Here is a 130,365-nt window from a genome sequence, read left to right as displayed (position 1 = left end):
CATGTAGGTAAGAGGTCTGGAATTCAGGAAAAGAGTAGGGAATGCGTTTGGGATTCAGGGAAAAGGTTAATCAGATAAAAGCTGCAGTCCGGCAATTTTCCTAGCATCCTTTCATCTGTTGACCAGTGACTTTTTATCTGTGTCCTGGACAGCAGATGTCTCTCCCTGGAGCACAATGGCTTGCAGTCCTCCCGCGGCACAAAGGTTGAATTGCTTGTTATGTGGTCTACTGGAGTCAGGGTGAACCATACCTTCAGTTACTGGGACAATAGCTTTTTACATGCATTAATTACCAAGCTTATTAACTGTAACTTAAAACTAAAAATTTTCCAAATCTCGAGTCCCCCCATCACTGCTACTTTGGTTCCAGCAAACCTTCATCTCAAGCCCAGATTAGCAAACAACCATCCGATTAATTTTTTTGCTTCCCCCTCCTCCAGGCAATGCATTTCTTGTACCACTTCAAAAGATTATCCTAGCCTTTTTGGGGTGATCACTTCATAAGTTACATAAATATCTAATCACTATGTTGTACACCTGAAACATTTTAATATAATATTGCATGCGAACAGTAATTGAAAAAAAAATTAAGATAATCCAATAATACAAAGCCAAGCACATTCCTCTGATTAAAAGTCTTCCAAAGGAACTCCTGCCATTTGTGACAACATGGATGGAACTAGAGAGAATTATGCTTAGTGAAATAAGCCAGGCAAAGAAAAAAAAATACCATATGATATCACCTAATACAGGAGACTAAAAAACAACATAAACAAATGAACTAACTAGAACAAGGAGCAGAATAACAGTTACTAGGGGGAAGGGGGATAAGTAAGGGAAGGGTTTAGTCAAAGAATGTGTATAAATGACTCATAGACATGGACAACGGGGAGGGATATGATTGTGGGAAAAGGAATGGGCTGGGTTGGGGGGAGCAATGGGGAAAAAAATGGGACAACTGTAATTGAAAAACCAAAAATTAAAATTTAAAAAAAAAAGTCTTCCAATGGCACCAGGTTTAAAGAAAACTTCATTGGTGTGGCATGATCGAGTCCTTGCTTATCACCCAAGCCTCATCTCTCTCTCCTTTCCCCCATCAATCTCTGCTGCCACCATCCTGAAGTAATGATTCTTTTCCCCAAGTGTCATGCTATCGTTTATCTTTTTTTCACTCCACAGGCCGAAGCTCAATCCACTGAGCCACACCAGCTAGTCTTATCTTTTTTTAAGTGGGTGTAGAGTTTTCACATTTTATTGTACTTATTTAAATTTTACCATTAAATACTGAGCATAAGTATATGTTGGCCTTATATCCAGATTTTTGAAATGTAAAGATAAATGGATGGATGTCTTTAAGGATGTGATATATTAGACATTGCAGGGTATATTGAACACTGAGAGAAACTAGGGTGTGGTAAAATTCTGCCTATACACATTTAGTGGCACAAGCAAACTCTGTAGGGCCAGGAAAACATATGTAAAACTCCGAATTGTAATCGGAAGAAAAGCCCATTCAGGACTGAACTGAAAGGTCCTCGGTTACTGACAGAAGAATCTCCCTTTGACTTCAGGCTTTCAACAAACTGAATCTTTGTCAGTGCACAAAAATCACTTCATTGTACAAGATCCCTATTAGTCAGGAGAAGCAGCAGCCACAGGGTAGGTTAAGGAACTGGCTCATGCTAATCCGGATTGTAAGGGTTGTCCTGTCTGAAGTGAGCAGGGCTGGCTGGAGGTGGAAAATCCAGTTGGATGTTGCAATTCAAGTCCAGGACCTATCTAGGGTAGGCCAGCAGACTGGAAACTCCGTCTAGAGACAGAATGGTCAGTGCATTCCTCAAAATTCTTTGTTTTCCAAGCAAATTCCTAGGATGCTTTCTTCAAACAGGGTCTCTCTCTTATCTTCTGACCTTTCCTTTGCACACATGGTTGCTGCAGACTACAATTTGTTGGCCACCTGACCCCCTCTGCCTGATGACTTATTCCAGACTGATCAAATAATTATAAATTAGAAAAAGCAACTAAAATTGACTCGTGAGATCTTCACAGGTATAACCATGTTAATCACCACTCTGAACAGACATACATTTCTCAGGTACATAGTAAAATAATTAAGAAAATGGCTGTGAAATGAATAAGTTGTTGTTGTTTTGCTAAATAACAGTTATTTTGATATAGCAAAGACTTTCTAAGAATAATGAGATACTGTTGAGGAAAAAAGAGGACTGATAAAAATAGTGCGGAGAGAGAAAGGAGTCCTTCAATCTCAGATCATATTCCTTGCTTTAAATGTGCAACGTTCTCTCCCCCAGCTATGCTCGGACCAAAGACGTAATGTTTCAGCTTCTCACAGGTTTGGGTTCTATTAGGTTTACACTGATGGAAACATGGGATATTTAAGTAGATTAAGATTTCTAAGTCAAGCATTTGCCTAAGAAGGGACAGATTATTTTCTTTTAAAACATTCTGTTCCAGGTGTTTGCTTAATATATACTGAGTTAAGCATTTCTAAGTTAGATTTGTTGGTCATATTTTGGTCAGTCAAGTACATCCTATGCATTTTCAGATTGATAGAGGGGAAATAAAAATGTAAAAAATGTCATTTCATTGCAATATACTGATTATTTTAATTAAAAACATTTCTGCAGGCATGGGGTGTATAATAAAAAGTAAGTACGCTGTCTCCCCAGGGCACTTAGCAGCCTCTGTGCAGAGCTCAGTACTGTTCTGCAGGTGGGCTTGGTGCAGTGACGGCTCCGGGCACCAGCACCAGCCCAGTGGAAGACTGCAGTGCCCCAGAGTGCTGCTGTCAAGGGTCTGACAGGAGAGATTTGTGCACAAGTTCCTGTGAGACACTGCCTGGGGATCCCCAGGGTTTGGGGAGGGTAGATCATTTCAAAAGGGCCTAAACTCTGCAGGAAATGGGCATGAGCTAACAAAACTTAGCTATTACACAAATAGTAGATTGAGAAGGCCAGTAGTGGATACAGATGCTATAACAGAGAACCCTCAAATTATTTACTATAGATATAATTTTTTAATTTTTGTTTTTCCTCATTCTTTCAAACATGCAGAACTCAAACTCATAATAAAGGTAAAATAAGGTGCAAATGACTTTTGAATCCTATTTTAAACCTTCCTTGGTTGTTTTTAATTTATTTTAAAAATTGAGATATAACTGAAATATAACATTAGTTTTAGATGTACAATATAATAATTTGATACATGTATATATTGAGACATAATTACCACAATAAGTTTAGTTAACACCCATCACCACACATAGTTACAAATGTGTGTTGTTTTTAGATGTCTTTTATATGAAGGCATGTAACTGGATTTTTAAGAAAGTCAATCTATGGAGAGATAGGTGAAGAAAATATTAATTGTAGAACTTAGGTAGTAGGTACATGGGTGTTTATAATTCTTTCAATTTTTCTGCATGTTTGAAAATTTTCATAATGAAATGTTAGGGAAAAAATCAATCTAAGAGTCATTGTCTCTGAAAAGTTGAGTTAATCTATATTGTGTTGATATTTTGGACTTGTTGCTACCATTTTATTTTGTGGTTTCTATTTACCATGTAGGGTTTAGAGAAGTCCCTTATGTAAATAAGTTATGGAGACATTTAGAAGGCTCATTTCCTCCTGAAGTAAAGGACTTTACCTATAATATTACTTATATCAAAAAAGTGATTAAACAGGGGCATAGAATGTTTAAATAGCTTGTCATTTTCAAAAACGACTTTTGCTCTACCAGCACTGGGCAAAAGCAACTCCTGCATGTGGGAAAAACAGGGGTCCTGTGTTTTAGGTTGTTGCTGCTCAAAGTGTGGTCCATGGACCAGCTTGTTAGAAATCCAAACTTCAGGCTCCACTGCAGTGCTATTGAATCAGAATCTCCACTTTCATAAGCTTTTAGGGGATCAGAAGCACATTAAAGCTTGAGAAGTTTTATTTTAGGAGAAAGTCACCACCTCAAGAAGCCTAGCGACAGTCACCATCTAGACTACAGCCTGGCCAACTGGGACCCTTCCAGAAGCTTAGCTAATGCCAGGGACAGGGGTTTGTGTTTTTTCAAGACTATACCTCAAACTGTAATGGGGTGCAGAGTGGGAGGGGGTCTCCTGAAGTATTCCCCACATTTCTTGGTTGGGGGAAAGGGGAAGTGGATGATGCAGCATTTAAAATACTTTGCATAATAATGGCAAGTTAATAGCCATGCATTTTTTGAATGAAGAGGACTGCTGCCCAGGGCGAAAGGTGTATGTGCCCTGTATCACAGGGCACTCTTGCCCTGACTAAAGATGGCAGCTGAAAGAAGGTAAAAAATATGCAGGAACTGGCAAAAGTGGCACATCATAGGAGGGGCCAGATACAAGGTCACATAGGAAGTACTGGCCGAGCATGTAAAAGAAGAGCAGGCTAAGAGAGAGGAGAAAGACATGTGGAGGAAAGGGCTGAAAAAGGAGGGGTCCAGTTTGCCATAAGGTCTAGGGTGTAGGTAGAAGCCATGTGAGCTGAATGGGTGTGAGAAGGAGCCACGCAGTCTGACAGGGTGTAGATGTGAGTCAGCTCCAAGGTCTGGAGTAAGGAGAAGGCTACAGCAGAGCTGATGGAGCTGTGTGGGGACCTGACTAACCAAGCACTGACTCATGGGAGATGCTTGGAGCTGAACTGTGACCAAGAATGCTAAGTGTAGACTCCTGAAGGATGGACGGAGAAACCACTTGGGACGTGTGCCTCCCTGGACTCCACCATGATCCAGTGTAACATGGCACATGTTTCCCTGAACCTTTACATGGAGGCTGAGAATAGTGTACCCCAGTTCCTGAAGGAGAGCTGCTGTGAGAGGATGATGACTGGAACCCACAGTGCACATTCCAAAGAGGCTGGAGATCTGTGTGTGCAGCCAGCTTAAGAACAGATAAGGGATGGGGGACTTCTGGGCATGATTTTGGCTTATAAGCCTTTTGGGAAGCAAGGGAAGTGCTGGGTCTTGTGGGATAGGAGGGCTCTGAACAGGAGTGCTCTCAGCCCCCACCCCCCAAGTCAGAATCTTGTAAATAAAAACCTGTTTTCTTCAACACTGATTGTTGGATCATGTGTCCAGGTAACACAGGGATGAGCCCCGGTTTGCTCGGTTACAAAACCAATGAGATTTCCTCAAGAACTCACCTTTGACTGAGCTTTTAACTTCTTTGAAAGCTCTATGTCTAGAAAACGCAGCCCAATCATTGTGGGGGTTTCTGGCTAACCTATCAACACTCCTCTCCTAGGGGATAAGGGTAGAGCCTGAGGAAAAAAGGATAGATGTCCTCGTCCTAGAATTTAGAACTAAGGATTATGTTGTGTGATCTATAAAAGACTAAGCCGTTTCCTATATAGAAGAAATTAGTTCAATATATTGAGTCTATTATGTGCTAGGCATCCTTTTAGGCCCTTGAAACACAACAGTGGACAAAACAAAGACCAGCACTCTCTTAGAGCTTACATTCTAGAGGTGAGGATTGAGGAGAGGCAGGCTTCACCTGAAGAGTGAAGTTAATATGTTAATCTCCAGATCCCTTCCAAATACATGGACAAAAGGTCAGTCTCTCAAAATGGAACCCAGGAGAGCCACTGTTGCAGATCACTGAAGTTGGATGTTTGGAAGCAGCAAGAAGCAGATGCATGTTACGGTTTCATCTTATTCATTTTTAACTCATTCTGTGAGTTCCAGTTCATTCCCACTCTCTCCTACTTCTCATGCATCTTCTCAACTGCTGCCCTGCTGACCTTCGGCCTTGCACCAAAGGGCCTCAGATTTTCATAAACTGCACAACAAGCTGAGTGTCTTTCCCTATCTAGTAAGCAGATTAATTCTAGGATTCAGCAACTCTAAGATTCAGTGCACCCAGGATCATTGCAATTAACGAGGCCAAGCCCAGGTATGGCTGTTTCCAAGCTACAATAAAATAGAAACTCCTCCAAATCCTTGTTCCCATCTCTAGGTAATAAATGTGCAGTTAAGATGTGTTAAGATGATTACTTATATCTAAAGTGCTAAAAGGAGGTTCTAGTAACCTCCTGGCTCCCCTCCTGTGACACCATGAATGCTTTCTTTGCTTATGTACAGTCATAAAAGCCACTGAATTTAGGCCTTGATTTGACTGGGAATCTCTACTATAACAACAATTTTTGACAAAGATAGTACCTGCCCACTAAGAAATGAGGTGTGGCATTTCTTTCCCATGTTTGCTCTGACTCAGATCTTGACTATATCTGTCTGTGTGAGAAGTCTTAATTTGAGGTAATTAAGAGCTAATGAATTTTTCTTTTGATTTTCATGACTCACCCAGGTTAAACTCATAAGAAGGTCTTTTATGGAAATGTATAATGATCTGAAAGTCCAGCCTTAGCTCTCTGGTTTGGCAAAGACATTGAAAATGAGAATATATAGAGGTATATATGTATTTGGCCCTTAAATAGTTTTCCTAGATTAAACTTAGAATACTGTTCATTGACTCCAGGGTGGTATGGTTTGGGGGGCAAGGATATTTGCCATCATCCTTAAATTTGGGGTGGGAGACTTTTAAGTGATGGTTCTCTATAAGCATTAGAATATTTTGTTGTTCAGAACTTCCTCTTTATTACTAAAATCCAGCTCCAAAGAAGGAAAGGTTATTTTCCTTGGAGAGTCTCTATCTCTAGCATATTTTGTACATAAACAGTGACTCTTAGGACAGATTAATGATTCTACTAAAAAACTAGAAGCAGACTTACTCACAAAGTTTTATACATTTGAGCTGCTTTTATCTGTTGGACAAGACACAATATCTCTTTACAATTCCTCCAATCCTAAAATAATTTAATCTTTAAAAAATGGTATTTATCTGTGGCCCAAATGTTTAAAATGTCTATTAGGTTATCCAAGGACAAGTGATAAAGTTGTAAATTTAATAACCTGAGATTAACTGTCATATTTTCTAATCATAGTGTTAAGGCTATATGCTTAGTTTGGATGTATTCAAAAGGAGAACTGTCAAATCCTTGTGCAGTTTAATGAAATATAATTCAATCAATGACTCAAGCATAGAAAGTATGAGAGTATATTTTGCTGGTCAAATAAATGTAAGTTATCAGGTCCCCAAAGACATCAAAAGTCTTTAAAGTAATATGAGTGTGAACTAGCTTTCCTTGAAGATATTCTGCAGTAGATACTCTACTATCCTAAAATGGCAGGCATGGATGACATGGAAATCCTTTTCCCTTGTTTGCTAGCAGAGAAATATACTACTATAATTCAAACAAAAGAAGTAGAGTTCATTTTAGCTAACAATAAAGTAAGTTAATGATTAATATTTGTATTCTTAAGGTTTAACTACATTTAAGTTTATGAATGCTGAAGAAGCTAATTTTCTACCATAAAAAATATTATTGCAAGTATTATTAACTTTAAATGCAAAGGAGATAATAGAATCCATTGCCCACTTTGGCTGTGTACCTTTAATTACATGATATCTAATCTCTTATAGGACTTCAGAATTGCATCTTATTTAAATTAATTTCAAATCAGTGATTCACAAATTCATTGACTAGACTAAAAGCTTGGCAGTAACAAAACTCTGTAAAGCTTGGTTCTTGAAAGGGAAAGAAAAACAAGATACTCTTTCATGTGTAAACATTTGGGGCACTTGAGACTTGCTTTACGGTCCAACATTGGATCAGTTTTGTCTTAACATTCCGTGTGTATTTTGAAAGCTCTACTTTTTCTCCAAATTCCATAATTTTTTTTGGAGTTCAGTGAAATATCTAAATTGCAACACTGCGTCTATACTTCATTAAAAGGCATTGTGGTCTATTTCTTTAAAATTTCATAAAGCAAATATTCCATGTATATTTCAGTATTTTTAAATAATATACTTTTGAATAGAAATACGGCAGTAAAGCAACAAGACCTTGCAAACTTTAGGATTCTTAAGAATTACCTGGAAAACCAATAGTGAAAAAAGGCAAAAGAATAGGTTCATAAATACACAGAAAAAGAAAGGTAAATATCTCTTAGATATATGAAAAGGTACTGAATTTCACAGTAAAAAAATTCAAATTAGAATTACGAAATATCATTTTCACCTACAAGAAAAGTATGTTTTGTAATGCACTTGCTGAGAATTTGAGAACATAGGCAAGCTCCAACATTTCTGGTGGAAGTATAAACTGATATCATCTCTGTTGGAGGAGGGAAACGTGAACTGGTCATTCTGTCTCCAGGAATTTATAATACACAGTCACATAGATGTGAAATGACACTGCAACCTTGTTTATAATAACAAATGGTTAGATATAATCTGAAGGTCCATTACTGGAGAACTAGTTAAGTAAATTTCACATTATAGATCATTATGCAGCCTTATAAAAGAGTAAGAGGCTCTATATATAGTGATCTAGAGCAATATGCAAAATATATTAAGGACTTCCAAATATGGTATTATGACTGGGTGCACAGAGGTACCCTTCTGCTAAGGAAAAAACATACCTCAGATAGAACTCATTTCTTTGAGGCATCGCTCATCTCCCAAGAGATAGGGGAAGTCTCTGAAGACCCTACCCCTCCAAAGACCAAAACTAAATCAGAGATGTCCTGAGGGCCATGATGATACTAGTAACACTGCTATCAGGATACTGAGGCTTTGGCCAACACAAGGCTGGGAGAGATGAACTAAGCCAAGATCCTTTAGTGGTCCTGGGATGGTGGCATCTTTGGCTACAAGCAGAAGCAGAATCAAATCCTGTCTGGAGGAGAGCTTTCCCAGCTTGAGGCTGTGGGACTCTCGCAGATTAAGGTCAAGCAGTGAGCTCACAAAGATCATCAAGCTCCCGCACGAGAAGGCAAGGCAAGCCACTGCTAGTGCGAATCAGTGTAAACAATAAGCAAAATATAATAAAGCAATAGATAAAATGTTTACAAAATAAAGGAACAAAAACATCAGTTCCAGGTAGAATAAAGACCTAGAAAGGAAAGGCAAAACTATAATGCTCTTAGAGACAAAAAAGTAGAAAAGTATCTTCATGGCTCCAGGACAGTGAAAAGTTTATAGAAGAAGATGTAAATTATAATAACCATAAAAGATTGATCATTTAACCACATTAAAATTAAGAACTTCTGTTCCTCAAAAGACTCCATTATTATTAGATATTATTAGACTTTTATAAAAGGAAAATGATAGAAGGTATTTGCAATACATATAATCAGCAAACCCTAGTAAGCATTACTATTACAAACAGATGAAACAAAGAGCCAAATAGAAAAATGGGTGAGAGACTTTAACAGGTACTATACAAAAGGTGACCTCCAAATGACCAATACAGAGACAAAGGAGCTTACCTTTAGTAATTAGGGAAGTTCAACTTAAAACCATCGATCAGATTGGAAAAAAAATTAAAAGTCTGACAATATTAAGCATTTGAGAGACAATGGAGCAACAGGAACTCTCAGACACTGCTGATGGGGTCATAAAATGGTGTATCTTTATGAAAAATCATGTGGCATCTAATATATGTACGAGAAATACATGCATATGTGCACCAGGATGTTTTATAAAACATTCGCGATAGTATTGTTAATAATTAACTTCAAACTGAAAACAACCCAAATGCCCACCAACTGTAGGATGGATAAATAAATTTGATATAATTGAATATCATACAATAACAAAAATCAACTAAAAGGCAACAAAATGAACAAGTTGGAGATGCATACAAAAATATAAATGAATCTTATACACCTAATGTTAAGTAAAAAAGCAGGATACAAAAGAATATATGCAATGTAATTATAGACTTAAAAAAGAGGCAAAGATAAACCCTTTTGTTTAGAGATGCATACAGAGGTAGCACATTTATAAAGAAAAGCAGGGAAAATAAGTCAGGATAATGTTACATCATGAGGGAGGAACAGAATTGTGATCAGAAAAGCATAACATATAGTTTCTAGGGTGCTGATAATCTATTTCTTGACCTGCGTTATAAGGTTATTTGATACTTTTTTTCTAAGATGAATGTTATATTTCAGTTTAATTTAAAAAAAAAAGAAAACAAAAGACACCATTGCTAAAGTAGACAACCCATAAGAGAGCACCAGGAATGAATGGCAAGTTTGGGAGAAAAATAGAACTTTTCAAGTACAAATGGAAAATTAAGCTAAATTGATCAAATCTGGACTATAAAGCAAATCTCAAATTTCAAAGAATCCTTTAGATATGAAAAGAGCACAAAGGGATATTATAAATAACTTTATTATTATAACTTTAAAATATTAAGTGAAGCCCTAGCAGGTGTGGCTCGGTAGATTGAGCACTGGCCTGAGAACCAAAGGGTTGCTGGTTCAATTCCGAGTCAGGGCACATGCATGGGTTGTGGGCCAGGTCCCCAGTTGGGGGCATGTGAGAGGCATCCACACATTGATATTTCTCTCCCTCTCTTTCTCTCTCCCTAGCCCTCTCTCTAAAAAACTAAATAAATACAATATTAAAAAAAAATTAGGTGAAAGTAAGTTTTCTAGCAGGACCCAATTCTCCAAAACTGACACAAGAAACAATATAATTCAATAACCTTTAAATATATTGAATCTGTAATTTAAAACCTTCTCAATGAAAGGAAGAGTTTGCTTCTATTTCTAGTACTTTCTCTTGGTCATTGGTCATTTTTTTTCTGCTTCTTTACATGTCTAATAATCTTATTATATGACAGACCTTAAATGTAAAAGAAGGCTTCAGCTGATGTCCCCCTTTTCTCAGTTAAGCAGATCAACTGATCACGTCAATCCAAACAGTGATTTGGGTCAGCGCTTTTAATTGAGTCTGTAATGTCTTCATTTTCTCAGACTGAAAACCTGTAATTCTGTCTTTCAGAGGCTTGAACTTAGTTTTTTAACCTCCAACCCCATATCTGTGGGCTAAGTTGTGTACCCCCCAAATGTATATATTGAAGAATAAAGACATATGTTCAAAAAAGTTGTTCAGGAATATTCACAGCAGCTTTATTCATTTTTTTTTTTTAAGTAGAAACAGCCCAGGTGTCCATCAACAAGAAAATGAAAAAAAAAACAAAACTGTGACATATTCATACATAAGAATACTCAGCAAGAAAAATGAACCACAGATACATGCAACATGAACTAATCTCAAAAACATGTTGAGTGAAGGAAGCACTATGCTTTGTATGGTATCGTTTATATCAAGTTTTAGAATAGGCAAATTTGATCTGTGAGGTAACATAATCAGAACAGTAGTCACACCTGATAGGGGCAGTGGGCTTGGGCGGGAAGGGGCATGAAGGAATGTCCTGGGATGATTGCAATGCGCTGAATTTTATAGAGGGGTTGTATTACACAGGTGTATACATTTGCAAAAACTGAGCAAACTTATACTTAACATTTGTGCCCTTCATTGCACATAAGTGTACATCAAACATTTTTAAAACTAGCCCTGGCTGGTGTGGCTCTGTGGATTGAGCACCAGCCTGTTAACCAAAGGGTTGCAAGTTGATTCCCCATCAGGACACATGCCTGGGTAATGAGCCAGGTCCCCGGTTGGGGGCACACGAGAGGCAACCACACATTGGTGTTCCTCTCCCTCTCTTTCTCCCTCCCTTCCCCTCTCTCTAAAAATAAATAAATAAATAAAATCTTTAAAAAATATTTTAAAAAGTGAACAATATTAAACTATTTAATTATACACAGGTTGAAGTATTAGGGAAAAGTATAGCAATGTCTGCAATTTATTTTGAAATGAATTATGAAAGTAACATGAACAGATAAATAATAAAACAATGTCGAGTGAAATGTAGAATACATGTGGTTGGTATTTGGGTATTTACCATAAAATTCTGTCAACTTATAGCAGTATCTTTGAAAATATTCATAATAAAATAATGGAGAAAGCCAACAGTTGGTTTTATCTTTCTATAATACATCCTTTGCCCCAAATAAATTATTTTTTCTATAAGAGATTCTACAGCAACACAGGAACCAAAAATTAGCCACTGAAATTTTCCTGAAATTCTAAAATGTAGATGAGATTTGTAAACATGGCAAGAAAGGTTAAAAAATGTTGAAAGGAAGCCAAGTTACATTAAAAGTAATTACTAATACTGTGTTTGCCACCATAGACAGGATGAGAGCACACTTTTTGTACCTTTTTAAAAAAATGACTTTTTAATATTCTTTTACTTTTTAATTAAATTTTTAAATTAATTTATTTGTTAGTTTTTGTTTATTTACTTTTTTATAACAATAAAAAATAACAATTACCCCCCCAGACTTAAGACCCTTTATAATCTTATAAAGGAGAATGATCGAAGGTCTCGTGCTCCTCTAGCTGCTTCAAGCTGGACATGGTCGTCGTCCAACCTACCCTTGGGTCCAGAAATCCCTAATAAGAGTGGGGGTGTGGAGGGGAGGGTGGCCTTCCCACACGGGGAAGGGTCTTACAGACTCCAGTCAGCTGGCTGTCCCCGGACCACTAAAAAATGACTTTTAACCATTGAATGAAGAATCATCTCCTGTATCATTATATGCGAGATACAGTTTGGCCAACTGTATCTCAGCCAAACTTTGTCCTAAATTTGGATATCCATTCAAGCATCATTAAAACCCACTTATTAAACATTTCCCTATGTACCCAACATTATAATTGTCAGTATGCTACATATGGGATAAAATAACATCCTTTGCCTTTTGAGAGCTTTTCATGAAATTTAGCGTAAGTTTCTGTCAAATAAATCTGGATATTTCCCATCTCTGCACTTGCTGGTTGTGGGACCCTCGGCAAATTAACTTCTGTAATCCTTACTTCCTCATCTGTATAACATAGTTCATCTGTATAATGTAGTTCATACCTCATATGGTTGTTTGGAATGTTGAAACAATGCATTTTACATGTATCACAATGACTGGTAGGTAGAAAACACTCAAATATAATTTAATCATCTTTAAAATAGTATGTACAAGACATAAAACATTCAATTGGTGGGAGAATGTGGAGTACCTTAATTTAACCTTTTGAGTGCCAACATCGCTGTGAGTGACGCTGACGAATTTTCCCAAAAGTGCCAGCATCACTCCCAGCGACTCTTTTTTTCAATGGCTATAAATGTAAATGGAATAATTCATATTTTATGTTTTGTTCACTTTTTTTGTACCTCAGGTTATATATTGATATACTTTTTTCTCATGTTGATCCAAATTTCGAATTATGCATGGCACTCAAAGGATTAAAGAGAACAATATCATCTCCTCAGTAGGTAGTTCAAATACAACTATGGTAAGATTTCTTATTTTCTCCCAGAGTTGTGAGAAATGTGTTAGAAAGTCAAAGTACAATAATCTTGCTGTATTAATATTGTGAGGATACAGAATCTTAGATCAAGGAGTTAAAGAAGAAATACTCCTCTTATCAGCTCAATATCGACCTGCTGAAAGAAGCTACTCTACTTCACCCAGTCTTGCACTAAACACTCAGAAGCGTCACCCCAAGATGTTTTATGCCTGGAGCTAGCACCTGTTAAGTAGGCAGGCACACCGGGAAGGTCTCTAACACAGTAAAGAGGAGAATTAAGGTGGGGCAGGCAGCGATTAACCACAACTTCCCTCCACCCTCAAAAGAAGACAGTCTCATGCCTGGCAGGTGGCAGGATGAGCAGCTGTATGCCACTGAGGGGAGCTGGAAAGCCCCTGCTTTTCTAGGAAGCATTATATTATCTCCTGGTATGTGTGTTATCTGTAAATTTCCCATATTCTTTGCTATCCTCTGTATCTTTTGCCATCTTTTTATCAACCCTCTTGTTAACCACCATGCAGCCCACATTCCCACATAACATTGCAATTGTCTGAGACTTAGTAGCAGTTATCCTTGTCCCTTCAGCTGGGTCACAGCCCTCCCGTTTGTTAGGGGGCCTACAACCCCCTACTGCTTTTCACACTAGGTACTCTTCCTGCCTGGCCCATACGGCATTTAGATCTTACTCTAGTTTATTTTGGCAGTGGAGTTATTAGGAGTTTCTTAGTGGTCAGACCAGATCTAGACTAGAAGCACAGACCCACATACCCCCCATGAAAAGAGCTGACAGGAATCACAGTTCTCAGATGCCTTTCCAAGTAGATGAGTTCCTTTTGAGCATTTCATCAAATGAAGGCAATAAGTTAAAGGAGGAGAAACTCAATAAACCTCTTTTTGAAAAAATACTACTGGATTCCAGTCTTAGGACATCCTTTTCTGAAACATTCTTGGAAACAAAGAGAAGGCTTTATATTTCTGCTTTGAAACCCACACAACACTGGTTTCTTTCTTTTCTCAGGTATTTTAAATATATTCCTTTTTTTTCAAGATTTAAATTAGCTAGGCAGGACCATTTACTTAGTGTCCAATTGGAAGTTTGGGGTTATATCCAGCATATTGAAACTATTCAACTGCTTTGTAATCACATCATGTCTCTAAAATGCTCTGAAAGCTTCAAATACTGAATTAAATAGTACTATTAAGTATGCATAAAACAAGAATGAATTCTTCAATTAGTGGCTATAAAAGTATTCAAATTTAATATATGAGGATAGTTTTATCATCTTGCTCATGAGGTAATCACTGGTTATAACACACAGGATCAGATTCAGAAAGATTATATTTTTAGCCCACATAAATGTTTTTCCTTATTCTAAAATGTTACCAATCTTCTTTTTTGTTGCACAAAAGATGGTTTTAGGTTTGTTCCTTTTATTTCATTTAAATTTATGGACTCTGCTACTAATTTCCTGACTTTTATTTCTTTTTTTTTTTTTTTTTTGAAGATTTTGTTTATTTTTAGAGAGAGATGAAGGGAGGTAGAAAGAGAGGGAGAGAAACATTGATGTGTGAGAGATACATCGATTGGTTGCCTCTCACACGCCCCCAACTGGGGACCTGGCTCGCAACCCAGGCATGGGTGACCCTCCAGTTCGCAGGCTAGCACTCAATCCACTGAGCCACACCAGCCAGAAATAATTTCTTGACTTTTAGAATAGCTAATACCTGTCTCTCCTCAGCCCTGTTGATTATCATATAATAAGCTTGAAATTTATCCACAAACTTCAAGGGCAGAATAGGGCAGAATTCACATGAGTTTTAACATGAGATCAAACCAAAAATAAAGGATTTTTGTGTAAATCATCAAAGCTAAAATCCCTTATTTTAACCTTAAATTTGAATGAACAATGATTTTTACTGCTGTTTTCTCCCCTTCTATTTTTACTAGTTATTCTTTTGAGGCTGACTCAGAGAAATGTGCTGAACATGTGTGTTGCAAGCAATTGGATTTCTCAAACAGAAAGCACAAAGAAATGAAATATTTTCTCCTTCTACTTAAGTTGCCTTTTTTTTTTTAAGAATCTCTATACTACTCTCCACAGTGGCTGCACTAATTTGCAGTCCTACCAAGAGTGCACACATGTTTCCTTTTCTCTACATCCTCACATGTTATTTATTAACTTTTTAAAATTTATTTATTGTTTTTCTATTACAGACTTAGGTTGCTTTTATTTAACATTCTGAAGAATGATTATCCGAGCTCAAGGACCATATTTAGATCAGTTCTAACAAAGAAAAAAAAACATACTCATTGCACAACTTGGATAAAGGCACAAGTTTTTTCTAGATAAGCAGTTAGTTCCCAAACTTACTCCTGGAACTAACCACTCTTCTACAGGGAGTAGAACTGATGTGGCCTAGAATACTTTTATCTTATTGTACAGGTTTGAAAATATTGCCTAAGCACAATTGGAAGACACCCCAAATAAACAGAATGGTGAAATGAGTACAACATTCTTAATGATTAAGACCTAAAGAAGCTACATATTGGAAAAAATTTCAGTTAAAGTTTGCTTGGAATCTTTTACATTAGTCTATGATAGAAACACAAATAATCGATGGAAACATCAAGCCAAGAGAATAAAACCATGGAAGAAAAAATAATCTGTACAAATACAAATACAAAACACAGATACATATATAAGATTAAAAAAAACTGTGATGACACATTTTTGGTTCAAAAGTATGCTTTCGCATTACAGATCTCATTTCTCATCCTTAAGCAAAGTTTGGTATAGAGGAGACAGGACTTCTTTCTTTGTCTTTTGTATCTCTTTTTGTCTTTTCCTCCTAGTCTTAACAATCACAATTCCATACTATCCTTTAAGAGCCATATTAGACCCTGAATGAAATACATTTTATATTTATATCACCACCTAACTAAAAGCTCTAGAATGCTAGACTTCTTGGGAGAGCATTCTAAAAATCCTTTACTTAAAATGAAGTTCTCCTCACCTTGTATGGTAAGAGTTTAAAAAAGAAGTTACAGTCATCTGAAGACATTACAAGATCTTTTCTGGAAAATATTGAAGAACTTGATACACAAATAATAAAAAGGAGGACTGAACACAGTTGCTGGGGTGTTTGTCTAGAAGTCTCATATGTTACGTCTCAAAATTTAAAATTATCTCACTCTTTTTCTCAACTTCTGTTTGTCGTTTCTTCTTCTTCCCCAGGGTCGCATACCATCTGGTAAACATAGCAGCTGAAGACTCTGCTGGGTTTCTGTTCTATGTGCAGTACCAAGTCTCTGTCAAAATAAACTTCATGGCTATATGTCTGCAATGAAAACACAGTCAAATGGAAGCTGTTCATATAACTACATTCACTACTGTGTCACTAAAATGTCACAGCACCCATGCTAGGGATCTTCAAATATACACTTGGAGGCAAAATAGTTGTGAGAAATGGTTTATTTTTCATTAACTGTGGCTATGCAGATTACTTACGAGAAAAGCATGACACAAAATGCTGAGAATGAAAAGAGCCCTGGACTTAGGGGTCTGAACACCCAGATTCTATTGCCAACACTGCAGCTATTTTACCATGTGACAGTGGGTAAGTTGCTAAATCTCTCAGATTTTCCACTGCTAAAACAAGAATTGGATAAAATAATGCCTTGAAACCCTACATGCTTAGATATAACTTCTATTAAGTAACTGTGGGGATTCAACACAGTAAGTAAACCTTTGTTTTTTAAAATATTACCAAACTTTTAACATGAGAGAAAACCAAAGACTATGGTAAGAAAATAAACAGTATGTCTCAGGAATAAAAACATAAGGCTTTATCTTTAAGGCCACTGGTAAGGCAACATCCTTAGTCCCTAGAGAAGGAAGCCTTAGGAAGCACTTGTTTTGTCTTGCATGTAGTCCAATAACCTCTTTCATGTGGCCACTAGTCTAGGTGAGCTTGGACTGATACATACACAGTAACACAGCTGTTTCAATAAACGCCACCAATAAAGAGAACTCTTACAACTTAGTATTCCATGACCTCTACTCACCACATCCCATGACTCCACTAGTGGAATGCTTTTAAGCAAAGTTCCATATTCATTACAGTGGAAATCCAAGTGAGCTTTTCCTTCAGCATCTATTTGAGTAACAGCTACCACAGAAAGTAAATCCAATTCATCTTCATAGTCCACAATTTTGAAAGTCTTGGGGAATATAGATGGGTAAGACAGAGGAAAAGAGCGACAGATCCAGTTACTCAGATAATCTCTACATTTGTACTCTAACTATCCTATTACTTATGAAAATATGTAGAAAAAAGGAATGAATGGGTAGGAACATACAGAGAAATGTGTCTCTACTCATATGCCTAAAACATCAGTCTCAGGATTTTCAAGACTTAAGCAGTATCCTACAGCTTTTGAAAAACATAACCAAGTCTATGTATGGTCAGCCAAACTATAACTGAAATTTATTATGACAGCAAAAAAGAGCTTCTCCAAATTCAAAAGAGGTATTCAAGTGCTGTCTCTGATGTGTGTGCTCACTGGTTCCCAGATACCTGAAGACTGCTCAGTATGCTAGGAAGGTTCGTACGACAGAAAAAAGGTCGTTCTAAGAAGAACTGACAACCTATCATACACTATTTATGACTCTATTTGCCATCTTTTTTTTTTTTTTAACCCTTCTTGGTTCCCCAAAGCAAAAAACTGCTGCTTATACTTGAGGGGGAATATTAAGTACTGAAATCTATGCCACAAACAGGAGTGACAGAAGAGATGTTAGTTAGATTAATGATGGTAAAGACTTAAGGGAGAAAAACCTAACTCCAGAACCCTAACTCCAGAAACCTGGGGCTCCAAAGCCTCATGGGAACCCCTATAGAGAAGCACATCCTACAGATACAGCAAAATTTCTCTTAATCGCTGCATACCAACCCTTCATGTACATTTGGTCAAAATGATTTTTAATCCATTTATATTTTCTGCCTTTACCACCTATGATATAAAAATTTACATAGATTTATTACATGTGGTTCTTTTTCATTTATGTTTTTGCCTTAACCTAAACTTGGTCAACCTTCAAAGGGAAATTTCTTGTATGAGTGTCAGTGTTTTTATAGATTTTACCCACAACCCCTTTCAACTTTTCTTTTACAGGCTAAAAGTTTTTGTTTTCTCATTTCAAAATGTAGAATCTCTCTTTCTCTTTGCTACTACCTTCTTCTCCCTTAATTTTTCTTGCAACCTTTTGGTAATTTTAGTATGTCTTTCTTGAGTATAGTTTTATATACAGGGTAGGGAGCTTTCTGCTTTGTTCTCAACGGATTTCTGTGATTCATAAATATACATATTTTCTTTTTTTGACAGCCACATATGAGGTCACCTCCAACCTATTTTTTTAATTTTTCAAAAACTATCCTCAGAAGGCTACTCTAATATCTCTACCTAGAAAGAGTCACACAAACAATATGGTTTTACCATCTAAATAGATTTAGTACTTATGCAATGGTTATAAATCTGAAGCATAATAACTGGCGATTGATTTCAAAAGTCCTTCCAATGCCTCTTTTAAAACAAAAGGATAAAAATGTATTAGCTCAGTGACTAGTAATGTCAAGTTGAGGCCAGAGGCTGAACTGATTTACTATACCTTCCTGCCCTCCTCCCCTAGCCTGCGACCATTAACAAGCATATCCGTGAATAGTAGATGAAAAATAAGGCAAAAGCCAGTCATTAGGATATAACTCAAGAGCTTTATATTAAGAAATTTCCCTAGAAAGTGTGCACACTAACAAAACAAAACAATAAGCTAATGGTGTTTTCAAATTATTTCAGTCCTATGAACCTTTCTGCAAATAAAATCTTATGAGTAACTCTAATCTGAAGAAAGAGGATACCGGGGGTAGACTGGTTGAAATAGTATGCACAATCCTACTGACCAAGCCTGCATGGAGCTCACTCCCTACCTGTACCCAGTCTGGGAAGCATAATTTAAAAGCCACAGGGCAAGTACACACTAGTTTGGTTTACTATCTCTGGCTAAAGTAATACCTCTTGTTCTGGGTCGTCATCCAGAAGATTAAATTTCTTTTTTACCACCCGTCCAGAAGCAGTAACAGTGGGCAAGTTTTCATCCTATCATACGGAGAGAAATAAAAAGATATGACAAGTCCTATTATATGCAGTCAATTGCAAAATCATATTAGCAAATTTGGTAAAATTAACCAATGCTTCTCCAACATCCACAATTCTTTTTCTCAACTGATAAAATTCTGAATCAGATTTATGATCTTCCAATAAATAAAAATACTTGTTACAGTAGTTTTTAATGGATAAAATACAAAAATAGGCAAAAATAAACACAAAGTTTACAGATTTGCTACTTCATTAACCCTTCTGATTCTGCTTTAGTATTGTACAGCAAATAGAGTGACTATGCACTGGAAATTTCCTCCTACATGATTTTCTTCACATTCTTAATTTATATGCTAAAGAAAAAAGACTATCTAGAGTTAAGTCATGATATGTGATTTTTAAAGATTTATATCTTTCACAATTTACTCTAAGTTTGCACAATTAAGCAAACCCAAAGGTCAATAATTCATCAGTAAAACCTTAAAGAGAAACCCAGAAAGGAAATAGAAATAAGCAAAGTAAAAACTCAATATAGCCAACTCTCTTCAAATCTCCCATGTACATGGGGCTAAGACCAACTACCCATGTACAGACTTTTATAGGATTGTGCTGTTCCTTTCGGCCACACTAAAATGCAAACACATTTGCATTGTCATATTCTTATATATCATAGAAAGACAGTGATATACAAAGGATTTTAAAATATCCTTACTTTGTTCTCCCTGTTGGCCAAAATGACAAAATCTTCAGAGATCTGATGCTGGGCGCTATTATTTTCTACTTCATTTAGCTTTAAAACTCTGAAAAGGGAAAAAGGATTCTAAGAACCGAAGGACTTCAATGCACCATCAAAATGCCAAAGTTGAACTACTGAAATGAAACTCAACAAATGAAAATTATAGTAACAGTACTGATTTAGTTCTCTCCTTCTGATTGGTCTGAAATATTAATGTCTAATCACTTAAGTGTCCATAAACTCCTTCAAATTCAAAGATTTTGTTAGAAAAATGTAGGATCTGTGACCACAGGTGCCACTGAGGTAGGTAATGAAGTAGCGTGCTCAAGCTTAATCCATCTTCCAAACTGGCTTAACGAAAGTAACTTAAATAACCTCATCTCTGCCATCCTGTAACAGTCTTTAACATTTCAGCTTACATTTCAATGTATAACATTTCAATGTATACACGGCCTACATGTAAGGTTGTTTTCTTGGGAGGGCAGTGTGTGGCCTTTAAATTGAAATATATTTTTGTTTACATTACTTTAACAATGGCCTTATAGTAGAGGCATACCTCGTTTTATTGCTCTTCACTTTACTGTGCTTCACAGATGTGCATTTTTTATAAACTGAAGGCAAGACACTCTACCAGCAAAAAGATTAAGGCTCAATTTATTGCAATACTTGCGTTATTGCTGTGGTCTGGAACCAAACATGCAATCTCTTTGAAGTATGCCTGTAAATATTTGCACTTTTATTTCTGAAGATAAAACAAGATATCAATGAACAACACTTGGAGTTAACTGTAAGGCAGACTGGATTACCAACTAAGCCTAACCTAACAGTTTCCATGATAGAGAAATATTACATGATAGAGCAACTGACTTATACTTTTCTTTTTCTGAGGATTTTTTTCTATAGATTTAGGTTTTCTGAGTGAAAATGGTTTCCTGAATCAAGAAAAAATAAAATAATTTGTTCACTACCTACTAACAAGCTTCAAAAGCACAATGTTCTCAAAGCTTAAAGTCTCAAATGCAGGCAGAGGGAACAGCAGGGAGAAGCAGCTACTGTGGCCAGGAAGAGCCAGAGGACTTAGAGTTTGCCAGAGACAAAGAAATCAGATTAATTTTAAAACACTCAATTAGTTATCTTAACTAGTGACAATATTTTAAAATGCCTATCTTTTACAACATGGCAAAAGGGCACACACTCTTTGTGGACTTTACTTTTTTAAATTCAAACTAATATTAAAAGATGGGTGGTAACAAATATTAAAAGTAAGGTTTACTAAAGCTGAACCATAGCTTTCAGACATTTCGTAAAAGTTCATAATCTTATTTCGTTAAGTCCTGTCATCCTCCTTATACTCAATCCAGGGAAGTAAACTAATTAATAGGAAGCATAAGGAATAAAGAAGGCAAACAGTGCCCTTCTTATTCAACAAACACTTACTGAGCACCTGGTCTGTGCTCAGCACTGTGCTCAGTGCTGGGATTATAAGTGTCAAAAAACCAGACTCTTTCCCTTATGGAGCTCATGATTCCAAAGCTAGATAATTAAATATATATTCACACAAATAATAAGTTAAAATTTCTGTAAGTGATATAGAGGGAGATTACACAGTGGGTGCAATTAAAATATGATGGGGTAGCTAATCAAAAAGGGGTATTGGAAAGGACTCTTTAAGCTGGGGCATTTAAAAAGGGACATTTAAACTGAGGCATTAAATATGAATAGAAATTAGGTAGAATAGATAAGGGAAAAAGACTCCTAACAGAGGGAAGAGGTCCTCAGCTTTCCAGAAAGAGAGCATGACGGAAGTAAACTGAGTTGGAGGGAGGCTCTTTCAGACCATGCCAAGAGCAATATGAAGCCTTAAAAAGGTTAAAGCAGAATTCACATGGTTAGGCTTTTGTGTTTGTTAACATTTGTAAAACTCATTCTTAGCTGCTGAGAAAAAAAAAACAGACTTAAAGAGTGTAAAAGTGGATTTTTGGAGTACACTATTAAATTGCTATAGTCCAGGCTAGTGATGATAATAGTCTGACCAAGGTGGTGACAGTGGCCAAGGACAGAAAGAGGCAGATTTAAGAAATATTTAATAGCAAAATAAAGTGCATTGACAGGATATATGGTATGTATGTATGTATGTATGTATGTATGTATGTGTGTGTGTGTGTGTGTGTGTGAGAGAGAGAGAGAAAGAGAGAGAGAGAGACAGAGAGAGAGAGAGACAGAGAGAGGAAATAAGCTCATGAATGTTTAAGTATACAAAGACTGATGAAAGACAAGAAGATAAGAAAGTGCCAAGAACGATTCCAGACTTCCAGTCAAGATGGAGGCGCAGGTAAGACATGCTTTGCTTCTTTGCGCAACCACAGAAAGAATTACAACTATTTCTCAAAACAAATAACAACTAGAACCATCAGAAAACCAAGCTGTAAGGAAGTCCAATAACCAAAGATTTAAAGAAGCCACATTCATTCAGATGGGTAGGAGGGGAAGAGATGCAGAGATGGGTAGAGAGGTGTGGAGATGCCATGTGGTGCAGAGAGATGGCAGTTTTGCAGAACGGGTGGTCCCACATTCATGCATGGTGGATAAAAATCAGGAGGGATACCTTGGGAGCAAGTGATCCCAGCCCCAGACTGCACAGCTCAGGGTGCCAGTGCTGGGAAAATAAATCCCCTAACTTCTAGCTGTAAAAACCAGTGGGTGTTGGGGCAGCAGAATAAACTGCCGGATTTTCAGGAGAGTTCATTTAAAGGGTCTGCACAGACGAGAACAGAAACAAACCCACCCACTCTGGGAATCACCACCAGGGCAACAGCTGAAAGGGCGCCAGTCACATACGGGAAGTGGGCAAAGTGACTAGAAATGGTGTGAGTGCCAGTCAAACCTCCAGAAGCCAGGCAGCAGCATTGTCCCCTCTCTGAGTCCTCCCCCCAACACAGAGCCACAAAGCTATAAAGTGGGTTGCCCCACCCTGGCAATTACCTAAGGCTCCACTCCACAAAATTTACAGGTGCCTTTTACAGGGAGTCAAAGCAGCTCTACCTAATACACAGAAACAAACACAGGGAGGCTGCCAAATTGAGGAGACAAAGAAATATGGCCCAAATGAAAGAACAGAACAAAACCCCAGAAAAATAACTAAATGAAACAGAGATGATCAATCTATCAAATGCAGAGTTCAAACCACTGGTGATAAGGATGCTCAAAGAACTCACTGAATATGGCAAAAACATATGTGAAAAAATGAAGATTACACTAAATGAAATAAAGAAAAATCTACAGAGAACCAACATTTGCAGAGCATAAAGCCAAGAATCAAACCAACAATTTGGAACACAAGGAAGGAAAAAACATTCAATCAGAACAGCAGGAAGAAAAAAGAATCCAAAAAATGAGGAGAGGCTTAGGAACCTCTGGGACAACTTTAAACATGCTAACATCTGAATCACAGGGGTGCCAGGAGAAGAGGAAGAGCAAGAAATGGAAAACTTATTTGAGAAAATAATGAAAGAAAATGTCCTTAATTTGGTGAAAGAAAGACATACAAGTCCAGGAGGCACAGAGTCCCTAACAAGTTGGACCCAAAGAGGACCACACCAAGACACATCATAATTAAAATTCCAAAGGTTAAAGATAAAGAGAATCTTAAAAGCGGCAAGAGAAAAGCAGAGTTACCTACAAAGGAGTTGTCATAAGACTATCAGCTGATTTCTCAAAAGAAACTTTGCAGGCTAGAAGGGACTAGCAAGAAGTATTCAAAGTGATACAATCTAAGACCTACAACCAAGATTACTCTATCCAGAAAAGCTATCATTTAGAATGGAAGGACAGATAAAGTGCTTTCCAGATAAGGTAAAGCTAAAGGAGTTCATCAACACCAAGCCATTATTACATGAAGTGTTAAAGAGATTTATTTAAGAAAAAGAAGACTGAAACTACGAACATTAAAATGAAAACAAAACACAGTTAGCAACAATTGAATCTAAAAATAAATAAATAAATAAATACAGAATCCAACTAAGCAAACCAGAATGGGAACAGAATCATAGGTATGGGGATCATTTGGAGGGTTATCCGTTGGGAGGGGGTAGGGGGAGAAATGGGGAAATGGTGCAGGGATTAAGAAGCATAATTGGTTGGTACAAAGTAGACAGGGGAAAGTTAAGAATAATATAGGAAAGGGTGAAGCCAAAGAACTTATATGCATGACCCATGGACATGAACTAAGGAGGGTGGGATTGCTGGAGTAGTACTGGGGAGTACTGGGTGGAGGGGCGCAAAGGGAAAAAAAATTGGGACTACTGTAACAACATAATCAATAAAATATACTTTAAAAAAAAGGGCAACAAATTCACAACTATCAACAACTGACTTGAAAAAAACAAACTAAGCAAACAACCAAAATAGGAACAGAATCATAGATATGGAGATCACTTGGAGAGTGATTAAGAGACTAAGAATGCCGAAATTAAGAAGAATAACTGGTAGGTACAAAATAAGACAGAGGCATGTCAAGAATAGTATATAAATTAGAAATGCCAAAGAACTTATATACCCCACCCATGGACATGAACTGGGCAGGGATTGCTGGAGGGAAGGGGGATACTGGGTGGAAGGTGGCAAGGGAGGAAAAATTGGGACAACTGTAATAGCATAATCAATAAAATATATTTAGAAAAGAAGATTCCATATTTAGAATATTGTCTTAGAGGAGAGATTTGGGCTAGGATAAAAATTTTTTAGTTTTGTATACATGATGTTTGAAGCCAAGAGAATACAGAATCCTGGAGAAAAAAACTGAGAGAAGAAGACAAGGTCCAAGTCCCAAGGACACGTGGCAATTCAAGTCTGAGTAGAAGAAGCACATGAGAGTATGCTAAGAACAAATCACAGAAAGAGGAAAACACTTGGGAAAACTCATGTCAGAGAAGCCAAATGAATACTGTTTCTAGGAAGGAGAAGATAACTCTTGGAAGATGTGACTAAACAAAGAAAAACAAGGTTGACTTCAAACACTGCTACTTCTGTGGTAAGGCAGTCATTTAGAACAAAGGCAAATCATCTTTGTTGTTATTAAACCTGGAGAACTAAGACCTGATGAGGACAGCTAATGTGTCATCTTCTTTCACTTATATATCATCCATGAAAGAACTTACTCAGATTGAAGATTTACAGACATTAATGATGAGGCTAACAAACAGAAAAAAATATCTAGAGATCAGTCCCTGAAAAAGCACACTACAAGGAGCTAATTACTTCCATAATTGGCTCAATAGTTAGCTGGCAAAAAAAGATGCCAATAAATGCTACCAAAAGCTGCTTTTCATTTTAAAGTAAGTAATGAAAATACTCACTTGACTTGATTTGGGCCAACATGTATTATTCTACCAGAAGCATCAGGATGAAAATAAATCCAGTCAGATTCTAGAGAACAACAATCCATTTCTTGAATCCCATTTTTCGCCTGAAGTTGGAAAAAAATATTGAAAATGAAGATTAAAAGAAAGTAAAATATTTTTTTCAAATCTAACAGCAGTGACACATCAGTTAAGTCAAAGGTCAGGGAAGAGAAAATGTTAATCAGTTAAACTGGAATGTTTATGAAGGCTGATATAGGATGCTCAAACTTGAGAAATCTAGAACATTTAAATGCAGAAGTTTCAAAGACTTACCCTGTACCATACATGATACCTCACAAATGATAACTTAGTCACCATATCTCAAACATGATTTGTGTCAGGCACTGCATTAGATGTTTTACAGTCATTACTTCATTTGATCTTAACAACATTCAAAGCATAGACTGTTATCTCCACTTTATGGATGAGAGAAAAGGAGTATAAATCATTTGCTCAATGTTTTGCACCTACTACTCAACAGCGGATCTGACTCCAAAGTCCACGGACTTTCAATTATATAACCCTGCCACAATTACTATGCTCATGCAGTCCCCTACAACTTCTTCCTCACTTCCCCATTCCTAACAAACTGTCACTCAGAGGAGTGGGTGGCATGAAAATAAAACATGTAATCAAAACTAAAATCTCAGGCACAGATCATATGATCTCCTTGGATAAATCAGATATTAAACTCTATTGCTGATGAAATGGGTCAACACTGCTTAGCCTTTAAGGCAAGTAGAAAGATATATTCCACAGTAATATATTTAGACAATGAAATAAAGATACAGATACCTGCATGATATACAATCACATATGTACATAAATGTTTACCTTATACACAGGAGCACTAGAAACTAATACCAACATGAATATGTAAACTTTACTAGCTTAATCCAAGTCATCTAAATTATTTAATTTCTCCAATTTAAAGTGAAATGATACCATCTTTTCTATTTGGTACTCATAAAAGTTTTTGAAATATTAATGTATTTATTCCATCAGCATATATTGAGAGCACACTATGTTTCAGGTATCACACTAGGCATTTGTGCCTGACATGAATTTAACATAATCCTTGCCATCAAGAAGCTCATAATCAAGAGGGCAAGGCAGAAAATAAACAGACAATAACAAGGCAGTGTAGGAAACAAAGTGACCAAGCCATGCACAGGATGTTATCAAGCCTCCAATACAGGTCAGCAGAATTTCAGGAAGAAAAAAGGCTTAAGTGAGCCTTCAAGGATGAACAGAAAAGGGGTAGAAAGAAGAGACAGCAAAGTCAAAAGCACAGAAGTCTTACTCTATAGAGCATGCATGTATATAAACACAAGTGGCTGCCAAAATTAAATTGAAACATGTAGTGTCCAGCCATGAGACTGAAGAAGTAGGCTGTAGCTACATCACAAGTGCTTTATATGCTGTGCTTTTTAAAATTTTGAATTTAACATATGTTATGTACCAAACTAAAGAATGAGTTTTAATTTTTCAGAATTTAATAAATATTCTAATAGGAATGATGGAATTATTACATTTTAAAAGAAAATCAATGCAATTAAATACCTTAGTTGCAGCCATTGAAATGAATGTGCCCATGATGGCACTGGCTTCAGATGCTCCTTTAATATAAAACATGAACATACTATACATGTCTTTCTTTAGGAGACTATTCTCTTTATTATAATATCTATAACACAAAAGAAACATCACTACTCTGTGTTAAACACTAAGCAGCATTATTACCAACTTACTGTAGTTTTTATTTGTTCAAATGCTAGATTTTAAAGCTCAGTTAGAGAAGGCTATGAAACATTTTTTGAATTCTTCAGTTTGGATGCAAGCGTTTTGGGGTTACCTACCCTCCTCACTGACAGGTGAGGAGGTGATGGGCAGATGTCACTGTAATAAAGCTCTCTGGCACAAGGATTGAAATTTCCCCTGGATTTGGCAATTGTTTATGAATAGGTTGAAATACAGATTTGACTAAATATTATAATCATAATCAGTTATTATAGAAGGAGAGTACTTGACAGGCATGCTTGATATGGATGTTGAAGGCCATTTTATACACACACAGATAACAGGATATGTATTATCAGTTCTTATATAAGAATATGTACTGAATACCCAGAGTATAAACTGTGTGAGGTTTGACTGCAAGGAAAAGTTAAGTAAAAAAAGAAATGGAGGTCCTGTTGGCTGAAGGGTGTCCTCTGGCTGAGAGGTGAGCAATCAAACCGGAACCATCATGGCAGGAAACTGCCCCTTAAGAGTCTGCTGTACAAGAGGGTATCACTGGGCTGGGCCAAACAGGAGCTGCCATATGAAATGAAAAGTCATTCGGGAACAATGTTCTTATAAAAAGAAAACAAGAACACTACAGAGTGTTCCTTGGTGGCCACATTAAGTGAAATAGATAAATGAACCCAAGGTTGTACTGATCTTCAGCATGGTAAAAGATGAACTGTGACTTTAAAAGCCAATGGGTCCAATAGGGACTGAGCAAAATCCTGGAAGATATGGGTGTGGAATAAGGTGAGTATACCTCAGAAATGTAAGTTAATTTGATACATCGAGAGGTTCCAGAAATAAATAAAACTGAATCAGCAATATGGAACAAAGATGGAACCCCTTTGTGCACTCACTCTTGTGCACTTACCTCAATCACTGTACTTAACGGACAGCATCTATTCATAATTTATCTACAGATTTGCTTTCTTTTGAGTGTAAGCAACTTAAGGGAAGGAAGTGTATCCTGGCCATGTCTGGTGCACAGTAGACCCTAAATAATGTTTATTAAATGATAAGTCAATGCTAAATCACTTTTTAAATAAAGAAAAATTGATTTAATGGGTAGAAATGTCCATTGTCTTACCATGTACTATTTCTTCCTATTTCACCATAAATAACTTAAGAATACCCTTGAAAGTTCACAGTGTTTCATGGTTTACATTGTGAATATCAGAGCTCTATTTGGTTCTGTTCTGGAAAGCAAATAGCAACAAATAATGAAAAAGCAGAACCAACAATATATTCCACCAGCAATTTCAGAGGCAGCCTGAACATATTTCATCAATGATTCCCATCATGAAGCTTCAGAGATGTTTTACATGGGATCACTTGCTGGGAGACTGGTTAAGAAAAAACACCTAAGTAATCTCTGGTGCCCTAAAAATTTTCAAATACTAATGTTTAAATTCTAGGTAGCACAAGCCTTTGCTACATTCTTTGTACTCTTCTGTACTATACATTAATCACAAATTAATACAAACAAAAAAGTAACTCTTAGGAACATGAACCTATTAGAGAAGTGGAGAAGCAAGAATTTGATACTAATTTGCTACTAAAAGGTCTGATCACTTATGATTTACCAAGGAATTGTCTTTAAGGGCACAAATATGGAAAACTCCTTTCTGTTTCTTCTTATTAGGTGTGATGATGTAGTGCCAAGGGTGGCCTCCAATCTGAAAGGCATTCTCCAGGGAGGATACCTCAAAGAGCAGTGGTGGCATGTCTGCAGAGACGGGCAAAGGAATTTATTAGCATTCTCTGTTCTGGTAGCCTTGGAACATTGATTAACTGAGTTCAACTTTTCTTTGCATGCATCATCTATGAGTTTCCATTAATGAAAAATTACTGTGTTCAAGGAGATAAAATACAATCAGGAAAGACGATTATTGCTAAGAAAAGAGAAAGCTGGTAGGAATAAAATTGTAGACTGTGAGTCAACTTTCTAGACAACTGTTTTCACATATGTGTGACCTGTAGCTAACTGGAGATAAAAAGTGGGCTGAAGGTGCTTATGGTGGCAAAAATGACAAAGTACACCCAATAAAAACAGCTGCCATTTACTATGTGTCTGCTGTGTACATACGAGACTGGGTTAGATACTGTTTCCAACTCTCTAACAATCCTAAAAGGTAATTAGGTCTAATAATTCCTTCAAATATGAGGAAGATATTTTCTGTAATCTAAACTAACAGGTTACATTTATCAAACTTTGTAAGAGCAGTCTTGCTTAGGATTTAGATGTGATATTAGACACAGTAAATGTAACCAGTTGGGATAGGCTCTGTCACAACGGAAGCTTTTTTAAAGGGATAGCCAGTACTACTATGTCATCATCGACAAGTTAACTTTAAGGTAGTCACTGTCTTTTGGAGATTGACATCATATAAGAATTATAGGCACAGTTTGTTTTATTGTGCATTGCTTTATTGGGCTTTACAAGTGCTGCATTTTTTTTTACAAAGTTAAGGCAAGACCCTCCACTAGCAAAAAGATTTTGGCTTGCTTTATTGTGACACTTGCTTTGATGTGGTGGTCTGCAACCGAACTCACAGTATCTCTGAGGTATGCCTAAACTTGCTTTACTGTGATGGTCTAGAAACAAATCCTCAATATCTCCAAGGTATGCTCATTAACTATTGGTGTTAGTCTTCTTTGATGACAATTAATTTTAGGTAGACTATACCAGACTTACTCTTACAGAAGTACATAAGCAAAGGGTACAGCAGCTTTAGAAGATCAGAATTCCTTTTGGGCAGCCTTCCGAAAACAGCACATGGTCTGTCTGGGCAGGTGGCTAATCTTTGTTTACCTCTTTACTTAAGAGTTTAATCTTTGGTTTATGAGGCCATCATTGTCAGTAAAAGGGCTCAGGGAGACCATTTACTTGAGTCATATTATTATAGAAATGTGTGCTTTATTAGGCCTCTTCATAAGCACAATTTACTACTTAGTATTATATATACAAAAAAAACCCCAACAAATAATGAAAAGTGAATTCACAAACTGACAATCTTAGGAGAAAGAAAAGATAGGCATAAACATATCAAATATATTTAAAGTATTTTTTAACCTTTTAAAGGTAATATTCTTAATATATAAAGAGGTCTTTTTAAGTAATAAGAAACATATGAGTACCTCAATAGAAAAATGGACAAATGGCATAAATAAGTAAATTATGAAAGAAATATAAACATCATATGCAATAATATAGTGGCTACCAAATGATAATGGATGAGGAAAAGAGGAGTTATAAAAAGAAAAAATATAATTAATATTTTGAATTTTGGATTAAAATTTTAAGTAGATATATGGACATAGACATGGGATTGACTGGCGGGGGTCGGGGGGTTTGGGCAGGGCAGAGGAGACCAGTGGGGAAAAATTGGGACAACTGTAATAGAACAACAATAAAAAAAGAAAAAGAAGAAATTAAAGTAATAGAAGTACTAGTAAAAAGAAATAAATAAAAAAGGCTTCAAATTTTTAAAAAATCAATGCAAAAAGATGTATTTAAAAAAAAAATTTTTTTTCCCCAGCAGTTGCTAAAAATGGCCCAAAAGTAGCAGCAAGACTGCTCACCACAACCTTGATGGGTCCCTGCTAACCCCAAGAGCCCAAATTTTGGCCTCTAATACTATTCTCAATTTTTTAAAAATGTCCTAGAAGTTCTCAAGGGAGTAGTTAATTCCATGTCTTGTGGTGTGGAAATTTTAGGAGAGTGTAAAACCATCCAGTTGCCACTATAAAGGATATTTACAGGAATGTCTGGGTGGTGTTAAAAGAATAAGAGGGACTCCTACTGGCTAGACTGTAAAAAGAGACATTGAAAATAAAATAATATGCCCTGGCTGGTATGGCTCAGTGGATTGAGCGCTGGCCTGTGAACCTAAGGGTCGCTGGTTCAATTCCCAGTCAGGGCACATGCCTGGGCTGCAGGCTGGGTCCCCAGTTGGGGGCACCCGAGAGGCAACCACACAGTGATGTTTCTCTCCATCTCTTTCTCCTTTCCCCTCTCTCTAAAAATAAATAAATAAAAATTTTAAAAAATTTTAAAAATAATAATTATAATGCTTTCAGTCTATAAAAGGTCAAACAGTGATACTTCAAAGGGGAGTTTTAACATAAAGTATTCAAAATGATTGTTTTGTTTTTTATAAAAAGAATGGTTACAATAAGATAACTTTTCTGTAATTTTATAATATAGGGAATAGTTATATCTGTCATTTTGTACACATATGGATATATCTGGGATAAAATCTTAGAAATGGAATTGCCTATGGAGTATATGCAATATATGAAATAAATGAAAGTGTCTCTTTTACACTTTCACCAACCCTGTTATCTAACTTTTTGATATTTCAGAATTTGAAAAATGTATCTTATAATTTTAACTTACAGATCTCTTATCAGTGACATTGGCCTTTGTTCTCCCCTAATGAAAAGCCATTTATACTTCCTTTTCATTTGAACAATATCCTTTGCTCATTTTTTTATCATTTTTCTTATTGATCTGTAGAACTCTTTACATATTGAGAAAATTAGCCTTTATAGTATGATTTGTGAATATGTCTTGTTTGTTGTTTGATTTTTGAATTAGTTTATATTGTGTTGTGCTTTGCTATGCAGAACTTTATTTTCATGTAACCAATCTTATCATTATTTTAACATTTAAGAGTAAGTTAGTCTACAAATACATGTGACAATATGAAACGAATCTCGAAATGAAATATTTAAAGTTAAAACAGACATTATTTAATGATCCTAAAAAACAATTTCAAGAAATGAAGAGGATTTGAGTCTCTACAGATTAAAAAAAAAATTCAAAATTCAAAATTTCCAATAAAACATGCTACTTTTCTTAGCCAAATGTTTCAAACATTAATTTAAAGTTGAGGAAAGTGAGGCCCAGAAAGATTAGGTAATTTGCCCATTATCACACCACCAAGTTAGCAGCCAGGTTTCACTATTACTAGTAGAAGACCAAGATTCTGATTCCACATCCAGCCCTTTTTCCACAAATAGGGACTTACCTAACCCATAGCACAATCCTTTATCACCCTATTTATTCTTTGTTTTACTAACTTATCTGCATTTCAACAAGATTGATGCTACCATTTTTGGGAAATTCTTTTCAAAATCACATTTTAGTTACCATTAGAGCCTGTAGTTTAAAATTCTTAATAGATTCCTGCTAGTGTCTGTATTGAATATAGAAACTATTGCTGGGCTGAATTTTAACAAAATTGCGTAATTCAGCTGGTCCAATTCATTAAAAAACTTGGATAACTTAATTGGTTATACTAAATGCTCAGTTTTTAGTTTGTCATTTATTACTAAAAAGAACATCTTTAGAACAATTAAATCTATTTGTTCCTTGATCTGCTGAAAATATGATGTTAAATAATGACAGAAAAAAATTCTTGTCTTATTCTGACTATATTAGAAAACACTTTGGAGTTTCACGTAAAAATGTGATGTTTACTAGTTGGAAATAAAACATCCTCAGTATAGTAAGGAATGACTCTTAATGAACTAAGGATAAAGATAAACAGATATCAGAATAATAAAATATATTTTATTTTTTAATTTACTCATGTGATTTTAATATCTTTTTGCACACATTAAACTACCCCTGTATTCCTAAGATGAATTCTGGTCAGTCATTGTTTATTTCTTTCAAAATACATTGCTGAATTTGAGTAATATTTAATTTCTTATTAAACTGCTGAAGTTGACAAGCTAATTATAGAAAATTTTCATTAAAGGTATGTAATTGTGTATAATTTTCTTTTTTTGTGCTTTGTCAACCATTAAGTATACTAAAAGAGTCTCTCTGTGTCTAAGCTCTATGTTCAGATAAAATGGTAATTATATTTTCCTTGGAAAATAACTTCCTTAGAAGTGGGTAAATTTTATAGAATTGTAAAATACTAAATGATACGGGGGCAAAGATAGTATCATTTGCTGCAACTCATCAATGAACGAATGAAATTTTTGTTGACACCTATTCAAAAGCAAGGAGTATACTGTATAAAAGTAAAATGAATTGAGTTTATAATTAAATTATAAGGAAAACATATGGATGATTAAAATTAGTAATTTACATGACCACTTATTTTTTAAGGTAAGAAAGACTATAGAGTAGCCATACCTGTGATTTTAATATTACAAGGAATGCCAAAAGGAGCCTCTCCCACAGTTCCAGTAGTCCCACCCCATCTGCATGCACACCCTAAGTCAAGTTTCTGCTGCATGAACTAAAAACAAAACAAAACAAAAATGGTGTCTTTAGCACCTACTTATTTGTTGTCTGGAGAGAGAAAAAATCAAATTCACATGTATACAAGGGCCTTTTTGTTTATCCTCCCACCCCTCTATTAAAGGTTACTTTGTCTTCCTGCATTCATATAGTTTTGTAGAGCAGAAATTTAAACAAGTGTCTTACTCAAAAAGCTTTGCATTAAAAACATCATACCTCAATCCAAACCTCAAGTTAATTATACAGCAAATTCCAGTTTTCTCTACCTGTTCAGTGATGGCTTGGAAGCTATAGAGTCTGACCAGTCCTGAGCTGTACATCAAAATCAGTATTCCATGAGATAAGGTAGCATCCGTAACATTCCCGAAAATCTGAGGGGAAAGGTAGATATCACCTGAGAAAAGACCAGAAGGCCAGTCCTCTGAGTGTTCACAGTGGTTTGCACATCTGCTTAATATTCAGGCTATTACTACAACACTGCTGCCTAGCATCATAATTTAGAAACTTGAAAATGAGGTTTTATTTGGAATGAGTGGTAAGCCACTGGAGTCTCAGGCTGAAGCACTAATGAGAGATGCAGCAGCATTCATTTACTTCATCCATTTGTTTCACAGTTTTGTCAATATCTTTTAATAACAAATTGTATTCCTCATGGATATAGGTTAACACTGAGTCCATCTAATTCTAAATGAATATTTACCACGCATATCCTGTTAGGTATCTATTCTTATGCTAAAATATTATTTATGAAGATATATGTGTGTGAGCGTGTGTATGTGTTGTTGTTAGTTTTTTTTTTTTTTTAGCTAATTAGAGGGGGAGAGAGTGGATCTAAGAACGTAATTCTAATAAGAAACAGCCAGCTCCATATTTTTTTTACCATTACCTTGTTCTTTAAATCTTTAACAGTGTTTAAGTTTTTAGTCATATAAAAATCAAACAAGTTAAAGGTCAAACACTGAGCCATTAACCTAGCAAACCTTGAGTAAGACTTTGGTCCATCGTTCTGTTTCTGTTTCTGTGTACTGAATCCTGCCTTGATTCTCCATAGAGCTCTGATGAACTTGATCCTATGCCTATTTTAATATTTAACAAAAGCCAACACAGACAAATATTCACAGCAATGAAAGAACAATTAGAAATTAAGTGACAATCTGTGTCTATTTCGACTCAAGACAAATTGCATAGTAAAGATTTATTACCCCAATAAATAGTTTAAACTGCACTCTAAGCCTGGAGCCTGGGCAGCCTTATTATACATAAGTGAAAGATATATTTCAATTCCAAGTAATCATAATCAAAACCAAATTTAATCTTTGATATGGGAGAATAAATAGAAACAATTTATGACTGCTACGTGTTCATTCTTGTTGAGACTATAATAAATATACACAATTACTTAATCTACAAGCATGAAGAGAACGATTACATTCATGAGTTTTGGTCATCTCTCAGAAGGTAAATTACAGTTTGCTTTGATCATGATTAGCTCATGACTTTGTACTCACTGATCCTCCTTCCCCACTTTGAAGGAAGGACTTTTATAATACAAACATTGTTTCAAATAATGAGTGCTATAATAAAGTAGCCACTCTATTTTAAGATTTGGTTTGTACTTTGGAGTCAAATCTAGATTAAAATTCCAGCTCCTCCATTTACTCCCTGCTTAACTTCCTAGTTGAATACATTAGGTTATATTGTTGTAAAATGCTCAAACTGCCTGGTACAAAACAAACAATTAATAAATAACTAATATTATTATTTAGCCTTTATGTAGTTTAGTATATTATCCTAATTAATATTAGTGCACCCTCAAGACCAACAAGTAACTATTCACTCAGAATTAGAAACCGTTTTTTTAAAAGAAAGGAGACTATTCTTTTACTCAAAAGAAATTTGTTCTTTCCACCCCACAAATCAAGCAGAATGGCAATAATAAAAAAACCCAAAACTGAGTGAGCTAGAAATTTAAATATTTAATTATAAGGCTTATTTATATATCATAAGGTTTAGATCTACATCTTGCAATTAAAATGAGACATTTTGTTGCAGCTTTTCACCTTTATTTAATGATCATTTTAACAAACTTTGGAATAACCCTCTGGAAAAATATCTTACTTGTTTCATAATTTTATAAAATAGTGCTTTGTTAATGACGACAGGTATTTAACACTGTTCACATGAGAGGCACAAAAACATGCAGAAAGATGAAGGGATGATTAAGCTCTCTGCCCAAGTCAAATGTTCTCATATGTTTTGAAATAAAATAAACAAAATCAGCAAGCTTTTTACAGTAGGAAACATTTTTTTTTTTTAAGAGAGACAGGGGAAGGGGATGGGTTGCCTCTCACATGTGACCCAATCAGAGACCAAACCTGAAACCCAGGCATGTGCCTTGACTGGGAAACCTTTCACTTTGCAGGATGACGCCCAACCAACTGAGCAACACTGGTCATAGCCAGTCAGGAACATTTCTAATCAAAACACCTCATAAACAAAAAATGAAATAATAACATTACATCTTAATGTTGCAATTAAATCAGAAATGAATTCTTTGGTGGCATTTGAGAGGCAACCAATCATCGTTTCTCTCGCACATCAATGTTTCTCCCTTTTTTTCCCTTCCTTCCCCCTCTCTAAAAATAAATAAATAATATCTTTCGAAAAAAGAAATGAATTCTCACCTTTCTGTTGATCTCCAGAATCCCTATGAGTGAAAAAGGGAGAACATGGAACACTGCAAGGTACAGCAAAACAGACTGCTGAATGCCTGCCTAAAAGAAAAGACTAAAATTACAAGCAGCTCTCAAAGCGTATTTCAGAAACACTCTGTTTTTATGAGTTGAAAACATCCACCTATCCTCACATGCAGTTATATAGATGTTTTCCTGATTTGGAAACATCCATCCATCTACACTGCAAAGTTATTTAAAAAAGGAAAGCATAGATGTTTAAACTATGTCCATTAAACCTTTAGCCCTTCAGTCACTCACATTCACATATGCAGAAAAACTTATGAAATAAACATTTGTTAGCAACAAAATAACTTGATACTATACAACAAAAATATTTTACATATTGTATTACAAAATATGTTGTATATTACATATTATATATTACTATATTATAAACTAACACATATTTATAGTGAGATAAGGTTATATATATTTTAATATAATAAATTCATATATTCTATTTTAATAGACTATATTTAATAACTTATATTATAACTTGGAACTCTAATAATGAAGAGTCTAATTGAAAGACACATAGTTATCATGGTCACATCATTTGAAAGCAGTGTTACACTGACATATCTATATGAAATGATAAAAAAAATAACACCAGTAAAAGCTTGAGTGATTTCTCTGTTTGAAGAGGAAGGATCACTTCCTTACTTTGAAGAACAATATCTGGTCAATTTCTTTCTACTATGAAATGTAAAATAAGCTGTACTACCCCAGACTGGCTTAACGAGAATTTCTTTTTTTTCCTCATCTGAGGACATTTTTTCATTGCTTTTAGAGAGAAAGGAAGTGGGGAGAGAGAGAGAAACATCAACGGGAGAAAAATACATCAATTGGTTGCCTCTTGTGGGCTCCCTGACTGGGGCTCAAACCTATAATCTGGGCATGTGCCCTAACCAGGAATCAAACCCACAACCTTTGGGTTTATGGGATGATGCTCCAACCAACTAAGCCACACCAGTCAGGGCTTAACAGTAATTTCTTAAACTTGTGGTAAACTTTGATAGCATGCTCCAGAAAACAAAAATCATTAGTTCTTTCATGACCAATCTGCAGACAAATTCCTATGGAAAAAACAAATTCTTCACTTTGTCGAATGTTTAAAGATGGTCTACCTGCCGGGCCAAAGCTGACTTAACTGCAATGACTTCTTGAGGAGTGTCCCAGCTCAGGTATCTTTGAAAAGAATGAAGCAAAGTTTATTCATTTGGGAAGAGTGGGGAGAGGTTTCCTTATACTTAAAACCAAAATATAATAGATAGTTTATAAGTTTTTTAGTTACTTAAATTATAAAAGTAATTTAGTTTAAAAACAAGTAAATACCTAAAAGAATTCCCTCCTTCCAGAGTTCTGATGAATAAAAATTGTTTGATCTAACTATTGAAAACTTAGAAAACAAAATAACTATTTCTGCTTTAAAATGGAAGTTATAAAAAGCATAAAAAAATGTTACTTTCACATTCTGAATGTACATACCTCCTTCAAAAATTTACATCTAATTTATAAAACTAGAAATTAAAATAATAGTTCTTAGATTGCTCTAGGTAGGTAATTTAACTGTAATAGACTAGCCTTCAGGAAAATCTACCATAAAGTACATTCTACATATAGAATATTACGTATAGATGAAAAACACAATAATTTTTTAAAGTTTATCTGCCAGCTACTATATGTTAGTTACTTATGAGGATACATACAAAGAAAATTATGAAAGGTCTGTACCCTCAAATCTTTGAATATAGTCATGGAGAGAGAAAAAGAAAGGTTTATAAATTAAGATACAGGTATAAAATGGAAAACTTAAAAAAAAAGCTTGGAATTTCCTGGACCACAAGTCTCAAATTTTTATAATAAAACCTTGAATAATAAAGTCACAAATAATACCTGAATTTGCAATATGGAGCAAGATATATTTTCTCAAGTACTTTTCCCGTAGTTGCTGATATACGAAGTAGCCAGTTATGAGCAGTCAGTGCTATGAGTGAGGATTTATAATCTGATGGACTGGGCAGTATTTCCCCCTAAAAAATGAGATGTAAAAATGAAACTACTTGGCCATGAACAATCTGCAATATTCAATGTTCAAAGGAAATAGCTAAACACTTAAAGAAATAGTCAAATAAATAAACCAAAAAAGAAATAGCAAATATTAAAATGCTTAAATAGAGAATTAAGACAAGGAAAGATAAGATTGTGGGTATTTTCATCATTAACTTACTGAATTTATTCAGATAAAGGACTTAAACAGTGCCTGAAATAACTTGCTACTTATTAATTATTATTGATCATTATGTATTCAACGAATGCTAACCAATCATCACAATAGTAGGAGTATTACTAATGATGCTGCTATGATGATGATAATAACAAGTTCTTAAAACCATGTAGAATAGCATAGCAATTAAGAATCACTGCTAGAAGACGCATTTCTTTATTATAAGACTTGTTTTTCTTTTAATAGAAGTCAAAATGGCAAAAGGGCAAATTATTCCATTATTCACTATGGCTCTACTCTAACTCCAGATGAAAAGCTATAATCCAGAATCAAGGCAGCCAGACAAGAACAGAAGATAGGCCTGGTTTGAAAGATAACCTATGTCATCAGTGAATTATACCCCCAAAAGGAAGAGGACAGCTGCTTGGGTAGCCTGCCACTGTCGAGCTACCACAAGGTGGAAGTCTAAAGCAGGAAGAGAAAGAAAGCAAAGGGTTCTACTTTGATCTGTGGAATAAAAAGGACGTTCTAAGGAAAAGTTATAAATAGGGAAGTTAAAATTAATCTAGTATTTGCTTAGGCTGTAAGTGAACCAGTTTTATTTTTTTATTCATTTTTTATGGTGTGTTATATAAGTATCATCTCATGGAGATTTTTAAGTTTTTAAAAATGTACTGTTTATACTTTGCCTATTAAAAAAAAAAAGAATATAAAGGAGCATAATAGGTTTGAGTTATTTTCCAAAACCAAAAGTTATATTCCACACAACATCTTAGAAAACAAGGGTGCTAATTTAAATATAGTTTCACATCAGTATGTTAAAAACAATGCAATATGCTTCTTAGTTTTACTTAACGGAAAATCTTGCTTCACTTCAAATGAGAACAAAATGTTTAACAAGAAATGAGACTAGGAAATAGGTTATCTGAAACTCTGTTTTACAGGACTGCTCTAAATTTTTGGTGCTTTGCATTAGCGTGTTCAAAAACGTTTCTCAATTAAGAAATTTGTTATTCTCTTCCCTGCACCAATGAAAATGGATGCAAAGGCTTTCGATATTGGGCACAACAGTTAATTTGAGCTTTCAGTAAGAAGTAGGAAAGAAAACATAGAATCGAAGATTTCTGATTTTAAAATGGAGTCTTCAATGATCAGAAAATAAGTGTCCAGGGAAAAAGCAGTTGCTACAGAAAACTATTATTTTATGTAAAAACAACAGTGTTTCTTAAAAAATAATTTTAACAGTAAATTCAAAGTATAGCCTTCTTATTCTTTAAACATTATTTTTGATCATATATTGTGTTTTGTTTTTCCTAAAGAGTCAAAGGTCTGATTAAGTTGTAGTATTTTCTAAGTGCATTTCTCATTACACTGATCCCATGGGAGACTAATATTTAGAAATACACTTCAAAAATGAAGTTCTATGATCAAGAGTTTGGAAAAATGGTTTGACGATCACCTTGGTATTATTATAAGTATTATTATAATAAAAGGCCCCGAGAAGTAATTCTATAAATTTGTTTAACCTTTTACACTCAGAATATCCCAAATTTATTTGTCTACAACTTCCTTCAAACTCCTTTAGCAACTGTAAGATAATAACATCTAATGAAAACAGTGTCCTGAAAAATATACACTATTGCAAATGCTGGTCTAATAGAATGAGCTTATCTTGTTATTTTTTTATTTTTACCTTATGATTTTCCTAACAAGATTCCTGGAGGAAACTCATAAGAATTTCCTTTCAAACAGTCATTTAACATAACTGTTGTCCATAACGTGTAACAAAAATACTTTGTTTCAGTATAATAATAGAATGATTTCCTACACACTAAGAATAACTATACACTAATTTTTATTTCTTATGGAGCTTTTAATCAGCTTGTAACTTTTTCTAATTTTCAAGATTAACAAAGGTATCAAATTGTAACAAATATTTATATATTATTATTTCATGAAGAAACATAATAATCAAAAGATAAACTCTTGATTCCTTTCAAGATTCAGGAATCACTATGATATTTAAATTTTATTCCCTTATACAATATATTAACAATAATCAGTTCTAGGCTAAAAATGCTTTAGAAACAAATGCCTAAAAGCAAATCTTACCACTGGACATTCCCATAATAAAGCATCCTCTATTTTTTCTGATTTGGAACATTTTGCCATTTCATAAAGTTTTCTTGGCTCTGATGCAACACTGAGAAAAAAGAAAAATAAATGATTAATGATTATTCATATTGATAACTGAGACAGTGTTTGCTCAGGTTTCTATGCCATTTTTTTTTCTATTTAGAGATTTAGACTACCAAAATACTTCTCCTTACTGTATGTTTGTTTTCTTCTTAATTATATGTTAACATATTTCATGATCATAAAATTCATAATACATATTCATAGAAAAAAATCTTTAAAATAAAATAAAATTTAAATATTTATTCTATAAAAATACCCAAAATAACCTTTATTAACATTTTGGTTCATTTCCCTCTAGTTTTTCTTTATATACATATACCTGCTTGCAGATTATTTTCCAAAACAAGATCATGAACATTTACTATAAATATCTAGCTGAATTCCATGGTGTTCATATTTATTACTCCAATATTTTTAAATGAAAATGAATTAGGTAAAGAGCCCCATTATTTTAGAATGCAAATATGTAGATTTAAAAAAAAAGGAAACAGAAGATGGAGGCGTAGACAGACACGCTGCATCTCCCTCCACAACTAAGAAGGAATACAACTACCTCAAAACTAGAAACAACCAGAAGTTCCAGAAAATCGAACTGCACGGAAAGTCCAGCAAACAAAGATATAAAGAAGAAATACTCATCCAGACAGGTAGGAGGGGCGGAGCCAGGGTGGAGAGGACAGGGTGTTGGCAGCAGCAGTGGCGGCAGCAGTAGCAGGTCGGCAGAAAGCGCAGTCATATGTTTTAAAAAGTCAGGAGGGACACCTGCGGAGTGTTCCCAGCTTCTCACTAGACCTCGCAGACCACAGTCCCAGCACCGGGGAAAATCAGGCCTCATTGTCTCTGACTGTGCAGACCAGTGGGGGTTCGGGTGGAGGCAGAAACTCCTGGTTTCTCAGCAGAGTCCACTTGCTTAAAGGGCCCCCAGGGTCCTAGAATGTTTGCAGACCCACCCACTCTGGGAATGACATCCAGGGCAGCAGCTAGAGGGGCGCCAGTCTGGTACGGAAGTGGGAGAGGTGCCTGGAAAAGGGGCAAGTCCTGGGCAGGCAGCATCGTTCCCTCTCGGACCCCTCCGCCCACATACAGCGCCACAACGTGGTGAAACAGGTCACCCTGTACTGATGAATCACGAAGGCTCCGCCCCTTACAACGTAACCGGAGCGACAGCTCCTGGGATGTGGAGGCAAACAAACACAGGAGCCTGTCAGAATGAGGAGACAGAGAAGTATGGCCCAAAAGGGGGAACGAATCAAGGTTCCAGTGGGAGAACTAAGCGATAAGGAGACAGCCAACCTAACAGATCAGGAGATAGACAACCTAACAGGTGCAGAATTCAAAACACTGGTGATAAAGATGTTCACAGACTTGACAGATATGCTTGAGTATGGCAAACACATAAGAGAAGTGAAGGCTATGCTAAGTGCAACGAAGGAAAATACACACAAAACCAATGGTGAAGGGAAGGAAACAGGTGTTCAAATCAGTGATTTGGAACATAAGAAAGAAAAAAACAGTCAACCAGTGCTGAATGAGGAAGCAAGAATTGAAAAAATGAGGAAAACTTCCCAAATTTTGTGAAGGAGACGGACATACAGATCCGGGAAGCATAGAGGGTCCCGGGCGAGCTGGACCCAGAGGGGACCACACCAGGACGCATCATGATTGAGATGCCAAAGGTGAAAGATAAAAAGAGAGTCCTGGGGGCAGCAAGAGAGAGGCGGAGAGTTGCCTACAAAGCGGTGCCTATAAGACTATCAGCTGATTTCTCAGAGGACACTTTGCAGGCAGGAAGAGACTCGCAAGCAGTATTCAATGTGATGAAATGCAACTACAACCAAGATGACTCTATCGAGCAAAGCTATCATTAAGAATGGAAGGGCAGATGAAATGCTTCCCAGACAAGGTGAAGCTAAAGCAGTTCATCGTCATCAAGCTGTTATTATATGAAATGTCAAAGGCATTTATTTAAGAGAAAGAAAATCAAAACTATGAACACTAAAATAACAACAAATTCACAATTATCAACAACTGAATCTAAAAAATAAAAACAAAATCCAACTAAGCAAACCAGAATAGGAACAGAATCATAGGTATGGGGATCATTTGGAGGGTTATCAGCTGGAAGGGGGGAGGGGGATAAATGGGGAAGTGGTGCAGGAACTAAGAAGCATAATTTGTTTGTACAAAATAGACAGGGGGATGTTAAGAATAATACAGGAAAGGGTGAAGCCAAATAACTTATATGCAGGACCCATAGACATAACTAAGGGAGGTGGGATTGCTGGAGGGAAGGGGGGTACTGGGCAGAGGGAAAAAATTGGAACTACTGTAACAACATAATAATAAAATATACTTTAAAAAAAATTTAAAAAAAAGACCTGTTTGCCACAATTCCTTTTACCTGATACATCACATACAACTTTCAACAAAAAAATTACAAAGCACGCTTAAATCCAAAACACAAAGTTTGAAGAGATTAAGTAAGTATCATAACCAGTCAGATATGGTGAAGATAATGGAATTTAGATTGGGAATTGATTGGTAATTTAAAATTTGGAATCAGATTGGGAATTTAAAATAACTATGATTAATATGCTAAAGGCTCTAATGGAAAAAGTGGACAACATGCAAGAACAGATGGATAATTAAGTAGATATTTTTTAAAAGCCAAATAAAAAAATCAAAAGGAAATGCTAGAAATCAAAAGTACCCTAACACAAATAAAGAATGTCTTGGATGAACTTGAAGATATGTCAACAGAAACTTCCCAAACTAGAAAGTAAAAAGAATGAAAAAGCAGAACTACCCCCTCAAAAAAGAATATGAATAAGAAAAATAAAGCAGAACAGACTATCCAAAAAATATGAGATAACTAGAAAAAGTGTAACGTACACATAATGGGAATAACAGAAGGAGAAGAAAGAGAAAACAAAAGAAACACTTGAAATAATAATAGCTGAGAATTTTCCAAATTAATGTGAGATACCAAACCACAAATTTAAGAAGCTTACAGAACACCAAGAATAATAAATACCAAAAAAATCTATACCTAGACATATCATATTCTAACTGTAGAAAATCAAAAACAAGAGAACATCTTAACAGAAGCCAGAAGGGAAAAAAATCCACCTTACCTACGGAGGAACAGGATAAGAATTACATTGGACTTCTCTTTAGAAACCATGCAAGCAAGTAGAGAATGGAGTGAATAATGAAAGTGATAAAAGAAAAAATCCCATCAACCTAAAATTCTGTATCCCGTGAAATTATCCTTTAAAGTTGAGACAAAATAAGACCTTCTCAGACAGACAAAAATTGAGGAAATATGCTGCCAGTGAACCTGCCGCTCAAGAAATTTTCAAAGAACTTCTTCAGAGAGAAGAAAAATTACAGAGGTCAGAAACTCAAATCTACAAAAATAAATAAATGAAGGTAAAACAAAATCCTTTATTCTTCTTCTTCTTTTTTTTCACCCAAGAATATGTTTATTGATTTGAGAGAGAGAGGAGGAGAGAAGAGAGACATTAATCAGTTGTGTTCCATACATACCCCGACCAGGGATCAAACCCACACCTATGTATGTGCCCTGATCAGGAATAGAACATTTTGCTGTACAGGACGACACTCCAACCATGAGCCACCTGGCTATGGCTATCCTTCTTATTCTTAATAACAGGTAAAAAACTTGCTAATAATAATAGCAACAAGATATTCAGTGATTATAACTTATGGATAAGCAAAATGAATGACTGCAATATTATAAAAGGCAGTAGGGAGGAATTAGAAATAACCTATTATGAGGCAGCTGCACGATCTATGAAGAGGTACAGTGTTACCTGAGAGAAACCTAAATTAGTTCTAATGTATATTGCAAGTTATCAGACAACCGCTAAATTTTTTTAAAAAAGAAATATAATTGATATGCTAGGTAGAGAGAAAATTAATCACATTAAATGCTTAATCAAAACCACAGGAATACCCTGGCTGGTTTGGCTCAGTGGATTGAGCGTCGGCCTGCGAGCTAAGTGTCGCTGGTTCGATCTTCCAGTCAGGGCACATCAGAGAAGGAAAACTCTGACTCCAAAAAACCTCCGCTGCCTTGTGGCATACCTCCTCAGGGGAAAGGCTAAGGGAGTAAACCCCGACAGAAAATCCGGAGCCGGAGTCCCTAAGGCGGTTTGACGTTGTAGTCAACACCGGCAACTCCTGCGGCGCACCTGAAGCCAAGCTGTATTGACTCCGTCTTTCCCTTGGACCCTTCAGCTGCGAAGAGAGGGGGGGGTCTGCTGCATGGGCAACAGCAGACCCTCCATATCACCCTGCCCAGGCTCTGTAGCTTCAGCTTCACTGGAGAGGACACTCCAGCGTCATCACAAGATGTCGATTCAACACGGGAGGAGACAGATACCGTGTCACTCCCGAGTTGGACTGCACAGCCATTCTCGGCGGTGCAGATAGACTCTTAAGAAGCTACACCATCGTCTCTCGAGACGGACGGCTGCCGCCGCCGACGACGACGATGACCTGTCAGGGCACAGGCCTGGGTAGTGGGCCAGGTCCCTAGTTAGGGACGTGCGAGAGGCAACTAATTGATGTTTTTCTCCCACATTGATGCTTCCCTCTCTTTCTCCCTCCCTTCTCCTCTCTCGGAAAATAAATAAAATCTTAAAACAACAACAAAAAAAATATTCATATCATAAAAAAAAAAAGAGAGACAAAAAAGGAATAAAGACAAAGGCAATGAGTAAAAAAATTGCTGCCATGGTAAGTATTAAACCAACTGTATCACTAATCCCTGTAAATGTAAATAATTAAACATATCTATTAAAAGACAAGGGCTGTCAGAGTGAATTAAAAAACAAAACAAGAAACCCACTTTAAATATAAAGATACACCATGCAAACACTAATCAAAAGAAACCTGGAGTAGCTCTATATTAATTTCAGACAAGGCAGACTTCAAAAAGGGAAATTATCAGGGATGATGAGAGGTATTATGAAATGATAAAGGGGTGACTTCTCCAAGAAAACATAAAAATCCTTAATATGTGTGCATCTATCAATAGAGTATATGTGAGACAAAAACTGATAGGACAGAAGGAGAAATAGGCGAATCCACAACCTCTATCAGTAACTAACAAATCCAGCAAGCAGAAAGTCAGTGAGAATATACTTGAACTGCACAGGATCATCAATCTACTGTATCTAATCGACATCTTCAAAATACTTCAGCGCAAAATACTTTATCCAACAATAGCAGAATACACATTCTTCTCAAGCTCACATGAAAAATTCGCCAAGACAGACCCCAATCTGGGCCATAAAACACATCTTAACAAATTTAAGACTAGAAAATAATACAAAGTATGCTCTCAGACCACAGTGGAATTAGAAATCAGTAACAGCAAGATAGCTGAAAAATCCCAAAATATTTGAATATTAAACAACACACTACTAATAACATGATTTAAAGAAGAAATCTTGAGAGAAATTTTAAAGTATTTTGAACAAAATGAAAACAAATATACACTATATTGATATTTGTGAGATGCAGCAAAAACAATGCTTAGAGGGAAATGTACAGCGTTAAATGTGCAGGGTTGGGCAAAAGTAGGTTTACAGCTACTCGTGGAAAAAATACAATATATGAGAATAAACTCTGTTTCACATACTGACAACTGTAAACCTACTTTTGCCCACTCCTGTATACATGAGAAAAGGAAAGGAGCTTCTGGGCTGGTCAACATGTGGAGATTCAGGGAACATGGAAATTCCATGCCCCTTCCCACATTCCTTGTCCTTTGCATCTCTTCCATCTGGCTGTTTCTTTTATAATAAACTGATATTCTACTAGGAAGCCAGACACAGAAGAACATATATGATTCAAAGTATATGAAATAGGTGACTCTATAAAGACAGAAAATAGACTAGCACTTGTTTTGAGCCAAGGGTAATGGAAGAATTGGAGTGTTAGCTAAAAAGTACAGGGTTTCTTTTTGAGGTAATGAAAATGTCCTAAAATTAACTGTAGTGGTGGTTGCCTATATGACCCACTAGTGATTCATCAATTCATATTCACTAAATATGAATTTGAAGGAATCAAAAATCATTGAACTCTATACTCTCAGTGGGTGAATTCTATGGCACGTGAATTATATCTTAATAAAGCTGTTTTAAAAGAAAATGCCCATATTTTTTACAGAAGCAAACTAAGTACAGCATGGTGTTTAGAATATGCTTTACAATTCTTAGCAAAGAGGTAAAGGAAAGGGAGAGGATGGGATAAAGCACATGTGGCAAAATCATGATAGTTTTTGAATCTAGATGGGGTTCATATACTATTATCTATTTGAGCAAATTTGAAAATTTCCTCTTAAACAAAAAAGGTAAGTACTTCCACAAAACACAGACATTCTTCTCTTGACTCTGATATCTTTTAAGCAGAATAAAATACTACACAGTACTCTGAGAGCAATTTACCATTTTTGTCTTCACTACAAAGTAATTTCGCTTTAAATGGTATTTACAAATATGAAACCTGCACTTCAGATTTAACAAAATTTTCAAATTACACGCATTTTAACCACCTATCTTGGACGCATTTTTTTTTTCATTCCCATATTTCACTAAACTCTAATGTAGGCATGTTTGTATAAAGAAAATTAGAGTTCAGACCAACAGTGAGGTGGATTATAGCAAAACATTTCCGTCCAAAAGATACCTGCTGACACAGCACCGATAATTATCAAAATATATTCTTCCTCTCTCGTAGGCTATAGGTGACTTTGAATGAGTAGTCCAAACATTCTTAAATTTAGTACTTTCCTGAAAGACACAAAGAATTTCAATTTAGGAAGTAACTCATTTTATGATGGACAGTTAAATTTAGGGTTTTCAAAGAAATTCCACGTTATTTAAAAACATTATGTTCAATCCTTCCTCACTCTGCCTCCATCTCACCTTTTGGTTTAAGTGGGGTGACTTTTAAAAAGCTCTTTTGCAGAAAGACATTAAGCAGCTTAAAAAACTAAAAGCATCTGGCGATTCTATTAATACCTACTGACTAATTCCCCGGGGTCAGGGCATGATGCTACTGTCCATCACGTGTAACTTTCTTAAAAGGGGGTGGGGTGGGGCTCTACAACAGAGAATCACCGCAGAAGGCTTGACCACCAGGCACCCCGCAGCCCTCCGTCCCGCTCCCCGCCGGCAGGTGGTCACCTGGCACACCAGCGCCCGCAGGATGCCCAGGTTCGTCCGCTGCACCACGCCTGCGTCGCGCGAGAAGAAGCCCAGCGCCCGGCGACTCAGCCGGTGGCACACGTTGGGCTTCCGGGTTGGGCCCATAGAGGCACAGCCCCGGCCCCTGGGCGGCCAGGGCCGAGGGGGGCGCGCCCCTAACTCCCGCTCCGGACAGCGGCCCTTACTTCGTAACCTTGAGGCCCCAACTCCCTGCGGTGACTAGGAAAAACCAACACGGGGACCCGGCCAGGGGACGCACGGCAGTGGGCAAGGGAGGAGAGAGCCGGTACCCCCTGAGCACCAAGAAGAGGGAAGGGAAAGACACCCCTCCCCCCCTTGATTACGGCCTGTCCCCCGAACACCCTCCGGCTCTGGGCCCGGCTGCGGACTGCGTCGCCTCCTTAACACGTAGACTGTCGGAGCCATTCCCTCCTCGGGAAATGTAGTTTCCGCTGCCCTCCAAGGGAGCCGGGCTTGCACCCAGAACTACAGTTCCCATCATGGGGCAGGGACCGAGCACCGGCTCCGGCCGCAGGTCCAGCCCTCTCCGGCCCTGCCGCGCCGCGCCCCTCCCCCTCTGGCCCCGCCCCCTCTGGCCCCGTGGAGGCTGCTGTGGTAGGGCTGTCGCGCCCTTCCGGTCTGCACGCGGCACGGGAGAAAGTCGGTGGAGGGCTGTGCCCGCAATCAGAGGCCTGCCCCTGGCTGCCCGCGTGCCCCCACGCCTCTCAGCCCCTGACGTTAGCTGTGGGAGGTGCTGTGTCGAGTGCGACCCCCCCAAAGCAGCGTCCTGTACTAAAGGTACGCCCCGCGGCTTTCTCTTCAGTAACACGTGGGACGACGTGGATGGGGTTAACGGTTAAACATTTTGGGTCTATAAACCCTGAGCTTTTGTATGATGAGTTAGTGGTGGAATACGCTAGGTATTTTCACCAAACTAGGGTTGAATTACTCTTTCCCAGAGGCCCGCCCTTCTGCGGCTTGCGAGGACACAGGCTGGTTTTGCGATAATTGCTTCATTTTCTTTCCTCTCGCCTCTTTTTCCCCCTCCTTAACGGAGGGGGGGGGGTGGGTGGGCGGGGGGAGTGAAACGTTTACATTCTTACTGGACTGCCTAAAATATTCCACGTTGATTCTTATAAATAAAAGAAAAATATCTAGCCCTGCCTTTAGGGTCAAAGTTCCTAGTACGCTACATTTTCAGTAATCATGCACCAGATGCGTCCCACTGCACTGCTTTAAGTCCTTTGAGAGTGTTGTCTTTGCATCTTCCACGCAGGCCTGGCATGCTACCTCTTGTTCAATACGCACGCGAGGGAGAGAGGGCATCTGACAGCAAAAAGGACAATACTGAGTGGGTGCACTGGGTCACAGTTCAAGTGTTTAGTAAAAATTTGGCACATATCTTTTTAAACCCTGCTGAATGTCCTTTAGGGGTGGGCTTTTGCTGATTTTTCATAACTTATTTACAGCATACTGTGGAGTGCTTTGTGTATTTTTAGACAGCACTATAATAGTTAATTTGGTAATTCATGAATGCAGCTGTCACTGAGAAAACTGACTCAGAAAAGATAACCGGATTTTCTTCGGCTGAAATGAAATTCAAATCATTGCTGAATTGAATCCATCATCTCTTTTCTCTCTCCTTCCCCTTCATGGGCACTTGTATGTCTTCTTGTGGTATTTACCTCACCACCAAATCACCCAAGGGACAGTCATACTTGATACCTTTTTGCCCCCTCACCCACAACAAAGTCCTTTAAAAAGAAATCTCACCTGAGGATATATTTATTGATTCAGGAAGGAGAGAGATGTTGCCTACCGCAGGTGCCCAGACTGCAGATGGAATCTGCAAGCTAGGTATGTGCCCTAACCTGGGATGGAATTGGCAGCCTTTTGGTGTACGTTTGATCGTAGCCCCAACCAGCTGAGCCACCTGGCCAGGGCACATAACCAAGTCCTTTTGATTCTAACTCTTCTCCATCTCCTTATCATACTCCCCAAGTATGATATTCTTTTATTAACATCCTTTCTGCCTTAAATACTTTCAATTCCACCACTATACACTGCTGCCTGAGTGATTTTTCTAAAGCACAAGTCTCCTATTTTTCTGTTAAAATCTTTGAATGGCTCCCAATCACCCAGAGCAGAATTTCTCAAACCCAAGTATATACCCAGGATTCTCTATTGTTAAAGTATTTTCAGTATGTTGAATATATGCAGATATAAAACTATATATAAATTCCTTATGTTGTATCTTTTATGCAACTGTAACTTATAAGTAGCTATAAGTGAAATGAAGGGAAACTGTAAAACAAATTCAAATGAATACTTATTCATTGTTACCAATGAGACTGTTTCTGCCAGGCCTAAGAAACTCTAAAAGCAAATGTTCTTTGTCTTCCCTATTATAACTTCCTTATAGAAAGGCCTGTCCATACTGCCTTTGTGTTGAGAGATCAATCACTCAATGCCCTCACTTCTTTTCTTTATTTAAACCACTATAAAATCTTCCTTCAATGTGTCATGATTTCATTTGACCTTCACTTGGCAAACAACATCATTTACATAAAGTAGTCCCCATTGCTTTCTCATCATCCTGTGCCAATGATAAATGGTGCCATGTGTTTACCAGTGCACCCCTAAACACAACTGTGGACTGAAGTCTCGTGACAGTAATAGATTAAAAGGTGGTATCCAGTTGATCCAGAGTAACAAATTTCCTTTTGTTAGGAAATTTTTTTTGTTATTTATTGATTTTTATCACACTGAAAATGAAAAATATCTCTAAGAGAAACGTCTTAGCTTTGAGGCTACATATATGATTCCGTGGGGGTCTGTGTAAGTACCTAATAGGACAAAATCTAAATCCCTTAGTGTAGTATACAGAGTACTCTGTTAGCTGTAACCTGCCCACATTTTCAGCCTCATCTCTTTCCATCCTTCATATTTGCTCTTGTGGTTCTGATATGTTGCTCACTTGCTCAAGCCAGTTCCTTTACATTTAAAATTTTCTATGTTTGGAGCTCCCTTCCTCTCTGTCTCTTACCTATTTATCTCAAAACTCATCCCCAGTATGACAGCTCCACTCAGACACTCTTCCTGATTCCTCCACTGTAGTTATAGCCTTGCCCTCTTCTAACGGGTCACTCTGCACATGTAGGTTGTGGCGCTATGTTACAATTTTTGTTAGATTTCCCACCATTGTTTTTAGGTAGTCCATTCATTTACTCAACATACATATGCATTAACTATATTTTAAGCAGTGTACTGAGGATGCATATGTATTTTGAATGAATGGATTACTCTAAATACAATGTTTGCCCCTGGCTGATGTGGCTCATTTGGTTGGAGCATCACCCAGTAACCAAAAGGTCATAGGTTGGATTCCCAGTCAGGGCACATATGCAGGTTGCAGGTTTGATCCCCAGTCCAGGTGCCTACAGGAAAGGCAACCAATCGATATTTCTCTCACATCAATGTTTCTCTCTTTCTCTCTCTTTCTTTCTGTCTCTCTCAATGAAAAAATGTCCTCAGGTGAGGATTAAAGAAAAAAAGACAATGTTCGTATAGAATCTTTTATCAACAACTAAGTACTTTAACAGAGATTCAGATTTAGTCTCCCTTTAATCTTTAAATCAGTAGGAAACCACAATATTAATAAGAAATAACTTTTTAAAAACTTAAATTCCAACAGTTCTACCTATAAAGTAGTTATTTTCCACCTGTTGAAAGTCAAATGGCATGAACAACTATCCCTAGCTTAGGATCTGGAAATGACTTCTCTTAATTTTGGGCATAGAACAAACATTAGTTCCTTTTTTTTAGTCTTTGCCTGTGATATTTACAAAACAGTTAGCCATCTTTGCCATGATATTTTAAAAGCAAAGAAGAGGAGATAATGAAATCTGAAGTTAATAAAATGTTTTTTGTTCATATATTTTGTTTAAAGAAACATGGTATAATCAAATAAACATATTAAAAACTCAGGTTATTAAACCTGAACATTTGTTCAGAGACCAGAAAATGTGGACCAAGGCCATGAGAGGTCATTCATTCAACATGTAATTATTTTCATCTACAATGTTCTGGGAACTATTTCAGCATAGACTGTAACAGTGAACAGGATGGACAAGGTCTCTACATGTTGGGGGAGATAGATAATTTTGTGAAGAAGATAAAACAGGGCAATGGGCTTGATAGACAGTGGTTGGGTGCCCTGCTTTAGCCAGAGTGGTCAGGGAAGGCGTCTCTTAATAGTGGACTTGGAGTTGAACCCTGAATGATGAGAAAGAATCTGCAAAGAACTAAGGTTAGGATCGTCCAGGTAGAGAGATGCTTGTTTAAATGCAGTTTGTCCCTGAGGCAATAATAACTCTGGCTTATTCTAAAACTGTCAGAAGGCTAGTGTGGCTCTTTATTGTGCATGAGAGAGATGAACTAGAGAAGATAGGCTGGAAACAAATTATGTCAGATGTAAGGAATTTCAGATTTCATTCTGTTATAATGGGAAGCCATTTGAAGAAGGAGAGTGACATGATCTAATTTGTGTTATAATAAAATTTCTATGGCTATGGTGTGCAGAATGTACTCGGTGGTGGCAAGAATGGAAACAAGGAGACAGGTGGCTATTCCATTGGTCCATGTAAAAGATAACAGTGTTTGGACTGGATTGCTAGCAGGAGAGATGGAAAGAAGTGAACAGATTCAGGATATATTTTGGAGGTAGAGATGACAGGACTTCTAATGTAGTAGGTATTAATGATAAAGAAAAAAGATTCAAGTGAAATCATCATAAAGCAGAACCACAAATAAACATCTCCAAAATTCCCCAGAACAAATGAAAAATGAGACTATTCATGATATGATGTCAGTGAAATAATGTCTAGATTTTATTAAATGTACACATTAGTATTTTAGACATCCATGCTGAAGTATGTTAGGATCTGTTCTGTGGCTATGGCATGTGGAAAGGGGAATAAAATCAGGGCTCAAAAGTAGACAGGGGTCAGGTCATGTGGGATGTTGATAATGTGATTCAAAAATCACCAGTGATAGAACATTCTGCTTAAGAGATCATTGGGAACAGCATCAGGTACAAGACTGAAATAGAGACCAGTTAGCAGGTAATTATAGTAGTTCAGGTAAGGGTCACTTTTAGAAATTTATTTCAAAATTATTGAGGCCCTTGACCACAAATTTGGTTCTTATGTTTTTTTCTATATATATTTTAATTATATTTGTCTGAACATGTAGTACATATATGTGTAATACATATATAAAATCCAGACAGAGTTAGGCTTAATGGATTGGTAGTAAAGTTTTCAAACTATTCCCCTTTTGTAAAAAGTATTTTATTTATTCAAAGAATATATACAGATAACAGCATGCTATATAAGTAATAATTATAAAACGAATACCTATATATCATCAACTTAAAAACAAATAGAACATTGCCTAACACTTTGACATCTCCTGTGTACCCCTCCTGGTTCCCAGATCCCTCTTTCCTCTTTATATAAATAAAATATTGGTAAGTTTTTAATGTTTTTGGATATCATATAAATTGAATATACTGTATATATGTATTCTCCTACAAATTGTGTGTTTTTTCCAACATTACACTTGACAAAGTGTCTTAGTTCATTTCACTTATTTTTACTACTGTATAGTATTTCACTGTGTGAATGTACCACAAGTTATCTGTTTCCTACTGGCTAGGCTTTAGTGTCTTTCAAGTTTTTTATTTCAGGAAAAGTGCTGCTTTAGACATTCTTAAACCTGCCTGGTATACTTGTTAAAGCATATATTTGTTTTCTATTGCTATGTAATAATTACCAAAAACATAGCAGCTTAAACCAATACCATTTATTATCCTTATTTTTTCTACATGAATAATCACTTGTCTCAGAACCACTTATTGAAGAGTCCCTCATTTCTCCACAGATCTACAATGCTAACTTGTTGTATATCAAGTTTACATTTATAGTCATGTTTATAATCTTCTGATATTTTACCATTACAGATGACATTGTATGTTTTTGGTAGCCACCCTTTATCAAGTTAATGAAATTATCTTCCATTTAATATTTGCCAGAAGTTTTATTTGATTTTTAATCGTGAATGGGTGTTGAATTTAATCAACTACTTTATTTGCTGAGGCGATCGTATAATTGTTTTTCTTTAACCTGATAATTTGGTGAATTACACAAATATATTTTCTAATGATAAACCAAACTTGAATTTATTTAAAGAAGTTGTTGTGATGTGTTTGTTTTTTATACAGTGTGGGATTTGGGCAGCTAATGGTTTTAGTTCCCACTCATCTTTCTGGACCTTTGCTAGGTTTTGGTCTCCGACGATTTCTTGTTCCTTGTTGCTGACTCAATGATAGAGTTAATAAGATACAGTTTTAGCTCTTTCTTTTCAGTGTGCCGGTGAAGATCCTGGTGTCGCCATGGGCCGCCGCCCCGCCCGATGTTACCGGTATTGTAAGAACAAGCCATACCCAAAGTCTCGCTTCTGCCGAGGTGTCCCTGATGCCAAGATCCGCATCTTTGATCTGGGGCGGAAGAAGGCAAAAGTGGACGAGTTCCCACTCTGTGGCCACATGGTGTCAGATGAATATGAGCAGCTCTCCTCCGAAGCCCTGGAGGCTGCCCGTATTTGTGCCAACAAGTACATGGTGAAAAGCTGTGGCAAAGATGGCTTTCACATCCGAGTGCGGCTCCACCCATTCCACGTCATCCGCATCAACAAGATGTTGTCCTGTGCTGGGGCTGACAGGCTCCAGACAGGTATGCGGGGCGCCTTTGGAAAACCCCAGGGCACAGTGGCCAGGGTCCACATTGGCCAAGTCATTATGTCCATCCGCACCAAGCTGCAGAACAAGGAGCATGTGATTGAGGCCCTACGCAGAGCCAAGTTCAAGTTCCCTGGCCGCCAGAAGATCCACATCTCTAAGAAGTGGGGCTTTACTAAGTTTAACACTGATGAATTTGAAGACATGGTGGCTGAAAAGTGGCTCATCCCAGATGGCTGTGGAGTCAAATACATCCCTAATCGTGGTCCCCTGGAAAAATGGCAGGCTCTGCACTCGTGAATTTCTGCTTCTACCTTAACACCCACCAATAAATTGTACTTCCTGTCAAAAAAAAAAAAAAAGATATACTTTTAAATGTATTTAACAAGCCTTTGGGGAGTATTTTATAGCAGAAAAGGTTTTGGAGTGTGAGAATTATCAGAACTACAATTCCACTTTCTTGTATTTTTAGTCTAAAAGTTTCCATTGATGTAGGGTGTGATCACTTACCATTCATCATTTCTGCCTTCTTGTCTCCTTGTCTCTATGCATAACCATTTCCCTCACTGCTGGAAAAAAATGAAGTAGCATTGTGTAGTAAAAAGAACATCATACCAGGAGTTAAAAAGCACAAGTTATAGTTCTAGCAAGCACCACTATTTAGTGATGAGATCTTGCCCAAGCCACTTATTCTGAGTTTCATTCAATCATTTGCTGAGTGGAAACACTCAGGATTGAAGTGAGAATCACATGACTTTATAAATGTGAACACTTTGTTGTAAGGAAAGAGGATGAGAAGCAATGATGTCAAGTACATTGTTAGGAAAATGGGAATTTGGGGAGGGGAGACGGTTGATTTGTAGAACAGGATTCTTTTTAGGGTGGTGAAACTTTCGTATGTTTCTATAATGACAGATACATGACATTATGCATTTGTTAAAACTCAGAGCTTTACAGCACAAAGAATAAACCTTAATGTATGCAAAATTTTTTAAAAATAAGGGGATTAGGGGATTTTAGGATGGAATGCAGACGGTAACACTAGAATCTAACTGCATTACAAGTGTAGGCAATAACCTCACTTAACTTTGAAAACGAAACTGAAGACTAAAGACAATAGGAACTCATATGTACTGTACTCTAGTTGATAGTTTCCCACAAAGGTATAACAATTCTGAAACCACAGTACATGTCTACTGGAACTGAATAATTAATAACTGGTTGGTGGATGATTGGAACCAGGTTTCTTACTGTTGGAGTTAGAGGTTATAGACAAGAGGTGAAGGCTAGCATGATCCATCCCCATGGTAATGGATTAGAGTTGGAGACATTAGTATGAACTCTAGTTTAGCTTACTATAGATACAGATAGATACATAGACATTTATAGATAAAGATATGTATATATATTGATTTAGTATACACATGTATTTCCTTGCTTTGTCAGTTGAGAGGCCTAGAAGCAACCTTGTGAAGAACACACCCAGTACCCAGACCATTCTTTAATAAAAGGAACAAATGCTCTTTGGAGAAATGGATTCTAAGACTGGGTCAAGGCTCATACAACATGAACCTGCAACATCTTGCAGTGCCAGAAAGTAAGGAAGTGCTAAAAAACAAAAACACAATGATGGAAGTGTGTTAAAAGGATGTAAGAGCCAACCGAAACAAAATAAAATTGAGCAACAAAATAAAGTGGTATTGGGTTATCATCCAAAGTTAAAATAATACCTATGGGTTCATACTGATATAAACAAATGATTGAATAAATAAATAAATGTAGGAGAAGAGACAAATCTCTCATGCAAAAGAATCCCAAATAATTTCTGTAGTTACTTTCACCTTAAAGAGGTAGAGCATAATTCACCACTCCGTTGGTGTGGACTATGCATCGTCATTTCCTTCCAAAGAATACCGTGTGGAAAGGGGGTGGAGGGCAACTTCACAGTGGAGAAATCTGTCAGTCCCTACCTCAGCTAAGTAATCCCAAGGTTAGCATCAACAGTAATAAGTTATGTTTATGTTACTTACCCTTGATATGATGTGATAAGAATGGCAGTTTACCTCTGGTTTTCTTCCCTAAAACCCGTAATTCCAGTCTACTCATGAAAAAAAATCTGATGAATATTTATTGAGGAGCATTCTATCAGATAACTGATCAGTACTCCTCAGAAATAACTGTTGCCCTGGCTGGTATGGCTCAGTCGATTGAGTGCCAGCCTGCAAACCGAAAGGTCAGTTTGATTCCCAGTCAGGCATAAGCTTGGGTTGCGGGCCAGGTCCTCAGTTGGGGGCGCACAAAAGAACCGGTAGATGTATTTCTCAAACATCGATGTTTCTCTCCTTCTCTTTCTCCCACCCTTCCCCTCTCTCTAAAACTAAATAAAATCTTAAATAAAAACTAACTGGCAAGTTCATCAAAAACAACGAAAGTCTGAGAAACTGTTAGAGCCAAAGGAGCCTAAGGAGGCCTGATGACTAAATGTAATACGGTGTCCCAGATAGAATACTGGAGGAGAAAAATGACATTAGGTAAAAATGAAGGGAATATGAATAAAGTATGGACTTAAGTTTATAATAATGTATTAAAATTAGCGTAATTTACTAATTGGGATTTTAGTAATAGGGGAAACTATGTCAGATATATGGGAAATCTACTAGCTGCAACTTTTCTGTAAATCTAAAACTTATAAAATTAAAAGTTACTTTAAAAACACAACAAAGAAATGGAAGACACCACTGTATAGAGGCAGCATAGCTTTAATGATTAAGAAAATGAACTCAGTTACCAGCCTGCACGGGTCCACATTTCAGCCTCACTACTAGCTGTGGACCTGATTATCCTAAGTAGGTAGACTTACTTAACCTCTCTGCTTCAATGTACTTGTCTGTTAAATGGGACTAAATGAGTTACTGTGTGTAAAGCACCTAGAGTATGGCTGGCAAATAGTCAGCACTATATAATTATTTGACTCTTTATTTTACTTTGCTTTGTTCTTCAGTTTTGGGGAGCTCTGTGATAATAGCTGAATTTCACTGAATCTCTTCAGCATACTGATTTTTAGCTTAGCACTCCAACAAAATAATATCTATAATGCTTTGTTCAAAAGGGGAAAATCATTAGGATTATAAAGATTCAAGGGAAAGCAGAACCAGAAACTTGAGGACTCTCAATGCTAGTTCCATGCTGCGTGATTAAGTGAACGCAGAAACCCTGACAGGATCTACTTTTTATGGGCATGAACATGCCGCATATAGAAATGCTTGAGTTAACTTTATTTGGTTTTTAGGAAATTCCTTACTAAAATGTCTGCTTCCTTTGTTAAACTGATGTTCCTTTAGGACAAAACACTACCTCCAGTGCGAACTCCCTCAGGTTTAGGATTCAGCATTGAAAATGTTGATGGTATTTGAAACAAAATGAAATGTATTCTAGAAGCATATGTTTTAGGCCTTTTACTTCTCTGCCTAAAATACATACCAACTTCTTGGAAAACTCTTTTTAGACCAGCAGCACAGGTAGAATAGTATACCGAGTAGAGTTAGAACTTGAAGTTAGGAGGCCTGCTTGGAAAGTGGCTCTTGCATGTGTGACGGAGGCAACTCAGGTACCCTCTTTGAGTCTCATCTTCCACGTCTGTAAAATGGTGACAGTAAAAATGCTTGTCTTGCCTCCCTCCTTTGATTACAGGATTTTTATAAGGATTAGGTATGAAAATGAGAGCTTTTTGTAGGTGGTAAAACCTCTACAAATGTTATTGTAATTCTCAGGTTTTCAACCAGAATAAAGCTCTAATGGGCCTTTATAGTCATATTAAGTATTGCATTCGTTGCCATACCTTTACTTATTTATTATGTAATAGGGTGAAATCATTTGAATTTAAAATGCTTTTGATGCTCTATTTTCTCATAGAACTTAGTTTTGAATGATGGTTTTCTTTGGTGTTCAAAGGAAGGCATTGTTTTAATCTGGAATTGTTTCTTTAGGGCAGGAGTGCAGTTTGAGGGAATGGTTTCCAAACTCTTCACTGAAATTAGCTGTGTAGGGAACACCACGTGTATCCCTGTGATTGGGGAAGCGTCTCCGTCAGACACAGACCCTCTTGTTCTGGGCACGCAGCTGACCGGCAGAGGGTGCGCGAGCTTTCCCAGGAGTTCTCCTGGGCAGACCTGACTGGTGCCATCTGTGTTTGCTGCCTGATGACGATTAACAAGTACTGTAAATGAAAAGGTTCTGGCACATCAGGAACAGTTACCAAATGGAAAGAGAGGGCAGCCATAATGTCAAACAGCACTGCGTCAAGTAGCAGGTACCTGCCATAGTTGGTGACTAGGAAGTTTCTGGGCAACTGTAATTTGACATTCTAGTATGGATTATTTGTCTGCTTTTTATCTTCTGCTGCTCTTTGCCTTTTTCAATAATTTTTTTCTCTTTCAAATTTCTTTGCCCTACCTGCTCAGTATCTTTAGTCCATACCTGGTCTCACAAATTAGCCTTTCTGTGGACTTCTTTGGCCCTAGGGTATTTGGGTCTCGAATCCAGGCATCCACAGCACCGTGTCTGTGTCCCATTAATCAGGCTCTTATAAATTCCATGCCCTCTTTCCTACATGTAAATGGGTGCCCACCAGAAAAATTTTGAAACCTTTCTAGTGTTATTGTTACTACTGCCTATGCTACCTTGTTTTTTTTATTTTTTCCAAGCATAGATCTTCTACCCATGAATATTATATAGAATTGTATACTTAGTGATTTTAAAAATATTTTTGTTTTCTAATTATAAAGGTAATTTGAGTTTACTTAAAAAGAGGGAAAACTACATTTCCAGATGTATTAAGAAAAAATATATATATAAGGATCTCCTTGAGCCTTTCAATGAAAGATAACTACTGTAAACTCTTCTAGACCTTTTCTGTACTTGTTGGAATATATGTTATTTTTAAAAATAAGATCACACTCACCCTGGCTGGTGTGGCTTAGTGGATTCAGCTCCAGCCTGGCTTAGTGGATTGAGCGCCAGCCTGTGAACCGAAAGGTGACCAGTTCGATTCCCTGTCAGGGCACATGTGTGGGTTGTGTTCCGGGTCCCCAGTTAGGGGTGTGTGAGAAGTAACTGATGGATGTTTATTTCCCTCTCTCTCTCCCTCCCTTCACTTCTCTCTGAAAATAAATAAATAAAATCTAAAAAAAAATCTTTCTAAATGAAAATAAGATCACACTAAAGGTACCTGACTTTTTTCCTAATAAACAATGAACTTCTTTACATATCAATAAATTTATATTTTAGCAATATTTTAAGTGGCTACATAGTCTTCTTTATATGAATCTATTATAATTTAGTTACTCCTCTAAAGATGAGTATTTAGATTGTTGGAGTTTTTCAGTATAATGTACAAACAATGCCGTGACAATTCTTTAAAATTCTTCTGATTATATTCTTAGGATGTATTTCTGTATATGGACTTTTCCATAAAGCTTTTCTTTAAAAACTTCCACATGTATTGCCACAGTCCCCTCAGGAAAGGTCTTTCAGTGCAGACTCCCTGACAGTGTGTAAGGGTGCTTATTCCTGCTCACCACCGATCACAACACGGTGTTTTTTATAGCATAATTTCCCATACATTTTTATAAGCAATCTTAGTTTTTCCCTTTCTTTTTATACTTTATAGTTTTGGTATCATGTTCAAAAGAGTCTTTTCTACCCTGCTTTTTAGTAAGTAGTCACCTCTGCTTTTTCTAGGTCTATTAAGAAGTATTTTTATATTAAAAAGTTTAATATAAACTTTTATATTAAGTGTGTCTCAGTGGATTGAGCATCAGCCTGCGAGCGAAGTGTCGCTGGTTCGATTCCCAGTCAGGGCACATTACTAGGTTGCACGTCAGGTCCCCAGTTGGGGGTGCAAGTGAGAGGCAACCACACAGTGATGCTTCTCTCCCTCTCTTTCTCCTTTCCCCTCTCTCTAAAAATAAAATAAACAAATAAATTATAAAAAAAAAAGTTTAATTCATCTGTAATTGACTTTCCTGTTAGATATAGAGTAGGGATATAACTTTATTTTTTCCAAATAGGTAGCACATTTTCTTAGTACAGTTCTTTGAATAGGCAAGCCTTAACACACTGAAGTGAAATACTACCTTTATTACAAATGGAATTCTTCTGTACATTTTGACTACTCTCTGGACTTTCTTTTCTGTTTCACTGCTTAAACTGTATATCCAGCACTATAGACATGGCCAAGATATACTTGCTCTGTAGTATATGTTTTGGGGTTTGTTTACAAATATGTCTTAGACTTTATTTTTTATTGAATTTATTGGGATGATATTGGTTAATAAAGTTATATAGGTTTCAGGTGTACAGTTCTATAATACACTATCTGTATATTGTATTGTGTGTTCACCACCCAAAGTCAAGTCTCCTTCTGTCATCATTTATTCCCCCTATACCCGCTTCTACCCACTCCCAACCCCTTCCTTTGGTAGTTACCACGCTGTTGTCTGTATCTATGAGTTTCTTTTCTTTTTTTGTTTTTTTACTTAATCCCTTTACCTTATTTACCCAGCCCTGCATCCCCCACCTCCCTTCTGACAGCTGTTTGTCTATTCTCTATCTATGAGTCTGTTTCTAGTTCATGTTAGTTTATTTTGTTCATTAGGTTGTACATATGAGTGAAATCATATGGCACTCGTTTTTCTCTGAACTGGCTTATTCACTTGGCATAGTTCTCTGAAGATTCATCCATCCATGCTGTCACAAAGGGTAAGATTTCTTTCTTTTTTATTGATTTCTTCTTCTTCTTCTTCTTATTTATTAGGGCTGGGGGAGCAGAGGGACAAAGAGAGACAACAAAGAGAGATATCAATTTGTTATTGCATCGATTGGTTGGTTCTTGTGTGTGCCCTGACTAGAGATCGAATCTGCAACCTTGGTATATCGGGACAATGCTTGAACCAACTGAGCTACCAGCAAAGGCAGATTTCCTTTTTTTAACAGCTGAGTAGTATTCCATTGTGTAAATCTACCACAGCTTTATACCCATGTATCTACTGATAGACACTTGGGCTGCTTTCAGAACTTAACTATTATAAATAATGCTGCAATGAACATAGGGGTACATATATTCTTTTGAGTTAGTGTTCTGATTTCTTCATATATATTTCCAGAACTGGGTCATAAGGCAGTTACATTTTAAATTTTTTGAGCTAACGCCACACTGCTTTCCACATTGGTTGCACCAATCTACATTCCCACCAATAGTGCAGAAGGCTTCCCCTTTTCCCACATCCTCACCAGCACTTGTTTTTTGACTTTTTGATGATAGCCATTCTGACAGGTATGAGAGGTTGTCTCATTGTGGTTTTAATTTGCATTTTTCTAAGGATTAGTGACATTTAGCATCTTTTCATATGTCTGTTGGCATCTGTACATCTGAAATGTCTATTCAAGTCCTTTGCCTATTTTTTAATTGGTGGTGGTGGTTGTTTTTGATGTTCAGTTTAATAAGTTCTTTATAAATTTTAGATATTAACTTCTTATCAGATAAATCACTGGTGAACATATTCTCCCATTCAGTAGGTTGTCTTTTCATTTTGTTGATGATTTCCTTTGCTGTGAAAAACCTTTTTAGTTTGATGTAGTTGCATTTGTTTATTTTTTTCTTGTTTCCCTTGCCCAGGGAGGTATATCAGAAAAAATATTGCTATGAGCAATGCCCAAGATTTTACTACCAATCTTTTCTCCTAGGATTTTTATTGTTTCAAATCTTAAGTTTTTAATCTATTTTGAGTTTATTGTGTGTGGTGTAAGAAGGTGGTCTAGTTTCATTTTTTTGCAGGTATCTGTCCAATTTTCCCAGCACCATTTATTGAATAGATATTTTTACCCTATTGTATGCTTTTGCCTCCTTTGTCAAATATTAATTGACCATAAAGGTGTGGATTTATTTATGGGCTCTATTTTGTTCCATTGATCTATATGTCTTTTTTATGCCAGTACTGTGCTGTTTTTATTATTATGGCTTTGTAAGTACGGTTTGATATCAGGAAGTATGATTCCTCCAACTTTGCTCTTTTTTCTCAACATTGCTGTTGCTATTCGGGGTCTTTGTGGTTCCATATAAATTTTTGGAGTATTTGTTCTAGTTCTGTGAAATGTGCCATTAGTATCTTAATAGGAATTGAGCTGAATCTATAGATTGCGCTGAATCTATAGATTGCTTTGGGTAATATGGACATTTTAATGATGTTAATTCTCCCTATCTATGAACATGGTATACACTCCACTTATTTGTATCTTCTTCAATTTCTTTCTTTAGTGCCTTATGATTTTTTGAATATGGGTCTTTTACCTCCTTGGTTAAATTTACTTCTAGATGTTTTATTCTTTTTGAAGAAATTGTGTATGGGATTGTTTTCTTAATTTCTCTTTCTGTTCACTATTGGTGTATAAAAATGGAACTGATTTCTGGATATTCATTTTGTATTCTGCTACTTAACTGAATTCATTTATCACTTCTAGTAATATTTTTTGTGTGGAACTTTTAAGGTTCTCTATATACAGTATTGTGTCATCTGCAAATAATACTTCTCCTTTTCCAATGGGGATGCCTTTTCTTTCTTCTTGTCTGATTGCTATGGCTAGGCCTTCCAGTACTCTGTTGAATAAGAGTGGTGAAAATGGACATCCCCATCTTGTTCTTGCCCATTGAGTACGATTTTGGCTGTGGGTTTGTCATATGTGGCCTTTATTACATTGTGGTATGTTCCCGTTACTCCCACTGGGTGTGTGGGTCTTGGGCCTCTTGGGAGGGACACTGATTCAGACCAGTATGAGACGCTGCCTATGACTGGCCCTGAGCAACTTGTTTGGAGCCACAACACAATCTGCAGTTTGTGACTTCCTCTGCTGGGGGTGCAGGGGAAGGACCAAGCTGTACACCAAGGCTGGCTTTTATCTGAGTTGGGCCTCAGGGCAGTCAGGAAAAGTCCCAAGGCACCTCAAGATTCACCTCCACTTGTTTCCACCTGCTAGCTGCCTATTAGGCTTGGTCACTGAGAGAGCCTTTAGTGGTACTTAAGTCGCATGAGGTAGATTCTCAGTGAGTTACCAGGCAGGGGTGAATGGTGTTCAGTGACCAGGCTGATACAGGTTCAAACTCAGTGCCAGTGCTGGGTCTGAGGTCAAATGCTCCAGGGTATACAAAGTCTAGCTGCCACCTGCTTGGTGATTGCACACCTCAGTTGTGGCATGGGATCTCAGGGAGTCATCAAAGTGAGGCCTGCAGAGTTTATCAGGCCCAAAAAGGCTTAGATTTTGCCCTGTAAGGATAGGGCTCTGCACCAGTCAGATGTGCAAGGGGAAAATGTCCCCTGTCCTAGAGCCACACAACTCAGTCTGTCCCAGATTCTTCAAGGAGCCTATTCTCAGCAGGTCAGGGCTGTGGTGAGTTGGAATGATGGGGCTAGTGGGTTTCCCATGAGGGAGAGGTGCCAGTCAGGTTCACAGGAAAGTGGGGGAATGTCCCCTGACCCAAAGTAACACAACTCAGTCACACTAGAATCTACCCAGACCTCTATACCCCAGCTCAGGCAGCTGTCTCCTCAGGAGGGCAGAAACTCCACAAAGTAGGGCGACAGGGAGCCCTGAGGGTGGAACTATTCCTTTCCCCCAAACTGGGGCCGTATTGAAGGGAGTGCGCCACCCAAGAAAGATGGTTTGTGTGGTACGGGAGTGTGACTCAGTACAGGGATTCTGGCAGCTGTCCCTTCAGCTCTCTCCCCAGAGCCACAAAACCCAGTTTCTCCTCATGCTGTTTTATTCTGTTCTGCCCTTTCTCTGCTAGAGCCCAGGATGAGTGGCTACAAATGACATTTTGTGTGCTGGCCCTTTAAGAGGGCACCTGTGTCACTAGCAGACTCCTGTCTCTCCCTGGTGGACAGAATCCCTGCTGATTTTCACAGCCACATGTTATATATGCATCTCTTCCGGGCTCTGGTACTCTGAGCTGGGGAGCCAAGCTTGGGGTTGAGATCCCTGCTTCTCAGGGGGAACCGCCCCACAGCTGAGACATCCCTCTGGAACCTCAGCTGCCCTGGCTCTACCCTTCCTGTCAATCTCAATGTGGTTTCTTCTATAAATCCATGGTAATAAAACTTCTCCTCAGCTAGTTTTCAGTTGGTTAGATTGAGCGTCCTGTAATTTAGTTGTAATTCCAGTTTGGTCCTGGGAGGAGGTTTGGATACCTTTCACCTACTCTGTTGTCATCTTGGATCCCTCGTAGTATCTTGTGACATCTGGAAGGGAAGAACTTGCCCACCCCCTTTACCCTATCTCACCACCACCAACATCACTGACTTCCCCTCCAGTATTTTCCTGGTGCTTCCTGCACTTTATTCTTCCAGATGAACTTTTAAATTATTTATTCAAGTTCTCCAAAATCATTTTTTGAATTTTGATTGAAACTAGTTTAATTTTATAGATGATTTTGGCAAGAATTTACTTTTTTATAATATTGAATCTTCAACTCCAGAAACCCATGTACTATCTTTCTATTTATTAAAATGATCTTCCATGCCCCTCTGTAGAGTTAAATAGCTTTATTTATGTCATTCCTATACATTTCTGGCCAAATTCGTACCTACATATTTCACATTATTTTTTGTTGCAGTCATAAGAGGGATCTTTTCCTATGTATATTTTCTATTTTTGCTATCCACATATATATTTTTAACTTGAAATAAAAAAACATTTAGCTCATATTTCCAGATAATTTTGGCTTCTTAAAAAAGAATATGCAAAAAGGATACTATCATTTGTGGTAGTACAGTTTGTACTGTGTGAACTTGATTTATGAGGTATGACTGTTTAAGACTGCTTAAGGAAACAGAACATTCCAGAAGCTATATTTCAATGAATATGATTCTTCCAAGGTGATTATGTTGGGAATCTGTACATCTATAGTAACAAGAACAGCAACCTACTCTAAAGATAACAGAGGGTATATATCTTAAAGCAAAGAGTTTGCCACCACTGAGGATATGAAAAAGAATCAATAAGCTTGCTATGAGGACATTATCTGAAAATGGAATTTCAAATATGTTTTACTACTACTAGAGTAAATAGTAATCTCTTAAGGTGACTTATTTGAAGGGACAATACTTATTTTGATGTACAGATCTAGTTTTTAGTTAAACAACATTGCTTTATAAACACATCTTATGTTATCAGGTGGCAAGGAGATGGCTGATAGGTATTATGAGTTTGGTATTTTTTGTTTTGTTTGTTTATTTTTTTGGTTGTTTTAAAAGAATCATTTATTCAGATTGTTTTTGTATTAAATAAGATTCAAGTTGCCCCAGGCAGTGTTTCAGCTCTTTGAGAAAATGGAATTTATCAGTGTTCTAAGACCATTTCAAAGGTGTATTAACCTAGATGCACAAGAACAATGGGCAGTGCTGGCTTAAACTTTTTTCAGTAAAGAAGTCATAGGCCTAGAGCATGACTACCCGCCATGACCTGCCCAATGAGGAATTTATAAGATCACCCTATGGGGTTACTTTCCATAGAACCCCTTTTTCATCCACATTAGATTTATTGGTTTTTTAGTTTATATTACTTCTCGGAATAATGTTTATTATGTGTTGGGTAAAGAATATTTATATTCTTAGGCCCCCCTGGGCAACCATGTTCATATGTATATCTGCATTCTGATGGCTAATTTTCATATCAGGACCCACAAAATGGTGGTTTCTGCTATGGCCTAGCCAGCCTTCACGTTCAGGAAACACCTGTCAAGGAAATCTAACTACACCAATCCCAGTCCTCCAACTCAGCATTAGCTTGTATACCTTCTCCTAGAAAATAGGGCCTGCCAGCCTTAAAAGGAGATCCTTGCCCTCCTAGCCAACCATGCAGTTTTCTTATTGCCTCTTCTGAGGTTCTATAAAATTCTTGCTCTTGCCCTGAATCCCTTGGAAAGAATGCTCCATTGCTGGTGAGGTACCATACTCCCCTGTGGATGATAAAGGGGGCTCCGATAGAAAATAACCTCACAGGATGATCTGATAATAAATCCCCAACTGGGCAGGTCATGATGGGTAGTCATGCCCCAGGCCTGTAACTTCTTTAGTGAAAGGTTTTAAGCCAAACCTGCTTATTCTTGTGCATCTAGGTTAATACAACTATGAAATATCAGAAGTAATACCTTTCAAAGGGGGGTATTAACGCTGAAGAGAATGCATAATCTTCTCAACTGTCCTGTAATCCAAACCTTGGTTCCCACCCACCCACCCAATTACCTACCCCCTTCCCCGCTTACCCCAATTTTTATCATTAGTGGCTCATGAAAATTCTCTACAGGTCTGGACATTTCTTATGTCGACATCCCCAACCCATGGATTGGTTTCCCTTCAGTAAAGGACATCAGACTTGTTACTGAATTGTTTTAGCTTTGTCATTTGACAATTCCTAGCCCAAATGACTGTATTCAGAGTGCTACCGCACAGCAAGTTGGGGTCCCGCTGCCCACTGCCACCGTCCAGGCAGAATTCCAGAGGCAAAGGTTTGGTGATAAAGGAAAGGAGTATATATTCAAAAGCAGTCACTTAAGCCTATCAAGTCACAGCTTTAATCACTTAAACCTACCAATTAAGGCTAAACTCTAAAACCTATCATTCTCCCTGTTAGTTTTCAGTGATTTTATTCCTATAGGGTTAGTTTACAAACTGAAACAACATAAGATACAAAAGCTACACAATTTTGGAAGAATGGCAGGCTTCTGCCTCAGAGGTTGTCCCCTTTAGAACATCCAAAGAAGAATAACCCTGCCACCCTCTGCCAGGCCACCCAGCTGTAAGCTGTGCCCAGTGTTCCTTCCCATCCAAAATACCATCCGTTGGGAAACGCAGGCAGCTGCAGCACAATCATCCAGGCATCCTCGAGGAAGAGAGGGCCAGAGAGAGCCTCCACCCCAGCTTGTCCGAGAGTGCGTCTTTAATTTCAGATTCTTATCCATAATTTCGTGCGCTCTGGAAGCATTCAGTTTCTCAGCGAATCCCGTCATAGGCTATTTATTATTGCCTTGGGCAAACTTCTCTTACAGTGCCTCCCTGCCCCTTCCCAATGATCTGATCAGATCTCTCTGTATCAAGAGGACTCCTTATCGGGGGCCTCTGCATAGATACATACTTTCTCCACTTTGGCTCAGGACCATCCTACTTTTAGCTCTTTCTCTTTCCCCACATCCCGGGCTCCTGGGCAGTGGGACAATTTCCTCCCATCTGTGCTGCATCTACTTGATCCTTACCTGGTGTCATTACACACGGAAAAATAGGACACTAGTGAGCTCATGTCTATTTTGGTCTCTTGCTTACATTGTTCCAGTAAATAAAAAGCTTGACTGTCACTTTCAGTTTGGTTTTTTGTCCTAATTGGCCACCTCAACACCTGATTGCTGAACAGTGGGAGATGGGGATAGTGTTCTTCCCTAATTTATTAATTTTTTGTGTTTTTTCTTTTTAAGCTTTAAGGGGTACTTTTAGGAATGTTGCTGGAATTCACTTAATAATAATTTGACTTTACATTTGTAAAACACTATGTAGCTTATAATGTTCTTTGTAAGAACTTTGTGACCTGGGAAGTATCTTCTCTTTACAAATGAGCCTATGGGCAAATTAAGTGACTTTCCAAAAAAGTATGATTCGTAGATAGCTGAGCCAGGATTTGAACTTATGGCTTGTTATACTCTGAATATTATTATATTCAGGACTTGCTACTACACTACCCCCATTTCATTGGTAAATTAGTCTTTCACCTTCTTGGGAAGTTGGGACTACTTAGGGTTGTTTAAACTAAGAAACATAATGAAAGGTTTGATCCTGTGCTATTCATGAAGCCCCATGGAAATTGTCAGAAGAGCCAGACTAATAATAACAGTAATATCAGCTAAAGTTTATCAAGCACTTACCATGCACCCAGCACTATGCTACAAATATGCTACATAGATCACGTCTTATAACCTTCCTATATTTTGAAATAATCTTATTAGCCACCTTGTATTGAGGAAATTGAGATTAACAAAGTTAAGTATTACGTCAGAGGTTATGTGGTAGCAAGTGGCAAAGCCTGGATTCAACTTAGTCCAAACCCTTTACCTCTTCACCAGAAATTGCCTTCCAAGGAGAACTGCGGTGGTTATGCTCTTCTTGGGATATTTGTGCTAATAAGGAGGAATAAGAGTAGAATACTCTGTAACAGAATATTCTAATACTGTGTTTCTCAATTTGAAAAAATGCATAAACATCTGTTTAAAGAAAAAATTTCTCAGACCCCTGGGTTGACTTTAAATATTTTTAGTATATTGTTACACAAATCCAGGTATAGAGCTCTTATGCAACCACAAAATCAAAATAGGTAGAGAGATACAACCACAAAGTCAATAAAGTTCAAATTAACAGTATTCTGACTGCTGTTATTTTACCAAAACTGAATAGCAGCACTCAATATACACAAGGTATTGACCACCACCTCTCAGGTTCTTTTGATATCAGCCCATGCATATCATGTTGTGTGCTTGGTGTCTTCTCAATTCCCTCACCACTTTTCTCAAAGTACAGTATTCCCTCACTTATCGTGGGTATTATGTTCTAGACCTCCACCCCCCATGAAGTAGGAACCTTCCATTTATTCTACACTCTTAAACCTCCGTAACTTTAACAGCATACGTATACAGTACTGCAAAATCCCGCGATACAGTGAGGCCGCAATAAGTGAACCACAATATAGTGTACTGCAGAATCTTACAGTGTGCTGTATACTCAGATGCATCATTTTCATATTGTATCTGTGTTGCTTGCTGCCAACAAGATCATAAACGCAAACACAGGCCCTGAAATTAGGTAGTAGTTTATATTTGCTCCTATTGGGTTTTTTTAGATTATTATCATAATAAAAACACAGTTACAAAATTTGTTGTGGGACCTTAGTTTGACAAACTCTGTTTTAATAAATATGTCCAGTGGGAGATTGTTCCTGAAGAGTAAGGGTTGGCAATCTGTTATAATGACCTTCCGATTAAAATGAGTGATTGATGAGAGTCCATGTTAGCCTTTGTCCAAAATGTTTCTCTTCGACAGGTGTTTATGGCCTTATGGTTCTTTCTAACCACACTGCAAAAGCCTCTCATTCAAAGTAGGGTTTCCTTCTCGATGTTAATGTTACTGTTTTTGTTACTAGGTGACATGAGTTAACAAACTCAGAAGGCCTAATTACCAGAACCTTCTGTCTTCCCTTCCCCTTGTTTCTATTAAACCCAGACTTCAGTCACAACATGTTCAGCAGCCTCTCCCCCACCCCTTCATCCCTCCTTCTCCTCTTTATTTTTTATTTCTGGTTAGTTGAGGCTTACTTCCTCAGTTATATTTTCCCTCAATTTCATCATCTTAAATCACTACTTTCTGTATGTCAATATATGAAACATTCACACCTGTAGAGAACTTTTGGTGAGTTTATTTGAACCAAAACTGACTACAGTTGCCAGGAAGCCACATCTCAATGGATGCTCCAGAGAATGGCAGTTTAGCACCTTATTTTATACATTAGAATCAAAGGAGGAGCCATCCATGAAGACCATTGGTGATAGAGGAGGCAGGAGAAAGCAAAGTGGTGGGGGGTGGGGGGCGGTCTCTGGGATTAGATAAAAGGTAAAATGATAGACACTTCTTTTACATAGGTTGGTAAAGGATAGTTAACAATCAACAATTAGCATAACAATAACAATAAGGGGGATTTGTGGTCTCAGTTTATGCCCAAGAGGTTTGGGGGAAAAAGGGAAGTTGCCTTGACATTCCAAAGGTTATGTTACCATAAATGCAGAAAAACAATAGACAGGTTTAGTTAAGGTAAAGATTGACCTTTGTTTGGGAGCTGTTTCATAATTTATTTTATTTTTTGATTTAATCTTTATTATATTTTTTTCCAAGATTGACCTTTCTTAGGGAAAAATACTGGCCTAGATCATGACTACCCGCCATGAACTGCTTTTAGTTAATAAGTTTTAATTTTAGACCATCTTTTGTGGTTACTTTTAGGTCTCTGAGTTTGTGAGGCTACCTTGCCAGGCTCACCCTGAGCTTGTCAGGTTAATGTGTGGCCCCTTTTCTTCCACATGTACTACCATCCTGGCCAGGCCTAATCTAGATAAAACCAAATATTTTTCCCCTCGAAGAAATTACATAATTTCTCTATCAGGGTACTTTAGGTTGTAGATAGTAGAAAACTCAGGCAATTGAGGGAATGTTTTGGCTTGATAACTGAGAAAGTCAGAGGTGGGCCTGGCTTAAAATGAAACTTAGTCCAACTACTTGACAACTAACTTCTTTTATCTTCCCAATTTACCTCCCTCGGAGTTCCTTTCATGCTCAAGCTGTATAGGCCCACCACTGGCTGGCTCTAAGGTGGCTTTTGTTATAGCCTGAATTGTGTGTCCCCATCCCCCAAATTATGTTCCTCGACTGGGCTGTCTGATGATTTTCTTGTGATTAGACTGGTTTTATAGGTTTGGGAGGAGGAAGACAGAAGTGCCATTCTCATCACAGCAGATCAAGAGTTCATATTAGCAACATGACTAATCACTGTTGCTGTTGACCTTGATCACTGACTGAGGTAATGTTTGTCAGGTTTCTCCACTATAGTTATTTTCCTCATTTCCATACTGTACTTTTAGAAGGAAGTCACTGAGCACAGCCCACATTTAAGGAATGAGAAGTTATATCACACCTCTCTGAGGGCAGTGTCTCCATAAAATATTTGGAATGCTCTTGCATGGGAGATTTGTCTTTTCTCCCCCCATTTATTTACTTATTCAATTAATCATATATATTAGTATGAACATATGGATATTTATTTATACTTTGGATTATAATACAGAACTGCTTTATTTTGTTGCTCAAAGTGTTTCAGCTTTGGCCACTGGGAGCTCTTTCTTTCATTTGGCTGGTGTGTGGCTTTGACATATCCCTATCATTGTGGAGATTTGGTGGGGTTTTGTTTTGTTTTGTTTTGTTTGTTGTTTTGAGCACTTTCCTACTTTCTGGCAATATAAGATGCTACTGACTTATTTTATATTCCCTACCCCAGTCCTACAATCAGCCATTTCTCCAAGGTGCCCTGGTTCCTTTCATTAGAGATAGGTGTTACAAAACAAGATCAGAGTGCTTGGTGGTTGTTGTTTGTTTGTTTTTTTTGCAGTGGAGTATGGTTGCTTCTAGGTGCTCTAAGCTGACAGAGTAAGGAATATATATTTATACTGGTGAGAAACTTGGTTCCCATCATCTGCTATCTATTTCTGAATTGTTCAGTTCCAGTATATGTGTATACTGGTTTCAGAATTGTTGACCTTTGATCAACTGGAGTACAGTGCTAATTATAGTTCCTGTTGCCTTTAGACTTACATACTCAACTCATTTCTAAAGTTACTTAGCATATTTTTCCAAATTATTTTTTTAATTTTTATTATTTTTTTTCAAATTATTTTTTATTCTCTGAAAATACCATGCAGTTTCACACTTCTTTGTCTTTGTGCTCATTCCTCTGCCTGAGATGCCTTGGCTTTCACCTTCCTGGAATATCCCTACTTGTTCTTTCCTGACCCAGCACAAATGTTGCCCCTACTAGGAGACTCTTTCTAGCCACGATCAATAGATTTATTCATTCCTCTGTGCTCTAATATCACCTTATACCTACCTCTGCTATACATGTATAGGACTTTTTGTTTGCATCTCATTCTTCTTCACTTGATGGTAAGGTTCTTGAGGGCAGGAACCAAATGGGTTTGTCCCTGTATTCCCAGGACTTAACAGTAATGGTAATTATTTCTTAGAATCCTCTTGGATGAAAATAACAGAAAACCTAATATTGCTTAAAATATATAAGGATTTATTTTTCTCACCTAGCAAGAAGTCCAGAGGAAGATGGTACCTAACAGTGGCTTGTTTATCTGTTCAATGCTGCCATCAAGAACCAGGCCCTTTTCCTGCTCTGTACACAGCATCACTTCTAAGTTCAGGAAAGAGGCAGGTATGTTGGTACCAGCAAGCTATCCTCTGGCCCCTTTCCCTTTAAGCAAAGGCTTTAGCCAGAACAGGGTCATGTGTCTCCTCCAGCTGAAAGAGTAGTTGAGAGATGAGTTTTTAGGAAGACTAATGTTTTGAATAAGAACAAAATGTTGGAGTTAAGCTCCACGTAATCGCAAAGCCACAAGGAAATCAGGGATTTTTTTCCTTTTGGATAAAAGGCCTAAGGACAGACAGAAGACCTCTTCAAGATAAGAAGAGGAAAGGGGTGACCCCCAATGGGAACAGCATCTGACTTATAGGTAAAAAGCACAGATGCAGCTAAGGAGGAATCTAACATACTTTAGCCTCCCACTCTATATTACATTCTATGTGCTCTCTGGAAACTTTCAACTTATCTGTTCTCATGTAGATATTGTACCATTCCTATGACTTTTACTTTTCATTCTCTGGTCCCTTTTCTAACTATGTTGTGCCTCCTGTGTATGGCAGTCAGAATTCTACCTGACAGTCCATGGTGTTTGCCTTGTTGTTCTTGCAAGTTGTAACTACTTGAGGTTCTTTAAAATAGAATTACAAAGTTCTATAACCTCTGCCTACCTAAATTTCACATTCTTTTGAAATTATGGAAATTTCACTTTTATTTGGAAGTGAAGTTTGGACACTTTTATTCCCTAATGTTATATTTCAAATTTTTATATCTAATGTTCATTATGACTTGAATTTTTAATAACATTCCATTTTGTGCCAGGGCAGACTTAGTAATACTTTAGTCCAAACATGAGTGGGTAAATCCTGCCTAAAGGTAAAAGCATCTCCTGTCACATAGTATACTAAGGGACCGTTGCAATGAATAAGAAAGCAGAAGTCCAGTTAAGGGCAGAACTCCATTAATTTCATCTATGTGAATTTTTACTGGAATTTGTAAGGACTGATAATGCATAAAGTGTAAATGTAACTTAATATCCTTTATCAGCCCACCAAATCTGATGAATACCTCCCAAAGTTTCTGTAGTGCTCACAAATGTGAAATGCCAGGTGGATGAGTTAAAACAGATTTCATTCTGGTGCAGTGTAATGTTTTTGGAGACAACTTCCAGAGTAATTGGAATGGTATACCCTTCAGATATCTTGGATTTAGGCAGGTTTGAGATGGGTTTACATGAAATCTCTTCAAGAAATAAGCCTTTTTGTTCGTGTGAGTACATGAGATGGGCACCTTTAAGGGTGGTCATGGAGAGCAAACACTCAGCATGTGATTCCCATTTGGAAGCTGCACAGGGACTGACGTCATAGTGCGATCAAAGTGCTCTGTAAATACTTACTGGAATTATTGTTGTTGTTCTGTTCTTGCTAACAACCTCATTTATACCCCAAAATTATAAGCATCCAAAGAAAGATTAAAACAAGATGTACGAGTTGCCTGACTGTTTGCCTTACAGATGGTCACCCTCAGAGTTCACTGAAGTTTCCTGGGTTAATTGAAGCTTTGGGTTTCATCGCAGTGCATTTGATACTTAAGTGTTTCTTACCTGTTGGCTTTCGCTATCCAACTCGATACAACAATAGCACTTTCATTTGCTCTCATTAATGCTAGCCTCTCAGGTAATGTTTATCAAGATGATACTTGTTCCTTTGAATGAAAACGTTGTGCCATCTTCCCAGCAGAGGAGAAAAGATAAACAGTTACAAAAGTAAAAACATGAATGTCTCACTAATTTATTTAGTTAAGGATGCTCAGGAGCCAGGAAGTCTTGAAGGGGAGTTAACTTGTAAAAGGAGGGCGGGCATTTAGTCTATGATCTACAGCAGTTTTTTCCCCTGAGATTTCAGTGAGCAGGACAACTGGGAATCCTTCTCCGGGAGCCTTACAAATGGTTTTTCCTCAGACCCAGCTAAGTGCTCCAAGGATAATTGTTATAGATTCACACAACCAGCAGTACTATTTGCTCTAGTTCTTTGGTTCTCTGCTAATAGTATTGAGATGTGAGAATGTAACCCTAGGATCAAGCTTTGGTAGTAAGGCAAATGAGCCCTTCTTTGCCTCTCCTCCTCAGCTGTGGAACAGTAGATCAGTTGAAAAGAACTGGGTGTTAAAATGTTACAGTATTTATGTGAGGCAAGGGTGCTTTGCTTGTGTCTTGAGATTTGAGAATTGGAAAGAATAACTGCTCTCCTAAATCTGGGGACTGGTGTCTTGCAGTGGCGTAACCTGCTACTTGATAAAGGCCCAAGAGAAGAAACAGGATTGGGAGAGGAGGAATTCTGACCTTCTTAAATCAGTTACTACAATTTAGAAACCACACAGGCTGCAGAATTAGTACTGTGATCCTTCTTGCATGTGTAGTGTACAGAAGTGGAATGCAAATGGGTGAATTGTATGTATGTGAATAACAAAGTTGTTTTTGTTTTTTTTAAGTAGCGTGTCTCTCTAGTTAGACTGCTTGGGTTCAAATTGAAGCCCCATCAGTTAGTTATTGGATGGGTAACTTTACCATGTTACTTTATCCCATATGGGTTTTCCTCTGTAATATGGGTGTAAAAATAGTACCTCTTGATAGGGAAATAGAAGTTAAATAAGATAATACTCTATATGTAATAAAGTGCTTAGAACAAGGTCTTACACATGGTAAACACTTAATTTTTTAAAAAGATTTTTTAAATTTATTTTTTAGAGAAAGGGGAAAGGAGAGAAACATTGCCTGGTTGCCTCTCACACTGGGGACCTGGCCCACAACCCAGGCATGTGCCCTGACTGGGAATTGAACCGGCAACCCTTTGGTTCACAGGCCAGGACTTAATCCACTGAACCAGACCAGCCAGGGCATTAAACACTTAATTTTTTAAAAAATTCAGATTTACATGAAAAAATAAATTGGAATTGCCACTTTATTTCCTCAAAGATTTTCTTTTCACTTTGCAAAATCTAGTATAGAGTATTTTCTTTAACTAAAATCATCCTTTTTATTTAAAAAAAGTATTTAAAACTATACAAGAATAAAAACTGGAATTATTTCAGTCATACTTTCATGTCTATAACATGAAATATCCTTGTATATCTATTTTACCTGTTCTGGCATAGTATGTTACATTTTGTTGGTATGGTAAAGCAGATGTGTGAGTCATTGTGCAAAGGACTCCATTTCAGTGGAAAGCAACGCATCTAGCCCAGATTTGGGGAGAGGGCAGAGATCGGCTCCCCATAAGACGTCCTTCTATACACCAAGGACTGTTCTGCTACAAGTACAATGTGGTAGTAATGGGGGCCCAGAAAACTGCTAAGTATTAAAGCCATCTTTTCCTTGGTTTGTCATACTATATGCAAAACCCAAGCCATTTTATATATGTTCTTTTCCTTGCATTCTAAAATAGGCCCAGGGCTGGCAGGAAGTCTGTCAGCTCTTCATGGCATACCTCTGTGTACTTGATAGCATAATAAGTGCTATTTATAATGAAATTCTGTCACTCCGGCACCGATATGAGCTTCAGTTCTTTTCTGGATCTGCTCCTCAGTGTTTGCTGTAGCCAGTTGACTTCATGACTGAGTCTTCGCATTGAGATCTTGGAGGGCCATGGCCCTCAAGTCATTGAGAGGAAGAAAGCGGAAACCTTAGGCAAAGTAAGTTAAAGAAATACCACTTGATTATATGGACTAGAATTTGATATGGCAAAATTAATTTGAGCTGAGTTAAGTGAAGAATCAGGAGCAGAAACCATTTTAGGTGTTTTCAACAGTAAATAAAAAACACCTAACAAGGATTTGTGGAGATTCTTCTTGCCTTCATATTTCTCTGCTCTGAACTGGAGTAATTCAATTTAAATGTCAGCCTTAGCAATGAAAGCACACCAAGACATGCCTAGAAAACTATTACCTGGGTTTCATCCTTTTAGATAACCTCTTTTATTCCTGACAAACACTTGATACTATAAAGAGAAGCACTAAATGTGTGGTAAAACTGCATTGTAACAATGTGGCCAATATTCAGACATTTATTTTTTGCAAATGTACTACTTATCTTGGTTACGCTGGCTTCATAAAACAAATTGAGACATGTTCTCTATTTCCTAAAAGAGTCTGTGTACAATTGGTATTACTTCTTCCTTAAATATTTGATATTCACTAGTGAAGCTATGAGGCTCGTGGTTTAATTCATAGGAAGGTTTTGTTGTTGTTTTGTTTTTTTATTGCGGTAAAATATACATAAGATTTACCATTTTAATCTTTTTTAAGTGTACAGTTCAGTGACATTCACATTATTGTGCAAACATCACAATCATTTATCTCCAGAACTGCTTTATCTTCCCCAATGAAAGCTCTATACCCGTTGAACACTTAACTCCCCATTCCCTCTCGCCAGCCCCTGACAACTTTCTTCTTGATGTCTCTCTGCATTTTTAACTTCTCTAGGAACTTCACATGTAAGAGGAACGATACAACATTTGTCCTTTTGTGATGGACTTATTTCACTTAGCATAACATCTTCAAGTTTCCTCCATTTCGTACCATGTCAAAAAAATTTTTTTAGGGCTTAATAATATCCACTTTATGTATAAATCATGTTTTGTTTATCCATTCATCTTTTGATGGATACTTGGGTTGTTTTTACCTTTTGTCTTTGTAAATAATGCTGCTGTAAACATAGTATGCAAATACCTTTTCGAATCCCTGCTTTCACTTCTTTTGGTTATATATCCAGAAGTAGACTTACTGGATCATATGATAATTCCATGTTTAATATTTTGAGAAATTGCCATGCTGTTTTCCGTAGCACCTGCACCATTTTATACTTCCACCAGCAATGCACAAAGGTTCTAATTTTTCCACATCCCTACTAACACTTATTTTCTGTTTTTTTAATAATAACCATCCTAATGGGTGTGATGTTTGTTTTTCTTTTAATTACAAATTTAATTCATTTAATAAATTTAGGACTAGTTAGATTTTTTTCTTGTGCTGTTTTGGGATATCATTATTGGTAAATTGTGTTTTTCAAAGCATTTGTCTTATCTAATAAACAATAAAATTATTATAATGTCTCCTTATTATCTTTTCAACATCTGTAAGTTCTGTTGTGATGTCTCCTTTCATTCCTGTTATTAGAAATTTGTGTTTTCTGAAACAAAGATGTTTGAGATCAGTCTTGCCAAGAGTTTATTAGTTTTTAAAGTCTTTTCAAAGAACCAGCTTTTGACTTGGATTTCCCTGTTTTATCGATTTTCTATTTCAGTGATTTCGGCTTTTTATTATTTCCTTCTTTCTGCTTATTTTGTATCTAATTTACTATTTTTCTGCCTTCCTAAGATTTAAGCTGAGATTATAGATTTGAGATCTTCCTTCCTAATAGAAGCATTTAAAACTATAAAATTTCCCCCAAATTTTGCTTTGGTTACACCCCATAAAATTTTTATTTTTTTTTAACCTTGCAAGACTATATATTTATTTATATATAAATTGAGAATGAAGGTGACTGTACAATTGGATAATATTCTGTGAGAAAATTAATCCAAGCTCTCAAAAAATTCTGTTGAACGACATGAATCAGCAGCATTTAACAGCAAAACTTATCCTCACAAGTAAATTTCTGTTTTATTTCTAATCGGAACTTGTACAGAATTTCTAAATTTTGATGTTTTAAGATTTCATTATTATTCAGTTAACATATTTTCTAATTTACCATTTACTAACTCATGTAAACCTTTGACTCATAGTTTATGTGGAAGTATGTTGCTTAATTTCTAAATATTTAGGAACTTTCTAGATGTCTTATTATTTTGTTTGGATTAAAAAAACAAAAATCAGCAACATACTTCTGTGAGAGAAACACTTTAAGTGTAAACACACAAATACATTTTTAAAAAAGGTATACCATATACAACACTGCATAAGACAATGGTAGGGTTATATTCATATTAGACCAAGTATAGTTCAAGAAAATTACTATTACCAAAGCTAAGAAAGGATATTTAGTATGAGTCAGTACATTAAAAATATTAACATTTAATATTATTATGGTCAGGAAGCATATACTTTCTATTATTTTAATACACTGAAATTTATTGAGACTTGTTTTATAGCCTAGGATATACGGTCCACCTTGGCAAATGTTTCATGTTCACTTGAAAAGAATATGTATTCTGCTGTTATTAGATACAGTGTTCTTTTTATAAGTATCATTTAAGTTGGTATGTTCAAGTCTTTTATATCTTGATTGATTTTTTGATAGTTACTGAGAGTTGTTCTATTTATTGCTGAGAGAGGGATATTAAAATCTCCAAGAAGTATTGTGAATTTATTAATTTCTTCTTTTAAAAAGTTCTGTCTATTTTTCCTTCATGTATTTTAAAGCTTTGTTATTATGTGCATGCACATTTAGGATTGGTATGTCTTGATGCATTGGCTCATCATTATTAAATGTCTCATTTTAGCTCTGTAATATTCTTTTTTAAAAGTCTACTTTTTGTGTTAATACCAGTATTTTTCATGCAGTATTTGCATAATATCTCTTTTAAAAATTTTAATCTCTTTGTGTCTTTATATTTAAAGTGCTTCTCTTATAGACAACATATAATTGGGTTTTGCTTTTTTATGCACAATTGACAATCTATATCTTTTAATTAGAGTCCATTTACATTGAATGAAATTATTGATATGGTTGGGTTTAAATATGCCATCTTGGTATTTGGTCACTAATTGTCGCATCTGTTTTTCCTTTGTTCTTCCTTTCCGCCTTCTTTTGGGTGGGTGGAATATTTTGAGCTGTACCTCTTTGAGCTATTTCAAATAAAAATGCTACTTACCCATACTTCATTTTTCAAATAATAACTTAGTTAAACCTGTATTCAAATTAGGGCATGGCAAAGAGAGTTAAGAGAGGGTACATAAAGAGAGTGGAACACTCTGGCCGCAGAAACCACATTTTTCTACCAGCATTCTGGCTAACCCTGCTCTTCTTTTCCCAACACATTATACTATCATGTGAGTAATAACATCAAGCACATATTTCTTAATGGCAGCAGTCAATAGAACTGGATAGCTGCCTGTATAGTGTCATACTCCTTTGTCCCTTCCTTTTTCCACACTGTAAAGATCTTAGGAGCCACCCTGGAAAATATGAAGTATCCTCCTTCCAATTAAATTTATATCAGGCAAGTATCATTTTTTTGTGTAATCAGTCAGTTAATTCACAAACAGTTTAGTGCTGCCCTTCAAAGCTTGCAATTCACTTGAGAAGACATCTATGTAATTTTATTATGTATCTGTATTATATTTATTATATTAATTTGTATATTTATATAATGAAAAAGATAAAGAGCAATGCAAGGCTGTGATGTTGGCAGATAATAAGCAAAATAGATAAAGATACTTATGTGGTTAATTAGAAAAACAGCTGCCTAAGCAGGACAAATTGCCATCCATTTAGGTCCTGCCCACACTATAGTCTCTCTACAGGCTGGCAGCTTGCAAGGCACTCACATCTCTGACATCTTCCTGAATTACCTAATATCCAGTCTGGTTATGACTTTTTGTCTCCAACTGTCTATAGAGGCTCTCTGTCATTTATAGTGAGAGAAACTCATATATATTTTTCTCTCTCTTCCTCCTCTTCTATATATAGATATAGATAAGTATCCTATGATTATTTGAAGGATTGAAATTTCATTTTGATTTAGCTTTCCTGGGTGGAATATGTTTACATCATTTTACACTTTTGAGCATGAATTGCCTCTTTTTCTAGGTGTAATCAGTTTCTACTTTTCAGCACACAGAAGATTTTATGAGTAGTGTTCATTGCAGAAAAAGAGCTCTAAAAATAATTGTGCAAGTAGGTTTTTGTTAGTCTGAAGCGGCACACTGGCAGGAGAAAAGAACAAAGGCACATCAGAGGAAAGGTAGTGGTAGGCGGAGCATTTAACTTCATTTGCTTCCACCAAAAAGCTTGCATTTAGTGGAGAAGAAAAAACAAACAAGAAACAGGAGATCAGCACTATCTACTGAATGTTTCATTTCTCATCATTGTTAGTCACATTTGAATAGAGCCATTACAGTCTTTTTGGTGTGTATAACTAAGCCGTTTTATTTTTTCCAAAAGGAATATCTAGAGCTTTGTGTACAAAAACATGAGATGTTTTTGACATTCTGCAGTTCATTTTGGAATTCATGGTCTTAAAACCCATTGACTTTCAATAAGGTGGTAAAGGGTGTACAATACATGTCGTTTTTATGCTTAATAGCACCTTGGGTAGTCTCTAATGCATATTACGTACACACACCTTAGAGCATCTGTTTCCATCTGACAGCTTACAGCATGAGGCTGAATGTCGTGATGAACAACTGAATGGGAGTGAAACGCCAAGCAGTATTACTGGATCCTTACTGGAAAAAGTAAGCTCTTCAGAGCTTCTTTTTGATACTTTTCCTTAAACATTTTAAACTGACGTATTTACCAATATATAATTAAGATGACATTTAAATGTTTAAATTATTCTTCCAGAAATGGGGATGGATTTGACTAGTCAACTAATGAGCTAGAATTAAAGCGTGTGTTTTATACAGGGAAACCTATTTTGCAAATGTATTACTGACTATTCTTAAAAGTATATGTATATGAGGTTGTTAGAGTTAAGAATTACTGGGATCATATCTTAATACTGTATTTCCTTATTTATTTGACTATTTTTCATATTATTTAGCTCAGCCCAGGAAATGAGACAATAGGCTTATTTACTTATTCTACTCCCATACTTGAGGTTTTGGTCTTGTGGTCACAAAATATCCCCTAGAAACATGTTTTACTAGAATTCCAGAACAAAAATAATAAAATGACTTAGAAAACTTTTTAATACACAAATCCAGATTCTGGGCTTACATGTTTTGGCCAGATACTAATTTTAAATAAGCAATACCAAACAAAGCACACTTGGTCAAGGCTGTGACTTATAAAGAATGACAGCCAGGGCCCTGTTTGGGTAGCTCAGTTGGTTAGAGTGTCATCCCAATAGCCCAAGGTTGCAGGTTTGATCCCCAGTCAAGGCACAGACAAGAATCAACCAGTGAATGCATATAAGTGGAACAACAAATCTATATCTCTCTGTCTCTGTCTCTCTCTCAAATCAATAAATAAAAAAAAATTTTTTTTAAATGCCAGACAAGGTCTTACACTCTAAATAATCTTTTTGCTTCTCTTAGTCTGAAAATACTTGAGGAGAGAAGCTATCATGCCCATCTTTCATTTATAAGTATTTAGTTTCCATGTCCTTTTTCAGGTTGTAAACCTTTTAGACCAGTTTTTGGCTATTAAACAATACACTGTTTAATCCATATTGACTAATTAATCATTTGTAATTTTTCAGTTACTGATGAGGATGAATGGGATTTGGAGAAATTCTATTTCCTGCCTAAGGATAAGAAAGGCGCCACACAGATACCAAAGTGGTTATCACCCAGCAGCCCCTCTGGGATCAAGGATTTTAACTGACCCCGCTAAAGTTTTTGAGCACAACATGTGGTGAGTTATCTTCTTAGGTTTGATATTGTGCATGTATATGAAACATTGCCAGTATTATTTTTATTTAGTACCAAGAAAGGGATTTTAGCTTATGTTTGAGGCTAACTGATCCTAACTTAAGAGTTGCCAGTTCTAATTTCTTTGCAAATGGAATTGGAAAAGTGAAACTTCTCAGGTGCTTTCCTCAGGTTTGAGGTTCTTGCAAGCCCTCCCTGCTCACCCCTGGTCCTGATTTGCTAGTGTTTCACTTTGGGCCTCTTTTCTAGGTAGAATCCTCTTCCTGCCCAACAGGCCCTTCTTCTCTACAAGTACTTGTCAGTCAGCAAATGTGCATTCAGTACTCGCTGCTTAGAACACACTGGTGTGACCCTAGTCCATGCCTTCGGGAAATTCACCCTCTATTGGGGAAGATAGATATATGTTTATAGGAAATTTTGATAATTAGTAACACAAGTCAGCAAATTTTAAGGGCCTAGCATGTTCTTATGAGGTATATGCCTTATAAGAACAACTCAACAATGCAAAATCACTTCTGTTTTGGCATAGTCAGGAAGGTTTCTTTTTTCTTTTCAAATTTCAGCTCTATTGTAGTATAATTGACATATAAAGGAAGATTTCCTGCCCTGGCCAGTGGCTCAATAGGTTGGAGCATCATCCCATATACCAAAAGGTAGCGGGTTCAATTCCAGGTCAGGGTACGTACTAGGTTGCAGGTTCGATCCCCAGTCGGGACATCAGGGCATGTATGGGAGGCAACTGATCATTGTCTCTGTCTCTGTCTCTGTCTCTGTCTCTCTCCCTCTCTCTCCCTCCCTCCCTCCCTCAAATCAATAAACATATCCTAGAGTGAGGGTTTAAAAATAAATAAATAGAAATAATATTATAGTGTTTTGTTTTTTCTTCTGTTTTTTTTTGTTTGTTTGTTTGTTTGTTTCTTTGTTTTAAGGAAACTATTCAAAGCTCAAGGACACAATCCTAAGTAGGTAAATGAAACCTAGCATAGAACTTAATGAATCTTAAAAAATAAAAAAAAGAAAGAAAAGAAACAGCAAAAAGAAGCAGACTCTCATAAAGACTGCCCACTGTCCAGAAAAGTTTTTCCCTCTCCTTGCCACCTCTGACACTCACAGGTTACAGAAAACTGGAGAAAATGTAATACCTAGCCTTCAAATTGGAGCTTACAGAGAAAGATAAACAGGTTTCTGAGTAAGGTTGAGTATCAAGATGATTTATTTGCAGAAAAGCAAAAGGGGGAAAAAAAAGGAAGGAAGGAAGAACATATGCATAATGGGTTAGTTTGCATTTTCCAATATTTTATGTAAAGAGAATTATTATACATATTCTTATGTACTCTTTTTTGTCTGGCCTCTTTCACTAGCATAATTATTTTCAGATTTACCATGTTGTTGTATGTATTAATAGTTCTTTTTTTCTTTTGCATTTTTTGAGATATAATTGACATACAACATTATATTAGTTTCAGGTATATAACATAATGATTCTATATTTGTATATATTGCCAAAATGATCACCACAATGTCTAGTTAACATTCATCACCACACAGTTAAATTTTTTTTTTCTTGTGACGAAAACTTTTAAGATCTACTCTTTTAGCAACTTTCAAATATACAATACAGTATTATTAACTATACTTACCATGCTGTATGTTTCCAGTATAGCTTGTTCATTGTTATTGTTGATAAAAGACTTATAATCAGTATATATAAAAAGGTCTCAAAATTTAATAACAACCCCAATAAAAATAGGCAAAGTATTTGAACAGACACTTCACCAGGAAGTTACATAGATGGTAAATAAGCACATGAAAAGAGGCTCAACAACATTAGTCATTACAGAAGTTCAAATTAAAGGTACAATGAAATACTGCTACATACCTATTAGAATAGCTAAAATTCAAAATACTGACCATACCAAATGTTGGTAAGGGTGTAGAGGAACTGAAACTTTCATACACTGCTGGTTGGAATATAAAATGGAAAAAACTACTTTGGAAAACAGCTTGGCAGTTTCTTAAAAAGTTAAACATACAAGTATTTATTATCACGATTGTGGTAATGGTTTCATCAGTATCTACATATATCAAAACTTATCTAACTGTGCATTTTAATATGTGACATTTATAATATGTCAATGACACCTCAATAAGGCCATTAAATATATGGTTATATCCATACATTGGAAAATAATGTAGCAGTTAATAGAAATGAGATTTATATATACTATGGCTATATGTCAGTAAACAGAAGAGTAAGTTACAGAAAAGTATCTCTAGTACATATAGCCTTACTTCTTTTTCTTTTTTAATTTTTATAAGTTTATTTGAGTTAAACTGAAAACATGTCGAGAAGCAAGATCTCAAATGCTCCCTCTAGTATATCCTCATTTTTATAAAGGAATTCTTATATATGTACTACATGTATATATTATACATATATTTATTTTTATTTACATAGAAAAATCTGGAAAGGTTCACATCATACTGATGAGAGTGTTTATCTCAAGGGTGAGCATGGGGATGAAAGGTATAGATGAAACCTTATATTTTATATGCATTAGTATTGTTTGAATTTTAATTTTTTATAAAAAGGAAGGCCCTCATGCGCTTATTCTATCTTACTCTCTACCTGATAAATTCTTTATTCTTTAAAAACCAATTACAACTCTTCATCTTCTCAACAGTTTTGAGTTCTACCAAATCTTCTTCATGTCTGTGTCCCCAATTCACAGTCCTGCACCTGATAGATATAGGTTCTCATTAAATGAGGGAAGTGGGTATTATTTCTTCCAGCAGCTGTGACTTCTATTCCATTGTATGCAGAAGTGGGCAGATAATTGGTTCTTTCTGGGGCTTTTTTGTGTGTCTTTTTTTGTAACTCACTCATTCTTTAGTAAGAAACTGATTTACTAATAAAAATAATTAACTAAAATATTTATTACAGCCAAAAAGAAATGTAGCAAGCCAGGAGTCAAAAGTAGAAATTAGTGTCAATAGTAGTAAAGATTTAACTGAACTTAGTTTAGTTACAGTCATGAGTTGCTTAACAATGGGTGTACATTCAGAGAAACGCTTCATTAGGTGATTTTGTATGAACGTCATAGCGTGCACTTACCCAAATCTAGATGGCACAGCCTACTACATTCCTAGGCTATGTGGTATAGCTTATTGCTCCTAGAGTACACACCTGTACAGCATGTTACTGTAACGGATACTGTAGGCGATGGTAACACAATGGTAAGTATTTGTGTAACTAAACAAGCTAAACAATATGAGATTAAATCAAGCACAAGAGAAAATGATGGGATGCAGTAAACCTGAGATTACTGCCAGTGTAGCACAGCATACTGTTTTATAGCAAACTTTTTTTAATAAGTAGAAAGACTGCACTCTATATAATGTTTAAAAGTGTAGTAAATACATAAACTAGTCACATAATCATTTATTATCTTATCAGTTATTATGTACTTACTATACATAACACAGGGGAATAATTTTTAACATAATTCCTACTGAGTTCAATTTTTCAGCTGTTTTAGACTTAAATAGGAATGCTGATTTCAAAACTGAGGTTTTCTTCTGTCATATCAAGTATTTTCTGCGCAGTGTATCTTAATGAGACTACTCTAGGCTGGATCGAGCCTGGAGAGCCTGGATCGAGGGAAGCACTAGTGCTCTCCTATTGGCTGAGAGCAAACCTCCCTCAAGTGGAGAGGGGTGGGGGACGACCTTGGAGACCAGTGACAGGTTCATACTTGTCTAGGCTATTCAGTTACACATGAGACAGTGTGGTGAGAGGCTGTGTACCGCTCTATATAGTGAATCATTTTCCTAAGTGTAGTCCGAGTTCTTGTCTGTGTACAAGGAGTTAGCAGAATTTATTTTGTTATTTACATACATACTTATTTCCTTTTCTTCAGATGATGTCTGCCTCTTCTATTTCTCATTGTAAGTGCCTAAACAACTCTGATTTGTTTTGTTATATCTGTGGCAGTTACACCATTCCCAGTCAAAGGACAAAAAACATCAGTGCATTTGTCAGGCAAGCCTATTTTGCATATTTTAAAGTAAAACTTGGTGATCAAGAAAAGTCTTGGGCCTCTCACAAGGTGTGCAAGCAGTGTGTTGAGAGTTTATGGATGTGAACGAAAGGAACACGTGATAAATTGCCATTTGGTATACCTATAGTTTGGCGAAAGGCCAGAGACAATTCAAGTGACTGTTACTTTTGTAGAGTGAAAACGTCAGGCTTTAACAAGAAAAGTAAGTGTAAAATAGAATATCCTAGTCTACCATCAGCTATACAACCAGTGCCTCATTCAGCTGAAATCCCAGTGCCAGTTTTCATTGAACTACCCTCTTTCTAAAAACAGTAGTATGGTGAAGAACTAAGTGACAGCAATGATGAAGATTTTGAAATTGAAGATGACTCAGTTCATACGGGACTTGATCAGTATGAGTTGAATGATTTGACATGAGATTTGGGACTGTCCAAAAAGGCTTCAGAACTCCTAGCATCAAGACTGCACAAGAAAAACTTGCTTGAAAAGGGAGCAAAGGCATCCTACTTTCAATCAAGAGAAAGTGCATGTCTGCAGTACTTTCCAAGTGATGGTGGCTTTGTGTATTGCCATAACATACATGGTTTAATGGAGGAATTGGGAATTCCGATCTAGAACGCAATAGAATGGCGACTGTTCATCAACAGCTCAAAGCAGAGCTTGAAGTGTGTCCTCCTCCACAATGGCAATTTATTTGGTGCAGTTCCAATAGGCCATTCAGTTTGTTTTCGTGAAGAGTATGAAGACATTAAGAGAATCATTGATCTGTTGCAATATCACAAGCACAATTGGATCATCTGTGTTGACCTTAAAATGGTCTGCTTCCTTCTTGGTCAGCAACATGGATACACCAAGTATCCCTGTTTTCTGTGTATGTGGGACAGCAGAGCTCATGAGAAGCATTGGGTGGAGTCCAACTGACCTCTAAGAACTGACCTCAAACCTGGTGATCTAAACATTCTACATGAGCCACTTATTGACAGAAAGAATATTATATTCCCACCTCTGCACATAAAACTGGGTCTCATGAAGCAATTTGTTAAAGCTTTGCCAACTGAAAGAGACTGTTTCAAGTATCTCATTTTGGCATTTCCTAGCCTGTCGTTTGAAAAGGTAAAATACCTTAATATGTATGTTTGGTAGCAGAACTTTACTACTTGTATACAATTTGACTTACAGTAACAATATATAGCCTTTATATGAATAAGATAACTAAATAAACAGTATATTCAGGTAATTTCTTATTTTCCTTTGTATGTACATTTTGTATGATTTTTGGGACAAAGGGAGGGTATCCTGTCCCTTCAAAAGTTGATGTCATAGAGAAAAACTGGGGTCATTTTTGGATTCAGATGCCAAAAGTTAGTCAAAAACAAGTGTCAGATCTAACTCAACAAAAATTGTGTTCCCCAGTGTAATTGTATGTGCTACACTTGTATTACAACTGGCAGTAAACAGTACATTTGTTTACAGCAGCATCACCATCAACATGTGTGTGCATGAGTAATGCATTGCATTCCAACATTACAACAGTTATGATGTCACTAGGCAATAAGAATTTTTCAGCTCCTTTAAGATCTTATGGGACCACTAGTATAGGTGGTCTGTCATTGATCTAACTGTCCTTTTGTGGCACGTGACTGTGATGATATACCTATAACAACTATATTTCATGCATTCTGAGACTCACCTTTTTTTCACCATTAACATCTATGAAATCATGATACTTCTTACAATTGATGGAATCTTACAATTATAATTGGAAGCTTTTTTTTTTTTTTGCTGATACAATAATGGTTTGTATACAGTTGCTTTTTTCAAGTAAAAATAGAATTCCATGAAAAAAAAGCAGATAGTTCAGTTTACAATGCAAACATTTGTGCAAGTGCTTTTCTACAAATCAGTCATCATACTTCAGTATGCAACAGGAGTGCTTTATGTCTGCTTCCCATTTTGTCAATAGCATATCAAAAATGTATCTACCCAAGGGTCAGTATTTTATAAAATAATTTTTACTGCTCCGTCAAGCACAGTCTTCAATGGATAGAATTTTTTAAAACAAAAATGAGTCTCTTTTTTACCACCCACTGGATGGTGGTATAGAATACAGTGACCGCTAGTGCCTCCACCTTTTTTCATACAAAGGCAGTTGCAGTTTTACTCACCATTGTTTTCACACCATCAGTCCAAATGTCAACACAAAGGAGAAAGCAAATAACAGTATTATTATAAAAATAGTTTTGATTTAGTGGACCACCTGAAAAGGTGGACCACAGTTTTGAGAACCACAGTTCTAGAGATTACAATGTAATGCTTTCTAAACTTAACCAGTCTACTTAGAATTAATATTGCCCCACGTAATATAAAATGTAAGAACCTTACAATATGATTCTGCTTATCCATTCAGTTATATTGTTGCCATATAGTTTACTTCTGTATATGTTATGTTATTATTCTTGCTACATATAGTTAATAATTTTTTAAGAAATTAAGAAAGAATAAAAAACCATTGCCTTTTGTAGTTACCCACGTATTTACATCACTTCTGGTATCTTTATTCCACCCTGTAGATCTGAGGCTCTACCTGGTACCATTTTCCTTAGCGCACAGTTTTTCTTTAACATTTCTTGTAGTGTAGATTCTGCTGGTAACAAATTCTCTCAAATTCTGTTTATCTGAAAATATCTTTATTTTAAAATTTTGAAAGATATTTTCACCACATGTAGATTCTCGGTTAATAGATTGTTTTCTTTCCATACTTTGAAGATGTTATTTCTTTGTGTTCTGGCCTCCATTATTTCTCAGAGAAATCGGCTGTTGTTTGCATTGCTCTTCCCCTGTATGTTATAGCTGCTTTTAAGATTTCTCTTTATCTTTGATTTTCAGGAGTTTTCTGTGTATTTATCTTGCTTGGGTTTGCTATGATTCCTGAATTTACTGATTGCCTCTTTGTAAAAATCAGATTTGGGTAAATTTTAGGCAGTGTTTCTTCAGTATTTTTCCTTATTCACTCATCCTCAATATCTGGCTCTTCATTTATGTGTTTCTTAGACCAGTTTGTATGATCCCCTAGGTTACCAAATTTGTACATTTTTCCTTTCTCTGTTCTTCAGTTTGAGCAATTTATACACCTTTAAGTTTTTAAGTTTATTGACCCTTTCTTTCTGTGGTATCTGTTAGCTGTTAAGCCAACCCAATTAACTTTTAATGTCATAATTGGATATGGGTTAGTTCTGGAATTTTCTCTTAAATTGTTTTTTTTTTTTTTTTTTGAGGTGTCCCATCTATTTATTCATTCTGTCCATCTCTTCCTTTAAATCTTTGAACATATTTTGAAAAGCTGTTTTTAAGTCCTTGTATCCTAATTCCAAATTTGGGTCTTCGAAGTCTGTATTTGACTGTCTTTTCTGTTGACAGGAATCACATTTTTCTGCTTCTTCATATGCATATAGTTTTGATAGTAGAGTGGGCATTATAGATGATATCTTGTATGAATCTGGATTATGTCTTCTTCCTTTAAGGTGGAGGTGTTTTCTGGCAAGTGGTTAGAGTACTTCCAAATCTTAGCCAGGTCATATTTAATTTAAGATGTTATTAGGGTACGACTGTTTTGGTATTGTCCTGAATATAGTATGGCTCTTATTCCTATGGTATGGCATTTCTGGGGTCTTAACTGCATACCTGAGGTATTCAGAGAGGTCTCTCCATTCTGCCTTAGTCAGAACTCAAATATCTCCAAGCGGTGCACTGCCTATGTGCAGTCAATTCTCTCTTTCCACCATCACTCCAGAATCCTCTCCATAGGCCCAGTGGTGTCCGTCCTGTGGGTGTACAGCCAGCACTAGCTAAAAGCTCAACGAGAACTCTCTTGCAGACTTCAAGGGCCTTCTTCTCTGTCTAGCTTCCTCTTCTTCAATATTCTGCTGTACAAAGTCTCACCACTCAGTGAGACAGCTACTCTGCTTAGACTCCAGCTCTGCACCACAGTCTAGAACGTATCCCCAGGCAGAAAACCAGTGTGAATGTGGATATTGACCTTTGTGTTTCTTTTTTCTTAAGTATCCCAGTCCTACACTGTCTGAAATGTAGTCTAATGCCTACAAATAGTTGATTTATATATTTTATCCAGTCTTATCATTGTTTATGACAGGAGGGTAAGCTTATTACCAGATATGCTGTCAGGGCCAAAATCAGAAGTCATACAGAAGCTTTAATTAATAATTATGAAGATTTTGTAACTATATAGAAAAATGTGTTTTTGTATATACACAAGTACAGGGAGGGAACTTGAAAAATTAATTTATTAGGATATCTAAGTGACAGGCAAGATTTTCTATTTAACATTTTTTTGTTATTATAACTGTAATAAATATAAATGTATTATGGAATTAAGGATTATTGAATAGTTTTAAGCTGAAACTAATAAACTTCATATCTTCTTTTACGTAAGAATATTTTAATTTTAATTCACTGGTCATCTAATACATTTGTAAAAGCTGTCTTTAAATTTTGTTGTATGATGAGATTTTTATCTACACAATAAATGACAAAAACAGAAAAACATTCTATCCACACAGCTTACACTGGGTACTTTAGTTTACATCTGATTGTTAAAATTATATAGGAAGTGATACCACATTGAGAAGAATTGTCTATACGTAGACTCCTCAAAAACATTAGTACTCAAAATAAACAGTATGTGTATGTGTGTGTTTTAACTTTTCCAAAGCAAGACAAATGCACAATTATTTATACTGTTATAGCCATCAACTTAATGCTAAAGTAAGCAATCATTCAATTGCATCATATTTATAAAGGAGTAAGAAATACATACACACACATATATGAACTGAGGTCATAGGACTTATGATTACCATAAAATTATTAGACTAATTCTACCAATCATTTTGTGAAAGTATCTTACTCGAAAATCCAATCTTTTATTTTTAATATGAAATTCAAATTTTCAAAAATACTCAGTATATTTTATATTCCCTGCTCAATTCTCTTTTTTTACTTTTTTATCTTTTTTAAGAAAACATATCCTCTGAGTTAGCATAAGATTGCTGGGTTTCCCCCAAGGAGAATGACGTAAAGCTTTAATGACCATTGTTATATGCCTTAAACATACAGTATTGTTTTTATGTAAATATAGCTTTTTTTATCTTCACCTGAAGGTTGGTATTTTTTTTTGTTTTTGTTTTTTCATTGCTTTTTAGAGATAGAGGGAGAAAAAGAGAGAGAAAGAGAAATATAGATGCAGAAGAGAAGCATCAATTAGTTGCCTCCTCTGTGTGCTTGGACCGGGAATCATGTGCGCCCGGACTGGGGATTGTATGCACCTCAGACTGGGGATTGAACCTGCAATCTAGGTATGTGCCCTGGCCTAGAATCAAACCTGCTACCTTTCAGTTACAGGACAGGATAACACTCCAACCAACTGAGCCACACCAGCCAGGCCTGTAAATACAGTTTTTAAAAAATTATCTCTAGTTAATGCAGTTTTATAATCTTAAGGAAATTTTAAGACACTTAATTCCACTATTTTAACATAACTATTATTTCACCCAATATGTATATAATTTTATATAGCTGTGATTACTATACATATATATATAATTGGGAATATGCTGGTTTAACCTCATGTTATTTCATAAACATTTTTCCACATTGTGACATACCCTTCATATTTATCATTTTAAATGTCTGTATAAAATTCCTTTGAGTTTTTTTATTACCCTATCACTTAAGTTGTTTTCAGTTTCGGTATTGTATTTGGTATTCCAGTGAATATCATGGTACAGATACTTCCCTGTGCAGAACTTCTCTGTTCTTTGGAGTTACTTTGTTTCAATGAATTCCCAGAAGTACAATTCATAGTATAAGCCTTTTTTTTCCCTTGGGTGGTGGTGGTGGTGGTTGTTAAATACCTGATTACAGTATTCCCTCACTTATTGCGGGTATTACATTCTAGAACCCCCCCCCCCCCGTGATAGGTGAAAATCCGCGACTAGAAACCTTACATTTATTTTAGTATTTATATATATGTTAAGACTTTATAAACCCTTCCCACACACTTATAAACCGTTCCCAGTCCCTTATTAACCCTTCCCACTCCCTTATTAACCTTTTCCACACTTTTATAAACTCTACTTAAGTTCTTAAACATATTCTACACTCTTAAACCTACGTAACTTTAACAACATATGTATACAGTACTGCAAAATCCCGCGATATAGCGAAAAAGCCACAATAAATAATTAAATATAATATTTTTTAAAATCCCACCATACAGTGAGTCCGCGATATGGAGAGGGACTACTGTATTTTCAGTTTGTTTGTTAGTTGTTTCTATGCTTAATTTCTATTGCAATTGTATTTATTACTTATAAACTTGAATGATTCTTATTGCTGTCTGTTAGGATTTGGTATACATGAATTAGACTTTTCTGATATAAAAACTACCATAAAGCTGCAGGTCTGGAGGAAGTCCCATAAATACAGTAGAAACATTTTGTAGGTTTCAGTGGGGATTCTGTAATTGTACAGTGGAAAATCTGTTCTGCAATGGCTTAGGGTATAGTATTACCCTCACTTAGCAGTTAAGAAAATGAAGCAACATAAACAGTGTAAGGAAGTTAGAGCAATTTAAGAAATAACTAAATCTATAAATACTCAAGAAGAAGCAAGTTAAGACTAACAGTTTAAAACATGCATAAAGCTAAAGACCATATATACGCTCATTGTCTTAGAGCTTGATTCTTTTTTACATGTAGTAGAAATTTACAGATGAGAAACTTGTCCCCAACCTTTATAATACTACCTTTTAAATAAATTGATTTGTTCCCTTTAATAATATTCTATATACAGAGGGAGCAAAAGTAGGTTTACAGTTGTGTGTACATGAAACAGTTTATTCTTGTTATTATTTATTATTTTTCATATGAACAACTGTAAACTTACCTTTGCCCCACCCTATATATTTATATGTATTGAATACTAAGTATCATTGCCGGCTTAGAGTTATATATGTGATTGTTCACATATACTAAAATAAGTCAAAACAAAAATCTATTCTAATCTTATTCATTAAAACAAGTGACAAGCTGCTTAATGATTATTTGAGTTGTAAATAATTAGGTTTTATTTAAAATAATGGTAGTTCATGTTTCATCTGTAAAACTAAGTTTTATATTATTGTTTGCTTTTCCTGAGGACTTCAGCATACCAGTTTTAATTCCTCTTAAAATAAAGCGGTTTCTCACCTTTCAGTGGTGTGTTTATCAGCAGTTCACTGGAATACACCCTCTCATATGTGATTGCAAACTCATTACTTAAAATAGTACCAAGTTTATCATCATTCTGCCCAAACCAGCTCTTTATTCTGTCATTATTACCCCCAGTTTCTCTTTTTTAAATCCCAACCCAAGGATACATTTATTGATTTATATATATAGAGAGAGAGACAGACAGACAGACAGATAGTGATGTGAGAGAGAAATGTGAATTCTAGTTATGTGCCCTGACCAGGGAGGGATTGAACCCGCAACCTTGTGGTATATGGGATCCCGCTCCAACTAACTGAGCCACCCAGCCAGGGTCACAGTTTCCGTGATACTCAGTTTTAAGACCTTGAAATCATTTCTGACTCTTTTTATTCTACTCTCATGATATCTAGTTAATCTCCAGGACATAACAGTTTTTCTTTTTCACAGTGTCTCTCCTACTCTTCCTTTTTGTTTTCCTTTGCCACCACCCTAGTCCTGGGACTCATTACTCCTAGATCACTACAGCAGACTTCTAATTGGTCTCCCTCCAGTCCCTCTCCAAGCCATCATGTCTTGCACACTACTAAACTGTTCACCCTTGAGATCCTCTGATTCTGACCATACCCAGATCCTAACTTCACCTGCAGTTACCCAAGAGAACCAATCAAAATGGATTTTTTTTGTTTGCTGTATAAACTGTCCATGGATTTTTTTGTTCCCAGCTCCATGCACGTATCAGTTAATGTTTATCAGTCACCATAATGATGCATCTCAGACATTTAATAATTTACCCCTTTCTCCTTAGTGAGATAGCTATAAATATCATATGATATTTTTTAAAAGATTTTATTTTTTTATTTTTGTAGAGAGGGGAAGAGAGGGAGAAAGAGAGGGAGAGAAACATCAATGTGTGGTTACCTCTTGTGCGCCCCCCAACTGGGGACCTGGCCCACAACCCAGACTTGTGCCCTGACTGGGGATCGAACGAGCAGCCCTTTGGTTCTTAGGCTGGCGCTTAATTCACTGAGCCACACCAGCCAGGGCTCATATGATATTAATGTTAGTGATTTTTTTACAATTATCAATAAGTTATATAGAACTTGAATTTTTTAGTATGTTATTTCATTATTGTTTAGAAAAATGGTTTATTCCAGGAAGTCACATGACACACTATAGTTTTACCAGTTGCAAAAAGGAAATACAAACTTTGTAAAAACAAAACCAAAAAAAGGTCACCTCTTTGTACAAAGATGCTGCTTTTATTCCAAGAGAGACTTTTTGTGTGTGTGTAGCAGGAAATAGCCTCTCATATAGGGAACATAAATTCTAAGGAAAGTACCAGATCTTAGGAAGGTGACCCTTTTATATGCTATGCCTCATAGTCTATAATTTAAATGTAAATTAATCCATTTATAGAAATGAAGGCAGCCAATAAGAAAAGTCTAAAGTTACTTTAAAAACTGAAGTACAAAATATTTTACAAGTATTGTAAAAAGAGCATTCAAAAACTATAAAAAATGCCCTGTTCATAAATTAACAAAAAAGCAAATGGACTTAGCCTTAGAGTAAAATACAGTAAACCATACCAGTACCCAAATAATCATGCACCCTAGTAGGGCTTCTGGGACAGTCAGCAGTCATGTCCAAAAGGTAGCTGGGGCTTGCAGCACAACCAGACTTAAGCAAAGAAACCTTAGAAGTTCAGGGTTGTACCAGCACTTATCAGAAAGAACATCTGACACAAAATATATTCAGTCAACATGGAATTAGTTTGTATCATTTGTCTTTGAGTAATCTAGAATGACAGATGTATCCCCTGCCGCCCTTTTCTGGCTTCTTCAATTATAAAGCATGTTTTACAATTGTTTTATTTTTTGATAGGGATCATATGCAATGGTCAAAAGAAGAAGCAGCAGCAGCCAGAAAAAAAGTAGAGGAAAACTCAGCTGTGCGAGTCCTTCTGGAAGAGCAAGGTAGGCAACTAAGTGTAGCTCCTGGGGCCTCGCTCTTCTGTTTGACCTACTGATTCAGTTCACACCTTAGTCTCTTTGCCTCCTACTTGTGTCATTACTTTGGACAGTTCTTTGCTTCTGCTTATGCCAATCCACTTGTTCTGTTTGGGAGAATTCCCAGTTTTTCCAGTGTAGCAGGACCCAAGTTAATGAAATAAATTATGTATTTACTTTGTCCTTGTTCTTTTTTTTTTTTTTTTTTTTTTTTTTAACGATATGGTTGTTTTTTTCTGGGAGAAACAGACATGGGTGGTATTTCAAACAAGAGATGAAAACATAACTTTAGAATTTTCCTCTTGCTATGAGTCTTTTAGTATACTGTTGTGCATTTCACTTGTTAAGCACATCAAGACAAATTCAAAAAGGTAAAGTCATATTAAAACATTGCTGGTCTTTTAGGATAAACATAAAGTTCCAATAAGGTTTTAAGGGACTTTTCTTGAAGGCCATTGATATTTAGAGTTTAATTTTGAAGCCAACCTTCAAAAATGGCTTCTGAAAAACTGGCCTATAGCCCTGGCTGGAGTGCCAGCCTGTCAACCAACCTGAAGTTTGCCAGTTTGATTTCTGGTCAGGGCACACGCCTGGGTTGCAGGCCAGGTCCCCGGTTGGGGGTGTGCGAGAGGCAACCAGTTGATGTATCTCTCACACATCGATATTTCTCTCCTTTTCTCCCTCCCTTCCCTTCTCTCTAAAAGTAAATAAATAAGATCTTTTAAAAATTTGATCTATGCTGCTATCACAAAAACAGAAAATGTGTTGGTGAGGATGTAGAAAAATGGGAACTCGTATGTATTGTTGGTGGAATCGTAAAAGGCTGCAATTTCTATGGAAAGCAGTATGGAAGCTCCTTAAAAAATTACAAATGAAGCTGCCATATATGAACTAGCAACCTCACCTCTGGACATATGACAAAAATGAAAGAAATACAGAAAGGGAGGGAGGGAGGGAGGAAGGAAGGAAGGGGAGACAGAGCAAGAGGGAGAGAGAGAGAGTGAGAAAGAGGCGGGGGAGGGAGGGAGGGACGAAGAAAGGAATCGAAAGCAGGGTCTTTAGAGTTTATTTGCACATTCATGTTCATAGCAACACTATTCACAATAGGTAAAAGGTGGAAGCACTCCAAATGTCCATCAACAGATAAATGGAAACAAAATGTGGTACATGCATACAATGGATTATTATTCAGCCTTAAAAAGGAAGAAAACCCTATAAGCCAGTCACAAAAGGGCAGATACTGTATTGATTCCACTTATATGTGCTATCAAATGTAGTCGGATTCATAGAAACAGAAAGTAGAGTGGTGGTTAGGAAGGCCTGAGGGATGGGAAAACACAGAGTTGTTGTTTAATGGGTATAAAGTTTCCGATTTGTAAGATAAAAAAGTTCTAGACATCTGTTTTACAACAGCATGAATATACTTAACACTATGGGACTATACACTTAAAAATGGTTGAGATGGTAAGTTTTACAATAGGTGTTTTTTTACCATACTTTTTTAAAAAGCATCCCCCAAAATGGCCCCTGTCCTCACTACATTGCTGGGAAACTTTGCCAAACATCTACATTTTCTAGATAGGATTTTTACCCTGATTTTTCTTAAAATTACTTCTTCTTTAAAACATCTTGGTTCTTTTTTCTTTTAAAAAAATAGTTTATTGAAGTGTCAAATACAGAAATGTTGGGGCATGCTCCAGCTGGGTGGAAACTCTCGCAGCAGAGATTTCGGGATTGTGGATGAGGAGAAATGAGTTAACCCAGACACTGATTTCTGTCTGGGAGGAAGAGAGGTGGCAGTTCTCACTAAAGGAGAAAAGCCCCGAATTCTCTTTTCCAGTGCTTTTTATTGAGAAAGGTATGTTTGGGCACGTACATTCAGGATACGTTAAATCACCAATCAGCTTCAAATGCTTGGATTACTATCAACAACTACTGATTATAGATAACAACGCAAGGAACACAGTGAACACTGTAGATCAGGGTTCAGTGAACATTCTGGCATCAGATGACTATCAGGTACAGGATTTCATATGTTTTTCGGACTTTGATCTCAGACATTCTATTTATGTTAAGCAACTAATAAGAAAAGCAGAGCAAGCTTCAAGGCATAGTATACAGCCTTTAAGTCCAATTCCCACAGGAACCCTTGGAGTAATTATCAGGTCCTGCCTACCTTCTAGCCTTCCAAGTTTTCTGGTCAAGACTTACAGGCCTCTTTCAAGGCCTGGCTTGTGGCGAGGCTACAGCTCCTGATACCACCCAAAGCGGTCCCCCACACAGAAATTTACACAACTTACAAATTAATTCTCACAAAGCTCAATGAATCTTCCAAACACCCACATTAAGAAACAGAACATTACTAGTAACCCAGAAACTTCCTCATGTTCATCCCAATTGCCGTACTTCCCCCATCCCCTCAGACCCCAAAACAAGCAATCACTATTCTGGCTTCTAACACCCTAGGTTAGTTTTGCCAGAAGAACTTAGTTCTGGTCATGACCGTTTCTCAGTCATTCTTGTGGCAACATCAGTGTACCCATTAGATAAAGCAAGTGTCAGCAAACTTTGGCCATGGGCCAAATCCAGCCCACTGCCCGTTTTTCTAAAGTTTTATTGGAACACAGACATGCTCATTTGTTTGCATATTTTCTATATCTGCTTTTTTGCTATGTCTACAGAGCTAAATAATGGCAACAGAGACCACAATAACTGCTTACTATCTGGCCCTTAACAGAAAAAGTTTGCCAACCCCTGAGACACAGTGTTCAGGGTAGATTGATCAGCTGCCCTGAGATTCTCTAGGGAAGGATGTATACATTCCTCTGTGCAAGCCAAGCATACTGAAAATCACTAATCCCACCAGTAGTTAACTATTGTTCTAATGACTCTAGTCTACAATTGAGGAAACCGAGCTAATGAGACAGCCCTCATTAGCTGCCCGTAGGCAGTGCATGAGGACAGTGCCACCCTCTTATCCTCTGGCATCGTTTGCTATTCCTTAGAGCTTGTTCTCTCTTCTTATTCTAAGCTTGAATGTGTGCTGGAGGGTGGACAAGAAAGAAGAGTACCTGATCTACGATGGAACTCTTCTATTTTTATGAGCTCCAGCCATGCGGTCCAGCCTGGAGTATGGCCAGGGAGTGCTGGGGGTTGGATTTGAGGGTGCATACCAGTGGCAGTTCTGCTTACAGATCAGCCAGTGTCGCATTCCTTTGCAGGAACTCTGTCACACTGTTTCTGAGGAAGTGTAATTTTGCTTCTTTGCCAGCAGCTGCACAGACATATTTTCCACATTACTCAAGCTTCTGCTCGTGGCCACCTGGATGTGACAGAAAGAGTCAAGCCTAAACTGAATTAAAAGTTATCAGTCATCTTAATTCGTTTCCAGGAAGTTGAAAATTATACACAATATATTTCCTGATAATTTGAAAAATGAAGGATTTTTTTTCTTGCTCTTTTGAATATTTCTGTTTAGAACATAAATACATGAGCAGTGGTGATAGTGTTCCCTTACAGTGCTCTGCACACGGCTGCCTATTTTGGCCTATTTATGTTAACAATGAACTTGAGTGAAGCTAATGAGGTTATTTTAGGGCCTTGGAAACCGCAGTAAAGGAAAATGACAGTTCCCACAGAACCGTGGTGTGACTGAAATAGAAAGGTGGTGACTGGGCGCTCTCTGCAGAAGCAGGAAAGCAGGCTGGAGAGGCCCGATGATACTGCTTTGAAGCATTTGCTTTGCTTATTAGCATGTCCAGTGTCTTTCTGAGCACGTTTTCTGGCTGCTGTGGAGACATGAACAAAAGATTCCATTTTAAAATGACTCAGAGTGATCCAGGTTTTTGCTAGGTCCTGTCTGTGTCCCCCCTGTGTGCCACTCAAGTGTGGTGGGCTTCCCACACATTGGGGAACAAGGAGGGGGACACACAGTGAAGGTGACTGGTCCATCACACTTAAGCAAGGTTGCACAGAGCAGCGTCCAAGCTGCTGTGAGGATGGCAAAGGAAGACACTTCTGTTTGGAAAAACTGTTCAGTGACAGGACATTACTACAGTGAGAGTTAATGCCCCCCCACCCCCAGTCCAGTCTCTGCCAGGGATGACAGGGCTACTAGTCTGCAGAAGCCCTGGGTGAGGCTTCTAATTTAACATTTAATGTCTCTGATGAATATAGGTCAAGGTGAATAGATGCGTTTTAAAGCTCTGCTCTCAACCATTGTGAAAACCCAAAGGAGGCTCTGACCCAGTTCTCCCAGTGCCTCTTTAACCACCATCCCTTCTTACCTAGGAGAGTCTTAAGCCATTAAGAGAGCCAATTTTCTCCCATCCCAGAGTATTTAATTTGCAGATTATTATACAGCATGAGCACTATTTACTGATCTTATCTCACTATATTAATGCCACTGGGAGGAAATACTGGTTGTTCTCCTCTGCCGGCCAGCTCTCCGGCACATTTCTTTTGGTCTGTGTGTGTGTCACTCTGTCCTCTCATTCCCATGGCCCCTGTCTCACCTGTTGTCTAAGTTGTTGGTGAGAACTGAAGTCAGGAGAACACCCTCACAATGCTGAAAATAAAAACTTGCCCATCACAAATAATAGTCTTTTTGATGTGAGATGGTTGACATTTCACTTTTGTAATTAAAATATAGAGCATCCAGCCTTTCATTAGCAATATTTCTTTCAATTAGGTGGCCAGCTTAATGATTTTTAATTCCACATATCCTTTGGTAATTTCTTTTGTATTTTATTATAGCTCACATTTCTTTTAAAAGCAGGTTAATTTGAGAAATGAGAAAGATTCATTTGGCAGTTTTTGAGTTAACATTATTCAATTTTATGATTTTCTAAAAACATCACCAGTGTGTTATATCTCAGCTGGTTATTTAGCAAATGTAATGGGTTTTTAAAACTTAACAAAAGCCGCTGCAATTTTTACTCTTAAAACATCCTTGTAAATAGCTACCTAACTAGGATGAGTTATCTATGTCAAGCAAAATAGAAGAATCCCACTATTTCTTACCTTGTGAATACCTTACCACTTGAGAGTATCCTATGTGAAAAATCAACGTAGCTACAAGTTTGCTGATAAGTTTAGGGTATTGTTTATAAGTCAGCTTTGGTTGTTTAAAATTTCATGCAGTGCTCTTAGAAATGTACTTTTCACTTTATAACTTTAGGAGTTTTCTTTTATTAGACAGTGGACTTTATCGGTGACATGTGGAAATTTCCAAGTTTGAGAGCTTAGGTATTTGCATAATTGATGTGCAAAAGTAATTTTAAATTGCTTTTTGTTTCACTTCAACTTAGAATAAATTTTCATAATTCCTATTCATCATATCCTATATGTCAGATACATAAGTGGTTTAGTTCATTTTCTTAGTTGTGATATTCAGTGTGATTCAGAGTGAATTCTGAATATTTAAGTATGGTTACTGTGTCATACTCCTTCTTCCCCTTGTTACTGAATTTAATAAGTGAATAATTGAGAAATTGCTTCATCTGGCTGTGGTTAAACAGATCACTACATCCCTTTTACTGCTACGGGCATATAGCAATTAACTCTGAACCGGCTGCCTAGGAATGTGAAAGGAGAAAATGCTCCTCCAAGAAAAATTGATCATTAATGTACCTATTTAGAAGGTCAGTTGGACAAGATGAAGACAGAGAAGATTTCTCCACACTACATTCTTTTTACATTATTGTCCTGAACTTGAGATAAGTCAACAGCAGGTTGAAACTAAATGTTTCACTCATGGTCAAGAAAGTAGCTCTTCAAAATCCCCTGTTATCACAGATACTCTTGCAGTTCAGGAAATCATATGCTGAAGGTGTTTACGTTGTCTCAGAAACATAATTATGAGTTTGATTGAGCTCCTGTGGGTTCTCAGAAGCTGTCACACATTGCTGGTACGTATGGAATTGCCAGAATTAATTGGAGATACTGCTGAAAACACTTTAAAAAGAAAAAAAAAGTTACAGCCTGTTAACATTTCCCTAGCCTATCCTGGGTGCTATTTCAGTTTTGTTTTTATCACACAAACCTATCTATTCTCGTAGAATATGTTTTATTGCCCTTGCTTGCCATAATTTTATTATACAACCTTGCATAATTTATATTTTATATAATTCAAATGAGGTGTAATTAATTCTGTATTTCTGACCTGTTTTTATGAAGGTTCACTCCAATCAACATTATTTTTAGTTTAGTTATACTGATTGTAAGTCATGCTGAGGTTTTAATCTTAACTTGATGTCTCATAATGAGAGGAAAGTACAGAATCAGAAAAGCAGAGATTAATTTCTAACAACGTGGATGGACCTAGAGGATATTCTGCTAAGTAAAATAAGCCAGACAGAGAAAGACAAGCACCATATGATTTCACTTATATGTATGTGGAATATAAAGAACAAAGTAAATGAACCTACAAAATTGAAGCAGACTTACAGATGCAAAGAACAAACTGATGGAGGCCAGAGGGGGGTGGTGTTTTGGGGTGAGGTGAAATAAAGTGATAGGATTAAAAAGTACAAATTGGTAGTTACAAAATAGTCATGGGGATATAAGGTAAAGCATAGGGAATTTGGTTAACAATATTGTAATAAGTATCTCTGGTGCCCCCCCTGGCTGGTTTGGCTCAGTGGATTGAGCGTCGGCCTGCGAGCTAAGTGTCGCTGGTTCGATCTTCCAGTCAGGGCACATCAGAGAAGGAAAGCTCTGACTCCAAAAAACCTCCGCTGCCTTGCGGCATACCTCCTCAGGGGAAAGGCTAGGGGAGTAAACCCCGACAGAAAATCCGGAGCCGGAGTCCCTAAGGCAGTTTGACGTTGTAGTCAACACCGGCAACTCCTGCGGCGCACCTGAAGCCAAGCTGTATTGACTCCGTCTTTCCCTTGGACCCTTCAGCTGCGAAGAGAGGGGGGGGTCTGCTGCATGGGCAACAGCAGACCCTCCATATCACCCTGCCCAGGCTCTGTAGCTTCAGCTTCACTGGAGAGGACACTCCAGCGTCATCGCAAGATGTCGATTCAACACGGGAGGAGACAGATACCGTGTCACTCCCGAGTCGGACTGCACAGCCATTCTCGGCGGTGCAGATAGACTCTTAAGAAGCTACACCATCGTCTCTCGAGACGGACGGCTGCCAATGAATGATCTCTGGTGCCAGGCTGGCACTTGAATTATCAGAAGCAACACTTTGTAACCTCTATGAATATCTGTCCACTGTGCTGTACACCTGAAACTAATACAAAACAGTGTAGAATGCCAAAATAAAATGAAAAATAAATGATCAGCTGAGACCTGAGGAAAAAAAGAAATATGTATTTTCAGAGATATTTTGGGTGGGGTTACTACTGAGTTTCTGTTAGGAAGGCATTGTAAAGAAATGGTGTTAAGAGCATGAGTTTTACAGCTTGATAGACTTGGTCCAGGTCCTGGCTCTGCTGGACCTTGCGAACATTTTGTTATCCCCTCTGACCTTGAATTTCTTTGTAAATTGGAATAATAATATGTCTATTTGAGAGGTATTGTTAGGGTTAAATGAGAATAAAAATCCAAGGAAAGCATTGGACATACTGATTGGCACATAAGCAACACTCAGTATGTGTCATGTAATTGTTGTTATTTTTAATGATGTTGTTATTGGTATAATGACTTAAATAATTGTTTGGGGTTATTCCCTCTAAATTCATGAGAGGAAATATTTGAAAAAAAAGCTTGAAAGTATGTATATTTACAGACCTTGACCATCATCTTCTAATAGTAATCAGATCCTGTTTAAAGATTTCATAGGCCAGAACTGAATTTAGATACTTGATATGTTTAGTATCTGAACCAGATTCCAGTCACCTACTGCAGATTCACTTTCTTTTAAATTGTAGAAATTAAAACAGTAATATAAACTCATTTATAACAGCAATCTTACCCAAGATTTTGTAGTTTGTAGAACTGATAATGTTTAATGTTTTACCTAAGTTCATGGGGTTTAACAGGAAAGTACACAGCCTTTTTAGAGCTTGAATATAGAGGTACATTCAACCCCTCATCCAACGAGAAAACTGTGTAGCCAAGTTTAATCAAGAATCAACTAAGATTCTTTCTCTTTGTGTAATATATAGATAAAACTGCGAAAGAAAGTACTACATAATAATAATTAAATTGTTATCACTTCAGATTTTCATCTGATTGTAATAAATGAATGTAAAATAAGTCTGAGTTGCAGTCAGTGTATAGACCATTATTTGTGAATGTTGTCTCTTATTATTCTTTAAATTTTAATTGCTATTAAGGTTACTCTGTTTTGATCTGCATAGTTTTTTTGGTCATGGTTTGTTGGGTATTTGAGTTATTTTCCACTTTTTCCACTTAAAAATAGCACTGCTATGAATATCTTTTCTTTCAAGTTACTCCCCTGCTGTCTACCTCCCTACCCCCAATTAATTCCTGGGGAATTTTCTGCAAATTAATCAAGGTATATTTTATATTCTGTTGACTAATAGTTACGTTCAAACTCACTTTACAAGTAGCTTGGTATTGGAAACGCAGACCCTATAGATTTGACTAAATATAGATCTTGTGAGGTGGTTGCTTTCTATTAATCAGAAAAACCTACCAGCATAGAGTGAGTGACAAAGAGAGTTTTTAAGGTAAAAGGAAGAAAACAAGGTGCGAGAAGACCCTGGGGAAATTAGGCAGTTCCTGTTTCTTCCTGAGTCTGATGTTCAAAATGTTGTTTTGTTTTCTTTGTATATCAGATACACCCCAATTTTTAAAAGTAGAGCTGGGACTATTGTACAGATAAACATGTAACAGTTTTACATTAATCGTAAATAGGCTTCCTTCCATTAGTGCGGACGTGAGTATGCCTTGGACTTCAACATCGCATAATTCTTTTGTTACAGAGATCGACTTTCATTTCTCAGACCTTAAGTACAGATGGGAGTTTCTGTCTTTATAACAGTCCTGCTGCCAGACACAGTTCAGCTTTCATGAGAAGGGAGTCTTGTGGCCAAATGGGTAGAGATCCATGGTACAAGGTCATAAATATAAAAATGGAAAGAAAATAAAAAATATAAGGGCTTTGGGACAGGGCTGCATAACAGAGATGAAACTGACTCTAGGCCCTGCTTGTTCTGAGGGTAGGGGCTTCTTTAAACTTATGAAAGAAATTATTTATTTTTACTTTTAGTTTAAAACTATTTATTTTTGGTATATGGTAATTTCACACAGATCAAAATTCAAATGAAAATTCTTGAACCATTAAGTTCTTCTCTTCTGAGCAAACCAGTATTACAGTTATATGATTCTCCTTCCAGAACTATTCTGTACATATATAAGTAAATGTGTGTATATATGTGCATGTGTGTTTCTGTTTATGCACACACATGTATTCTTTTTCCTTTTCTTTTTCTATAACCAATGGTGCATCATCACTTACTGTTCTACACTTTGCTTTTTCATTTAACAATGAATTTTGAAAATGGGTCTATGTCAATAGGATTTTTAGTCTTTGAAAGTACTTTTAAAAGTATCATGTGCCTACATTGGGTGAAAGCAATTCTTTTTTTTTTTTAATATGCTTTATTAATTATGCTGTTACAGTTGTCCCAATTTCTTTTCCCTTTGTTTCCTTCCACCCAGTGACGCCCCCTCCCTCCGGTTGTCCCCCCCCCCTTAGTCCATGCCCATTGGTTGTGCATATAGTTCTTCTCAACATCTTCCTGTCTACTCCACTCCCTCCTACTATGCTTCTTAATTCCTGCATCATCTCCCTCCCTTTCTCCCGATCCCCCCTCCCCCGCTGACCTGCCCTCAAAATGTTACCCATAACTATAATTCTTTTCCCACTCTCGTTGTCTACTTAGTTTGCCTTTGTTTTGGTTCCCTAGCTACTGTTGTTGGTGGTTATGATACAGTTTCCATTTTAATGTTCATAGTTTTGATCCTCTTTCTCCTAAACAAGTCCCTTTAACATTTCATATAACAGTGGTTTGGATCTGATGAACTCCTTCAGTTTTACTTTGTCCTGGAAGCACTTTCTCTGCCCTTCTATTCTGAATGACAGCTTCACTGAATAGAGTAATCGTGGGTATAGGTTTTTGCTTTTCATTTCTTCAAATATTTCTTGTCAGTCCCTTCTTGCCTGCAGAGTTTCTCTTGAGAAATCAGCTGATAGTCTTACTGGGATCCCTTTGTACATAATTCTCTTCTTCTCTCTTGCCGCTTTTAAAATTCCCTCTTTATCCTTAATTTTTCACATTTTGATTATAATGTGTCTTGGTGTGGTTCTCCCTGGGTCCAGTTGTTTTGGAACTCTCTGTGCTTCCTGGACCTGCAAGTCTATTTCCTTCCCCAAGTTAGGGAAGTTCTGCTTCATTATTTTTTCACATAATTTTTCAACTTTTAGTTCTTCTTCTTCACCTTCTGGCAACCCTATGATTCGGATGTTGGCCCGCTTTTAGCTTTCCCATAGGTTTCTGAGCCTCTCCTTATTTTCCTCACTTTTTGTTTCCTCTTTCTGCACTGGTTGACTGTTTGTTCCTTCCCTATGTTCCAATTTGTTGATTTGACCCCTGGTTTTTCTTTCCCTCACCACTAGTTTCATATGTGTTTTTGTTCATTTGAGCAAGACTAGCCTTCATTCCTTCCCCATCTTATTTAAGATCTGCTGTTAGGTCTGTAAGCACTCTTATAACCAAAGCTCTGAACTGAGCCTCATAAAGATTTCCTATCTGCTGAGCTGTTGGATTAGATATTTGCTGTCTGGTCAGCTGCATCACCAGGATCTCTATCATTATCTGTGCCATCCTGACAGTTTTGTGTTTACCTTTCCTTCTTGGGCAGGGCTGTGACACCTATGCTATAGGGGGTGGAGCCCCATGCATTTGTCACTACTGGGCGACCCTTCTCACCACACTGTGGCATTTTGTGTGGGGGTGGGGGTCCAAGATGGGTTCCTGCCATTCACTCACCACTGAGAGACCGGGAGCCTCCTCCTCCATCTCCATGCCCTCTGACCCTCACATTCTGAGGCAATGGTGGTCTGCCTTCCCTGGTGTTGTAATCACAAGCTGGCGAGTCTGGTCTGCAGCCAGGGGTGCTCCCCAGGTGCTTCACACCTCCTCTTAAATACGGGTGTCTGTACTTACCACCGTCCCACTGCCGCCACCAGCACAGCTTGACCTCTCCACCCTGGCTTCGCCCCTCCTACCCATCCGGATGAATACCACTTCTTTAAAACTTCATACATTGGACTTCCATTTATTTTCTGGAACTTCTGCTTATTTCTGGTTTTGCGGTAGTTGTATTCCTTCTTAGTTGTGGAGGGAGATGGAGTGTGTCAGTCTAGGTCTCCATCTTGGCCGGAAGTCTCAGTGAAAGTAATTCTTAACCTATGGATTAGCCCTAGAGAGTAAGTCTGGTGCATCATAATACCCAAGAAATATTTGTTGAGTGAATGAGGGAGTGAGTAAATTATTTTATTAATTTAAGGTACAGATAGAAAGAGGCAGAAAGCAAAGAATTCTCTAAAGTTTTGAGACTCTTGACCTAACCCTGACCCTGGGATCCAGTGAAATCTAAGGGATAACGTTACAAAGTACATATCTCTTTTAAAAAGGCATCAGAAATTCTCTTTAAGGCTTTGTATAGGAAGATGTCAATAGGAAGAGATTCTTCTAGAGCTGAGGGAAGAATGGAGGTATGGGATGGGCCCTAGATTCCAGGAGTCAGGATACATATTATACATGGTCCTGGTTCTGCTGTGATGGTACTCAGGGCCCTGGGACAATTGGGTTTATCAATTCTGTGCTGTTTTTCTTCCAATGCAAAACAAGGGTATTGGAGCAGACTATTTCAATGGACCATTCTAGCTCTAAGATTATGTAATTTATAATACCACAATTTCCTGTCTGGTTACCAATTTGCAGAGACATTGTGTTGAAACTGCATTTACACAGACAAAAAAAGTATGGTGTCCTTTCTCTAAGACAGTAAAGAGCCTTATAGTTTATTGGCAAAAATGTGATTATGCAGATTCCAAGATTAGACTGTAGAAAGTAGTTTGTAATAATTATATTCCTCACAAAAACTTACTGGCTAAACTATTGAGACAGAAGCAGATGAACTATAAAGACCTCACACATTGACATATTTTGAGAAAATTAGTACTCTATAGTTTTAACCTTTAAGAGTTTTTTAAAAATCAGATAACTATAATATTAAAGTTATTCCATAGTAAATATAGTTGTAAATGATAAATAATAAATAATATGCTTAACAGATTTAACTATTAAATATATTTTGTTATTAGAACGACAACTAATAGTAAATATAATTCATAGTAAAATAAATTTTATTCTCTTTATTTTAGTTAAGTATGAGAGTGAAGCTAATAAATATTGGGACACATTTTACAAGATTCATAAGAATAAGTTTTTCAAAGATCGAAACTGGCTATTGAGGGAATTTCCTGAAATTCTTCCAGTTGATCAAAAAACTGAAGAGAAGGCAAAAGAATTATCATGGGATCATGTAAAAACTAATGCTGCAAGTTGTTTCTCAAGAAAACACTGTTCTACTCTGCCTGAAGAAAAAAATTATAAGAAAAGTTCTGGCTTGTCAGATGGTCAAAGCAAAGCAGAATCCAATTTTTCCAACCTAGACTCTGAAGAACACAAAAAAGGAACCCTGGAGACTGAGCTATTTCCTGGTAGCAATGCCACGTTCAGAATTCTAGAGGTACTGTACTGCAGGGGCAAAGATGGGAGGTGGCAAATAACTTTAAAATGTGTACTCTATTAATGATCCAGATTTTTTTAGGGGGAAAACAATCAAATCTACTAAGTTTTCAGGATACTTTTGCGCATAAAAAAAACTTAAGGGACTCTTTAATAAGTCAGGTTTTCAGTGTGTGATTTTAAGTTTTTTAATTTGTCTGTTTTAATATCTAACTTGAAAGTGGTTTTAAATACAAATGAAGTTTTGGCCTTAATTTCCATCTCTTTCCGTTGTTAGCCCTTTTTAGGTGAAATAAAAATACGAGCTATATAATTTGTTATAATTTGGTATAGACTTTGACTGTTTTTAAAAATACACTTCTTCCTTCTGATTATAAAGGTAGAATATATTAATTACAGAGAATTTGCTAAAGAGTAGAGAAGAGTAATAAAATTATCTATAATTCCACTGTTAACATTTTACTGACATTTTCTCCTTTTGTTTATACTGTTTTATATAGTTCAGCTATACTATACCTATGTTTTGGGGTCTTGCTTTGTTTCTATTTAACATTATATCATAAGTTGTTTTCCCTATCTATAAAATTTTTCTATAAACATTTTCATGGCAGCAAAATACTTTACTATGTGGAGTACTTCTTATCTTTTTTCACACTACTGGGCATTTAAATTGTTTTCAGGTTTCTACAGCAAACATCTTTGGGCATAGACTTTTCCGTATTTTCTTTTATTATCTTGGGTTAGATTAACCCAATTTAATCTTGAGTTAGATTAACCCAAGTTAGTTCATAATTTATAAAAATATTTAATACTCAATATATATTGCCAAATTGCTTTCTAAGAAGTTGTACTAATACAGTTCACAGTTCATGACAACATGGGTGGGTTTCATCACATCCTCATTGATTGTAATATTCTTCTGTTTGTGCTTTCAGCTTTATAAGAGAAAAAATTATATTATACCATGTTTTAATTTGCATTTCTTTGATTATTAAGTAAGTTGTATAGTTCTTCAAATGTTTAGAAGCCATTCGTAATTCCTTTGTGTCCTCTCTATTTTCTTTGCTTATTTACCCATAGTTGGTTTTTTTAATGAGTATTGCCCTTTATTGTATTTATTGCAAATGTTTTTTCACAGTGTGTTGGTTATCTTTTAATTCAGTTTATTTTGTTTTTTGGTGTGTAAAAATTTTAAATGTTTCCGTAGTCAAATTTTTCAGTATTATTCTTGTGATTAATTCCATTGCTTTTGAGTTTAGAAAACTCTCCTATATCCAGAGGTCCAGTAAATTTCTTCTAGTTTTTTTTTTAATTAAAAGTTTGACATTGGTGAGAAAAATTTAACCTTGTGTCATGATATTTATTTGTTCTTTTAATTTTAGGTTGGCTGTGGTGCTGGAAATAGTGTTTTCCCAATTCTGAACACTTTGCAGTGAGTTTTAGATATGTATGGGATGTTGAGAAATTCTGGGAAAATGTTGTCATGTATATACCAGTAGAGTTCTTGTTTGCATATAAATAATGACTAAGGCAAATTTCAAAGGCAGTATCTTAGTCTTAGAGCCTAATTTCAACTGAACTGGAAACTACTCTGAAAATAGGGTTTCACAGCCATAGGTTGTCCACATTGGGCTGAAGTATTTTTTTAAGCTCGTGTTTGTGTTGAAGAAAGAATAAGAAAGGAGCAAGAGATTTAATCCTCCCACTAGGCTGTGAATTGCTAAACTTTAAAGACTTGCTCCTCAAGGATACATAGGTGTCATTTTACACATAAAGAATTGAGTTGAAAGCTTATATTTTAATTTTCATTTTATTTTTTCATTACTTCTGGAGCCACACCCAGGATAAAACCTTTGAATATGAAATGATTGTCGCTAGACTTGAAATTGTTGGGGGGTAACAACAACTAACCCTACAACTCAAGAAAGAATTAGATGATGGGGACAGAGATGTTGCCTGACCTGCCCTCTCTCTTCAGCACCTCACCTGTATGTTTTAGTGTCTCCATGGCAGAAAGGACACACCATACAAAACTTTTCTAACACGTTTTACCTATGGCTGGAAATTTGCACGATAGCTTTTACATTATTTTTCCATTATAAAATCAACATCCCAGAACATTTCCATTAGAGGAAATGGGAGGAATTACTCATTTTCCTAACATAGCTGCTGACAGAATTTTTGTTGTAATTCTTTTCAGTCTTTTTTCTATGCATATTTTTCATTTAAAGATGCTATTTTTAACTTTAATTATGACAATGCAAAAGCATTCAGAAAAGTAAAGAGTATTACACAATGAATCTCCATGTACCCACCACATCAATTCAACGATTATTAGTATAATGCCAACATTATGACACTTTATTTTTAAATATGACGGGTCTTAGGATGTATCTCAAAAAAATCAGGACATTGTCCAATTCTATTACAAACCTAACAAAATGAATAGTAAGTAGTTCCCTAATAGAATCAAATAATCAATTAAAGTGACCAGGCAGAAGTAATGCAGATTTGCAGTTCTGAATGGCCTTTCTTTTTCTGTACTTATTTCCTCTGTTTTCCCTTTTTCAATTTCTGAACTGAAATTTCCTGTTCTTTTAGCACATAGCCAGGTTCCTTCACTCCAGTGATCTCCAAGCTTATAATAGATATAAATCTACAGTATTGGCAGTGGATTATGTGTTACTTTATAACTCATCTCAAGGCATTATTTAGCATGTCATTTCTTTATGTCTTATCTCTCCAACTACTGTTTATATTCCTTGAGGGAGAAAGCATATTTTTCCCAAATCTGATTTTCCAGGTAACCTAGCAGTACCTATTGATAGTTTGAGCTCAGTATATATTGACTCATTAATGTTTCTTATTTCCCACTTGTTAGTTGTCTTTTTCCCTTTCTAACCTCCCTTCAACTAATAAATGCAAGCTCTTGCCTCCTCACTCCCTGGCTTTTCTTGTCTGTGTCTTTGTTTTGCCTCATATCCACATTTTAGAAATCACTGTCCCTCAGTAATCTGAGCTCATTAATTCATCTTAAAAGGTAACGAGTGCCCTGGCCAGTGTGGTTCAGTTGGTTGGAGCATCATCCCATGCACCAAGAGATTGCAGGTTTGATTCCCAGTCATGGGCACATACCTGAGTTGAGTGTTTGATCTCCAATCAGGGTGCGTATGGGAGGCAACCAATCAATCAATGTTTCTCTCTCTTTCCACTCTCTCTCTCAAATTAATAAACATTTAAAAAAAAATTTTTAAAGGCAACCAGTCATTAACCTTCCCAAAGGAAGATCAGACTTTTTTCCCCACCTAAGACATTGTGTTTTATTATACTTTTGGAGAGTATATGGTTAATGTTTTACATTTCAGAATATTTTACTGTAATTACACTTTCAGAATTGAGAAGTCATGTCATTCTCCAAGGATCATTTAATCCTTAAACTGCCTGCCAAGAGAATGGCTGGTGGTGTGGTGGTAGTAGTGGCACTTACACCTGCTTGCTGGGAGAAGGGCCAAAGCGGTCAGCTGATTTTACAGAAAAGCTCTGACACGTCACTGGGTGATCACAAGATGTCAGCCTGGGCTGCAGATGCCCTGGGAATTCAGTCTCAGAGGTCATGCTGCCACCCTAGCAGGACACATGGCAAATGGCCCATGTTTTCATTTAGCAACTAGACTGTACTTTATCATGTGGGCGTTCAGTAACCACTCCCCAAAGGTAGAGGGCATACCTTTCATAATGATCTAGATGTGCCAGTGCCCTGAGAAGCATTTTGAGTTAAGTGGAAGTTTTTACAAAATCCTGTTAAACTCTTAAGTTTCTAAGTTCATGGAAGGCAGAGGGAGGTCTTCCTTTATTATTATGGCAATAATAATAATAGCAACAGCTAAAACATAATATTGACTAACATTTATTAGGTGTTTACTCTAAATTAGACATCTTTCTATAAACATTACTTATTTGAGTTAACCAATCCTTACACTCGCCTTAGATGTCATAATTATCTCTGTTTGAAAGATGAGGGACAAACAAAAGAGCAAGATAGAACCAGAGACATGGAAATAGGGAACAGACTGACAGTGACCAGAGGGAAGGGGGAGGGGATAACAAGGAAAAGAAGAGGAAAGGTCTAGTCAAGGAACAAATATAAAAGACCCATGCAACAGGGTGGGGACTGACTGTGGGAGCTGGCAGGGAGTGAGCAGGTGGAGGGGAGAGCAACAGGGGAAAAACTGGGAGAACTGTAATTGAATAGCAATAATTTTTTTTTAAAGAAGAAAACAACAATAAAAGATATTTTACATTAAAAAAAAAAAGATGAGGAAACAAGAGTTACAGAGAGATTAACTATTCCAAGGTCACACAACTAAGTATAATAGTAAAGCCAGGATTCCAACTTCTGGCAGTCTGGTTCCAGAGCCCTTGCCCTCGGCCATCACATCACATGTGCCATATGCATCTGAGAGTTTATTGAGAACATTTCAAACATCTGTGACCACCGGCAATTACCAGTCACAAACACATGAATTTCATAGGAAACAGTAGGAGCATATGCTGCAGTAAGGCACTGTGTTCATATGGGACAGATGAGAAAAGACAAACAGTGCAAATTTTAACTTTGATTGAGTACTAGTTAACTTTTCATAACCAAATTCTATTCCTCATAATTGAATTTATTTGGACAGGTCTTAAATTGAATGTCAATCCCTAGTGCCACAGAACAAATGAGTTCTACATGCACATAGTATTCATCAGTGAACAGCATTTAAGAGTATAATCTGAGCCCGGGTGAGATTTTGCTAAATGTATTTTTGTGCTTATATTCCATATTTATTTAAAAGTCCTCCTTGCTTGAAATGCTTCCTGAATCAAATTAGGAGTTCTAATTATGTGCTTCAAACCCTCCTACATATCCTGCCTCAGACGAGTTTGAACGCTTGGGGTCAACCCTGCTTCTCATTCCTGGAGTGTGACTCCCACCCCCTAAACCCTTGTTCCTTTTCCCCTCTCCCCACTTAGCAATTCCATCACCCTCCTTCAAAATTCTTAAGACTTATACCTCCAGGAGCCTATCCTACCCATAGCCCTACAGTGGTTGTATAACACCAGTTAGGCCCCAAGTAGGCGATAAAATCCATAGCAGCCAGAAGCAACATGAAGGCACCCACAAACCACTATAGCAAACAATATTTACACGGAAAAAATGACTAGCCAAGTGTCATCCAAAATTCTGTTAAGGAGATACTTATTAACTAGTTCAAACCTGGTTTTCTTTCTTTTGCAGTCTGAACATATCTAGATTCTAGATTTAAATGTTTCTCTTGTTTTTATAGGAATGCTCCAGAGTCTTTTCTTTATTGTTGTGATTTTGCTTCTGGAGCTGTGGAGCTAGTGAAGGTATGCCTTATATTTTCTTTAAAGAGAGCCATATAAGAATCTGATTTAAAGGGGGGGGGTTATTGCCTCTGGGAGCAGGGGGACAGGGCAGGACAGGGTAGAGCAACAGGGGGAAAATGGGACAACTGTCATAGAACGACAATAATAAATAATTTTTTTTAAAAAGTATTACAAACTACAAAAAAAGAGAATCTGATTTATTTGCTGTTGAAGTGATTGTTGGGGGGGGGGTGTTTCTGTATCAGATGTTATCTGTGACCATTTTTAACTGAGCTTTTACTATTTCCGGGAATCATATCATCAGCTGAAGCCTAAGATATGACCCTAAAACAATAGAAGTTGTTTTGAATTTAACATAGAATTCAAGGGACTAGTACAGCTAGAAAGGCCAACCGCTCCTGCATGGTGAACTTGTTCATATTTATGTCTTTAAAGCCTTACACACAGTCTGGCACATAGTAGGCAGTCATTAAATTAAAAATTTTGAAAAATACCACTGAAAAGGCAGGTATATATTGCAAATCTAAAATGTCCTAGAAGGTAAGGAAAGCAGTGGGGAACCTGGATGTATTTTACTAGTCCCCAAATGCTAATGAGCATGCCCTTAGCAAGAAGAGGTATTGCTAATGTTAGGAAATGGAAAAGAAAAGGAAGTTCTACAAACAAAAATGTATAGTAAACACATGGAACTTAATTTCTGATAATAAGAGTAATAGTTATTCATTGTAGACTTTTTCTACAATACTGAAAAGCCTAAAGGAGAAGATAAAATTTACTTACAATCACACTGCCTAGAGTCCAAGGGTGAGTCAATGTTAATATTTTGGTATAGATCCTTGTAGTGTTGTTTTTGTAGGTGACTTTCGTGTGTGTGTGTGGACTCTAATGCAATCTTTTGAAATATAGTTTACATACCCTACAATTCGCCATTTTAAGTATATAATTCAATGCAACCATCACCATTACCTACTCTTCATTACGTCGTATATTAAAAGCCAAACGAGGCGTGGAAGAAGCATTGGGAGAGAGAGCTGAGGAGCCTCTGAAATACCACAGGGTAGTCTCCCAACAGCGCTGCCGACTGACCCATAAAAGCTGCCCTACTCCACTTTGAAAATGAAAGAGGGATTGCAGTCAAGTCCAAGTGTTTCACTTAATTTTTGATGGCAGCTTTTGAAATAAGCTAACAATACTGAAACAGACAGAAAGTGCATTCAAATTTATAATAGAAAGGCACTTGGGAGAAGTAAAAAAATTAACCTTTTTATTTTAAGAAAAATACGCTAAGAGTGCTAACTACTCTTTTTTTCTTCTTCTTTTTCTTCCTTTATCATGACAGTCACACTCGTCCTACAGAGCAGCCCAGTGCTGTGCCTTTGTTCACGATGTTTGCGATGACGGCTTGCCCTACCCGTTTCCGGATGGGGTCCTGGATGTCATCCTCCTTGTCTTTGTGCTCTCCTCCATTCATCCTGACAGGTGAGTGACGGCGAAAAGGGCAAGCAGATGTGCGAAGCCCTTTTATCAGGAGTAGTTTTTAGAACTATCAAGGCAAAAATGACAACTCTTGAATTTATTATTTAGTGAACTACATCATGTATAATATACAGCCTTTTAAATGCAGTTTTTCCTTTCTTCAGACTTTTAGAAAGAAACTGGTCAAACTGCTTCATTAGTGAGCTTTCTGTCACTGTCAGAATGAAGTGAGCACATTCTGGCAAGACACATACCTATTAAAAGTGACAGTGCTTCAAGGAAATTACAAATTCAGAACAGCCTAATAGACTCCCAAGGGGAAAATTGTACTTGGTGATCAGAAACAAACATCTTTGATTTAGCATCTTACTGAACATTCATGAAGAGGTGAGCTGTGAATCTATTTGGCTTCACACAGGTCTGTCAAGGGGCTTTAAAAAATGGTTTTAAAGAAGCCCACTAGGGAATTATGGATTATCGAGATTTGCCAGATTAACCTTGGACCTTTATAATCTAATATTGACCTAGTGGCATTATTTAAATATTTATGAACTTAAATTTTTTGGTTCACACACAATGTTTTGAAACAGTAAATAGAGCTTTTCTCCATAGAGGAAACATAAAGAGCTAGTATTACCAACAATTAAAATGATCACTTTTCTTAAAATTCTGCCACTTCATATGTATTAAGGCACATGTGTGGTGTCCGGGGTTGTGCCTTCATAAGGTTTCTTAAAATTGGGTTTTCTACTGTGTAGTAGATTATCTCCAGGAAAGAGCCTCTGGTAGTAGATACAGGCTTGACATCAACTACTTTTTGTCTTGATGAGTGTGATCCTTGCCCAAAGAAGCTGAGTTACTGTGTGCTTCTTTCTTTGCAATTACAAGATCACTAGGACCCTTTGTGGCCCTTTTACTTCTTGTTCAGAGATGAGCACTTTGATGACTTGTGGAAAAACTAATTAGATTTCTAAATAAATATGAATGAAAGATATTATTTGTACTTAGTGAGATGTATCAGGTTCCAGGAAGCTACTTTTTCCTCCCAGTTTCTATAACCCTTTTTTTTTTTCTAATCTGTTTAGACTGTTGGTACTAGTAGAAAGATGTCATCTATGTGTTTTGTTTCATAGTTTAAAAGATGGAGTAGGTGGATAGAGAACAAGATTTTCTGTTTGACACCCATAACAGGAAATGTTTAAATTCCCAATAAGACCACAAAAGGACTATCTGAAATTAGTTGAGGTAATATTTTTTCTCATGATTTGAATTGAATATTAAAGAGAAAGGAAAGCAGATGTCTTAGAAAGATTGCTTTTATAGTACAGTATGTTCATTCTGTTTATTTATTATAGAATAAATGCGGATGTATCATGTCAGTAGCCACTTTCTTACATACATGGGAATGATCTAAAAGAAGGGTGAATGAGAAGGAAGAGTGCAAGAGTAAGTGAAATGGCAAGGCGGTATCTTTAGGGTCGTTTAGAACTATGGTAGTAGATTCGGACCCAGGAGATTTCTAGAGAAGTAGCTTCTTGACAGTTTGTAAAATCCATGCACAAATGAACGTCAAGCAGTTCAACCCAGCTTTAATGGTAATAAACCATAGGAGGCTACAAAAGAAGAGCTTATTATTCTTCTTGTCACTAAAATAAAAGAAAATATTGTGTGTTTACCACAGACCCAAGCATCGAGTAGGCAGTCAACACTCATTTTAAAAAATCTCTTTTTTTCCTTCTCTTCCTTCACTCAGAGATAGGTGAGGATAGCAGAATTGGCCCAAGTCGGGTAAAGAAAGAAAGGGGGCTTTCTCCCATTCTTGACCTGCCCAACTCTCTGCCCGCCCACTTCCACAGTTCTCCGGAACTGGCCCTGGAACTGCATTATGAGTCCAGATGGGATGATCAAGAAAAGCAGCTCCCACCACTTGCCTTTTAGCCACAACACCAGACATTAAAGGATAGTTGGGAAGAAAGGGTTTACAGAAGGAGGTAGCTACATTTTAAAATACAGTTGACCCTTGGACAAAGCGGGGGTTAGGGGTACTGACCCCCACACAGCTGAAAACCTGCATATAACTTTTAACTTCCCCCAAATTTAACTATTACTAATAGTCTACTGATGACTAGAAACCTTGCCAATAACATAAACAGTCAATTAACACATATTTTGGATGTTATATGCATTATGTACTATATTCTTACAATAAAATTAGTAAAAAGAAAATATTGTTAAGATCATAAGGAAGAGAAGATACATTTATAGTACTGTACTGTATTTATTGATGCCATAAGTTTACATCCTCTGTTTACAAGCTGGATTGTCAGGACCTACATCAGTATTATCTTCCATGGTACAAAACACTGTCGATGTTATAAATATTACTAACACTAGACATCAAAAATGAAAAGATACTGTGAAAAAGAAACTCATTTATTTAGAGGTATAACATTTCATAAATTGATAATGGAGAAACAGCAATATGATTGCTTTATGGTAATCTAGTGTAATCAATACAATTACTTCACAGTAATAATGACATCTTTAAAAAAGCTTCCAATATATTTACTGAAGAAGTCCATGTACAAGTGGACTTGGATTGTTCGAACTTGTGTTGTTCAAGGTCAACTGTATTTGGCTGTTCGTTTTCTTTGCATTTTGGTTTCATGCTTATTTTAGTAATAATTGCAAAAAGAGACTTCTCTGTAAATAAAACATTTATCCTGAAAGTGAGTTATTTTAAGGATTAGTTTTATTTAATTGCAAAAGCCTAAGGATATAAGCACAGTGTGGGGGGGGGGAACAACCTATAATAAAATAAACAAGGAAAAATACTTTTTTCCCCCTTTCATGTACTTATGTTCCAGTTTATTTTATTTATTTATTTATTTATTTTTAGAGGTGGGGGGAGTGAGGGAGAAAGAAAGGAAGAGAAGAGAAATACCAATTGGTAGCCTCTTACACACACCCCCAAACTGGGGACCTGGCCTGCAACCCAAGCATGTGTCCTGACTGGGAATTGAACCTGCAACCTTTGAGTCATAGGTCAGTGCTCAATCCACTGAGCCACTCCAGCCAGGGCTTTGTTCCAGTTTTTTAAAAGAGCTTTTCATCTAATCGTGCCACCTCTTTCTGTTATACCTTTTTCTTGTTTTCATAGTTATTTTCATTTTCTCACTACCTACTTCCTTAATAACCTGCCATAGTCTGGCAGCTTTTTACCCCATTATTCCACTGAACAGTGTTTTAATTGGAAGGAATGTACAGATTATCTGGTACAAAACCCTCATTTTTAAAATAAGAAAATCTCAGAAGCTTTAAATAATGTGGATAAGCAGAGATGGCAAGGACTTAGCACCCTGGCTACCGTTTACCACTCTTTGCCCAGGGCAGATATTGATAACCAATTTTGTACTCTGATCATCATTCCCAGTGAGCCCTAAGAGTTCCCAACAGAGCTCTGTAGGCAGTCAATGTCGAACACTGGGCATTGAAATAAGATCTGAAATCGTTGCCATCTCTTGCATAAATAAGTCCCTGAACACTTAACCAAAAACATTAAGTCAAGAGCAGTCTCAAGGGGTCATATTTGATGGGGAACCAGATGAGTAGAATAAGTAATAAAAGAAAGAAAGAAAATAAAGGCTTCCCAGTATGGAGCTGGCTTGCAGTGTGGATAGAATTTAAATAGAGAGCAAGGAAAGAGTTCTTTTAGGGGAAACCACATGAACAAAGGCATGGACTGCTCAGAACCAAGCAGGTAATAGTTGGGTGAGTGTTGATGCTTCAGATGAGGAAGTGGTGGGAAAGAGATTGTAAAAATTAATTGAGCAAAGTAATGATTTGACAAAACCATCATTTTAAGCAGAATAATTCATCAGTAATATGCAGGAAGAATTGACAGGGAGAATAATAAAGCACGTTAGGAAGCTATTCTGTTTTCAGGCCTAAGGAGATAGCAGTTTGCACGAAGGGAGTACCAGTGGGAAACAAAAGAGAGAAAATATATCAAAGACATCATTTAAAAAATAGAATTTGATGACCAAATGGTTTTAGAGAGGTTAGTGGAAGAAGATGAAAATAAAAGGGGTTAAGGATATCTCTGAGATGTTACACTTTGGTGAATGATGGTACCTTTGAACTAAATAAAGAAGTCAGAATAAAAGGAGCTAGTTTTGGAAGAAGGGTGATCTCTGTTTAGATATGTACAATTTGGAATGACTCTGGCATATTTGTTTATCTTGCAAGGAAAATGGAGTGACGCCGTTTTTGTCTCCCTTGGTTTAATTTGCTATAAATATCAGAAAATGTCTAGGTAGGCTGTTTCTCTAAATTAATATTTAGAGAAAGGAAGTGGGGGAGATAGGCATTATTTCACTTATTCATGCATTCATTGGTTGAATCTTGTATGTGCCCTGACTGGAGATTGAACACGCAACCTGGCGTATCAGGACAATGCTCTAATCAACTATGCTACCCAGCCAGGACCAGTGTCCATGTGGTTTTGTAGTTGAGCTTTGACCTCATGCATCAAGCTCTGTAAAGTTACCACTCTGGTCATTTGGGTGCTTTCTTGATACTCTGTGCCTTTTGATCTGATAATTTAGTAAGTTGATGTCTGCTTTTTTTCTCTATACAAAATTTTTTGTTTTCATTGCTGTTATTTTTGTGGTTCAGATTTCTTTGGCCTTATCAAGCTTTTCTTACTTCATCTTTAAGAAAGTTAAATGTGGCATATAAAACAAGATTTCTGCAAACAGGGTAACTTGTTTTGTTTTCAAAGGATGCAAGGTGTTGTAAACCGATTGTCCAAGTTACTGAAACCTGGGGGAATGCTGTTGTTTCGGGACTATGGAAGATACGATAAGACTCAGCTTCGTTTTAAAAAGGGTAATAGTATATTCAGTTTCAAATTATTTTCATGTGTTTTAAAGAATGCCTCATTTATATGTCACGCCAAGATTTTGTTTTTGTTTCTGTTTTTTAAGGAATTCTAAGTCTCTCTTCTCACGATCTTTTTTTTTTTTTTTTTTTTTTTTTTTAGGGCATTGTTTATCTGAAAATTTTTATGTTCGAGGAGACGGTACCAGAGCCTATTTCTTTACTAAAGGTATGCTTATCTATAGGAGGAAGTGATTAGCTGTAAAAAATCTTTTTGGGTTATTGCTGCAGAGAAAAAATTCAAAAGCTCTGAAAATAAGGCTTCAATAGTTGATTAAACATCAGATGTCTTCACACTTTGGTGACTGTACTATTCTACATGAAAGCTTGAAAATGGCCTTTTTTGCCTTCTAATCTTTTTCCAGTTGAAACTGCTTTAAATAACCACTTGTTCCATCCTTATACCCAAATGAAGAGATAATCTGTTCCATTTTGGAGGTACCGTTGGTCCAGATATGAAAAAAGAATGGTGATATGCCACAGACAAAGGAAGGCATGTAATTTTAAGAGTCCTTAGAAAATTACTGAGCTTTTTTCAATTCCTCATTTAAAAAAAATTTATTTAAAATGAATCTTGCATTCAAAGACTTTCCCCAGACTTTTGTGAATACTATTCTAATGTGTCATTTGGGGTCTCTGCAAACCAACTAAAACTCAAACAGGGGCGCCTTTCAAAATATTGAAAGTTGTACCCAATAGTGTTGTGTATCTGTGCTTGCTGTGTTAACCTTTTTATACGAGTGAAGTATAAGAAACCCAGTTGGTTTCACATGTTTCCTTCACCAATTTGTACTAGAGTGTTTGTTAGTTTAAATGAAATTTAGACGGTCAGTCATTCCACTTAATGTTTCATGTTCTTGACTGCTCCCACTCACCCCATTCATATGTCATATATTTGATTGCTATTTTTGTCCCACAGGGGAAGTCCACAGTATGTTTTGCAAGGCTGGATTAGACGAGAAGCAAAATCTGGTTGATCATCGCTTACAAGTTAACAGGAAAAAACAAGTGAAAATGCACCGAGTGTGGGTTCAAGGCAAATTCCAGAAACCATTACACATGACTCAAAAAAGCTCCAAATTGGCATTTTCACTCCTTTCTCATAGCTGAACTGTGTATCACATTAAAGTACAAACCAGAGGACCACATGATTCAAAGCCTTCTATAAATTTTTCATTTTTGAAAAGAAAATTAGAAGAAGAAAATGTATATGTTCTGCTGTTTATCATGGGTGAACTGTTTTGTGTATTCTAAGCACATGTAAGTGATTTGTAAGAGTACACCATATTCTGTGTTTTCACACTTAATATGATCAAGCTTGTTTGGGTTTATGATGTCTAACCATTTTGTTTGCTGTTTGAATTTTGTAAGCATTCAATTAAATGTTATAAGTTAGATGATTCTGAGAAAACATACCGTTTATTTTTTAGAAGTGGAGAAAATCACCTACTCTGTATATCAGTCAAACAACACAACTTAACTCCCCTCCAGTGCTGTCTGGTAGCAGAGAGACAGCTCAGCTTGTTTCCAGGGGAAATCACAAATCCAAGACAAAGCCATATTGGCTTTTGTTTTGTTGTCTGTTTTCCCCAAAACTTTTTTTTTAATTCAGAGACTAATGTCTGAAATAGAATTTTAGTTTCTCTTTCCTTTTCTAAAATTGGGGAAGTATGACCCATGCTAACATTATTTTCAGATTATTAGGTGTACAAGTCATTGTGAATTCTCTTTAAGACAACTGTTATACCCAAGAAAAACTTTAAATTGTAGCAATTAAAAATTTATTTACCAACTTGTTTCAAAAAGGATATAAATTGGCTTGCATGTTGCACATTATTAGAATGGAGTTTCCAAAATTGGTCTTTCATTTGTTACTAAGTATTTACATTGTGCTGAGTCATGTGGAATAATACAATGCATACAGAAACAGCCTTTTCTAAAGAGAGCATATATAAATAGTATCTAGCTAGCAAAGCAAAATGTGCACATCCCAAGCCTCTAATCAATATTTAAGATAATATATGAACAAGTACTCAAATGAGGAGCTTAACAACAAGTGGACTTCGATTATGGAAGAAATGGACACTCAATTCAGTTCCCACTGTTTTTCCTTTTTGAATTTACTTAATATTCAACTTCCTGGAAGAATAGTGATTGGTTCAACTTAGGTCACAGACTATCTCTTAATAGCCTGGGGCAGAGCAGCTTAACTGATGGAACCACCACAATGTACAGAATGGAGGAAAATCCCTTAAAGGAAAAATTAAGGCACTGTTATTAAGAAAAAGGAGGGGAGGTGTGCTGCCCAATCACAAACAACATGTCACCTGGTGGTGGCCCCCATAGTAACAGTGGTTCTGAAAAGAGAAAGATCACTGTGGGAAGAAAGGGGAAGCATCAGTGTTCTGGGAGGGGCTGGGTCTCAGGCTAGTCCTCAAATATACACTCTCAGATGGTGAGAAAACAAATGTAATTGGTATGGGACATTCATGATGAAGAACAGTGGAGAAAAGATAGGGCAGGGCTCAGCCTATTATAGACAGACTAGAATAAAGGGCACATTGGGTTCTAGTCTCTTGACTGGAGCCATCTGAGGTTTGTTGGTTTCTGTTTTGTCCTAGTCATAGCATGTTATAAATGTATTTAGAGAGATTGAGTGAGGGGTCATCTATAGAATGGAATGCAGTGAGACAGGAGCAAGGAAGATCACATAAATGTTTTTGTACACAGTTGCCTTGGTGGCAAGTCTTCAGAAGTACAATATCAAGGCTCATTTAAACATGCATCAGTCAGTAAATGTAAAACTTAAAATTTGCCTGAGACTCTTAATTCAGTTTTATTTCATAATTAGAGTGTACATTTAAAAGTCAAACTGGTAATGAAAGTATTACATACCACAAGAGCAGTTAGATAAGTTAATGTTGCTATGGGAACCCCAGCATATCTTCTTATGTCTCAATTTAAAAATCATGGCCCAAGGTGGTTTTAAAAACAACAGAAGGTAAAATTATTCTCACATTCTCACACATGTAAATTGTACCGACTCTTCTAGTCCTAAATAGCAGATTCAAGCCAGCCTCTTGACTGGTACAGTAAAAATCATCTTCATGTCTTTCTATAGTGTATTACAGCATGTAGTTAACCTTTAGAAACTTCAAAAATAGATCAACCACATTTGGACTGTGAGACACACACTGTCCTCTTTTGGGCTCTAACATAGACCTATTCCATGTAGTGGCTCAGTAGGGCCATTTCTACCAGTGTCTTAAGCTTGGTGGTCAGTCTTTCTCTCCCTTGCCTACCTGAATCAACCCCCTGACTTGAGTTTGCTGCTAGACAAAATGGAGATTTTTGGCAGAGGGGAAAAAAAAAAAGAGAAAGACCTGATTTGGAATATTGTCTATAATTATTAAGATAGCATGAAGTATTGCAAATGTATCTGCTTGTATTTGATAATTGTATGTAATTCTAATTTTCCTCTTATGTCCATAAAGCTAGGACCAGTTCGTTAGGCAGAGTTTGATAGTTAAAAATTTATCTTCTGAGGGAACTAGGTTTTAAAAGTACCATTTTCTAACTGAAAAAGATATGTTCCTTCATCTTCTTAGAATACAGAAGCAATGAAATATGCTGTATTAAAAAATGCACCTTCAATTTTTTTCCATTTCTAAAAAGTCACTTTTGAACATTTTCCAAATGTAAAAATTCTCACACATGAAGAACTGTTTGAGGAGGTTGTGAGAAAAGCCAAGGTAACAGTTTCTATTTATAAAAGTTTTGCATGCAGTATGACACATTTGCCTTATTGAAACACCCAGTTAATGTTGACTTCTGAGAACTTATTTGCTGTTTGTTTCAGTTCCACATGCTTGGGTTTCAAAATTATGAACGCATCGAGGTTTCTACCATTATGCGATCTAAATCGTTGGTATACTCCAGTTTATAAGTGAAAATTCGCCCATATGCAAATAGTTGCCTTCCTGGAAATCTTAACCATTTAGACTGTTAAACTTCAGGGATTTTAAATTCTTGCCCCAAAATGCCTACGCAATATTCCTATGGTTTTCGGACTCATCAAAGCCAGGTCTTCAGAAGCCTGAATGCATCTTGCATTGTTACTTCTAATTGGTTTTAAGAGTATTGTGCTACTCACAAGTGCAAATTACTTTCCATTCGCATTGCTAATAGACCTTTCAGAACCTCTGCTCCACTGCTCCTGCCTCTGTTAGTCAGTAGACCAACTGTTGGCTTGGGTATTTTTCCCCAGTTGTGAAAGTGTGTTGTAAATTCTAAAGCACTGACTATATGTGAGGTGTTGTTATTAATAAAAACATTTGCAGTCTACAAGGCTGCATACTGAGTACTCCAGCAATAGAAACCTTTTCAATGGTTTCATGAGACCCTGCTGGGAAGTCAGTAGGATGCCGTGGAGAAGTATGGCCGCAGTGACAGACAGGAAGCCAGGGCCTTAGTTCCTATTGAACTGCTTAGCGACCCTTAATTTAGCTCTGCGTGCTAAGTTTTTTATATACTACTCTTTTATCTACTTCATTTAACCCTCAAATTCCTACAAATTAGTTTTTATTGTAACTACTTATTACCATATGAGACGAGGACGCTGAGATGCTGGCTGGTCAGTGAGAGCCACAATTTGTTCCCAGAACTGTCTGATTCCAAAAGGTCTACTCATTAGTGCACTTCTATTTTATTTTTTTATTTGGGGGGGATATAATTTTTAATTTTTTCTTTTAATTACATTTTATTTCTTTTTAAATGTACTTCTATTGTATTTTTTCCACTGCCATGTGTCCCTCATATACCGCCCTCCCCCAACTCCACTGTCCCTGTCATCGATGCACTTTTAATTGAAAGGCTCAAATGCTGCTCAGAAAGCTGCTGGAGAAGAAAGAGTTTCTGAATAAAATGGGGAATTATAACAATGGATTGGAATTTGGATCAGACGACCTTCAAAGTTATTAAGGCTCATTCTAGATCCAGTGGTTCTGTGAAATAAGTAGGTTGTGCTTGTCCACAGTAACAAACTGGGAAGGAAGAGAAGAAAAGGAACCAAGAGGAATGATGAAGCAAAAGCTTTTCTCTCCGTTCTTTTCAGCATTTTGCCTATTTAATTCTGCTCTCGCCCCACCCACTGCAGCTTTCAGCCTTCAGCCTTCCACTTGGCTTCCCGCTGAATAAACAAAGCACCCAATACTTGCATACTCCTTAAAGAAAAAAACTAGTCTGTACAGCAAGGGGGGAAAAGCCTTCAAAGGGACTCAGCTCTAGCATAATCTAAGATATGTGGATTCAGGGGGTGTCAATAATAAAATACGAGTGAAAACATCTTTATTTAAAACATCGTATGTACATGAATGCCAATTCGAGCATGAAATATTGAGCTTTTCTTGGAATATGGTTTGGGATTTGAGAGACACAAAGGTACTAACAAGATAGCTCTGGTGTAGTTATAAATATGAGTAGAAGTAAAATAACAGTTGCATCTTCATTTATAATGAATCGATATTGTGGCCTCCAAGCTACAGAGAAGAATGGATGCCAAAATCTGTCATGCCTTAAGTGACAGGGAAGAGTGTTGGAGACAAAATTTCTTTTTCCTCTGAGTATGAATCAGCAACGTGCAGTAACAAGCAAGTAATAATAGCTCTGCTGTGAGTGCCTGTGGAGGGTAAGAAAAGCAGCATCAAACTGAAAAAGCAAGTGCACCTGCAGGAGGGGCCCAGGAGGCTGTAGAGCACAGCCCCCTTGAGCACCGTCCTGAAATGTCTCAGAGCACAGTGACCCCAGCTCTGGTGAGCCAGGTTGGCATGAGGCTGATGGAGCATATTAAAGCCTGCAGATGGTCAAAGAGAGCCCACCCTCAGCTGCCTCTGAAACTTGTCAGAGGCAGCTACAAGGCACCGCTGCTTGTCCAAGAGTGTAAAACATCTGCTTGAATTCTATAGTACGTGTGGTTTCACAACTGCTTAACCTTTAGCAAGGAGAGCGAGAGGCAGGTGAACGAATAAATACACACTAGCACTTGAGGGGGAGGAAAAATACTATTTTCCTCTACCCTCCTAAGTCCTTGGCTAAGATAGATTAACAGTAGAAAAACGAAAGTTTAATAACATGTATACTCCCAGTATACATGGGAGGGACCCCCAGGAAAACTGCGTAACTCCCCCAAATGGCCAAAGCCATCACCTTAGAGGCATCTTCCACTAAGGACAAAAGATGTGTGGGGTGGGGAGCCAATTATAGGGGTGACTAGGAAAAGCACAGCAAACAAGGTAGTTAGGCAGAGTTAAGCTCTTGCCTTCTCCATTGATAAGAATTTCTAGAGATTGTCAGCCCTCTCTTCCTGAAACTGAGAGGGAGACACTCTTATAAATGGAGATTTCTCTTGTGTAAATGTCTAAAAGAGAGCAGTTTAGCCCTGGTTGATGTGGCTCAATGGATTGAGTGTTGGCCTGCGAACCTCATGTTCACTGGTTTGATTCCCAGTCAGGGTACATGTCTGGGTTGTGGGCCTAGTCAACCAATCTGAGCAACATGTTAATGTTTCTCTCCCTCCATTCCCCTCTCTAAAAATAAATAAAATATATTTTTTAATGAGAGTAACTTCTCAGTTTTCAGAGCTTTTCCTGTGTCTGCTATTTCTTAAAAATAATAAGCCTAAAATAATCTGTATGCCAAAGATGCATATTTTAGGGTAACAAATTCTGGTCCCCTTTACATTATTACCCAGAGAGAAAAAAGATCAATACTTAGGAGCACATGGACTTCATATAGTTACAAGTAGGGTCCAGTTAGCTGTATCCTTGGCATCCCAGTGATTTGCATCTGTATCTTTGATTTTCTCCAGAAGACAGGCTCCAGTAGAGCCTGGGTCCCAGAATACACACATTTCTATAAACTGTTACCTGCCAAATTAGGTGAGCCATTGACTGCCTCCTAAAAAGCCCCTACCATCCTCTCTTCTACTTTGGGCGGATGGGGTTTGGTCCAGGAAAACTGTGAGTCTCATTATCCTTTTACAAGTTTGTTGGCAGTTTTCAACCTATTCTCCTTTCTCAGTTAATCTTTACATATTGATTACTGGTTGTTTCAAAAACTATGGGGAATAGGTATCAGCCTGTGTGTCTTAAAGCCTTTTTCATTGGGAAAAAGTGCTAAAACCAAGTGACTCCCTAAAATTAATGGTGAGATACTGTTGAGTCAATCGCATTAGTTGTTCGTTTGTTTTTTAATGTTATGTACTTAACATAAGCAACACTATGCAGTTGCTGCCTCATTTCTCTCACTGTTGCCTCCCAAGAGTAACTTGTCTTTCTCCTGAGGCTGTCCCGCCCGACAGAATGTTTGGTGTAGAGAATGTGATAGCTCTTCATACATCTTTAGTCATTCCCCACTCCCTTAGGTGAGCTGAGACGGTGTCCCTTCAAGCAACATTTGGAACTAGCACCGAAAATCACCTGAAAGAGAATGGCTGAAATTGCCAGCATCACGTGCTGCATTGAAGCAAGGAAATTTCTGTCTCCAAGGATAATTGCTTTTCTCATTGCTCACACTTCTTCCTTCATAGCCCTCATTTATTTTAATGTATATATTCCACTTTGAGCCTCTAGAAGATATTTTTTAAGGTTTTTTTTTTTAAATCCAAAAGATGAAATTTAGGACCCAGAAAAGTATTTATTCTATGAATGTATCCTTTCCATGAAAGTATGTGTTCTTAATCAACCAGCCTTTCCAAGGTCTCCTCATTTGCAGCTTTGTTTCCTGATAGAACACTTGGGCTCTGGAGATTAGTGAAACAAAGCTTCATTATAACAATTGTCGACGTAAGAAACGTCCAAACCTGTAGAGAATTTTTATGAGTTCATTTGAGCCAAACTGACTATTATTGCCAGGAAGCAAAATCTCAATGGACTGAGAAAAGGCCACAGAGAACAGCAGTTTTTCACCTAATTTTATACATCATAATCAAGGGAGAAGATGTAAGGGGGTTACAGGAAATCCTCTGGTGATAGATGAAGGTCAGGAGAAAGCAAAGTGGGGTACTCTCTGAGATTGGATAGAGAGTAAAATGTAGACACATTTTTTTTTTAAATTGGTGGGTAGAGGTTAGTTAACATTTATAGCACATAGAGACAGTATATGGGGTACAAGCTAACAATGAGGGGTTCTGTGGTTTTGTGCTCTAGTCGGAGATTGTGTCCTGAGGGGTCTGGAAAAGAAAATTACCCTGACTAAACAAATATATGTTATTGTAGATACAAAAAGACAACAGACAGGCTCAGTTAAGATAAAAACTGACCTTTGTCAGGGAAGAGGCTGGCCTAGGACATGACTACCTGCCATGACTCACTTTCAGTTACGAAGCTTTAATTCCAGACCCCCCTATGTGGTTACTTTAGGTCTCTGAGTTGCTAAGGCCGCCATGCAGGCCTCCCCTGAGCTTGTCAGGTTTAGTATGTGGCCTCTTTTTCGTCCACACCATCCGTATTTTACTCTCATTTCTTAACTGCGTTCTCTTCCTAACTCGCTCTCCAGGTGCTTCTTTCTCTTGCCAAATAGTGCAAGGAAATACTTTTGCAGATCTTTTGTTTACTTTAGAAAAAAGTCACTGATCCAGGCTTTCCCATTTAGGAGAGCTGCTCATTTCCTGACTGGCCTTTAGAGTTTGGCTCAGTAGCAATTTGGGGATTTGTTTTCTACCCGGAGTGAAAGGAGCTGGGTGCCCAGCAGCCTCAGGCTGGAATAAGAATTAAGTTCTGCTCGTTCCCTGGGTAAGCAAGCTGGGGTTTCCCTCCTAGATATTTTCCCCTGTTCCTCAAAGTTTTAATGTTAGTGATTTAGCTTTGACTTTTTTAAAAGACATCTTAAGAGGGTTGTCTCTCCTCCGAGTGATGCAGAATCTGATCGTGTGCACAAGGAAATGCTCAAGAATAATGAATTCCCTGTTCGCTGTTTTTCACCTACAATATGACATGCTGTGCAACACATGCAGGACTGACTCCCACTCCAATTCCATTGCCAATTGTCAGCATGATATAGGAGAAGCTGGAACACAGAGGACTTTGGCTAGGGCTACCTCACTTTCTGGGTCCCCAGCCCTGCCGAGTTAATGAAATTTTGGTTATTATTTGGTTGAGCATTGTCTTATTTCATGTAAGTTTTGTAAGTCTTTGGTGATTCCTTCTCTCTGGCACATTTACATTAAATTTTATTCTAGGTATGTAACTGTATCTATACTAAAATGCTTATATATGAATATAAGCTACTCTCAGTTCATCCTGCCTTGGGGAATTTGTTCATAGTTTGTCTCTTTGTTCCAAAGAGACAGGCTTTCTAAACCTAGAGCCTATAATTTCATATATTAATGCATTTTTACATTAAAAGATGTTTGGACTAGAGAAGTTGAATGATAAAAATAAGAAACACTGACTAACAATGATATGGGGTAGGTATTGCCTATCTTTAAGGCCTTAATCTGTGATATAAAGTACCATGGCAAATAAAACACCATATTTGGGGTGGAGGGGTACAAAGACAAAGCTATTGGCATAGGCAAGGTCCAGTAGAGGACATGTACTATGTCAGTATGGTGACAAGGAATCTGGAGTCAGTCATTGCTCTAAAGCTTAGAGAGGCACAGACAGGCACCCTGAGAAAAGGCTACCAGCAGAAGCAAGCCACATTCTGGTTTAGAGAAAGTAGGCAGTGTTCACGGGCAGATGAGCCAAATACTGCTCCAGTGACCCAAAGAATAATACAAGGTCAGAGAAGATTGTGGCAAGAGTGACTTGTAACTGAATGTCAGAGAACTGGACTGTAAGCTTAAATGCCCCCTGGCCTGTCTCAGGGAGAGCCAAAGAAAGAGCTTTAACTGGGCCTTGGGAATAGGAAGGCCACAGCGGCCATAGCTTTTTCTGCTTCCTGAATTATACCACAGAAGCCATTAGGAAGACATTTTGTTCTTGATACTTTTTAGAAGAGCAAAGACTTGCCTTTATCTGATACTTTCTTT

At 36.9% G+C, this 130,365-nt stretch overlaps 3 protein-coding genes across 6 annotated transcripts; 2 read left to right on the top strand and 1 right to left on the bottom strand.

The window, feature by feature from the left end:
* Positions 1-15,388: 15,388 nt before the first annotated feature.
* Positions 15,389-48,550, bottom strand: DCAF17 (DDB1 and CUL4 associated factor 17). Of its 2 annotated transcripts, none has more exons than XM_090280686.1 (14): positions 48,039-48,550; positions 47,539-47,642; positions 40,732-40,822; positions 38,289-38,425; positions 37,520-37,580; positions 36,342-36,431; positions 33,924-34,028; positions 33,550-33,655; positions 28,979-29,121; positions 25,563-25,672; positions 20,185-20,272; positions 19,389-19,472; positions 17,385-17,540; positions 15,389-16,657 (listed from the first exon to the last, which is right to left on the bottom strand). In XM_090280686.1, exons 1-14 carry the CDS (start codon positions 48,162-48,164, stop codon positions 16,520-16,522), a joined length of 1,539 nt encoding a protein of 512 aa, XP_090136812.1. In that variant the 5' UTR covers positions 48,165-48,550; the 3' UTR covers positions 15,389-16,519. The 2 variants fall into 2 exon arrangements, with proteins under 2 accessions (XP_090136812.1, XP_090136816.1); XM_090280690.1 differs by having other exon boundaries at positions 37,544-37,580.
* A 241-nt stretch (positions 48,551-48,791) lies between these two features.
* METTL8 (methyltransferase 8, tRNA N3-cytidine) lies at positions 48,792-122,120 on the top strand. 3 transcript variants are annotated; one of them, XM_090280696.1, is made up of 11 exons: positions 48,792-48,857; positions 81,225-81,309; positions 82,278-82,432; positions 95,660-95,751; positions 108,158-108,525; positions 109,907-109,956; positions 113,855-113,918; positions 115,258-115,397; positions 120,178-120,284; positions 120,439-120,504; positions 121,255-122,120. In XM_090280696.1, exons 3-11 carry the CDS (start codon positions 82,284-82,286, stop codon positions 121,443-121,445), a joined length of 1,227 nt encoding a protein of 408 aa, XP_090136822.1. In that variant the 5' UTR covers positions 48,792-48,857; positions 81,225-81,309; positions 82,278-82,283; the 3' UTR covers positions 121,446-122,120. The 3 variants fall into 3 exon arrangements, with proteins under 3 accessions (XP_090136822.1, XP_090136831.1, XP_090136826.1); XM_090280700.1 differs by lacking the exon at positions 48,792-48,857 and adding an exon at positions 76,415-76,545; XM_090280705.1 differs by lacking the exon at positions 81,225-81,309 and having other exon boundaries at positions 48,804-48,857.
* Positions 48,797-55,228, top strand: LOC150022219 (large ribosomal subunit protein uL16-like). The gene is made up of 2 exons (XM_090280713.1): positions 48,797-48,857; positions 54,487-55,228. Exon 2 carries the CDS (start codon positions 54,514-54,516, stop codon positions 55,156-55,158), a length of 645 nt encoding a protein of 214 aa, XP_090136839.1. The 5' UTR covers positions 48,797-48,857; positions 54,487-54,513; the 3' UTR covers positions 55,159-55,228.
* Positions 122,121-130,365: the final 8,245 nt, after the last annotated feature.

This window comes from Furipterus horrens, unplaced genomic scaffold (genome assembly GCF_987537825.1).
Source record: "Furipterus horrens unplaced genomic scaffold, mFurHor1.1.pri manual_scaffold_1, whole genome shotgun sequence".
Lineage (NCBI taxonomy): Eukaryota > Metazoa > Chordata > Mammalia > Chiroptera > Furipteridae > Furipterus > Furipterus horrens.
The sequence above is the reverse complement of the archived record's forward strand: the minus strand, read 5'-3'. Positions and strand labels throughout refer to the sequence as shown.

Coding starts and splice junctions, on each gene's coding strand:
- METTL8 (XM_090280696.1), top strand. CDS start 82,284: ATGAGGATGAATGGGATTTGGAGAAATTCTATTTCCTGCCTAAGGATA. Junction 82,433..95,659: donor GTTTTTGAGCACAACATGTG/GTGAGTTATCTT, acceptor ATTTTTTGATAG/GGATCATATGCAATGGTCAA. Junction 120,505..121,254: donor AGCCTATTTCTTTACTAAAG/GTATGCTTATCT, acceptor TTTGTCCCACAG/GGGAAGTCCACAGTATGTTT.
- DCAF17 (XM_090280686.1), bottom strand. CDS start 48,164: ATGGGCCCAACCCGGAAGCCCAACGTGTGCCACCGGCTGAGTCGCCGG. Junction 37,581..38,288: donor GCTCCATATTGCAAATTCAG/GTATTATTTGTG, acceptor TTCTTTTCAAAG/ATACCTGAGCTGGGACACTC. Junction 29,122..33,549: donor TTGTAATATTAAAATCACAG/GTATGGCTACTC, acceptor CCGTCTCTGCAG/ACATGCCACCACTGCTCTTT.
- LOC150022219 (XM_090280713.1), top strand. CDS start 54,514: ATGGGCCGCCGCCCCGCCCGATGTTACCGGTATTGTAAGAACAAGCCA.